A 142413-nucleotide genomic window follows, 5' to 3' on the forward strand; every position below is an offset into this window, starting at 1 on the left:
TTTTACACGTGACATGGCGGGTTAATTTAGGCTTTTGTATGGGAAGGATGCAATTTTTAAAGTTTTCCTATTTGACCAATTTCTGTCAGGTATTTGAACAATAAATCCAAAACCCGTCGCTGTTTTGAAGGGCCGGGCATTGGACCTAAGATGCTCGGTAATGTTAACGGTTCGTGGCGAATCATGTCCATTTGGTGCTCAAAAAATTGTCTCTCGTCGCGGTACGCGGGGCATTCTAGTAATATGTGCTCAATTGTCTCTTAGTTGCGACAGTTATCACAGTATGGGTTAGTGGTAAGTCCTATGCGGTACAGATAATTGTTCGGATATGCCACGTTCAGTCGAAGACGATGGTACAATGTCTCTAAGTGTCGAGGAAGTGGTCGTGGAATTTTCGGTCTCATTTCTGGGTCAATGTAATGTAGGAAGTTATCTTGGTGAAGCGGCAGAGTCAAGATGCGGTTTTTTCTTGATAGGCATATTTTTTTGCCATGGTTGAAGCGTCGGCTTTTGTAAAATATGTTCTTCTGAACTTGCGGTATTGGAGTCTATTTCTGGCAGCTTCGTCCGCCCTTTCATTTCCCGAAATGCCGGCATGGCCAGGTATCCACTGGAACTTTATGCAATGCCCAGCAATCTTAGCCCTGTGGTGAAGATAAGCAATGTCAAATGCTGCTGGTTGATTATTGCAACGCTTGTGTCTGTTCCATATACTTTGTAGGGCTGCTTTTGAGTCCGCGAATATCACCCATGTCTTTGGCGGCTGCTGTCGAAGTATATACACAAGGGCCTCCTTAATGCCATAGAGCTCCGCTGAAGTAGATGATGTCGCTCGCTCAAGACGAAACGAGAATCGTTGTCCTGTAGAGGGAACAAAAAGTCCGCATGATGAACTATGTGGAGTTGTAGAGCCATCTGTGAAAATGTGCGTTGCGGCTGCGTATTCTTTGTGCATATATTCTAAAGCTATCTGATAAGTCGCTGTTTGAGGCATTTTCTTTTTCGCACTGATTCCAGGTATGTATGGCACGATTTCCAGTGGGGATAGTGTCCATGGTGAAATGTTTCGCGGCAAAATTTGTGACGCCTGAGCAGGAATCGAAATAGGTATGCTTCCGACGGCCTGCCGAAAGCTAGATGTAGCACGGGTTCTGGAAATATCCTTTAAAAAGTGAGTCTTCGTATGAATGACGTGGCGGAGGTGTATCCGAAGTGTCTCCTGCGAACATAGCACTTCCAGAGGCAGGCATCCAGCTTCTGCTACAGTCCCTGAGCGGGACGACCCCATCGGAAGGCCAAGACATACGCGAAGGCAGTTGTTTCGTGCTGCCTCAAGTTTTGTCTTGCTTGTGGTAGATATTTTGTGCAGGATCGGGAGGTAATATTGGAGTGTTCCATCGACGTAGGCCTTATGGAGGAGCACCATTGATCGACAGGTGCTGCCCCACTGTGATCCGGCTAGAAATCGGAATACGTGGGACGCCGAGGAAATCTTCTCACTCAGTTTTTTCACTTGGGGCGACCATGCGAGGTTCCTGTCGATCGTCACTCCAAGAAACCTTTGCGTCTTGACGTATGGAAGGGCGCGACCACCCAACACTAGTGGGTATTTTTCCATACACCTCCGCGTGAAAGCCATGGCAACGCTTTTGTCGGGGGACAATTTCAGACCCCTTGGATTTAGGTAGGCCGATATATTTGCTAGCGCTCTCTGGAGGCGTTGTTGGGTGGTACTGCGGGAACGCGCCGCACTCCAAATGCAGATGTCGTCCGCATACAGTGTGATTTTGACGCCAGGGGGCAGGATTCTTTTCAGATGGATGAGGACTAAATTAAATAATACCGGGCTTAACACAGCTCCTTGTGGCACTCCCTTCTCGACGGCATAAAGCGCCGTGGGGCCATCCGGGGTACACATGAAAAGTTGGCGTCCTTGAAGATAGTCTGCAATCCATGCGTAGAGCCGTCCTCCAAGACCAAGGGTTTCCAAAGCGTCAAGTATTGCTGTATGATAGACCGAATCATATGCTGCCTTAATGTCTAAAAATAATGCAGTAGGTATGTTGCCAGAGACCAATTCCTCTTCAATTGATGAGACCAAGGCAATGACATTATCAATTGCGGATCTATTTTGCCGGAAGCCATTCATTTCCTCCGGGTAAACTTTTGCAGTTTCCAGGAACCAATTTAGTCGTTTGTAGATCATTTTTTCAAATAGCTTCCCTACGCAGCTAAGCAGAGATATGGGTCTGAAGGAGGCGTAATTTGTTGGCTGCTTCGATGGTTTCAATATAGGAATGACTTTCGCAAGCTTCCATTCCGTAGGAACCTCCCCAGTTATCCATGAGGCGTTGTAGTATTCCAGAAGGCGTAGGCGAGATGTGTGACATAGATTTGCGAGTGCTTCATAACTCACGCCGTCATGGCCAGGTGATGATCGCTTGTTTACGTCGCTGATTGCTGCCGTGAGCTCTTCGATGGTGAATGGTAATTCTAAGTCAGGAAGGGTAGCTCGAGGTGGACTAGGCTGACGACTTGCAATTTGCCGCAAAGGTTGTGCCCCGTTGGAAAGGAGCCTGCAGTACTGCTCTGCCACCTCTTTCAGGGATGCGCGCTCATGTAATGAGAGGGCGATAAAAGGATAAAGCTGTTGCGGCTCTTTGCGAATGCCTCTGACGACTCGCCAGATTTTGCTCAGCGGTTGTCGTATGTCCAGTGTCACACAAAAGCCCCTCCACCTTTTTCGGTCCAGTTTGGTGAAGTAACGTCGTATATGTCTTTGTGCCCGTCGACAAGTTCTGAGGTCTTCGATATTCTTAGTACGTAGAGCCTTCCTTTCGGCACGCCTTCGAATTGCACATAACCTTTCAAATTACTCGTCGTTTGTTGGTACATTACAATGCTTAGTGGCAGAGCGGGTACTTTGCTTGAGGCAATGAGCTATTGTCGGTATTATTTCTGTATTCGTAGTCGAGGCTGTGATTCCTTTGTCTACGGCTGCTGTGTAAGCTTCTCAGTCTACCGACTTCAGTTTCACTTTTCTGGGCGACATCCGAAAATGAAGGGCAGAGATTAGGATCGGGTAGTGATCACTACCTCGAGTCTCGAAATCTGTACACCATGCGAACATAGGGGCCACTTGACTTGATACGAATGTGACGTCAATGCAGCTAACAGTCGTCGGATTTTTCAGGTACGTTATGCTGCCATCGTTCAAGGGCTCTATATTGTATTTTGCAAAAAGCTTCGCCAGCTTGGCACCCCGAGCACATGTATGTGAACTGCCCCAGATCTCGTTATGTGCGTTGAAATCGCCACAAATAATATGTGGAGACTGAGTGCTTGTCAAAAAGTTTTCCAATCTGGTCACGTCGAACGGTGATCCTGGTTCCAAGTAGACGCCGATCAGGGTAAACACTTTGGATGCAATCACTGTGGTTGCGCAAATATATTCGTTCTTGTCATGTGGAGTTACGTCAATCGCAGAGGCAGGTATGTCGTTGCGAAATCCAACGAGCAGTCGGCTAATTCAATTTTGTCGCCTTGAATGATGAAAATAATACCCCTTTATCCTAAAGTGCTCGTCGACGCGAGACTCGGAAATGACTAAAAAAGGGAATCGGTACACTCGCGTAAGAAGCTTAAAGTCTGCTAACTTCGAGCGCAATCCGCGAGCGTTCCACTGGAATATAGTACATGTGCGGAAGTGTTTGTTGGTGGACACCGCTTGTGAAACGATTGTTGGCGAAGCCATCGTTGCTACTGCGAAGAATCACGGCTTTGCGCCGTGAAAGAAGACGACACTAGCGGTTCCAAAGCCAGGACGGCCTCTACTTCAGGGATGCTCTTAAACGATGGGCTGGCGCGGAGAATAGCCTTGATTGCGGCGAACATCATGGGAATCAGCATACTTGATATCTCATTTGCAGTGCTACCATCTAACAACCTTTCTTGGTTCTTCCTGTTCTTCTGCTGCGACCTTGAGGACACTTGTTGCTGTCGTAGGGTTGAGGTTATATCACTTGAGGGCTTTGATGGATTCGTTGCAGTTGAAGGCCTTTGCTGGTTTTCTTTCACGACTGAGGCGTAGGACGTTTTCAAAGCCGTGTCGCTGCGCTGCACCGTGTCGTGTTGATTTTGGTTTGTAGATGTATACATCACATCCGGATTCGGTGGTGGTTCTCGTCGTTTCCGTACTTTTCCTTGGATTTGCTCCATCGTCCGTGCAAGAGTGGCTGATTTCTTTTTAGGGCACCCTCCGTATGACGCAGCATGCTCAGCTCCACAGTTGGCACACCGAGGCTGGGAACGTGACGTACACTCCTTATGCGTATGTGGACCAGCGCATATCTTGCAGCGGATGGGGCCTTTACAATATTTCGCTATATGTCCGTGTATTTGACATCTGAAACATTGAGTAGCAGACCCCATGTATTCCGTCACGGGATAACTGCAGAATCCAAGCGACACTCGGTTTGGTAAAGGGGCGTCCTTAGAGAATTCCAGGATGACCGAGCGTCTTCGGATTTCCGTTACTACGCCATCTTCGTTAGGGACGTAGAGAACTTGCCTTTTAGCAGATATGACTCCTTGTTCGCTCAAATACTCCTTGAGGTCGTCATCTGAGTATTCGACAGGAACGTCCTGTATCCTCCCGTACGTGGCAGAGTAGGAGTATGGAACTCGAGCTTCTACAGGAATACCCGATAGATCTGTAACTGTGAGGAGACGATTGGCTGCGGGAAGTGTAGACACTGTCACCAAGAGGCTTCCATCCTTGTTGAGACGATGGCTGAGTAGCTTTTCTTGGGCTGTTGTCACGACCGCTGAAGCCAGAAGATTTGGGTTTACTCTCCATAAGCTGCTGTCAGGCTGAGTTGGCTTGAATATAACAGGAACACCTGCGGCTCTTTTCTTTTTGTAAGAGACAACAGTGAAGGCTGTCTGATCCATCTCTTCGTTGTCTCCTGCAGATTCTCTTGTGTCGATGTCATCTTCACGTAGCCTTTTCCTTGCTTGCTCATCTTCTCCGTGGTCTACAGAAGCAACGTGCTGACCTGATTGCTGATTGCTTGCGACGGATGCCATCAGAGCATCACGAAGGGCGGCCGACGGCGGAGGCTCGCCTCGCTGCTTCGGTCCGGGGCGCTTCGGGAGCCGCTTGCTGTGCTTCTCTCGCAGGACGGTGACCCCCAGACAGGCGTTCGGTGACAGAGAGGCACAAAGAGTAAAAATGAGCTCTACACTGGCTAAAAAAGGTATGCATTGTTGGTATTTAATGTAAGCAGAAATACACTTGTAAAAAATACCATATTGAAAACTAAAATTAGGTAATTTCGATTTCTCCCACTTATGCCCAAATGTCACAATACCAAAATATAAGGCTACCCATATAATTATGCAATAAACATCGCGTGGAATTCTGTAACTTATGTTCCGAAAGAAATATCTGGAAAGTAAATTCAATATTTTACAGTCATGCGTGCGATATGTCATGTTTTAGAGTGGTATAGGTTATTTAGAGGACACACAAAAATTAATGGTACACATTTATAAGTATGTTATACAGAAAAACCGAAATTCATTGAGGTATGAGTTTCTTTTCTCCAACACGCGAATAATTTTTATGCTAGCGCCTACAATGCATTGAGTCATCTTCACAAGTTTGTTTTGTATGTGCCAAGTGGAGGTAAAAAATATCAATGACTTCTCGGGTGTTACATTACAACTCCACGATCTGACTATGAGGTGCGACCTAGTAGGAAATCCGGAATATTGTTGACCACTTGGATTGGAAAAACTTTAATAAAAGTCCTGCAGGACGCACCTGTAGTGTTTTTTTTTCTCAACCTACATCCCATGCACAGTACACAAGCGCCTTTGCGTTTCGCTTCAACGGTAAGCGACCGACGCGGAGTGCATTAAACCCGTGATCTGGTGCGCAGCTGTGCAACGCCACATCAACTGAGTTACCGTGGAGCTCTATAAAAGTTAGAATTTGTAGGATCCTCTACCATGAATAAATAAATTTCGGCTATAATATGGAATATTTCAAAGCCTTCAAGTCATACAAAAATTCATAACTTTTTATGTGCATGGTGCACCAAATACAATGGCCGGTACATGGCAAATAGTGTTTAATCATAGCATTTATTTTCTCGAAGATACAAATACTAGCCATTGCAGTCACTGTTCTCTGATGACCAAGCTTGCAATAAGAGACAAATGAAATAAACACCAAACAATGTATTCGTTTCAAAATGCTCTTTTTTATCAATATTATTGCCATAACGGGTTAACTACACGAATGCTACACTTCCATTTTCTTATTTTGTTCCAAAACTTCATCACCCGTGCATCACCAAGTCGTTCCGGATTTCAAATATTCCAAGAGTGGTTGAGCTATTGCGGCGCAATGGAGAAACATAATATTGTGAGATATATTTTCTAATTACCGTGGAAATGTTAGCAGCTCTTTTGTCGCCAGCTTCTCCACAAACGATGGATGCATTAATGAGCAAGGAATAGTAACATGAGATAATATGACAAGTAAACAAACTGTTCGACAAGAAAGTAATTTTTTTAAACCTGCGTAAAATACAACTGTCAATATAGAAAAAGAAATACAGCTCAAACACACAGAAAAAAATTCTTAACGCTCACAAAAAGCTGCGACTTAACAACAACACGTGACGACCTACAAAGTGTTCATACATAGATAAACAAATGCCAGTTTTAGTAGAAGTTGGCATTAAAGTTTTCAGGGCTAATCACTGTAATGACGCCTTATGGAATTGTCCAAGCAGCTTTCCTTCGCTAAAAGGACGATTATGAAGGGTCTTGAACAATGCCTTCAAATCATAATATCGCTGGTCAAACTAAGGAAAGCTTAGTCGAACACGATATAAATTCTCCCATGAAGGAACCCACTTGCAACAGGTCATAGCTAAACGATGTATACTATACAAAAGAAACTACGTTTCTGCTTCACTTGAATCAGAATGAGAATGTCCGAATGAGAATGTCCATTTCATGGTCGGCACCAGCAAACATCGTAAACTGTAATAGGGCGTCAACTCTATACAGGGGACAGTTATTCGAATTGGCTTCGAAAACTCAGTAAATTAAATCAGTCTTGGGCGCCTGTACAATACAGTGTAGTTAGTCTTTACCAATTAACACAAACGAGGCCGGAGCAGAAAGTCCCGGGGCACGAAGTTCAAAGCTACGTTGTCAACCGACTTTTAGAGTTTTAAGTTTCCTTGAATATTAAAGCCTCTTCTCGCAGTAAGAGTAGTTTTGAGTGGTATTGCAAAACGTGATTTACTTGAATATCCAAGCCATTATTTATAAATATTTAGCATCCCCGTTGTTAGTATAGGTAACGTGGTGAGACAGCGGTTGTCTTTTGGCACTTGTCGCACGACTTCACGAAGCGTTTTACGTCTCTGTGCACATCTGGCCAATAAAATTCTTGTAAGATACGATTGGTTGTTCTCCTGACACCTTTATGCCCTTCTATGATGTTTTCATGTGCCACTTCTAATACGCCATGTCTAAATGCTTTTGGTATGACCACCTGCTTAAAGGTTCTGCCAGTGGCTCGGTGGTAAAGGCGATACAACAATCCTTTTTCTTCCACGAACTCGTAGCTGTGGCCCTTTCCCGAGTTAAACGACTTGCTTACTTTCGCAAAAATATGTTTCAGCGTCGGGTCTTTCCGCTGTTCTTCCATGAGTTGTCCTTTTGTTACGTAACGTAAGACGATTGACGGAACGCACAAGGGACGAATCTTGCCTTGTTCTTCAGTTCTGGCTTCAGCCACGCTCGATACATGCTGAGGCTTCCTAGGCGCCTTATTCAGCTTCATTTCTATCGGCGACGACTCAGCGTTGGGAGCAGCGGGGTGCTTCCAGTCAGAGTCCGGATCGTATGGTCCTCTGACGCCTGGAAGATTTCCCAGAACAAGGTCGTAGAGGGGCTCGTCCATACATGCCACTGTTAACTTGCCTGTAAAATACGGCGTGTTCACTGGCATGACAGCTTTAGGCAGGTAGCTTGTTGAGCCATCCAGAAGAACAACGTTCCTCTTTCTTCCCGTCATATATACCTCTGGAACGAGTTCCCGTCTTACAATTGCGGTATTACAACCGGTGTCTCGTAATACACGAACACTTCTTCCCAGCAGCCGGCCTTCAACCACTGGCATCCCGTCGATGAGGAAAGTTACAGCAGTCCCAGGGTTCTTGTCGTCGCTGTCACTTGATCGGCGAGTCTCCTTTCTTGGACGCTTTGATTCTTTCACTGGACGAGTCCGGACTGGTTGAGATTTGGCGAGTGCACACGCTGAACTTGGTTTGTTGTCCCCGTACCGAGTTCGGCAATTTTCAGCTGTATGTCCCGTTCTGTCGCACAACTCACACTTCAGCATACGCTTAGGTGGGGCACGGCAGTCAGGAGCCAAATGTCCAAACCGATGACAAAGGGTGCACATAAGTTGCGGTTTCCTGGGAGCTTCAATGTCTTTTCCACCCGAATCCTTTGTGTTATCGGGACCCTTTCCTAGGTTTGTCCAGTTCTGCGCTTCAAGAAAGCGATCCGTCAAGCTAGCAAATTCATCAAGGGATTATCGGGACCCTTTCCTAGGTTTGTCCAGTTCTGCGCTTCAAGAAAGCGATCCGTCAAGCTAGCAAATTCATCAAGGGATTATCGGGACCCTTTCCTAGGTTTGTCCAGTTCTGCGCTTCAAGAAAGCGATCCGTCAAGCTAGCAAATTCATCAAGGGACGCACTCTCGCTCCTTCAAGAAAATGACTAGCTTTGGCTCACAACAACGCAGAAACTGTTCAGAGATCATGTGATCTCGTAGACCTTCATATGTTTTAGGCACATTAGCCATCTCAATCCAATGGTCAAAATAGGCTGAAATTCTGGCTGCTAACTGTCTTCCAGTTTCGCCCTCTACTGCTCGTGCTTTACGAAACTTTTCTTGGTAGCCTTGAGCCGTGAATTGAAACCTTTGTAGCAAAGCTTTCTTTACCTTCGGGTAATCTAATGAATCGGTGGCAGTCATCCGACCGATCACAGTTAACGCTTCCCCAGACAGACACATGCTCAAAGCAAGAGCCCATTTTTCTTGTGGCCAGTCCTGTCCTGTTGCTACGCGCTCAAATCGCTGTATATACGCGTGTAAGTCATCGCGTTTCTCGTCGAACAAAGGAAGTAACTTCTGTGGATTGAGGGATGAAGAGGAGGTGCTGGGCGCAGTCAAAAGTTCAGAAGCCGCTGCCGGCACATTCCGAGCTCCTTCCTGAAGCTGCAGCTTTAGCTGGAGGATCTCACGCTGCCTCTCGTCAGCTAAGCGCGCTAATTCAGCAGCTTCCTTCGCTGCCTCTCGCTCCGCAGCTCTCTCGTCCCTTTGTTTTGCCTGTTCGGCCTCAATCCATCTGCGAAGTTCTGCGCCTGACAATCCTATTTGGAGTCCTATAGCAGTGATTTTCTCTAAATCCATGGTGCCGTCTCCTAATGTGTGTCTGCGCTCAAGCGAAACTGCCCCCTTTCACTGTATTTACGAGTGAATCCTGGCAGGCTCGCCAGTTTGTGATGTTATTGGGCCGGATCACTCCAGAAAAGGGAGAAGCAGCACGCCAAAGCAAAAACACACATCAGACATGTATTGACGTACATAACACGGATAATGGCACACACGCGTCACAATGTCCCAAAATGCCTCATAGGCGACATGCACTATATGTATCGGTGGATTACGATCGGCCTACAGTTCCGGCGGCAGCTTGTGTCGCCGTGTCTTTGACCTCGTTGAACCGATGCCGGCCAGCGGGGTCGGACAACAGTGTAGGACGGCCGGGTCGGACAGCTGGGGCGGACGGCCGGGACGGTCGGCTGGGTCGGACAGCCGGGTTGGACGGCCGGGTCGGACAGCTGGGTCGGACGGCCGGGACGGTCGGCCGGGTTGGACGGCCGGGTCGGACCGCCTCGCGGCGCTTAGGTAGCCGGCCGCAGTCACCGGGTCGCGTCCACAGCTGGCGGGGTAGCCCTGTGGCCGCTCACCCGAACGCTCGAGTGCCCTGGTTCCGGACCGCCAGCCCTCCTGGACCAGTGCCCAGCGGAAGAGCGGGGCGAGGTAGCCTCCCAGCGGGCGACAGTGTTGCTTCCGGTGTGGCGTATTGGCGTGGTCGGCGATAGCTCCTATGGGCCAGACGCCCAGCGAGGAAGCTGCTTTTCGGCGACCGCCGAATCTCGCGCACTGCTCACGCCACGAGCCACGGGCCACACTCTCGCGCCACGCTTTTTGAAGCACCACTGCCGGCGCTCCCAAATCGGTGTCGATGATGATGATGGTCCTCTTCGCCACCGCACGGCGCACCGTCTTCATATGTTTAGGCTTCGCACTCCCGCGTACGATATATTATGACAGTGGGGCGCTGACGAAAGATGGCAAAACGAGTGCGTATCGACTTTCTACGCATTAAGCAACCTTCACAGACTGTGCTTGTTGTGATCAAATGTAAATTTTTGACTTCCAACGATTTCATTTCGTCAAGGATATCGTGAAGTATCTCAACCGCTCGATGTCTACGGTAGCAAAAATGAATTATTTGCCTAGCACAGATGCCTGTATACATTCTATTATAATTACCTTATTGGATCACATTGTACACATCCTTTACCCTTATACGTAGTTCGTTCTCTAACAAGGATGTCGAAGCATATAACGCTAAAACGTTCGATTCAAGTTCAGCTTGCGCTGGGGGGGGGGATAGTCGTCAGGGCTCTATACTGGAACAATTGTTTTTGTTTTTCTCACAGAGGCGCATTTATGTTCAGGCAAATCATACTTAGGAGTGCCTTCCCGAGAAGCGCATATTATTGGTTTTATCTTAAAATAAACGCACCATTATTCGCTATACTATACTTTGTCGCCGTAGCCAAATAAAAGACGCTTGGTGCCTTACCACGCCTTGGCCCGAATTCCTGGAGTGACATCAAGGATGAGTTGAACGTCACTCCACAAGCCACAGGCGGAAGGTTCTTAAGAGCGACGCACCATGCTCTGAGCGTATCCATTCCCGGGAGGCCGATTCAAGTGAAGGCCATACCATTTGTGCATCTCACGTTGCCACGGCGTCGGTTAGAAATCGTGCTATTGGAGTTCTGCGCATTAGACCTTACTCACCCTTGCTCCAAACGGACAACGTGTTGCAATTGCACTGCATTACTTTGCGGTCACGTCGGTGTGATCCGTCACTTGATTCTATTCCATCAGAAGGCACGACCAAAGTGCGTGTGAATCTCGTGGCACTCGCAAGGGATAGACAGCATATGCCAGCATTAAGCAGGCATTAATTGCACGTCTACAAGTACCCAGCATGCGCAGCTTCATTCTGAACGAAAACTTGGCGATCGTTGGCTACTGCGATTTGTCTGACATCTTAAACACCGGCTTGTTGACAGGGTGGCCTCCGCGTAAGTGACCATACATTGCCGTTCATTTTTTTCCCAAAACACGTGGCTCTCACAACTACGCATTACCGTCCCTTCCCGCAGCTCACGGTGCTTGCTTTTACTGTTTCGTAAAGTGAGCGTCCTGTCAATAACATGGCGTATGAAAGAAACACAGGCTTTCGTCCCTCATGCAGACTCTTACCGCCAAGCTGGCAGATGCCCAGACCTGCTAGTGCTGGTCGACGTCGGTCCAGCTCGCCTCGGCGCCCTCGTTGATGATTGCTCGCCCATGCTCCTAGGTGCTGGTCATCATCGCAAATAGCGCCCGACCTCACGGTTGTACATTAAGTACGACTGTTTTAGTTATGCAGGACGCCACATCGAGTCACCCTACTCGTTATTCCAGAAAAAACAAAGGAGTCAAGAGTGTGCATAGGCAGTGGGGAACGACCGCAGCCACCCCACCAGTCACCATGTCATTGCGCCATGCCACTATTGGTCCGAACATAACGCGCAATTTCGACCACTTAGTCTTTATAAAACATTGGTGCTGATGGACGGTGTCGTGTGCGTAGTCTTGAAGCGCGCTCTTTGTGCAGCAGTGGCTGCCAGTGCGACGTTTTCTCAAGCCACCTGATTCCATTTGGTCGCAACGACGCTATCAGATTCGATGAGATCGCGAGGTAAATTTCATTAGAGAGGCCGCTCAGAGGCTGCGTTTTTTCTTGCCGCAGCTCTAGCTTAAAACAGAAGAAACGCAGAAAAAATTATCAGAAAAGAAAATTGAATTAGGCATTTCTTTTTTTAATTTTCTTTAAGTGAGCAAGGTATACTTACCATTATTCCAACCACAGAGTAATTCTCCGTTCCACATGCGAGCTTCAAATTTTCATTTTAATCATTTTGCCAGAAGAGGGAGGTAATACTTACCCATAATAATATAAATTACGGAATAGTTCCTTCATATTCTTATTTGCTCCATTCTTGATAGCAGGACTAATATTACTGTACACTTTTATGTGTACGCGTACAAAACAACCACATACCATTGTAAGCAGTAGTACCATATAAGATATGAACCGGAATTGCCTCGTAAGAAATAATATTGACTAACTTGGCGCAGCAGAACATTTGCTGAAGATTTGTGGCGTTATTATTTTAGTTTTCCTTGTGCGTAATTTTCTGTATTGTTTATTACAACTTCCGAACATCTATTACGCTCGTGCTTGCTATCCCTAACTAGTCTATAGTCTCGTTTAATGCATGTATTAGACAGCGAAGCTGTATATGGCTAGGGCTCTATGAATTTTTGTTCTCCGTGAACAAAAGCTGTCATCATCAATGGCCCATACCGCGGTAAGCATACATATTCCCGTAAGCAAGCAAAAAAATGCAGTGACTCATAGCCCCGTAAGGCAGATGCTACAAGCACTCAGAAAAGTCAAGCGAACAGTGCCTAAATTATTTTTACCCCCGCGCACAACCTACAGAACAGCATGTCGAAAATTGGCATCAGCAATGACTCATACCCCTGTGAGCAATGGCTCATACCTCCGTAAGCAAACAAAGATGCAATGGCTCATAGTCCCGTATAGTTCATGGCTACAAACTTGGCGTGAATTATCTGCAATGACACTAATTCTGTCGTCGTTGTCGGTGATAGTAATGTATATGTGTTGGTACCGAAAACGATGTGGTTTACGCGTTCCATGCTGCAGGCATATCACTCGTGATGCCACCCCGATACGGCTCAACCGACCACCCAGTGGCGTACGTGTATCGATTTGAAATGATCAAAGAATGTAATTGCAGTTACGAGTGAAAGAAGGAGCTACGATCAAGACAGTGAATGAGTGTGAGCACCTTTCATCGCGATGACCACCCCCCAATACAAAAAATAAGTTCGTATGTTTGTTCAAAAATATGTGTCGCCTCCCTGTCGTGTACTAAATAGCGCTTCGCTGCTCGACCCCCTGCACAGTTGGAATGGCACATGATTTTTAAGTCTTGCGTACTTCTTTAGTGTTTTATTTTTAATTGCATACCGCTACGTGCTATCTCTTGTTTATCTCGAACTTCAATGAGTAATATTACGCCTGTGTAGCTGTCGCAGCTTGAAAACTACTGCTATAAGCTAGAAGATTTACAATTATAGATTTTCGATATTTCTCACTTTTTTATAGTATGTGAACTTTCCATGCAACTTCCGTACGTAAAAAGTGAGAAAAGCAGAGCCTCGCAAATGCATATTCTCGATCAAGACACGGAGTTCAGCCTGATAGACTACGTAATTGCGGCAAATTATCACAGCTTTTGGCACATCACCAAGTGGAATGCACCACTTTGTCACGCCACATGAGGTGTTCGCCCAAAGATGCTTCTTGTTATTCTCGCGTATTATCTGTAAATTGCTCTCGAGTACCTTTACCGCATAATGCGTTGGCTTCATATAACTAATTGTTTACTTGATTGCAATACTCGGCGTTCCTTACGAGTAAATAGCGTTGGTTGGGGAAGTGCAGTGCCCTGCTTATATTTAGGGAACCTTGGAAAAGTCACGCAAAGTAGCACATATAAGTTTCCTGCTGTAGTCAGTACGCATATTATTTTATACAGGCGTTATTTTGAAAGTGATATTACAGAGATTTGTTCTTTCGAGAGTGCTGTTATCACGTGCGCTGAGCTTGTGGCATCTGTTCGCCATTGAAATAGCGAAAGCTTCATTTCAGAGGGCTGTTGCAGACAGTACATATACCTAATAATTATGAATGTATGAGGCTATGAGCTGAATGCACAAGTACCAAGCTTATATTTTTAGAAAAACGACCATACAGGGAATGTTGCCAAACGCTAGCACGTTATATGTGTGCTGTGCATACCTAATAAACCACACGCTTTCACCGAAGATGCCACCGTTATCCTTGACCTGGCGTGGTAATGGAAATTCAAGCCTTCTCTCGTGTGTACTATCGGGGCGCGAACTGATCAACCACCATCATGAAGGATTGGGAAAAAAACAACCTTTGACGTAGTTTTCATGGCTTACCGGCTAAAACCAGAACAAAATCTAGAACTTGTAAGTCACAATCACAGGCATAGTACCATAATTTCCAAGTGTTGTAAGCCTTTTACACTGTGCGACTAGAGGATGCTACTCGCTCGTGTTCGAACGGTTCGCGAATCACGGAACGCAAGCAATGCAACATGTAACCTATGGCTCTACTGTGGGAAAGAAACGAAAACAATATCTGCTGAGATACTGTCCTTAGATAAAGTACAGCACAGAGTGGAATGGCCACCCAAATATCAGGTCACCATCACGTGCCGTACGACATAATGAGAAATTGAAGCAAGTAGATTTTAATTACTTGTCCATATTTATTATCTCATCCACACCTTATGCATTCCCTCATTGGCTACATTCCACCTCCCATGTGCATATGTCAACGACTCAAAACAAGATGATTTACTCTTCGGATTAAAAAGAACCAGACGTCACAGAAGGTGGATTCTCGCCATTATAAAACTATCGCCTCCTCAAAACTTGGCGGCACCTTCTTGCAGAGATATCGCTACCTGCGTTGTAGTGTGCTGGCTGAAGGATCGGAACTAAGCGGATAGCGGATGTCCACTTCACTTTCTGTTCAGTCACTCACTCGCTCTGTGTGCTTGAAGAACGGGAAGGACGTATTTCTCGCTTGTATCACCCACAAGACACACACACACAAAACAGATAACCAAAACAGTACGCAATGGGCAGTGATTTTTATGGGCGCAACACAAGCGACCTTTGTGACATGCCAATCAGCCTGCTGACTCTATCTGCACGTGACAGTCCCAAGAAGTGCCGACACGCCTCTTTTAGTCGACAGTTTACTTTTTCACACAGCTAGCATCCCCACCCCTAAGGCTACCTGCGACTATGGCGACACGGTCACGTATCCTTCTATTGTTGTGGGCAGTCGCTAAAGTTTAGAGGAGGCCATCGAGGGAGCAAATGTTTGCTTGCTCCTTCTATGATTTGCTTACAAAAGAGATGTGCTTAAAAAATACGTGCATTTATTGTTTCGAATAAGTTCTACTTTTGTGACGAAGGGGCGCACTAGTGCAAAGTCGGAAGGCTTAGCCTAACTCAGGCCTAGCGTTTTATAGTAAATGTATAGACACAGTGCTTACGGAAGGAAGCGCGTCAACTTAGGGCCTAATAATGCAAACTTTCGTTTCCATCGGCTGAAGTTCGTGTCTCATCGACGTAATTTCGGCGCGTACACTTAGATTGGAGTTCGCGTCACCTTTGGTGACTCGATTCCTAGCCACATGGCATGGCTATAGTGCACTTCGCACCCATGCAAGGTTCTACTAAACGCTCCCTGTCACGTTTCATCCAGTAGTCACTGCCGATGTTTTGTAGGACGTTGCGCATATACTAATGTAATGGACTATCGTAACGAGACAACTAAGAATTATTCGTGGGGCATACCAACGAAAAAGGAAGCAGTGTCTCACTCCGTTAACCAAGCCGCGTTGCAGCACGTGAAAAGTTTTTTTTTTTCGAACAAGTTGCCGAGGCACTTTTGTATACCATAACACAAAAGGTTTGGTGGGCGATATGGTATTTCATTCTTGATGGAAGGCGCAGAAGAGAAGCGTAAGACAGAGAAATGGCCGGCACATTGTTGACTATAACTTGAGGTTCTCATGGAAGTAAAATGTACAATTTCACAAGAAAGTTGCGAACACCGCCAAGAGCCACAGTGAAATGCTACAAAAGGCTTCTGCGTATAGGTCATCTAGGTACTCTTATGTATAGAATGCAGTACGACAGAAGGTCTTTCAATGGACATTCGGAGGGAGTTCTTAATATAAATCTTTACTGCACTTTCACGTGCCACCTTTGTACTTAGAAAGGACCAGGCTACCCAAACGTACCAGAGCGCAGCAGCATTATTTAAAAGGCAAGAATAGGTTTGCTGACGTCTGGTCTAACAGAGAAGTTTTATGCTCCATTAGACTATACAAACAGCGCGCTGTCGGGTCAATGCCACATTTGACGCATAATAAGGGACTGCCACAAGCGACTCTTGTCTCAAAAGTAAACATTACTTAATTGTGTGTTAAAACATCAAATATGCACCTTTTGCGCGCCGTTCGCCAGCCTTCTTTAAGCTGCAGCCAAGAGCTTGCGCCTCTGCTTATTTTATTTTGGGGAGTGGGGGGGGGCAGGGAGGGTTGGGGGGGTGGCGCAAAATAGTACATTGCCAACACAGCTTGACCCCGCATTTTTGAGACGGTACGATTTACTTTGCAGACATGAAACGCTAACTAGCGGCCATTGCCTTGCATCTCTTTCTGGCACTAAGACCTTAGCTTTAGCATTTACCTTCATACCACCGCTTGCTGAGGAAAGTTCAGCTGTGCTCAGGACACTGCCATTTCGTTGATCACTCTAAAAAATTTGCGAAGCCTTTTTCACGGACAAGATTTCTTCAAGGCGGTATGGAGGCCGACGACCACAATGACATTTTTTACTACCTGCAAGTCCGAGTGAAGCTCATGGTTGTGCTTCTCCAAGACGCACCGCTAACTTATTTATTTATTTATTTATTTATTTATTTATTTATTTATTTATTTATTTATTTATTTATACATACTGCATCTTTAATGAGGCTATTGCAGGAGTGGGATGAACAACAAACACACAAATATTTAAAAACAAGCTTGCGCGAATGGCTTCAGTGGTAGTGAACGACTCTTGCCCGGTAATGAATTCCAGGCTTCAATTGTTGGTGGAAAAATGTGGTGGAAAAGAATCAGTTCGGGCAAAAGAAAAAGTTGCTGTGGTAAATCAGGATTACTGTTTTCACTGCTCGTTTTTTTTTACTGAATTTATTGTCACTCGCTTGGAAGTTACAGGTTCTGATATGTTTGGTTCCAGTATCATGTTATTATTTTTTTAAGTAATCACTTGCGGATGCGTCCATTGCGCTAGATTTGCTAACAGCGCGCTCCCATCCTGAAATCTCCACGTTGGGAAGTTCTGTAGTGGCGTACTCAAAAGATATAGCATCGTTCATTACCGATTTACGGTGGGCTTTATGTTTAGCTTAGATTTAGTTCAAATGTTTAGCTTGGAACATTTTTTACGCAACAAATGCCAACCAATAAACGGCCGGCGTACTGTCTGAAGATTGTACTCATATGACTGAGTAAATGTGAGATTCAGTTAATGGCTCTGGACATTAGTGGAGACAAAATAATATTACAACCGTGAGTGAGTGCATACTAAATTTCCAGTGCTATCTGAGCATTATATTCTTCCGGGAGCTTTAGCTATGATAAAAAAATCGCAAACTTTTTCCACTACAGTAACACCGGGATTTAAATAAACAACGGTTATATGTTATATTCCGACGCTGTTGCTCAAAGAAACAGGCGCCAAGAAATTATGCGAAGACAGTAGCTACAGTAAAGTGGTTTTTCAGTGGCTATGGTGTTAGACTGCTGTGCACGTGGTCACGGGAACGAGTCCCAGCCATGGCGGCCGCATTTCGATGGGGGCGAAATGCGAAAACACCCCTGTACTTGGGTTTACGTGCACGTTAATGAAGCCGAGGTGGTCAAAATTTCCGGAGTCCTCCACTACGGCGTGCTTCATCATCAGAAAGTGGTGTTAGCACGTAAAACCCCATAATTTAATTTTGGCAGCTACAGTAAAGAGAGTTATGATGATGTGTGGTTTTTTGTGGCGCAAGGGCCAGGTTTGGCCAAAGAGCGCCATGACAAGTTGTAATGTTGACGATGTATTATGGAAGATGTGACTTGGCTGTAAAGTGGCCTAAAAATATTCGCTGTAGCGTGCGTAAAATTAACTTGTTATAAAATTATGGCGATGACAGATGACGAATACTATGAACACTAAAATCCATCGTGAAAGAATGATGCAGAATAGAAAATATAAGAGATGGTAGAAATGCCTGGAGCACTGTTGCCTCGCCAGAGCCCTTCAAACACAAGGGCCTAGAGGCACGTGCTACACAAAAGAACTATCGCAGCGCCATCCTCTGAAGAGAGGAGACGCTACGAACATGTTGGGCTAACAACATGCAACACAACATCTTTCAGATAACTTAGGACTGCGTTAGTGTCGAAGAGCGGTTCTGGGCCGAGTAACATTACAGGATGAAGGGGAATATGCTGCCGGTATGCTAACGGAAAATGTTTCTTTCTGTCAGATTCGGCTTTCCGACACTCCAGGAGGACATGGAGGACGGTCAGCCTCTCCCCGCATCTACCGCAGGTTGGAGGATCATTTTCAGTGAGTAAGAAGTTGTGTGTACCAAATGTGTGTCCTATTCTGAGGCGACAGAATAGGACATCTGTTCGCCGTGATTTTGTTACGGAGGGCCAAGAACCTAACTGTGGCTTTATCACGTGCAGTTTGTTATTTACTTCTGCATCCCACTTACGTTGCCAATGGTTTCGCAGTTTCCTTCTTAAGAAAGGCTTCAGGTCCGTGACAGGGACCGAAGCAGTAGGACTGACTCTATGCAATGAAATTGATGTGGCCATCTGGTCTGCTAGAACGTTACCCTCGATGCCCCTATGTCCAGGCACCCAGCATATAATGACATGCTGGTTAGACATATACGCTCTACAGAGGACGGAATAGAGCTCAATAATTACGGGGTTTCTGTGTTTACCGTGTGACTTCAAGGCTTTTACCACGCTTAAGGAGTCTGTAAATAAAATTGTTTTTTGAACATTTGATTTTCTGATATGTTTCATAGCCGACAGTAGTGCATAGGCCTCAGCCGTAAATATGCTTGTTTCAGGGTGCAGTACACCGGATTCCGAGAAGGATGGGCCAATGGCTGCGTAGGACACCCCGGCATGCGACTTAGAAGCGTCCGTATAAAACTCTGTGCACGAGTACTTGTACTGGAGCTCCAAGAAGTGCATTTTGATATGTGTCTCTGACGCATGTTTAGTGACCTGTACAAAGGATGTGTCACATTCTATCAGCTGCCACTCCCAGGGTGGTACTAGCTTAGCTGGAGGCATTAGGCGTTGGTCGAGAACTGGGACATCCATTTCCGTGCTAAGTTCTCTTGCACGCAGTGAGAAAGGACGTCTCACAGAGGGTCTGTTATGAAAAAGTGTTTCACATGTCAAGTCGTTAACGGTTGTGAAACACGGATGTTCCTTATTAGAGCGCACTTTCAGAAAATAGTTGAAGCTGATGTAAGTTCTCCGAAAATGGAGTGACCACTCATCGGACTCAACATACAAACTTTCAACAGGGCTTGTTCTAAATGCCCCAGTGGCCAGACGGATTCCCAGATGGTGTACGGGGTCTAACATCTTTAGCGCGCTCGGGGCGGCAGAGTGATACACTGCGGCTCCATAGTCTATTCGCGACCGAACTAGGCTCCTGTAAAGATTCAACAGGCACTTCCTGTCACTACCCCATGTTGTGTATGATAGGATTTTAAGTAGGTTCATTGTTTTTAGACATTTTTCTTTAACATGTTTTATGTGAGGAATGAAAGTGAGCCTAGAGTCAAGAATAACACCAAGGAATTTGTGTTCTTTGCTGACAGGAATTTGGTGTCCGCCCAGTTCTACACAAGGATCTAGGACCAGGCCTCTCTTTCTTGTGAAGAGAACACAAGCACTTTTGTGGGGGTTGACCTTAAATCCGTTTTCGTCTGCCCACTTGGAAACCTTGTTCAAGCCCTGCTGTACCTGTCTTTCGCATACTGTAAGGTTGCAGGATTTGAAGCCTATTTGTATATCATCTACGTATACGGAATAAAAAATGGCAGCTGGTAGTGAAGCACGTAGCGTGTTCATCTTTACGATAAAGAGAGTGCAGCTGAGCACGCCTCCCTGGGGTACACCAGTTTCTTGCGTAAAGGGACGTGAGAGTTCATTGCCGACTTTTACTCGGAAGGTACGATTTAACAAATAGCTTTCAATTGTGTTCAGCATATTTCCACGGATGCCAATTGCCGACAGGTCTCGTAAGATCCCGTAACGCCATGCCGTGTCATATGCCTTCTCCATATCGAGGAATATCGATAGAAAAAACTGTTTATGTATAAAGGCATCGCGGATATTTCCTTCCATGCGCACAAGATGATCGGTTGTGGACCGCCCTTCTCGGAATCCACACTGGTAAGGATCGAGTATATTGTTGAGCTCAAGGAAATGTATGAGTCTGCGATTTATCATTTTTTCAAAAAGCTTACACAGACAATTAGTTAGAGCTATCGGACGGTAACTAGCCGCCAAGGAAGGGTCTTTTCCCTGCTTTAGGACAGGAACCACAATCGCTTCTTTCCATGTGGATGGGAGGTACCCCGAAGCCCAAATAGTATTGTATAGTGTAAGAAGTGTAACTTGTGCGTCAGTATGTAGGTGCCTGATCATGTCATACATGACTCTGTCTGGTCCCGGTGCAGTGCTTTTACATGTGTTCAAGGCAGCTCTCAACTCGGCAATACCGAAAGGCCGGTTATACTGTTCATTCTGCCTGGATTTCCGTATGATTGGCTGACGTTCTATTATTTCTTTATGCTTAAGAAAGGACTGGGAATAATTGATTGAGCTTGACACACGCTCAAAGTGCTCCCCTAGTGAATCTGCCTGGTCTTGCAGGGTTTCGCCTTGTGTGTTTACTAAAGGGAGGGAGTATGTTTGTCGCCCTCTTATTCTACTAACCCTGTTCCAGACTTTGGCCTCATCTGTATACGAGTTGATACCTGTTAAAAAGTTCTGCCAGCTCTCTCTTCTGGCCTGTCGGCGGGTTCGTCTGCCTTGGGATTTAACTTTTTTAAAATTGATAAGATTCTCTGCAGTGGGGGAGGCGCGTAGCAACCCCCACGCTTTATTTTGCTTCTTACGAGCGATCCTACAATCATCGTTCCACCAGGGGACACGCCGTTTGCCTGCCAATCCATTTACTTGTGATATACATTTAGTTGCGGCATCTATGATGAAGGCTGTAAAGTACTCTACAGCTGCATCGATTTCTAAAGATGACATATCAGCCAGCGAGATGTTAGTAAGTGTTCGAAATTTCTCCCAGTCAGCTGTGTCTATCTTCCACCTAGGAGCTTGCGGAGGATATTCGTTTTCTTTAGATGTTCTTATCAGTATAGGGAAGTGGTCGCTGCCGTAAGGATTATTCGTGACTTCCCATACGAGTTCGGGCAGTATGGACGGCGAAACTATGGTAAGATCTATTGAAGAAAAGGTTCTGTTTGCTAGGGAGTAATACGTGGGTTCCTTCTTATTGAGCAAGCAAGCACCTGAAGAAAAAAGGAACTGTTCAACAAGACGACCTCGCGCGTCTGTACGAGTGTCGCCCCACAGGGAGCTGTGCGCATTGAAATCCCCAAGAACAACATAGGGTTCTGGCAACTCGTCTATAAATGACTGAAATTCATGTTTGTTTAATTTGTAGTGTGGGGGTACGTAGATCGAGCAAATGGTGACGAGTTTATCCAGAAGAACAGCTCGAACCGCCACTGCTTCGAGGGGCGTTTGTAGCTGTAAACGCTGACAGGAAACACTTTTATGAATCAAAATGGCAACACCGCCTGAAGATACGACAGCATCATCGCGATCTTTGCGAAACTTAATATACGGTCGGAGAAAGTTTGTATGTTGTGGTTTTAGGTGTGTTTCCTGTAGACACAGCACTAGTGGATTGTGTTTTTGGATAAGCTCTTGCACATCATCAAGGTTCCTAAGAAGACCTCTGATGTTCCATTGAATTATTTGTGTATCCATATTGGAGGTCAGTAGGTGCTGTGTGTACAGAAGTAGTGATTATCGAAATTACAGAGATTAAATTACAGAGCCCTTTCGAGGCCCTGTAACGGGAGTTTTGCCCTTTCTGGAGCGTTCGAGGGATCCTCGCCGCTCCTTAGGCGCTTGGGGCGCCTTGAGGTTAGGTGTAGTGTCCATTGCCTCGTGTGAGGCGCCGGACACGTGCTCTTGCGAGCGAGAAGTAACTAGAGAGGGTCCCGCCTTGGGGGGCAAGACCCCTGCGCCCACCGGCCCGGAGGTCGATGGGGCTCCCTGGGGAATTTGGTTGCGCCGGCTGTTGCCAGCGCTGGAAGGGGCCGGGGTGGTTGGAGCAGCCTCAGCTGCACCCAACTTCGGGGTAGAAGGTCCCTTCTGCTCGGTTGGCGGAGCAGCGCTAGCTGCAACCACCGTGGGGGCAGACGGCGTAACTGCCGACTCACTGTTTGTGGGTCGGACAGGCGCCGGACGCCGTTGTGACGCTGCCCCCTGACGCGTCACTTCGGCAAAGCTTTTCTTTGGCAGGTATGCAACCCGCCTGCGTGCCTCCTTGAATGAGATATTTTCTTTCACTTTGATCGTTACTATTTCTTTTTCTTTCTTCCAGGATGGGCACGACCGTGAGTACGCGGCGTGCTCCCCATCACAGTTTGCACACTGGAGAGCGTTCTCACAAGTTTCAGTGGTGTGTTCTGTGGCACTGCATTTAGCACAAGTTTGGCGGCCGCGGCAGCTCTGCGAGCTGTGGCCGAAGCGCTGACATTTGAAACAACGGAGTGGATTGGGCACGTAAGGCCTGACACGAAGCTTTATGTACCCGGCCTCAATTGACTCGGGCAAGATACTTGATCCAAAAGTAATTATAAGGTGCTTAGTCTGAATCTCTTTACCGTCCCGCCTCATCTTAATTCTTCTGACGTTGATCACATTTTGTTCGCTGAAGCCCTCCAGGAGCTCCGCCTCAGTCAGGTCAATCAAATCATCATCTGACACAACACCACGGGTGGTGTTCATTGTACGGTGTGGGGTTACTGTTATGGGGGTCTCCCCAAATGACACTAGTTTCTGTATATTCTCATATTGTTTCAGATCGCGGAGCTCCAAGAGGAGGTCACCGCTTCCCATTCTCGACACCTTGTAACCTGGACCAAAAACATCAGTCAAGGACTTTGAGACAAGGAATGGTGAAATATTTCGAACTGCTTTCTTTGGCTTTTCAGAGTGGATAACGTGAAACCGCGGAAAATTCTGGATTTGGTGTCCAAAAAACGTGAAGACATCTTCGGTGCGCCCTCGTTTCTGAGGGCGATCAACAAGGGAGGGGAAGGAAGTTTCCATGAAAATATGTGTACATTCGGCAACAGCGCCGACCGCCCACCACGGAGCCCAACAAGGGGACGCGGCAGAGCTTGCATACAAGTCTGCACGACGCCAGTCGTACGCCATCACTATAACCGAATATGGTGTACCCAAGGTTGGATAGCCACACAGGGTTAACCCTTGCCGCCAAGGAGAAAGGAAGTAAATAGAAGAGAGAAGAAGACAGGAAAGATGTAAAGTAAGAGATAAAGACGAAGGTTTGAGAAGAGAGAGACAGGAAAAAGGCGACTACCGATTTCCCCCGGGTGGGTCAGTCCGGGGGTGCCGTCTACGTGAAGCAGACGCCAAAGAGGTGTGTTGCCGCCGCCGAGGGGCCGTAAAGGTCCAAACACCCGGCATTGGCTCAACCCCCAGGATCCCCTTTTCCCCGGACACGGCTAAGCCGCGCACGGCTACACGCGGGAGGGTCCAACCCTCGTGTGCTCGGGTCCGTGGTGTCGCAACACACCAAACGCCTGCTTGCGCAGACGCCCCTGCGGGGGTAAAGAGAGTTAGAATAAGGCTGTTAATGGCTGTGAACTCTTCTTCTAGATGATTCTCTATTGTGAACACTAAGCACTGCGAGCTGGTCAGTGTATAGTAGAAACATCCATGCGATAATGCCGCAGTTGTCAATCAACCAAGAAGTCGCCTGACTCTTGTGTGTGTGCATGCAGCATGTTTACCAGCCATTATTTTGACATTTGTGCCGTTAAAGTTCTCCTATTCTACAGTAACAGATGAGAGACCTGGTAATTGGAGGGGGGGGGGGGGCGGGGAGGGGGGGTCCTTGAGACGCATTTTCGCATTGCAACGCTACCCGTTTATTCCTGCCGGGACCGGAAATCCTTTGGCAGCGTAGCTCGTCTACGTGATGGTTTTTCTCGGCAGCAAGTTACAGATCTCGTCGCCACCGTCATCTGTGTGATGGGCTTGGACTAGCCATCGAAACGGTTTTAAACCTTCAAACATCAATATCACTTCACGTTGTTCATTCCCTTTGAGCTGCACATCTTTTTGTATTGCAAGCATGAGATCTCCAGAATGTACTGCTCATATTAGCGTAATTTACACATTATGCAAGAATGCTGGGAGAACATTAAGATTACGTTCTTGTGCCGTCTGTTACATTACCGCAGATAAAGGAAATTGCTCTGGGCTCAGCCAAAAAGAGCAGGCCTATACTCTGAGAGAGAGGGCTCTTTATTAGAAGAACAGAGAATTTTGCCGGCGCGTATATAACCGCTGGCATGCTACTCTGTATAGGGATGGGGAATGGGATGAAAAGATTCCAGAAAAGAGTGGGAGAAAAAAAAGGATAAAAATAAATATGAAATGTCCGAGTGGACCTGATACTAATTTTTACACGTGACATGGCGGGTTAATTTAGGCTTTTGTATGGGAAGGATGCAATTTTTAAAGTTTTCCTATTTGACCAATTTCTGTCAGGTATTTGAACAATAAATCCAAAACCCGTCGCTGTTTTGAAGGGCCGGGCATTGGACCTAAGATGCTCGGTAATGTTAACGGTTCGTGGCGAATCATGTCCATTTGGTGCTCAAAAAATTGTCTCTCGTCGCGGTACGCGGGGCATTCTAGTAATATGTGCTCAATTGTCTCTTAGTTGCGACAGTTATCACAGTATGGGTTAGTGGTAAGTCCTATGCGGTACAGATAATTGTTCGGATATGCCACGTTCAGTCGAAGACGATGGTACAATGTCTCTAAGTGTCGAGGAAGTGGTCGTGGAATTTTCGGTCTCATTTCTGGGTCAATGTAATGTAGGAAGTTATCTTGGTGAAGCGGCAGATTCAAGATGCGGTTTTTTTCTTGATAGGCATATTTTTTTGCCATGGTTGAAGCGTCGGCTTTTGTAAAATATGTTCTTCTGAACTTGCGGTATTGGAGTCTATTTCTGGCAGCTTCGTCCGCCCTTTCATTTCCCGAAATGCCGGCATGGCCAGGTATCCACTGGAACTTTATGCAATGCCCAGCAATCTTAGCCCTGTGGTGAAGATAAGCAATGTCAAATGCTGCTGGTTGATTATTGCAACGCTTGTGTCTGTTCCATATACTTTGTAGGGCTGCTTTTGAGTCCGCGAATATCACCCATGTCTTTGGCGGCTGCTGTCGAAGTATATACACAAGGGCCTCCTTAATGCCATAGAGCTCCGCTGAAGTAGATGATGTCGCTCGCTCAAGACGAAACGAGAATCGTTGTCCTGTAGAGGGAACAAAAAGTCCGCATGATGAACTATGTGGAGTTGTAGAGCCATCTGTGAAAATGTGCGTTGCGGCTGCGTATTCTTTGTGCATATATTCTAAAGCTATCTGATAAGTCGCTGTTTGAGGCATTTTCTTTTTCGCACTGATTCCAGGTATGTATGGCACGATTTCCAGTGGGGATAGTGTCCATGGTGAAATGTTTCGCGGCAAAATTTGTGACGCCTGAGCAGGAATCGAAATAGGTATGCTTCCGACGGCCTGCCGAAAGCTAGATGTAGCACGGGTTCTGGAAATATCCTTTAAAAAGTGAGTCTTCGTATGAATGACGTGGCGGAGGTGTATCCGAAGTGTCTCCTGCGAACATAGCACTTCCAGAGGCAGGCATCCAGCTTCTGCTACAGTCCCTGAGCGGGACGACCCCATCGGAAGGCCAAGACATACGCGAAGGCAGTTGTTTCGTGCTGCCTCAAGTTTTGTCTTGCTTGTGGTAGATATTTTGTGCAGGATCGGGAGGTAATATTGGAGTGTTCCATCGACGTAGGCCTTATGGAGGAGCACCATTGATCGACAGGTGCTGCCCCACTGTGATCCGGCTAGAAATCGGAATACGTGGGACGCCGAGGAAATCTTCTCACTCAGTTTTTTCACTTGGGGCGACCATGCGAGGTTCCTGTCGATCGTCACTCCAAGAAACCTTTGCGTCTTGACGTATGGAAGGGCGCGACCACCCAACACTAGTGGGTATTTTTCCATACACCTCCGCGTGAAAGCCATGGCAACGCTTTTGTCGGGGGACAATTTCAGACCCCTTGGATTTAGGTAGGCCGATATATTTGCTAGCGCTCTCTGGAGGCGTTGTTGGGTGGTACTGCGGGAACGCGCCGCACTCCAAATGCAGATGTCGTCCGCATACAGTGTGATTTTGACGCCAGGGGGCAGGATTCTTTTCAGATGGATGAGGACTAAATTAAATAATACCGGGCTTAACACAGCTCCTTGTGGCACTCCCTTCTCGACGGCATAAAGCGCCGTGGGGCCATCCGGGGTACACATGAAAAGTTGGCGTCCTTGAAGATAGTCTGCAATCCATGCGTAGAGCCGTCCTCCAAGACCAAGGGTTTCCAAAGCGTCAAGTATTGCTGTATGATAGACCGAATCATATGCTGCCTTAATGTCTAAAAATAATGCAGTAGGTATGTTGCCAGAGACCAATTCCTCTTCAATTGATGAGACCAAGGCAATGACATTATCAATTGCGGATCTATTTTGCCGGAAGCCATTCATTTCCTCCGGGTAAACTTTTGCAGTTTCCAGGAACCAATTTAGTCGTTTGTAGATCATTTTTTCAAATAGCTTCCCTACGCAGCTAAGCAGAGATATGGGTCTGAAGGAGGCGTAATTTGTTGGCTGCTTCGATGGTTTCAATATAGGAATGACTTTCGCAAGCTTCCATTCCGTAGGAACCTCCCCAGTTATCCATGAGGCGTTGTAGTATTCCAGAAGGCGTAGGCGAGATGTGTGACATAGATTTGCGAGTGCTTCATAACTCACGCCGTCATGGCCAGGTGATGATCGCTTGTTTACGTCGCTGATTGCTGCCGTGAGCTCTTCGATGGTGAATGGTAATTCTAAGTCAGGAAGGGTAGCTCGAGGTGGACTAGGCTGACGACTTGCAATTTGCCGCAAAGGTTGTGCCCCGTTGGAAAGGAGCCTGCAGTACTGCTCTGCCACCTCTTTCAGGGATGCGCGCTCATGTAATGAGAGGGCGATAAAAGGATAAAGCTGTTGCGGCTCTTTGCGAATGCCTCTGACGACTCGCCAGATTTTGCTCAGCGGTTGTCGTATGTCCAGTGTCACACAAAAGCCCCTCCACCTTTTTCGGTCCAGTTTGGTGAAGTAACGTCGTATATGTCTTTGTGCCCGTCGACAAGTTCTGAGGTCTTCGATATTCTTAGTACGTAGAGCCTTCCTTTCGGCACGCCTTCGAATTGCACATAACCTTTCAAATTACTCGTCGTTTGTTGGTACATTACAATGCTTAGTGGCAGAGCGGGTACTTTGCTTGAGGCAATGAGCTATTGTCGGTATTATTTCTGTATTCGTAGTCGAGGCTGTGATTCCTTTGTCTACGGCTGCTGTGTAAGCTTCTCAGTCTACCGACTTCAGTTTCACTTTTCTGGGCGACATCCGAAAATGAAGGGCAGAGATTAGGATCGGGTAGTGATCACTACCTCGAGTCTCGAAATCTGTACACCATGCGAACATAGGGGCCACTTGACTTGATACGAATGTGACGTCAATGCAGCTAACAGTCGTCGGATTTTTCAGGTACGTTATGCTGCCATCGTTCAAGGGCTCTATATTGTATTTTGCAAAAAGCTTCGCCAGCTTGGCACCCCGAGCACATGTATGTGAACTGCCCCAGATCTCGTTATGTGCGTTGAAATCGCCACAAATAATATGTGGAGACTGAGTGCTTGTCAAAAAGTTTTCCAATCTGGTCACGTCGAACGGTGATCCTGGTTCCAAGTAGACGCCGATCAGGGTAAACACTTTGGATGCAATCACTGTGGTTGCGCAAATATATTCGTTCTTGTCATGTGGAGTTACGTCAATCGCAGAGGCAGGTATGTCGTTGCGAAATCCAACGAGCAGTCGGCTAATTCAATTTTGTCGCCTTGAATGATGAAAATAATACCCCTTTATCCTAAAGTGCTCGTCGACGCGAGACTCGGAAATGACTAAAAAAGGGAATCGGTACACTCGCGTAAGAAGCTTAAAGTCTGCTAACTTCGAGCGCAATCCGCGAGCGTTCCACTGGAATATAGTACATGTGCGGAAGTGTTTGTTGGTGGACACCGCTTGTGAAACGATTGTTGGCGAAGCCATCGTTGCTACTGCGAAGAATCACGGCTTTGCGCCGTGAAAGAAGACGACACTAGCGGTTCCAAAGCCAGGACGGCCTCTACTTCAGGGATGCTCTTAAACGATGGGCTGGCGCGGAGAATAGCCTTGATTGCGGCGAACATCATGGGAATCAGCATACTTGATATCTCATTTGCAGTGCTACCATCTAACAACCTTTCTTGGTTCTTCCTGTTCTTCTGCTGCGACCTTGAGGACACTTGTTGCTGTCGTAGGGTTGAGGTTATATCACTTGAGGGCTTTGATGGATTCGTTGCAGTTGAAGGCCTTTGCTGGTTTTCTTTCACGACTGAGGCGTAGGACGTTTTCAAAGCCGTGTCGCTGCGCTGCACCGTGTCGTGTTGATTTTGGTTTGTAGATGTATACATCACATCCGGATTCGGTGGTGGTTCTCGTCGTTTCCGTACTTTTCCTTGGATTTGCTCCATCGTCCGTGCAAGAGTGGCTGATTTCTTTTTAGGGCACCCTCCGTATGACGCAGCATGCTCAGCTCCACAGTTGGCACACCGAGGCTGGGAACGTGACGTACACTCCTTATGCGTATGTGGACCAGCGCATATCTTGCAGCGGATGGGGCCTTTACAATATTTCGCTATATGTCCGTGTATTTGACATCTGAAACATTGAGTAGCAGACCCCATGTATTCCGTCACGGGATAACTGCAGAATCCAAGCGACACTCGGTTTGGTAAAGGGGCGTCCTTAGAGAATTCCAGGATGACCGAGCGTCTTCGGATTTCCGTTACTACGCCATCTTCGTTAGGGACGTAGAGAACTTGCCTTTTAGCAGATATGACTCCTTGTTCGCTCAAATACTCCTTGAGGTCGTCATCTGAGTATTCGACAGGAACGTCCTGTATCCTCCCGTACGTGGCAGAGTAGGAGTATGGAACTCGAGCTTCTACAGGAATACCCGATAGATCTGTAACTGTGAGGAGACGATTGGCTGCGGGAAGTGTAGACACTGTCACCAAGAGGCTTCCATCCTTGTTGAGACGATGGCTGAGTAGCTTTTCTTGGGCTGTTGTCACGACCGCTGAAGCCAGAAGATTTGGGTTTACTCTCCATAAGCTGCTGTCAGGCTGAGTTGGCTTGAATATAACAGGAACACCTGCGGCTCTTTTCTTTTTGTAAGAGACAACAGTGAAGGCTGTCTGATCCATCTCTTCGTTGTCTCCTGCAGATTCTCTTGTGTCGATGTCATCTTCACGTAGCCTTTTCCTTGCTTGCTCATCTTCTCCGTGGTCTACAGAAGCAACGTGCTGACCTGATTGCTGATTGCTTGCGACGGATGCCATCAGAGCATCACGAAGGGCGGCCGACGGCGGAGGCTCGCCTCGCTGCTTCGGTCCGGGGCGCTTCGGGAGCCGCTTGCTGTGCTTCTCTCGCAGGACGGTGACCCCCAGACAGGCGTTCGGTGACAGAGAGGCACAAAGAGTAAAAATGAGCTCTACACTGGCTAAAAAAGGTATGCATTGTTGGTATTTAATGTAAGCAGAAATACACTTGTAAAAAATACCATATTGAAAACTAAAATTAGGTAATTTCGATTTCTCCCACTTATGCCCAAATGTCACAATACCAAAATATAAGGCTACCCATATAATTATGCAATAAACATCGCGTGGAATTCTGTAACTTATGTTCCGAAAGAAATATCTGGAAAGTAAATTCAATATTTTACAGTCATGCGTGCGATATGTCATGTTTTAGAGTGGTATAGGTTATTTAGAGGACACACAAAAATTAATGGTACACATTTATAAGTATGTTATACAGAAAAACCGAAATTCATTGAGGTATGAGTTTCTTTTCTCCAACACGCGAATAATTTTTATGCTAGCGCCTACAATGCATTGAGTCATCTTCACAAGTTTGTTTTGTATGTGCCAAGTGGAGGTAAAAAATATCAATGACTTCTCGGGTGTTACATTACAACTCCACGATCTGACTATGAGGTGCGACCTAGTAGGAAATCCGGAATATTGTTGACCACTTGGATTGGAAAAACTTTAATAAAAGTCCTGCAGGACGCACCTGTAGTGTTTTTTTTTCTCAACCTACATCCCATGCACAGTACACAAGCGCCTTTGCGTTTCGCTTCAACGGTAAGCGACCGACGCGGAGTGCATTAAACCCGTGATCTGGTGCGCAGCTGTGCAACGCCACATCAACTGAGTTACCGTGGAGCTCTATAAAAGTTAGAATTTGTAGGATCCTCTACCATGAATAAATAAATTTCGGCTATAATATGGAATATTTCAAAGCCTTCAAGTCATACAAAAATTCATAACTTTTTATGTGCATGGTGCACCAAATACAATGGCCGGTACATGGCAAATAGTGTTTAATCATAGCATTTATTTTCTCGAAGATACAAATACTAGCCATTGCAGTCACTGTTCTCTGATGACCAAGCTTGCAATAAGAGACAAATGAAATAAACACCAAACAATGTATTCGTTTCAAAATGCTCTTTTTTATCAATATTATTGCCATAACGGGTTAACTACACGAATGCTACACTTCCATTTTCTTATTTTGTTCCAAAACTTCATCACCCGTGCATCACCAAGTCGTTCCGGATTTCAAATATTCCAAGAGTGGTTGAGCTATTGCGGCGCAATGGAGAAACATAATATTGTGAGATATATTTTCTAATTACCGTGGAAATGTTAGCAGCTCTTTTGTCGCCAGCTTCTCCACAAACGATGGATGCATTAATGAGCAAGGAATAGTAACATGAGATAATATGACAAGTAAACAAACTGTTCGACAAGAAAGTAATTTTTTTAAACCTGCGTAAAATACAACTGTCAATATAGAAAAAGAAATACAGCTCAAACACACAGAAAAAAATTCTTAACGCTCACAAAAAGCTGCGACTTAACAACAACACGTGACGACCTACAAAGTGTTCATACATAGATAAACAAATGCCAGTTTTAGTAGAAGTTGGCATTAAAGTTTTCAGGGCTAATCACTGTAATGACGCCTTATGGAATTGTCCAAGCAGCTTTCCTTCGCTAAAAGGACGATTATGAAGGGTCTTGAACAATGCCTTCAAATCATAATATCGCTGGTCAAACTAAGGAAAGCTTAGTCGAACACGATATAAATTCTCCCATGAAGGAACCCACTTGCAACAGGTCATAGCTAAACGATGTATACTATACAAAAGAAACTACGTTTCTGCTTCACTTGAATCAGAATGAGAATGTCCGAATGAGAATGTCCATTTCATGGTCGGCACCAGCAAACATCGTAAACTGTAATAGGGCGTCAACTCTATACAGGGGACAGTTATTCGAATTGGCTTCGAAAACTCAGTAAATTAAATCAGTCTTGGGCGCCTGTACAATACAGTGTAGTTAGTCTTTACCAATTAACACAAACGAGGCCGGAGCAGAAAGTCCCGGGGCACGAAGTTCAAAGCTACGTTGTCAACCGACTTTTAGAGTTTTAAGTTTCCTTGAATATTAAAGCCTCTTCTCGCAGTAAGAGTAGTTTTGAGTGGTATTGCAAAACGTGATTTACTTGAATATCCAAGCCATTATTTATAAATATTTAGCATCCCCGTTGTTAGTATAGGTAACGTGGTGAGACAGCTCACTTACAGACGCGGCGCAATCAAGCGCAGGGGTTTATGCTCAGTTTCCGCGTTTTTTTTTTTGAGAATATCGAGATGCCTTTTACAGAGGCACAACATGGCGTCTGCCACTTTATTCAAATTACATAACTGATCCGGCACTGTGGCTTAGTGGCCATGGCATCGTATACTGCTGAGGACGTGGTTGAGACTTTGCGTCTCCGACAAGTAAGCCGTATTACGAAGAACGGAGCACAGTGTTACAGCATTTTATTTGCTGTGATTTTGACGACCGTTAAAGAGAACGAGTTGGTTTATACTTATTCAGAACCTTCCAACACAGCGCCCTTCAAAACTTCTTGAGGAGTTTTCGAGCGCGAAACCGTATAATTTAACTTTTTGGGCGACTTAATGTTTAGCCAGAGCGATCTCCGTAAAAGAAACAAAGAATGGTGCAATATATTTTAAATAGGTGATGACCTTGTTTTAATTCAGGCACTGGTCGTGGTAAACAGAGGGGGGTCCACGGTGTTAAGGAAAAGGCAGGCCACTGGTCAGTGTGCAGCACAGAAAGTATTTATTGCACTTTAATTTGGCTGAAGTTTGGGCTTTTTCAGTACGAAGCTGGCCACATACGCAATATTTCGCCAATATTGAGCAGAACTAACTAGGGCGGCTTCGTGTTAAGAATCATTCAAAACGATATACAGCCGACAATACGACAAACCTTGTAGTTTGTGGTGCGCCTTTCTTTTCAAGTCTGCTGTAGCACGAAGTTTCCTGCAATGGGTATTCCTAATGCCTTCCCGGCACTTTCTTTCGTTAACAAAAGGGAAGCTTTTTTCTTAAAACCAAGATCTGAAAACGTATTACTGTTTGCTTGCTTTCATTTATTCTCTTTTTTTATGCTTTTGGTGAGAGGACGTATGTATAACGTTCTAACGGCGCTTACACTAATCCTCTTGCTTTTTTTTTTATCTCACTGAAGCGACGCGCTTTTTCTTCAGCCTTGCAATGCTTAGAGCCCAGGCACAGCACAGAATAATGGAGAGAAGAGCTTCTCCGCAGTAGTGACAGTGACGATAAAGAAAAGGTCACCTTGTACCTAAAAGACGCGTGCTGTTTGGTTAGGCATACATGCTTTGAGAAATGGTTCGCGCAGCGTTTATTCTTTCGCCTTCGATCAACAACAAAAAGGATAGAAAAACATACTATCGCCGCCAGGTCACCTTACCTTAGATAACCGCAGTGATTAAATCTTACGAGCTACCATGCACTTTACGTGCTGCCGAACAAAGAAGTTGTACCGTCTCCAAATGTATTCCTTCCTACCTGGTGCGCACGACCTTGGAAAAGCTGTTTTTTGTTGTGGTTCAGGCAGCGCGCACTTCTCGAGTCCTACGTGATTCGAATGAACGGCGCCGTGCCGCTCGATCTTTTCGTCCCCCTGTCCTTGCACTCCACTGGCAAAGGTGGCTCCGGGGATCATCCATAATGGCACGGTTACCCGCTGAACGCGCGCGGAGAGAGCCATTAGAGTTCGATTTAGGTGCTGCGGGCTTTCGGATAACCTTCCGGCTCGGCTGCTCATGCTCCTTTCTAAACATAGGCTTCAAGGCTTCCCGGGTATATAAACGATAACTGCGAGTAAGTGGCGATACCTTCCCGTTCAGCCGGTTATTGCGCGTTCTGCGTGCATCTATCCAGCTGTACCTGCTTGCCGAGTACTGTGAAAGGAACGCAGGTGAGCGCTCAATTTTCTCCAGTTTCGCACCAATTTTCTGTAAATCTAACCTTTAGAATTGCCGGCAAACTTTGGCCACGCCAGTTATAAGTTTTGGTGGATTCAAGAACTATCGAGCGTATAGACCCTGTATTATGCCAGTGAAAATCAAGAGTGCTTCTGCGACGCAGAAAGTCGGTTGTTCGTGGGAAGCAGAAACTGTAACTTACCTGCTTTGTGCTATCTGAAAATAGAAAAGTAACAACGCGACATAGCAGTGTAATGTAGAATAATGTTTTCCAGCTTTGATTATTATTATATATAGATACATATTTGCGTTGCTGCATTTATTAGCGAGTTAAGGATTGTAAACTTTGTACTTGTGATCTTTATTTTGGCAATTAGAAGCAACTGCGAGAAAGGACATACCTTTTTTTCTAGGATCCATCGATATTAATTTTTTTGCCGTATTAACTGCTTTAATGTACCTCAACATAGGACCCTGGCTAAGCGATCTCGCTAAAAGTCTAATCACTCATTCCTATTCCGTGTTTTCAATGCAGAAAATGTAATAAATAGAACTTTAACTTCTGGAGAACTCAGGTGCATTGGTTCTCGAAAAAAAAAAGTTATCCACCCTCACGTTTTTATAAAGAGTTCATAACCCAAAGATTAAGATATATATAACCGAGAATTTCTTCGTTTGTGCTGAACTGTGGCCAGAAACTGAGTATATATAAAAAGTGAATTTCTTCCTTGCAGCAAATGTAATATCGAAATGACGTGTTTCGGCATACACGTACAGTGTATGCAACAGTTTGAAGAATAATAAAGTTTAACTATTTTTATAACAGACCTCTATGATTGAAGATATAGGCCGATTGCGCGTTATGCATGAAACGACGGCATCAAAAGCGACCTACAATAGGGTATCTCAGACGCTCACCGAGCAGAAGTGACCAATAAATATGTGACTCATGTTTTGGTATTTCAGAATTTGTGAAGAGACAAAATGGCGTCGAGTCATCTAGTGGGCTTGTTTCTGTGCTTGCTAGCAGCAAGTGTTGCAGCGATTCCAGGTAAGTTTGTTTCTTTAACACTTAGCGTCATGTGCGCCGAAGTGTTCCAATGCAAACGTGCCCTTTGATATTGTCATTCGAAGTTATTTGGTCACGGAGAATATTTAACTGACCAGAGAAGGTAAAGAAAAAGAGAGACGTTTTTTAAGATTTTCATTCTAGCTAGATTGATGAACTCCTGAGTCTGGAATTAGGAACACTGCGTCCTAGTAAAAAAGGAAACTTAGCTAAATTATCTGTTTGCGCCTAAACGCAAGGGCAACATTTCACTATTTCCTTTGTCGAATCCACGGCCATCTGAAATACTGGAGAAGTATTGCGAAACAGTGGCAGCTAGGTAAAAAAATTGTTTCATTACCAGAAATATCAATCACAAAAGAAGAAAACATGAACTGGCCACATCGCATGCAGATATAGTAATTTCCGCGAATATTTATCAAAATATGTAGGTATACACATGCAATTTAGAAGCAATCTTGCTCAACAACTTTATTTCCAAGCGTTAATGTCTTATTATTGGGAAAGGTACCCATTTTGACGGAAGGTATCACTGATGCGTATGCTGACACGTAAATGAGCTGAAACGCATGCAAATATCAGTACGAAGGTCTTATACTGAATCAAGGAATATTTTGAGGTTTCTGAGAAATGTAAAGCTCGTGGCTATCATGCCTAAAAGGAAGATGTTGGAAACAATGAACCCTAATTTTCCTTAAATTGAACTGCGTAGTGCGCTTGAGGTAGATCCTTTTTCCCGCATTTTTTGGTCGAATTTGGCATTAGAAATGAATTTAAAGGACCAAAATTTTCGACTTGAAATCGCATTAATTATGGCTATCCAATGAGTATTGGATAGCCTTCGTGCAACTTCATGCACATACTGAGGTGATGGTGGCTGTAGTGTGTTTACTACCGGTGTCATAATGGTCCTTTCGATCCCGATCGAACCTAACGTAGATCAAAATTTTGTGATCGAGTTTGGCTGCGTCCCGCAGATTGCGCAAAGGAGCAAATCGCGACCGATACAGTGTATCCCGATTAGGCTTGACGGCGATCAAAAAAGTGCCGTGTTACACCCGTGTAAAGGTAATACCGCTGGTCTATTTGCTGGTCTACTGGTTTCTGAAACCAGTATATTATATTAGCGTCCGTACAATCTACCTTCGGTGGCTTAATATAAAAGGAAAATAAAGAAGAAAGCTTGCGTAGGCTCACATGCTCAACCGACCTTTTTTTCTTGGGCAGAAAAATGCCAAATCCCGGATGAAGACTGGGAAGAGCTGGTCGACCAGTTCCTTGCCAAGATTCCCAACGACTACACATTTTCCGGCCCGCATGACGCCACCAAACACAACGAAGTGCTCTCCGGCTTCACGGTTGGTGACATCACGCTGAGCGGCCTCGCCAATCTCAAGCGGTACGGAACTGTTCGCGTGTACTGCAAGAACGGCAAGCCTGTCGTGGACATAGTCATGGGTTCGCATGTGCCAATGAAGATGTCCCTTCCGTGGAAGTACTGCGGTGGCAAGACGGGTTTCTTGGGCACCCAAGCCAAGCACGTCAAAGTTTGCATCGGCTTCGACGTTGAGCAAGTCGACGGCAAGGTGGCACTTCGACCAGTCAGGGTCTCGCCCAAGTGGATCGAGACCATGGACGTCAAGCTGGAAGGCGCTGGAGATGTGGTCAATACGGTGGCACACTTGATGGGCAAGCTGATGCCAGCCTTTGTCAAGGACTTCTGGATCGAGAACCTGCCATGGAGGATGCACAAGATACTCGAGGAGATTGCAAAATAAATGAACTAAATTCCAAAAAAATTTACAGGCCACTTCCGTTGCTTTACATTCTTACGTCTGAATAAAATTGGCATCCTAAAGAAATGTTGCACGTAAGGACTCATGCTTCAGATCAAAGTTCCTAAGCATGGTATATCGTATTTGCAGGACTATTCAATGAGCAGTTTAGCGTGCAAGAATTACTCATTATTTTTAAATATGCAGCTGATGGCTATAATATATTGTTGAGAAATAAAATGGTGCACTGTACGGTTGCGTACCGGATGGGTTCAGTAAGTCGATGAGGCAAACAAAATCATGGCAATCTTTTATAGCGTATTGCAGGGGACGTTTTCCTAAAATATTTTATACTGAAGCTAAATGTACTAGCGAGATACAAATACACGTATTTGCACGATTGTACCGCCCAGTGGTGTTACCCCCCCAATATGAATAAATATGGGTTGGTGCCGATTTTAATGGGTACATGAAGTAACGAACTCTATGCAGACGCGCGCCGTGTTTATTATTTGTTTTGAACACATGTACACGTATACACAGGTATTAGGAAAGGGAAAGCGAGGAGCAGGCTGGCAACTGCCACCGGAAGGGGCACAACGCCTGCTTACTCTTCTGAAGGGAGGTGACAGCAACACAGAAATAGAAGATAGGAAGGAGGGGAGGAAAAAGTAAAGAGGAAAGGAGAGCAACAGGACACTGCAACAGGACAAATCTAAAGACTAAAGTAGAACTCTGCAGCCGGAATTAAAGTGACGCCGCGTGGAACAGCCTCCGCAATTATCAACCAAATCCATGGCTAGTTCGCTATGCGGCTAATTGTGTTCTCCACGATGAGACGCCAAGTAAACCTGCACGTAATCACCGTTTCACCATCAGTCGGTTCACAATATACACTATAAGGTGTTTGAACCCGCCGCATCCCATCTTCGAAGGAAGAAGCGTTAGGGTACAGTACTGATCACATACAGTAGGGCCGGTCACTGAAGGTCACGCTACTACAGAATGTACTAGCGTGTTTAAGCGATTTAATGGAACACACAAAAGCACACAGACACGCACACAGTCAAAGTTTAGCGGCTGGCGGCAGTCGCAGGCGACGACACCTCCTTTTCTCTGTGTACCGACCGCAGAAAGTCCTGTCCAGTTATATTTATTGTAATAAAAATGCCACACTTCTTCAAGGCTCGAACTACCAACAGCTAAGGTAGGGCATTCCACACCACATGCAGTTACCGTGCCATGTCCTCGAGCTTAGCTCTCCTAGGCGACCACTTCGATGACAGTGTGGCTAGGTGGTTTGCATTGAGCTTTGTTTTTTTTCAGCAAGAATCGGTTTCGTTTTTGATTTCAAGTAGCAATAGTTGCGATTGTAAGGCGCATTCAAATTTTACCGTACCTTTTATTAAAAAAGGATCCGCGTTAGAATTGTGCAAATGCGGTGCGTGTTTGACTTGTGGTTTATGGATGGTGACACTATCCACGATTTAGTTTCCAGCACAGTGTCGATATCTGTAATCACCCGCAACCGCGCTCTCTGTAAGAGCAGCTCATGCTCAAGGGGCCAGTACTGACATCCGGCTAAGGCTAGAAATTAAGGAAGAAGTAAGAACAGATTCTTTGCGAAGATATAGTTGTGCAATATTGAACGACGTCGCTTAAAACTAAGAGAAATAACTTTGTTCCTATTGTACCCATCGTAGCAGATATAGAGCCGTAATAAATGCATTCTGTTAAAGGAAAATGACGAGCGAAATTAGGCTACGGACGTTGCATAGGTGGTTTTTTGAGATATGACAGCTCCTTTACCCAAAAAAGAAATTCTCAAGGAATTTCACACGAAATGTAATGTGATTTGTAGCCACTCTATTGAGCACAAGGCAGTAATTGGGCTCGCAGTAAAACTAAATAAATAAAACAATATCTTGCCTTAAAATAAAGCGCTTAATCTACGCTTCGAAACTCGCGTTCTATAATAGTGATGGTTGCGAGTACACATTAAGCATATGCTGGATCAATTGAAAAAAAAAGAGCAGAAGTCTTGCGAAATCTCAGTGGAAAGAAAAAGTGTTTGATGTGTCTGATGAACTGAGAACGCCTAGCATCCTTTCGCGTGAGAGCGACGCTATCATCATGTTCTTCTGCCCACTTACGAAGCCCCACAAGAGGTGCATGCTAAACACAGGAGCTACCACAGCTAAAGGAATCATTTCTTTTTTTGCATGATAGATGACTCTTCCTCGGATTTTAAGCATTTGTGCAGCAAATATCAAACGACAGTCGATCAATGTATGAGAGTTGTGTCGTATTATTCGAAGGAACTCACGACTTCCTTGAAGAGACGTTTATACGGCGGGATACACATTTGCCTATTTTCGGACTGCATTCTTATAGAAACAGAGGCGCGTACACTGGAGTACAAGAATGAAAGAAAGACTTAAACAGAAACGGGGTTTCGGAATATAATATTCCACAATAGTGGAAAAAATAGAAGAAAAGGCCTTACTTACTTACTACAGACTTACTTAATGCTTTACTTCAAAAAATAATAGAGTTATCTGATCATGCTCAAAGGAACGCAGTGCCAACCCGACCATCATCAACGAGGTGCTGACACTCCTGAAAAACAGTTGTTCACGCATGACAATTCTTGGCGCAATATATTACATGTATGATTTGGGCGCACGTTACAGCTAAAAATGACATTCGAACCTGCCACCACCAGGCCAATTCCTTCGCTGTTATATGTAAAGAAAGCTGAGACGTGTTCAAATTTAGGCCCACACTTGCAATTCCGACAATGCAGCGAAACGTAAAGCGATGTTCTATCGGTCAGCGAAAATTTCTGCACCATTATTTGGTGATTCATGCAACAACCTGTGTGTCATATATAAGTGTGACCGCAGCCTAAATTAAAGATTGAATTATGGGCTTTTACGCGCCAAAGCCATTATCTGATTATGAGGCACGTCGTAGTGGAGGACTCCGGAAATTTCGACCACCTGGGACTCTTTAACGTGCACCTAAATCTAAGTACGCGGGTGTTTTCGCATTTCGCCCCCATCGATATGCGGCTGCCGTGGTCTGGATTCGATCCCGCGCCCTCGTGCGCAGCCGCACAACACCATAACCACTGAACAACCACGGCGGGTATGTGACCACAGCTCAAGTGAACCCTAAAGAATACATATTCGGCATTTTGTGAAATTGTTGATATGCTTCTCATACCTGCTGCCAGGTCTGTCCTTGCAGTTCAAGTGGTTCTGTTTTTTTCTTTTCATGGCGACGCGTATCTTTCCTAACGTATTACTAGCTGTAAACACAACGCTGACCCCATATTTCCTCTCAACTTTCTTACATCGAGGTGACGGAATGTGATTACTGAGGAAATCTTTTTCAAAAATATGCCAACAAGAACCCATGATCTACATTTGAAACATTTAGAAGCACTCTCTACGACAACAGAACGAAAACGTGCCTCTAACAGACACGTAATTTGCTTAATGAAGCTGATGCTCATTTTGTAAACGCATGACTTAGGGTAGACTAAAGGCAGGGCATGGCTATTTCATTTTATTACATGTTTAGAATGCTTTCAACAAAAGGGTGCAAAGCTTTCAATGATCTCGCACAACACTGGGAAGGTATGTTATCGTTTAGAAATGTTTAGGCAATATCTCGATATTTGAGAGTATATTTTTAAGGCGATTCCCTAGCCTTTAATTTAAGCAATCAGCAACTGAAGCAATGACACTAAATGTGATCACTAGAACTGGACACAGAGGAATCGTACACGTAAAGAAAGATTATGAGCTCACGTTCACCCCCCCCCAAAAAAAAAGTAGAAATCACAATCAACCTTGCTTAACCTTACATCGCTAAGAGGGGCAACCTTAGTGCTGATTCAGACTTGGCTTGTGCAGAAACACCACATCTTTTCATATACCACTATCGCTGAGACTTAATAAACTGACAGTATTTCCTCGAAAGCCCTCATAGACACATCACAAGCACTGCTTAAATGTAAAACACTACCACGATGCGGCCACCGCAGTGGTTTAGCGGCTACGGTGCTGCCCTGATAAGGGCAAGGTCGTCGGATCAAAGCCCGGCCGCACCGGCCGCATTTCGATTGGGGCGAAATGCAAAAGCACCCGTGTCCCGTGCATTCGGTGCACACTGATTATCCCCCGATAATCAAAATTACTCCGCAGTTCCCTACTACGGCGTGCTTCATCATAAAAGGATGGTTTTGGCACTTAAAACCCAATTATACAACCATCACGACGGCTGCCTGCTCACTGCGAAGTGTCTGGCTGCGTTTTTTTTATTTATTTCAGTGAATGCGGATTCTTGCCAGAAAAATAGGTGGCGATGTGCGTGCCATTAAGGAGGCACAAGCTAACAGGGGTACGAGTAAAAGCTGTGTTAGCATTGCGTCTGAGAATTGTCTTGGTGAAGAGATGGACGTTCTTAAAAGCAGCTGTATGATGTGTTGACCCGTGATTGCGCTTACATCCATAGTCTAAAAGGTGTGAAATTCGCCATGAAATTGTTTTTAAGTTATCGCCTGGTGTGCCCTCGTCTCGTCTTTTGGCCTTCTCTACTGGCACTAAACACCAAAAGCCCCGATGCAGGCGATTCAGTCCGAAACACAGGATCGTTCTTCTCCGGAAAAACAAACTCTACTAATAAGGGCCGGTATGATTAACACAACCTCAGGTTTTATGCGTGGCTCAAAGCCGTTTTTAAGACCATCAGGTGAGATTTGTTGTGGTTCTCGTCAATGACGCATCCCTCAGAGCTCGCAACTCCTTACGCGCCAGAGCAAATACAATTAGAAACGAGAATTATGGCAGATCTTAACTCATGATGAGTGTCGACGTTTATGTGATTAGCACTCAAGGATCGCAGACACGTACCGTATTTCCAACGCCGAAAGGTGCCAGGTCCAAGTCGCGTACAGCAGCCCGGCTGCTCTTTCACCCTTCCCACAAGAAACGTAGTCACGCATAGCGGTGCGCCAACGAATCGCCTTTTGAGATTGCGCTACCTTTGTGATTGGTGTGCCAGCGCGCCCTAACGAATTATTCCCTCGCTGCCAGTAAACTTTCGTAGCAAAGCTAAAGTGCCCGGATTGTGAAGATCAGTAGGAGTAGGAGGATATGCCCTAATAGTTCGAGGAGCTCAACTTACAACGGATCCAAGTTAAACAAGTTCAATGCAGAGGCGCAAATAAAGGTGAAGAAGGAGCGACAATGTCTCCGCTAAAACCGATGTCTGTGTTGTCCTTTCACTGCTTGCCTATTATTTATGCGTGCACGCCTACATTTTAGTAAGATGAATCACTACTCACTTGCTCAACTTTCTTTCCTTCTAATTAGGTCTTAAATTATATGTTGCGCTCTTATAATTTTACATTATTTGTAAAACTATTCATCAGGCCAAAGCATTATTAGCTGATGACATTATCAGCATTGAAACGTGATTCTTCAATACTGGTAACGCAACGCGGCACGATAAACCTCCTATGAGACTTTTTATAGGGCCTTCTGTAAATTGGTCTTGTGTAGCAATACTGTGCAAACTGCACAGAGCCACATGTACATTAGAGCAGTAGTGTGAAATTCACCACTACCTTAAGAGACATGGCTTTACCTTAAAACTGTTGTGGAGAACTGGCCAAAAAAAGAAGCGCTTCCATTCCACCCTGTGAAAGTAGATGTATGTCGAAGTCCGCGCCGACGTTGGACAAGTGCCCACCCAAAGTGACGTTAGATGACGTTACGCAAGCACCACCACTTCACGCAACATACTTCATGCGCGCAAGCACGTGTGCCTGAAGTGCAGCATACATCATTTTTCTTCTAGCATTTTTTTTCCGCCCAGCCGAAGTGCCTCACTGAACTAAATTATATCTTGAAACGGAAATTGGGTCAGAAAATGCGTAAACTACGACTAATGCGATGTTCACACTACGGTCGTAACGCGCGTAACAGCTCTTTTGGCGTATCGAACGTAACGGCTGTAAAAAACGTTACGGCAGTTAAGCCGGCACCTTTGTTCACATTTACTGCTGCTTAAATTACGGCTTTTACAACAGGCCAATCAAATTTGGAGCTGCAGAATGGACGTCACCAGCGGTCCAATATGGCTCCTGCCAACATGCGAGCGCTGGCCGAGATCGAAGAAATTCACGCTCAAAACAAACTTATAGTCATGTATTCAATCGCCCAAAGACGACGAAGTCGACGCAGAAGGGCTTGGGTGCGGCAAGTATTTCTCGACAGGGCCACGGACGGCGATTTTCACAACCTTTTCGCCAAGCTCCGAGTTGGCGACGCTGCGATGTTTCATAACATCATGCGCATGTCGCCCCAGCAGTTCCGCTTCCTTGAAAACCTAATGAGACCACTCATCGAAGTTCGGAGTACGCATCTGCGGCCATCGATTTCCTCGGCGGATAAACCAGATGAACTGAAAACAGTCTCGCAAGGCGCACTGCAAAAATTTTCACGAACACAGCCAATCGTGCGCACGGAATGGCGGAATGGCACTTCCCGCGCCCGGAGCTGTCTGCAGACGGGAGGACGGAAGTGTCGTCACCGGTTGTTGAAAGCCGAAAGCTTATCGGTCATTGGCTGTGTCGCAACGGTCGTAACATAACAGTCGTAAATGTTGCCGACCCTTCAACACTCTCACCCACGATTTTTGCGAGAATTGCGCACGTTGGTACCTTTACGTTCGCAGTCTGAACTAGACGCATACGCTTGTTGTGCTTCCGCTTACGTATGTTACGAAAAATCGGCGCCTTACGAACGTAGTCTGAACATAGCATTACATACAAGTTGCAGATACGGTAGCCTCAGATTGGTATTCGAATATTGGGGACAAGCTGTACCACTAGCAAAGCACTCGTACCACGTGGGATGAAGGATCACGTGGAACAGTGGCCGCGTCGGCTGCTTCCGAAGCGCCGAAGCGAAGTGAAAACGAAAGCTTAAAGTGCCACCTGCGCTGCGATTTTGATTAAGTGTGGAGGTTCTGCCGATTAGAGGTGTCTGCGTAACAACGCTTGAAAGCACTTTAATAATAGATAGTGCTGCTTTGAAAGCATCCAACGTGGTAGGCTGCTGCTCAGTGCCGCACTCCCTGACGTATACAACAGAGCCCGGTGACAGCCTTGACACGTATCCGCAGAGCAAGAAGCTGAGTGACGCTCGGATCGGTAAGTTCAGAGCCGGCAAGCACCCATCGGCTACAAATCAGGTGTGCAGCAAGCGCTTCCGTCTGGAGTATTCCTGGTACGACGACGGGGCTGCGATGTTCCCGTTGAGTAGCAGAAAGCGCGCTCAGAAACGCTCACCCGCGGGTACAGCCCCGCTAATGTCAAACGAGGCTTTGGTTTATGCAGGTGTTGATGCTAGACAGTTGAGAGTTCACTGGAACGCAAAGGGAACGGTAAACATTAAATATCGCATGGCACATGCTCATGTTTGTGTTAGCACCAAACAATGAATGCACTGGATTAAGAAGAAGCGGGAAATTGCTCGCTGATGAAACGTCCCAAAAATATAGAAGAAATAAAAATTCAACCGTTGCGACGGCCCATCACAAGTAGCCGTAGGCCACGAAGTCCGCACTAAAAGCGAAATTATTTTTGAGCAGGTCTTACAGCCCCAGCATCAATTGTTTTTTTGTGTCACTTTTTAGGGTCACTAGAGTTGAAAGTGTGGTACTTTAGACATCTGCGCAATTCTTCTAGTATGGTATCAATCAGGCAACAACTAAGCAACTGGTAGTATGAATATACATCTTACCGCATCCTGTCAGTACTTTCTATAGGCATCTGAAACCCGAGAGATGGAGAGAAATAAGGATATGCGAAATACTGCGAAGTTAACTAAAAGAAAAGGATCCAGTTTGCTGCTCTGCACAGGGAAATGATTAACGGAGGCCAAGAACTTGGCTGAATCTGCTTTCCAAAGCGTTGGCTATAACACGAACGTCAAAGAAGTATTCTAAGAAGCAGCAGCAGTTTGGATGCACATTCACAAATACACGTCCACAAATGTACACAGTATTTAAATGTCTACAGTTTTCCGAAAGGTGCACTAATCCGAGGTCGAAAGGCGCAAAAAGCATCTGAGGCATAATAAGATGTTAAATTGAAGCGTGAAGTGTCGAAAAACCAATTATACTGTAATGTTTTTTTTTTCGAAAGGCTTGAAAACACTCGTAAAAACACAATCCACGATTATCATATGGAAATAAATTTTATTGGGTGGCAAGGGTACATTCAGAGAGACATTTTCAAAAAGTCTGAGATGACGTTCTTCTGAATAACTTCCATTTTATTCTTTGGGATGCTCTTCTCAGCTTTCGGAATTCTAATGTTGCAATTATGAAACCTGCACTTTTTTATTTTACTAGGTGAAATTATTTTTTGGATTCAAGATGCTGCATGGTCAATTCCATGATGCGGGTTCGACATGACAACACGAATGGGTGAAACTTCTCTTTTACATTAGCTGTGGGCAATTCGATAAAAATGAGGAGTCATAAATAGATTATCATGTTCGGTCCTAGATGAAGTCAGTTATTATTGGAAAGTTAGTGTTCCAAGTATTTTTATTCATCTTCAGATAAAAATAATACTAAGTAATTGAAGAAATTTATGTGAAGCTTCTGTTTTCAGATATTTTTTTGTGCTTCAGGGCCGTCGCATATTGTAAGGTATCGAATTCTAAATCTGGTTCTCATATTTCAGAAGTTATAGCCCGCGATTGAGTTTTAAAAAATTGCTAGGCTGCGCGTTTGCTTTAGTCAAAATGCAGTCTAGACTGTAATAATTTTTCATTGAGAAACAATTGGTTATTTATCGATTCAATCGCTGGAAAAATGTATGATATCTTGATTTCTCATGCGGGAAAATTCAGGGCACTAGGACAGCCCACATTCCTCTTTTTGGTGTATCTTTCCTTACTTTTCTATGTAAATGGAGTATTTTTTATACTGCGAAGGGCAATGTATTATAGTACTAATTCGTTTTCTTCAGTGTTACCCTAAGGGTCGAAATTCTGCGCCTGACATGAGATCTACTCCATGAATTTGTTTGCTGGGTACAACATCTTGGAATTCTTGTTCAGAAGGGCGTAAGTTGAAGTTGTACAGCCAGACAGCCTATCACCTTGGAATATCACTGCATATATCTTCGCAATGAAATTTAGAGTGAAGCGCATAATTCTTCTGGCGGATTTTATCATTAGAATGGGATAAAAAGCAAAGTCAAGCCATTCCTTTGGAGAGAAAAGGTAATAATGGAAGTATTTCTAAAATTCAAACGGAATGGCGGGAGTGCCTTTGTGCCGCCACAGCGAAAATTAGTTCGAACTGTTTAAAATGCTGCGCTTAGTTCACACCAAGAAGGATCAGCAAGAAGTAGGCACTCGAAAATACTGCACTAAATTGCCAATCTCTCGACTCAGGTGTACTTTGGCACAAGGTTCAGACAAGGGTAATTCTGAGCATTTGTACCCACTGAGACGTTCATTCCGAGAGCTTCATGTCTCTAGGTCGGGCGTATGTCGTACTTTACGATATTTCCTCGTATTTCATCTTGAGAAATTCAATTACTTCAGTAAATTCCTCGCTTCACATGGATGGCCTGGGTACGGCCAGTTCGAAAATCTTTTTGCCGTAACGACGTCCGACGCCAAATTTCTGCGACACTTTTTTATTTTTCTTTAATGCCGGTCATTGGCCCGGATAAAAAATACACATTCACAAATAATCAAAAGGCACACTCACAATATGGTAAAAACGACCGCAGAACTTGTGCGGCCGCGCTTGTGCTAAAACTCCCTTATCGCCACTAATAATTCCACACGTGGCAACCACTCTGGGATGCACTCCAGCAACTTTTGTTCCTCTACAAAGTTCCGTATGCTTGCTTTAAAATACTGGCGAGCCGCTCTTGCATAGAGATCGGTGTGCCTTACCGGCATTCAACATTTCCAAATACTATGCAGGGCCATAAACATGATCATATCGAATGGGGTGCCATCATCACTTTCTATTGGCAAGTAGCGAATCCCATACGCATATAGGGGGAAATCTTTTTTGATTGTGCGCTGGAGCACATCCCAGAGGAAAACAGCATCCCAACAATACAGAAAAACATGTTCAATTGTCTCCTCCCGCCTGCAAATTGTACAATGAGTGCCCCAAGGAACAAAGAACCCTCTCTCAGCCAGCCACGGTTTGACAGTCAGCGTTTCAGTGTGCAATTTAGAAAAGAACGTCCTAGCGCCTGACGGTACTAGCATCGCCTTAACGCGCTTTAGAACATTGTGTCCATGGCCTGCTGTGTAGAGAGACCGATATAAAGGCACAGGAAGAACAACATCCCACAGGTCCTTGTACAGTTTTTTCCGATTGACTTCACTCAAATATTGAAGAGAAAAACACGCTGACCGAAACCTGCATGAAACCACAACTTCACGTAGAAAACCATAAACACCCCCTGGCAAACTGCCCACTGAGACAACCATATCGGGCAAGTGTTCGCCCAGGCGAAGTTCGCAAACAGTGTATAAGAACGGTTTTTTTGCGTCCCCGAGGAAAAAAAAAGTGATTGACTACCTGTCTCAAAAACAAATGTGACAATCCAAGTCCTCCATTTCGAACTCGAAGAAACAAATTGGTGTGACTTGTTCTCTCCCAAGACGATGCCCACACGAACACTGCGAATAGCCCGTGAATTTTTTGGATGTTTACCCCTGAGCAATGCGACACGGGCTCCATCAGGCTATACCGTTAAATAGTGCTAGAAACGCGCGATAAAGGGCGTCGCCCATAGACGTCTAATCGTACCGGGACGCCGCATGGACCTCGCGGCGCAATGCGCGCGCAACAACGCACTTACTGGCACTGTGGCTGTTTTGTTCAGCTATCTGGCAGTTAGGACGTGTAGAGGCGCACATGATTCCCCAGGCGCTCAATTCTGTACCCTGTCTGAAGTAACTCCAAGCGCAGGCGCCAAACCCAATCATGCATGTGACCAGATGGGGTGTTCATTGTGAACCATTTCCGTTGAACTCGGTTCATGAGGGGGCACCGGTCATTCCGAACCAAACGTAGTAGAAAGGCACCTATGATTTCAACGACCCTGTCAGTGGCGATGTGCGCATCAGGGTCTTGAGCATAGCCTGTGAGACGCAACGCGGGACTTCCATATTGCGGGTACGTTAATGACCTGCGTTCATGAACGTGCCCGTCGCATCACGGCGTTCAGAGTCCGCAGTGATGGGACGGGAGAGTACTTGGCAAATGTTTTCCATCGTCGCCTCGAAAATTTAGTATCAAAGTGCAGAATGAACATACTGTTTCTGTTACAAAGACACTCCTAAAGAAAAAAACAACCACTTTCACTTGATTGTCCCAAAAGAAACAGTTTGCATTATTCCGTACAGTCACCTTGACACGGAGTAGGGACTTGTTTTCAGGACACAATGAAGTACCGGGAAAAATTGTTCTAGTTAAGAATCACCGCATAAAGCCAAGAAAGTCCCAAGCCCAGGTAGATTTAGCGTTGATGTTAAATGTTTAGTCCACATGCCATCCTTGATGCAGGATGTGTCGAATGTTAGGCCAGGAGTTACGATTCTCGTGTTCCACTGTAATAGCGACGCTTTATGAAAACATGTATGTGGAGAACACATAAAAGAATATTGGATGTTTCGATAATCCCGCCTGTGTTTTCAAAATATTTATTTCGAAATGAGACGATACGAACAGAGTCACAATAACGGCACAATTCCACCAGGACGATAAGATAAGGAAACGAAGCGTTGCATACACGCCAAGTTTTCAAAGTCGTGCCCGAGTCCTCACTCACTTTTTTCTTAGCCATTAGGTAGGCACAAGATGGCAAGAAGTGACCGCCACACACTTCTAAGCACCTTCCTTTTTACTACCTTGTAGGTGTTCAGGTTGTGTGCCATGTCTTTCACAGAAATACTGAGCGATTGACCAAATCATACCTAAATATTCTCATCGTAGCAAATATACGGCACAAATAGCACATTTTTTTTAAAATAAAGGAATCATTCCTAACTTTTGTCTGCCTGCTTTCCTAACCATTACGTAGGCACAAAATTACAATATATGACTACATCGTGGTTGTGCGTGATGATGACGACACAGCGTCTCCAACCACCTGAAGTGTGTCTCACCGCCATTACAGATATCTTGTGGTAACGGCCATGTCCATCTAATCACTTGACCACTCGCCCACACCGATGCGTTACCGCACTCCTTTCCATGTTTCGTTTCGTAATGGAACCATCCTTCTCGCCAAATCGCCACTGCAAGACTTCCTTGGCCACCTCTTTGCACAATGTACTAAATTTTCTCAAACGCTAAAATTCTGATATAAACGGTATTATAATCTTCTTTGTATTAATAAATTCTGTGAAAGCTTTTGGTGGGTCCTACAGAAAGGGAATGGAGGTTTTCTGCTGGGAATATGCAGTCCACCAGTGAAAACAAGGAGGGGGGTAGCTGGGGAGGGGGGGGGGGTGTATTCTGTAAGAGTCCACCCGCTGCTGATTCTATGCAGCTGTACGAGCGAGGAGGAGACGAGCGGTACCAGGCAATCAGCAGCGGCTGAAATGGACAGTCCACTAGGTGGAGTCCCACAGAATACCTCCCCGGGTGTTTCTAACCCTGATGGTCTCTTCACACTAACTTTCATAGATTCTACTGGGAAAGAGACATTTCCTTCGTGAAGTCGTATCAGCACGGATCTCAATTGAATGTTTGCATTCACATGACGGGTCTAATTATCGATTGGTTCGGCAGATAAGCGTCACATAGTGCGGTGCACCAAGCAGAGCCGCTAACAATTGGTCTCTAGGGAGTGAATCCAAGATCTCCTCAGTCGAACTTTTTCGACCCGACATGCTACGTTTCAGCGGAGCTTAAAGCGTGGTACGTGAGCATCACGTAACAATTGTGGCTGGCGTGTGCCTCATCAACGAACTGCAATTAAAATAAGTATTAATAATATCTTGTTGAACACATATGGATTTACCAGGAAAGGGAAAGCGAAGAGCAGGCTGGTAGCTGCCACCCGAAGGGGCACTACGCCTGCCTACTCTTCAGGAGGTAGGTGACAACAACACAGACATGGTAGATAGGAAGGAGGGCAGGATACAGGAAAGAAGGAGAAACAGGACAAATCTAAAAGTATAACACACTGTACAGGACTCACACAGTAGGACTAGTAACTGAAGGTGACGCAACTAAAGAATGGTAAATAGAAGAAATAGTATCAACGCTACAGACGTGAACCTAAGTTCAAGAAAAGTAAGCAGGACACGATGAGCCTAATAACTAGGGTGGTTGCTTGGGCTAGCAGGTAATTCATGATCAAAAATAACGTACAGCGCAAAGGGCAAGGACAGCGATAGACGACATACACAGCGCTGACTTCCAACAAGATTTTATTTCGTTGCCACATCGTGTGTATATATACAGATGGTTGGCATGCCTCTTCCTGTATATGTACACACGATGTGGCAACGCAATAAAATCTTGTTGGAAGTCAGCGCTGTGTATGTCGTCTATCGCTGTCCTTGTCCTTTGCGCTGTACGTTATTTTTGAGCCTAATAACATTTAGACGCGCAACCACTGGGGCACAAACATTCGGCGCACCCGCCGTGGTTGCTCAGTGGCTATGGTGTTGGGCTGCTGAGCATGAGGTCGCTGGATCAAATCCCTGCCACGGCGGCCTCATTTCGAAGGGAGCGCAATGCGAAAACACCCGTGTACATAGATTTAGGCGCACGTTAAAGAACCTCAGGTGGTCTAAATTTCCGGAGTCCTCCACTACGGCGTGCCTCATTATCAGAAAGTGGTTTTGGCACGTAAAACCCCACAAACATTCGCCGAGTGTCGTACACAACAGGCCACGAAGATGATAGTCCCTCACTAGCGACATGCGCTGTGCACTGAAAGCGGGATACCCAAATATAAGTTACAGAAGTGTGTCGCAGCAATCGCAAAATTGACACGATGGACTGGCCTCACGTGCTTGTCTGTATAAATGTTCGCGCACGCTCGCGAAGTCAACCCTCAGCTTGAGTAGTTGCGCTCTAGCGCGACGAGGCAAGCCTCAACCGCGAACACGGAGCAGGAATGTTCTATTTGCAACGCGCAGACCTGGATACTGCTTCAGTAGGCGGCGACGAACCATTTGGGCAATCCTTACACAAGCACCCTGCTTTAATAAGAGAACCGCCATTCTTATATTTTTTTATTCAAGCACTATGCGGTGACAATAAGCACTCGCAGTCACCATTCATCTCCCATTTATTTGATTTCACGGAGGCAACGCTAAAGCAGAAGACCAGATTCCACGTTCAAGGTTACTTTCCAGTTATTGGGAGGCATGTCCCCGTATTAGTGTTGCAAGATAAACCTTTCCTGCATTCGGCGGTAGGCGGGATTCCCCTTGGCACCAATGGTAGACATGACTCATTCAAAGCTGAAACGAAATGTATAAGACGAAAAAATATAACCAGACCAGTCGCTTTGCAGAAAAAAAAACTATCATTCAGTGAGAAAAAAAAATGATCGCTGATTACAATACAGAGAGCAAGTCAGTTCTGACACGGTTTCGGAAGACGTTACCTATCTGTTAATGACTTTTGATCATTGGGTGCTGCTATGTTAATTTTTATTAATCTACAAATTTCATATAAATCCAGAAGTATCTATAGACACTCGAAAAAGGTTGAGTTTTCTTAGTACCCTAGGTGCAAATCACGATAAAGGGTAGAGGGGGGAATTACACGATAACCTTAATGAACACCCAATGAGCGGCCCTCGCATTCTGTAAACAGAGGCACAAACACTGACCTATTCGGTTAAAAAATATACGATCACAACAAGCTTAACTGGGGCCACACTGAAAAAAAAATCAGTTTAGCAGGAAGAAAGAAGCACTTAGTGCGTTATCAAAATTTATCATTGTGCCTGAGCTTCTTCGACGGTGCTGCAACTACATGCGGGCCCGACTAACGCGCACGAGACATACCCAGCTGCGCCGAAATTTCTTGCGCCCTTAAAAGCTTTGACACACCTTGCAGGGTCTGTACTGACATTGCACCTACGCCACTAGGCTGCCCGTAAAGAGCAGCACCAGTAAAATTTTAATTCTTTCACGTTCCAACACTGATATTCTTGTGCAGATGTGATATATTATCATCTGAGGCGCTCTAGGTTAAAGGCATGCTCTGTGAACGTTGTGTTTCTCAGAATTGTTGGCTGGCTACCAGTCCCAATATTACGAGGAATAGTTTAGTGAGGAACGCAAGATCAGGTATTACAAACTTTAAGTATTGAGTAGTGCAGCAATTTTTATCCCAGTTAACGTTAGCGAAGCTGTTCAACAAACGATCTCAAACACAGTGCAAGGTACGATATAAAGACCTACGGTTTTCGGCCTTCAGACGCATGACAACAAAACCACGAAGGTCTTATACTTGTACTACGCCTCATAATTTTTTTTCCAATACACAGCTCGAATAACGTTACGTGAGACGCACGGTAAAGCCACGTATGCAGTACAGATGAGCTTATAGCACACATATTCCCAAACGGGTTACGGGTTGGATTCCAAGGGAAGCGTAGCGCGTAGCAGAGGACGGCAGAAAGTTAGGTGGGCGGATGAGATTAAGAAGTTTGCAGGAACGGCATGGCCACAATTAGTACATGACCGGGGTTGTTGGAGAAATATAGGAGAGGCCTTTGCCCTGCAGTGGGTGTAACCAGGCTGATGATGATGATGATTCCCAAAAATGATCCGAAATGAATGATCCGTTCGCCGCCTTCCCACTACGGTGAAGGCGGCGAACGTTCTCTGGGACTGTTCATATAATTGCTCACGCATTAAATAATTCACCCGATATGACGAGCACATAGAATAAAGGCGCAATATGTGTTATACCCCTGTCACATGGGAAGATTTTATGTCTTCAACATACCTGAAAGGAGCATGATACGCGTCCTAGGCATGTGGATTCAAGGAAGCAAGAAATGCAGCCACACAATCAGCTTACTGCAAAAAACGACAGAACAAGTAAGCCGAATAATAACGAGGGTGTCTCAAAGAAGAAGCGGAATGAGAGAAGAAGACACAATCAAGCTGGTCAGAAGCCTAGTGGTCAGCAGAGTCACGTACTCGCTCCCGTACCACAACATGACCAAGCACGAAAAAGAACAGACGGAAACGCTACCAAAGAAAACGTATAAGACGGCGCTACATCTGCCTAGAAACACGCCCAACGATAAACTGTTACAGATGGGCCTGAGCAACACCTTCGAAGAACTCGCGGAAGCGCAGCTCGTTGCACAGATCGCCAGGCTCCAGCAGACTGCCACCGGCCGCAAGCTCCTAAAAAGAATAGGGCATAACACAGACGGAATAGAGGATCGGGCTGCTAGCATCCCAGACAGCGTTCGCCAGACACTGGAGGTTAGCCCCCTACCGAGAAACATGGACCCGAATCTCCACGCCGCCAGAAGGCAGGCACGAGCAGATTTCGTGGAACGAAACCTAGCCGCACTAGAAAACACCGTATACACAGACGCGGCCGTATACCCATGGGACCGCAACACTAGAATGTTTAGAGTCGCGGCAGCAGTGGTAAACCACACGGGAGAACCAATTAGCTGCGCGACCCTGAGAAACTGCACTGTAACGGAGGGGGAGGAAGTCGCCGTAGCTCTAGCGGCGGCTGAAGGTTACCGCAGGAACAAATCTCTGATAATTCTAACGGACTCCAAAGCAACATGCAGGAACTACACACAAGGCAGAGTCAGTAAGGAAGCACTGAGAATCCTCCTCAAAACAGAGCCTCCTAACAAAAAGATAAAACATAGGATCTTCGGGATACCGGCACACACCGGTATAGAGGGCAACTCAAGGGTGGACCGCCTAGTTCGCGAACTCACGCACCGAGCAGGGCAGTCAGAAACCCTAGAGGCCCCCTTAACGGTGGAGCCGACGTATGCAGAAATACTTAACCATTACAGAGGAAGGAGACTTAAATACCCCCCACCCCACACATCGCTCACACAACATGAGGCAGTAAGCTGGCGAAGACTGCAAGCAGGTACGTTCTTCAACCTGCACACATTACACAAAATGTTCCCTACCCAGTACAGGGATACATGTCCGTGGTGCGGAACAACCCCCACGTTATATCACATCACGTGGGAATGCAAGCGTAATTTCGCATTCCATAAAGTAAATAACCCAAGTGCGGAACAATGGGAGGGTCTGCTCACCAGCAGCGAGCTCGCAGCCCAACGGGCAATTGTGCAGCACGCCTGCGAGGCAGCAAGACTCAGCGGTGCCCTGGAATAGGGGCGCCGACCTTGTCAAGCGGCCAGGACTCAAAACATGAAGACACCGGCCCACCGCCAATCTCTCTGAGATAGAGAGAATTAAAGTTTTTCCATTCCATTCCATGTCTTGAAATTCAATGGCATTCGCATATAATCCTACTAATCGGGATTTACACGGGAAAATTTTATGTCATTCTAATGGAATGACATTTGCCATCGAATGAGTTAGGGGAACTCATTCGCATTCCATTTCGAATCGAATGTATACTCTGGACCCAAAATAGACAACAGTGACACGCAAAGCAAAAAAAAAGAAATATAGCGTGCATCAGCAAAGTCAGAAGATATTTTTATGACTTATAAAAGCGAATAATTATTTTTGACGCGATAAAATTTTCACCACGGGCGGTGCTCAAGCGCTATTACTCTTTGCATCAGGAGTCGGATGTGACGGTCAGCCATATTGGATGTGTTGACCGAAGTGCTTTTAGTTGTAAATAATTGGAGCCAAAATGTTTTCGTCCGTTTTAAAAGTACTCGCAAAAGTTCTTAAACGCGTTTAATAGGTAAAAAGTTTCTTTGAATTTCACAAATTTTGTTCCAGATCGTCATTGCTATCATTTGCGAATGCCATTATATTTTAGTGCGTAGCACCGCTAGAGACCGAATGGCATTCGACGCATCGAATACCATTCGATTTGAATGACATTAAATCTTGCCGTGTGACAGGGGTATTAGATGATTCCGCAAGTGCTTGATTATATTAAGGATAAGCTCGGGAGCCCATGGAATTCAGTGCTATCAGCGCAGTCAAACTAAACAGCGGCACCGAAAATTTTTGCGCATGCTCAGTGGCTGCAGCTGAGGAAACATTGCTTCGCGCGCAATACGTCACGCCACCACGCTTGTCGTCTGCTGCACAGATTCGTCATGGCCGAAAAACAAAGTATTAAGCTGTGCTAAATTTATATCCTGGACATGAAATGCGCCATAAAGAAAGGTGCAATTTGTTCTACCACTGCGAAATAGCGATGGCACTTGACTGCGAAGAGCCAGGAAATCAGAGAGCAGGCAGATTTGGCGCCTGCTATCTATACAATTTACTACCGTGTAGAATGAGAAGAAGGTTCCAGCCAAATAATGTTTCACGATGTGTGCCGATGAAAGCATGCTTATTCTCACCCACTAGCTCTTATATTTTCTGATTCTTTCTAAACTATCTATTCAGGCACCAAGCAAATGAACAAAATTGTCTGTAGCTTCCTTCACGCCGCCTGTTTCTTTGTCTCTGTATAAAATTGTAGCTGAATAAATTTGCGAGCTGAAATGACAGCAGAGTATACTCTATAGTATTTAGCCGAGAGAGAGAGAGAGAGAGAGAAAACATTTATTTATCATCAGTTTGGGCGACTTCCTCGCAGGGTGGAGCCCTTATTTCAGGGCCCCATTGGCTCGCGCCACTCCGCGTGCCCGCCGGATCAGCCGTCGCTGCTCTTGCGGGTCTGAGCTGGTCAGCGCAGTCTCCCAGGAGGAAGGGGAAGGTGAAGGAATAGGGGAGTAGCCCGGAGGGTGTGGGCATTCCCAGGTGCAATGATATACTGTGGGTTTTGCTCCACAATAGGGACAGTATGAGGGATACTGTGTGGGGTGGAAGAGGTGAAGATAAAAGAGGCAGGGAAATGAATTAGTTTGAAGTTGTCGCCACGCGACGGCATCTTCTCGATTAAGGGAATTATGTGGTGGAGGGAAGTGTCTCCTGGTGTCTCTGTAATAGTGTAGAGTTTCAGTGTAGGTCATTGGTTCTGTCGGTGCGTCGTCTGGGTTGGACAGCTCTTCCAATGGCGCCCGGTTAGCGAGCTCTCGGGCTACCGCATTAGCGCGTTCATTACCATGGAGAGAGGCGTGTCCAGGTGTCCAGACGATACGCACCCTGTGTAACGCTGTGGGGTGTAATGATGTAAGGATGCGGTGTGTGTAGGGTGTCACCTTCCCTTGTGCCAAAGTCCTGCAGGCGGTCTGAGAATCTGTGACCACTGTTAAAGGTCCATCCGGCGCCGGCATGGTTGAAGCGTGTACGATGGCTAGGGCAATAGCAGCCTCTTCCGCCGTGCCACTGTCCACAGTGTTGAGCGTGGCCGAAGCTCTCAGAATGTCTGCACTATCTAGTACGACCAGACATAGGGCGCGTTTCTGTGGGTAGCGGGCCACGTCGGTGTATAGGACTGGAGTGTTTGATTTGTCATCTCCAAATAGGCGAGCCAGGGCTTGTGCTCTTGCCTTTCGTCGACCTTTATGACGGTCAGGGTGCATATTCCGGGGAATTGGGGCCACGTGAATTTTGTTGCGAATGCTAAGCGGAAGAAGTGTGCGGTTTTCCTGTTGTGGTGTTCTTGGTATTTGGTATCCTAGCCGGGATAGAATGTGGCAACCTTGCATTGTTCGTTGCAGACGTTGCAATTGGCTGTTAAGATGACCTTCAACTAGTTCGCGGATGGTGTTGTGCACCCCCAGCCGTAGTAGGAGCTGCGTAGACGCATGTTGGGGTAGTCCCAGCGCTGCCTTTAGTGCCGTACGGAGGAGGGTGTCCATCTGGTGCATCTCAGTCTGAGTCAGATTATGATAGGGGAGGTGGTAGGTTAATCGGCTAATTATGAGGGCTTGCATGATTCGGAGTACGTCTTTTTCTTTCAGTCCTTGTCGGCGGTTTGTAATGCGTTTTATCATGTGCGTTATTTGGGTAACTTGTTGGCGGAGCACGTGTAGGGTATGTGTGGCCTTCCCGTTCTGTTGTATGTGAAGTCCTAGCACACGTAGCCTGTCTACCCTTGGAATAACGTTGCCATTGAGATGCAATGTGATGGCTGGTGGGATATCGGCCTTGTTCCGTTTTTTTAGTACAAGCAGGAGCTCCGACTTCTCAGCTGCGCATGTGAGTCCTCCGGCTGTTGCATAATCCTGAACTATATTTACGGCTTCCTGTAGTGCATCTTGAATGGCGCCGTCTGACCCTGTGGTCACCCAGATTGTAATATCATCGGCGTACAGGGCGTGCTGCACGTTCGGAAGTTTGTCGAGGAGCGGTGGTAGCTTTGCCATCGCCACGTTGAACAGGGTGGGTGAGAGAACCGAACCCTGGGGAGTCCCTCTGCCGGAAAGTTTTATGATATCCGACCGAATATCACCTAGGCCGATGGTGGCTGTTCGGTCAGATAAAAAGGCTCGGACATAATCATAGATGCGCTTTCCGCATCGGGAGAATGCAAGGTTGTTTAGAATGAGGTCATGTGAGACGTTATCGAATGCTCCTTTGAGGTCCAACGCCAGAATGGCTCTTGTTTGAGCTTTACTTGGACCATCCACAACATCCTCCTTAAGTTGTAGGAGTATGTCCTGCGCAGACAGACCTGGTCGATAGCCGAATAAGGTATTGGGAAAGAATTGGTTCGCTTCGAGGTGAGGCTGGAGGCGATTTAGCACTACGTGCTCGAAGAGTTTGCCAATACACGAAGTCAAGGAAATGGGTCTGAGATTTTGGAGGGACAGTGGTTTCCCGGGTTTCGGAATTAAGGTGATATCGGCGTGTCGCCATTCCTGTGGAAGCGTTCCGTTTTGCCAATTGTCGTTGTAGTATGCAGTGAGTTGCCGTATGGACTGGTCGTCGAGGTTGCGTAGCAGTGCATAGTGAATGCCGTCTGCTCCGGGCGCCGTGTTTCGTCTTATGCCGTGTAGGGCTGCCCTCACTTCTGTCTCTGTAATGTTGCCGTCCAATTGTGTTTCTTCCTCGTGTGGATACTCCTTGTACTCCTGTCGGTGGCCTGTAGCAATGTATCTTTGTTGCAGTGTTTGGAGGAGCGCGTCATCATTCATTTGTTCTTTGTGGATGATAGTGCGGACTGTGTTCGTTGTGTGCGTTTTTGTGTGCGTTGGGTCGAGTAGTGCTCTGAGGAGAGACCACGTTTTTGAACTACTTAGTGTGCCATTAAGGCGGTCGCAGAGGTTGTGCCAATTGCTATTAGTGAGGCTGGTGGCGTATTCTTCAGCTTCTGCTGTGATTCGGGCGATTCTTTGTTTCAGCCTACGGTTGTGCCTCTGCCTCTTCCATCGTTTCGTCAGGCCTCTTCGAGCATCCCAGAGATGGAGCAGATGTCTGTCCACATCGGGTGTCTCCGTTGTTGCAGTAATTTGCTTAGTGGCGGCTTTAAAATCTGCTTGTACCTGTTGTGTCCACTCGCGTAGAGATGGCGGGTCGTGTTGTTCAGATTTGGTTCTGTTGCGCCGGAAAGTGTCCCAGTTCGTTATTTTAATTGAACGTTCTGGGGTGCGTGTGGCCGCCAGTTGGACGTCTATGGCTAGAATGCTGTGGTCACTGCCCAGATTCTCCATTAGGTTGTTCCAGGAGCATTTAGTCAACCCCTTGACCATAGTTAGGTCAGGGCAGGTATCTCTGCTTACACTGTTACCCATTCTGGTTGGTTTGTCAGGTTCTGTCAGCAGAGTGAATTGATGAAGGTTCATGGCGTGTGCTAGACGGCGGCCTTTTGGAGTTTCTGTTTGGTACCCCCAGGCTGGGTGGGACGCATTGAAATCTCCCAAAATAATCAATTTTTTTGCTTGTTTACTGGCGGCCGAAAAAAGCTGTCCGAAGTCGTCTCGTCGCGATTTGGGTGCACTGTAGATATTAAGCAAAAACAAGCTGGTTTCATATCGATTCCTAGGTACAATTTCTAAGAGCACATGCGGGATGTGGGAGCTGTCGAGCGTGTGCTCGATCACTGTGATTTGTTTGGACACAAGGGTGGCAGCTAGTGGTTGTTTGGTGGTGTCATGCTTGTCGGTGTATGTATTGTATCCAGTGAGTGTGGGAGTGCAATGTACTTCTTGAAGTGCTATAACGTCTGGTGGGTGAGGACGTGTGGCTAGGAACTGTGTGAGGGAACCCTTCTTCCTTCGGTACCCTCTGCAATTCCATTGCCACACCCGGAAGGTGGTGGTAGTGCGCCTCTTACGTTTGCTGGCCATGATTGGTTGATACCGCCTCGCTGGTGAGGGCAGGTGTTGTTGTACGAGCCGGACGGGTATAAGGGTGCGATTTTCTTGGTTCTCTAGTGGCGTTAGTGTCATGTGGAAGTGAGTCGTTTTGCTGGTTGAAAGTTGAGCTAAAAGTTGCACTGATGAATTGTTTCATGTCAGTCATGGCTTGTTGTATGACCTGCTGTAGCATGTGCTTGACATCAGCCATGATCTCTTCCTTCATTTTTTGCATCTCCGCTCTTAAAACAGTTGCCATTTCCTCTATCATTTCGCACACTTCTTGTTTGGTGCAGGAATTGTGAGGAAGTTTCTCAGGTGCGAGTGTGTGTGTCTGGGTGAGTGAAAGCGTCGCTGTGGGAGACAGTTTGTTTTGTTTGTTTGTTTGCTGTGCGGACGGAGGTGAAGGAAGGGAGGAGGAAAGAGGGGGAAACTGCGCTGACCAACTCACCGCTGTCGCCTTCCTGGTGAAATGGTCGGGCGTTTTCGTCCACGCGGCCTGAGGTTCCTTCGGTGGCTGTTTCTGCTGCGTCAGGCTGCGGCTCCCAGATCGGCTTCGACCACGTGGTTGTTTCTGGCCCTTGGACGGCATGCGGACCTTGGACCTACTGCGACTTTGGGACTGGCTGTGTCCCCGGGATCGGTAGCGAGGACGACCACGTGTTGCATCAGTAGTCGCAGGTGCCGCACCATTGAATGTCGTTACCTTGCTAGACTTCTTGTCTTGCTGGAGTTGTTGCTCCGCCATTTTCTGCTGCGCTCGGAACACGTGGCTTTTGTTAAAGGGTTTGCGTTGCCTTACAGGACATCGAGAGTCAGTGGCGGGGTGTTCACCACCACAATGAAAACATTTCAGCGTGCAATCATGTCCTTCGGAAGGGTTGGAAGTTCCGCACGCAGCACACCGGGGTTTATCCGGGGTTGGGCAAACATCTGCTCGATGACCCGTGGAGAGGCACACGGTGCACAGCTGCTGTCGGGGTTTATGAATGTAGCACCGGTATTCTGCTCCGTAATAGTAGATGTACCGGGGAACCCGAATGCCAGAGAACGTGATGATGGCCGTGGCTGAATTTCCCATCATTCTTGCATGCAGGACCTGAGCCATCGGTGATCGGATATTTGTCATCAGCGTTGTCGGGGTTGTGTTCTTTTCGATGCCGGAGATGACTCCTTTGCAGGAAGCATCCGGAGCAGCCACATAGGCCTGAACCTCGTACTGCTTGTTTTCCAGGCATATAGACTTGATCAGCTGCAGTCTTGCCGCTAGTTCTTCGTCCGGTGTGCTGACCACTGCGACGTTCTGCTCTCGGCGTATGCGGATGGTTAGCTGGTGGAGCGTGCTCTCGTTTAATTGAGCCGCTGTGCCTATAGCCCTGGCTATAGAGTGCTGCGGCCACTCACCGAGATTCAGTCCATCTCTCGGTCGGAAGACCACTTTCAAGTCGTCGATCGGTAGCGGGGGCAGCTGCGAGCTCTTATTGCGCAATGTCAGATGTAGGTGGTCCTGCTGTGCAGGTTCGGTGTTGGGTGGTAAGCTCGACGTAGCTTGGACCTGTTTCTTGCGCTTGCGGGCCACGAGAAACCAAGTCCCGTCTTCGTTGTCTTGAGTCGGTTCTTGATCCATAGCGGCGGCTGGTGTGGTTTCATCCAATGCTGCAGCAGGCAGGGGGTCTCGGGCAGCCATCGTCACGGTAGCAGTGCAGTGGGCATGTGCGGCACGCGATGCTGTCGCGCCGTAATCGCGGCGCCTACGTTAGGCCTAGCGCTGCGGCCTGCTCGCCTCGAAATGTCCAAGGGCCGAGGTCTCACCGGATCTGGCAGATCTTGGTCTCAAAAGATTTCACCCGTTAAGAGCCGTCGACTGGTGGTGGTAAGCACGTTGTAGAAACAAAAGATCAGCTGTGAGGTGTTCCAAGAGCCGGAGCTCATTCGGAGTTCGTCCTTCACACGCGGTCTTCTTCTTCTTCTATTTAGCCGAGACCTGAAAGTTGAACGCACCTTGTAACCTGCGATATAACTTCGACTAGCCCTGCAAGAGATAAAAGCGTCCAGCAGATGACACGCATGCACTCCGATGAAGTAATGAGCGCGAAAGGAGAGTACTGTCGTCAAGCAAGCATAGAACGATTCGGAGGAGACACCAGGCTGCGCTCCCAGTAGTGAAAGCTACGCGCTCCCCTGTTCACGATCAAAAAACTCAAGGCAGCACAGAGGTGCAGCATCGTCTTGTATTAGCAGATATCTAGGCAATAAAAATATAAAAAAACGTATTGTATACGTGTCATTCGTGAGTAAAGCGTGCATCAAATGAAACGTATGGGTGAATTTAGAGCCTTGCACGGTTTTCGCATGTGACGTATACCAGCCAGCCGTTAGAGCGAGAGATGGGCGGTAGTATGCACAAGCTGGCAAAACAACGCTCCGTGCGGGCAACGTCTGCTACGTGGTCTCACTCAGATGGACACATGCCTTAGGAAGCAGGTAAAAAAAAGTTGCGGTGCGCACGAATTTGTCGTTTAAAGTGCGGCGGGATTTCATTTTCTCGTATTTTTAGACCTGGCGCATGGGCCGCAGTAATTAACCTAAATGAAATAAGTAGGACAATTAAATAGAGCTTAAGAGGTATGTCATAAAAAATAAACGATAGTTGTGACGATTCGCATCTGCGTACTTGCCTATTAGCGGCCGTGCAAAATGGGGCCTCGGGGGTAACAAAGGTGCGCTGCGTGTGTGAACTCTCGAAGAGAACAGAAATACAATACCATTAGACTTCGTGCCTTTATGTGCCGAAACAACCATCTTATGTCACACTGTGTGGGATTCCGCAATAATTCTGACCACGTTTGGCTCTTTCACGATCCACAAAATACTAACTACACGAGTGTTCTTGCACGCTTGAAGCCTCTATTTGCTGCCGCAGCGGGTGGCATGTATTGAACCTGCGGCCTCGAACCAAGCAGCGCATTGCCTTAGACGCCCATCTATTACGTCGGGTCTAAGCGAACAGCGCAGCAGGTTGTGCTCGCACTGCAGGCAGCGTGTAAATTAGGCCTCTTGATGTCAATAGCTCCACTACACGCAATTACGGTATAGTACAGTGATTAGGTGCGGTCGAGACTCTAAGGGAATTATTTTAAACGGTCGTGGCATGTGAAATTAGCGAATCGAAATAAGCATTTTTCTTATAATTTGGCCACGCGCTTTAAATGCTGAGAGGTTTACGGCACCAGTTGGCCAGTGATCGTGTGGTGCTAAATCAAGCTGGAATTTTGTTATAATGGTATGCACTCGCTCCCATGACGCACTCATAAAAACGGAAGATGCTGACGTTGCATTTGTGATGTTTGTCCTTTACTTCTGTACAAGTAAAGAAAAAACATTTCCAGACAAGATTCACTAACTACTACCTAATGAAATTGCACAGTTGGGTAATTTTAAAATACCTTCTCTAGAAGTAGTGGGCTGGTTAACGGTTCAAGAGTTTGCGGCCTTTCGGGCTCGCACGAGTTCTAAGCGCCATTTACTAGCCGAGTAATTTGATGCAGGCAGGACAGCAGGCACAGAAAGTGGCGTTTGGTTTTACGACTCCGTCGCAGGCAGCTGCGTCGACAGGCTTGCATGGTCCCCGTTTTTCGCAGTAGTCCGAAGCACACAGGATGCCCTCTGCCTCACTCACAAAAGTAAGCAGCGTCGCACACGCCATGGTTAGCAAGAGCGTTGCTTTGGCCGCCATGACACCTTTGAGCAGAAAAAAAATACATTGTTTAGGAGCTCAAATTCATTTCTAACCGAGACACTTACGATGTTGACTGTGGAACGTTCACGAAGACCGACTGAAAATTAATGCACCGCATACACCAGTGCCGACTAACATGCATCACTGTGCGACACTGTGGCGCGTTTGCGTAACGAGATTAACGATTTGCGCATGCTCCTTGAGAGTTTCTCTTAACTGCACACCTATTAGAGCGTCTGTTTGAGGCGTTCACAATTTAATGCTTCGTAAGTTTCTTAAATCCTGAAAAGCGTCGGATTCTGCATAGTTATTATCAAATTTCAACTGTAAATGTAGGCAATATCGGATCCGAGCGTGCAGGGAACACACAAGTGGCGTCCGTGCTATTATATGTGACGTAAGCGCCACGTGACTAAAACGCGACGAAGTTTGAAAACGAACGCCGTGGTCACAAGAAGTATTTACTAGGTACGGCACGGTTCGGCTGTGGAGCATGTGGGGTTGTGTGGCGTTCCAGGATATGTCGCAATATGTCGTCATATAAACTTGCATTCGCACCTTTTTAGGGGGCGTTATTCTTCTAGCAGTAAAGTGCATTTGCTTCCCCTAAGAAGTCTTCTGCAAGAACGCCGCATTCGCGGCGCTTATAGAATTTTTACGAGAAATAGATATGGCGTAAACAATGTACCCAGTATATTCAACAATAAAAGTGTTTCCGATACAATTTTCTAAAAGGTTTTGATGAGTACTTTTATTTTGTTGATTGCTTACCTTTAATTTATTTGAAAAGCTTTCAATTAAGCCCAACCCCCATGAGCGCGATTTTGTGCGCGACAGAGACGAGCGACGGCTTCACGCGACGGATCGGGCCATCGCTTGAACAGATCACTCGGTCTTGTCGCGCAATCACTCAGTTCTGCAAATCTAGAATTCGTCGCTCGTCACCCGGAAGTGCTATGAGCGACTAGCCAATAGTAAGCAGCCGGAACGGGATGTACATTAGTGACGTACTACTGGTTTGCGCACGTGCGCGCTTCTCAGTATACAAACGGACTGAGCAAACTACCAAATTTTGACATGTAAATAAAATAAACCTATTGCTAGACCTTCAGAAACACTTTATGTTGCTTTGTGCAGGAAAACAAATTACCCTAAATAATTATAGCAAGTGCCACACCAGTTTTCGCGCTAACTCGATCCCCTAATACCGGCAACACTGGGGAGACTTCGCTCGAAGTCATCGCTTGCATGGGGTACAACTTGTAAGCGACGAGAGAACGTGACATGCATCTCCATCGCGTCGCTTGTCGCTCTCGCGTGCAAGATCCCTTGCATGGGGTTTACACTTAACGCATCCATTTGGTAGAACATAAAAGAAAACAATGATGTGCGTTATGCGAATGCTTACGAACCTGTGCAGCTTAGTGTTTCCGTGAAGCCTGCATCATTAGAGCAGCGTGTGCTCAAGAAGGACTTTTCTTTCGAGCGCGTTCGCAATGTCTAAAACCAGGGATGGCCGCAAAAAGAAAAGAACACCTACTACATTTTGGATGTCAAGGAACGATCTTGCTATTTACAACACAGCCAATTTTATTCCGCACGCCCCGATGAGAATGCGTTTGAGCACCGGTATGGCTCTAAAAAGCGATGCTCTTCGACATAAAGTATAACATATGAAGCATCCTTGATTTCCTATTTCTGTGTACTTTCAATTTTAAATATTTACTATAATAAGACCATGTGGGGGTGATTATTTTTCGAATCCATTTCTTAACTGCTATGCATAGTATCACATGAACTCTAGCTGAAAAAGATGCATTCTTTGGGAAGTTAAAAGTAAGCATCTATGTGCCTGTATACGTATGCTTGACCGCGCAAATCTTTTTCCCTATAACTTACGTCACTTGGTGGCCTATGATCCATAGGGAAGGGAATCGTGCTATTGCGCTGAGAAGCCGGGTTTCAAACCAACCATAGGACCAAGTTGCGTCAGTGGACACGTAATACTGGGCATGCAAGATTGCCCGTCGAGAACTGCAGGAAGTGGGGAGATTGCATGTGCTATATTACGAGCTGTGAGCCATGTGCTGATTTGAGCTCCATCGATTCAAGAAAACATTATAATATACATGCGAATTTTCTCCTTTAGAAATAAAAATAAAAAAGCACTTTACTCATTCACAGTCGTCCAAACATTTTCTTGACGGTAGCGCTCCACAGTTTTGCAGCGAGATAGAGTAGCCATCTTTGTCCTCTTTCCTATTCTCCCTGTTTCTACGGACAACTGGCATCTTTATATTATTCCAGATCTACGTTAGTGTATGGGTCGCTTTCAGAGATAGCATAAGCCAGTGATATAATGCAATCTCGAAATGCCATGTGCGTTATTTTCCTTGCATTGCTATATTACAGTTAATTAGAGCTCAAATGTTTAACGGCGCTCGATGATCCCTGAGCTCATGTTGACACTGGTGATGGTTTGTATTTCACTATACAATTCCCGCAAAACGCTGTGTAAATAGAGCAATGGACACCACCAGCTGGAGCGGATAATGAAGATATGTTATGGGGATGTTGGTAGTATAGAAGAATATATTTACTATATGTATACAAAATCAGTCTGAGTAGTTAAGACTGCTGACCACCAACAACCCGCGGCAGCCAGCGTCTCGTGAGCTTCTTCCTCTCTTCCTTCATCCTTCCGTAACAGGACCACCGGGCGGTTAAGCGCCGTCTAGGCACATGGTAGGCCAAGAATTGCGAGTGAAGTATGGCTTCAGCCGCGAAAAGCGGACGACGTCAACAGGTGTCGGAATTGAGGATGCATTGAACTGTGGCAGCGCAATCTCGTAACTTACGTCGTTAACTTGACGCAGGACTTCATAAGACCCTGTGTAGCGAGAGAGAAGCTTCTGGGAGAGGCCGACTCGACGACATGGTGACCAAAGGAGGAGTCAAGCGCCTGGCGAAAACATAACATCATGGTGGCACTGGTCATAACGCTCTTAATGCATATGCCGCGATCCTAACAAACGAGATCGGGAGACAACGTCCCATTTGAGCGCAATCAATGACTTTACGAGCGTACTCAGTTCCAACACGTGGCACAGAGGGGAAAATGGTTTCAAACGGCAATTTGGGGTTGCGACCATACAAATAGGTGTCAACCTTGACACGTATCCGCAGGACAAGAAGCTGAGTGAAGCTTGGATTGGTAAGTTTAGAGCCGGCAAGCACCCATCGGCTACAAATCGGGTGTGCAGCAAGCGCTTCCGTCTGGAATATTCCTGGTACGACGACGGGGCTGCGGTGTTCCCGTTGAGTAGCAGAAAGCGCGCCCAGAGACGCTCTACCGTGGACACTGCCCCGCTAATGTCACACGAGATTTTGGTTTATGCAAGTGGTGATGCTAGACACTTGCAAGTTAACTGGACCGGAAAGGGAACGGTAAACATTCAAATTGCATGACACATGCTCATGTTTGTGTTAGAACTAAACAATGAATACACTGGATTAAGAAGCAGCGGGAAATTTCATGCTGATGAAACGTGAAAAAGAATACAGAAGAAATACAAATTCAACCGTCGCGACGCGCACATCACAAGTTTCCGTAGGACTCGAAGTCCCTAGTAAAAGCGAAATTATTTTTCAACAACAATAGTTTTTTGTGTAGCTTTCTTCGATCACTAGAAATGAAAGTGTGGAGCTTTCGACCTATGCGCAATTCTGCCAGTATGATATCAGTTAGGTAACAACTAAGCAACCGGCAGTATGAACATATATCTTACCGCTTCCTGTCAGTACTTTCTGTAGGCATCTCAAACACAAGAGATGGAGAGAAATAAGGAGATGTGAAATACTGCGAAGTTAACTAAAAGCAACGGATCCAGTTTGCTGCCCTGCACTGGGAAATGATTAAGGTGGGGGGGGGGGGGGTGACGCAAGTACTTGGCTGAATTTGCTTTCCAAAGGATTGGTCATAACACGAATGTGAAAGAAGTATTCTAAGAAGCAGCAGCAGTCTGGATGCACATTCACAGATACACGTCCACGAATGGACACAGTCTTTAAATGTGTATAGTTTTCCGAAAGGTGCAGTAATCCGAGGCCGAAAGGTTCAAAAAGCATCTGGGGTCTAATAAGATGTATAATTCAAGCGTGACGTGTCGAACAACGAAGTATACTATAACAGTTTTTTTCGAAAGGCTTGAAAACACTCGTAAAACAGCCTATCCACGATAATCACATGGAAAAAAATATAAGAGCCGGCAAGGGTGCATCCAGAGAGATGTTTTAAAAGAGTGTGAGATGACGTCTTTGTGAATAACTTCCTTTTTATTCTTTGGGATGCTCTTCTCCGCTTTCGGAATTCCGATGTAGCAATTATGAAACCTGCTCTTTCTTATTTTACCAGGTGAAGTTATTTTTCGGATCCAAGATGCTGCGTGATCAATTCCATGATGCTGGTTCAACATGAGAAGACGAATTGGTGAAACTTCTCTTCTACATTAGCTGTGGCCAATCCGATAGAAAATGGGCAGTCATAAATCAATTTTCATGTTCGGTCCTAGTTGAAGTCATTTATGAATGGAAAGTTAGTGTTCGAAATATCTTTATTCAATCTCAGATATCATATGCTACTAAGTAATTGAAGAAATCAATATGAAACTTTTGTTTTCAGATATTTTTTGGAGCTTCAAAGCCGTCATGTATATGTAAGGTAAAAAATTATAAATCTCGTTCTCATATTTGAGAAGTTATAGCACGCAAATAAGTATTCAAATGTTGTTAGAATGAGCGTTTGCTTTAGTCAAAATGCAGTCTAGACTGCAATCAATTTTCTATAAGAAGCCTTTGGTTATTTATCGCTTCAATCGCTCTAAACATGTAAGAAATCTTGACTACTGATTGCGAGGAAATTCAGGGCCGTAGGGCGGCCCCAATTTCTCTTTTTGGCGTATCCTTCTTTACTTTTCCATGTGAACGGGGAATTTTTGACACTAAGAAGGGAAATGTATTATAGTACCTATTGTTTTTCTTCAGTCTTACACTAACGGTCCAAATTCTGCGCCTGACATAAAATCTATCCCATGAATTTGTTTGTTGGGTACAACGTCTCGGAATTCTTGTTCAGAAGGGCGTAAGTTGAAGTTGTGTAGCCGGACAGCCTAGCACCTTAGAATATCACAGCATATATCTTCGCATTGAAATTTAAAGTCAGGCGCACAATTTTCGCCGTGTATTTTATCATTAGAATGCCATAGAAAGCAAAGTCAAGCCATTCCTTTGGAGAGAAAAGATCATAATGGAAGAACTTTTAAAAAAACTTTTTAAATCTCGTTCTCATATTTGAGAAGTTATAGCACGCAAATACGTTTTCAAAAGTTGCTAGGTTGAGCGTTTGCTTTAGTCAAAATGCAGTCTAGACTGCAGTCATTTTTCAATGAGAAACCGTTGGATATTTATCGAGTCAATCGCTCTGAAAATGTATGATATCTTGACTACTCAGTGCGAGGAAATTCAGGGCAGTAGGGCAGCCCAGATTTCTCTTTTTGGCGTATCTTTCTTTACTTTTCTATGTGAAAGGGGTACTTTTGACACTGCGAAGGGCAATGTATTATAGTACATATTCTTTTTCTTCAGTGTTACCTTAAGGGTCGAAATTCTGCGCCTGACATAAGATCTAATCCCTGAATTTGCTTGTTGGGTACAACGTCTTGGAATTCATGTTCGGAAGGGCGTAAGTTGAAGTTGTGTAGCCTCACAGCCTACCACCTTAGAATATCACAGCATATATCTTCGCATTGAAATTTAGGGTCAGGCGTACAATTTTCGCGGTGTATTTTGTCATTATATTGAGATAGAAAGCAAAGTCAAGCCTTTCCTTTGGTGAGAAAAGATCATAATGGAAGAATTTTTAAAATTACAAAGAAGTGGCGGATGTGTCTTTGTGCCGCCACAGCGAACATTAGTTCGAACTGTTGTAAAATGCTGCGCTTAGTCACATCAAGAAAGACGAGCAAGAAGTAGCCACTCGAAAATGCTGCACTATATTGCCAATCTCTCGACTCAGGTGTAGTTTTTCGCAAGCTTACGACAAGGGTATATTCTGAGCATTTGTTCCCACTGAGACGTTCACTCCGAGAGCTATCATGTCTCTAGGTTGTGAGTATGTCGTACGTTACGATATTTCCTTGTATTTCAGTTGGAGAAATTCAATTAGTTCAGTAAATTCCTCGCTTCACATGGATGGCCTAGGTATGGGCGGTTCAAACATCTTTTTGCCGTAACGACGTCCGACGCCAGATTTCTGCGACACGGGCTCCATCAGGCTATACCGTTAAAACGTGCTAGAAACGCGCGATAAAGAACGAAATCATGCATGTTACCAGATGGGGTGTTCATTGTGAACCGTTTCTGTTGAACTCGGTTCATAAAGGGGCACCGGTCGGTCCGAACCAAACGTAGTAGAAAGGCACCGATGATTTCAACTACCCTGACAGTGGCGATGTGGGCATCAGGGCAGGTAGTCTAGAGCATAGCCTGTCAGACGCAACGCAACGTGGGACTTGCATAGTGCCGGTACGTTCATGACCTGCGTTGGTGAACGCGCCCGTCGCATCACGGCGTTCACAGTCCGCAGTGATGGGTCGGGAGAGTACTTCGCAAGTGTTTTCGCGGGAGAGATGGGTTATCGTCGCCTAGAAAATTTAGCATCAAGGTGCAGAATGAAGGTACTCTTCCCATTACAAAGACACTCTGAAAGAAAAAGAACACCCACTTTCACTTGATTGTCCCAAAAGAAAGGGTTTGCACTATTCCGTACAGTCACCTTGACGTGGAGTAGGGACTTGCCTTCATGACACAATAAAGCATCGGGAAATAATGTTCGAGTTAAGTATCACCGCTTAACGCCAAGGGAGTCCAACCCAGAGCTAGATATAACGTTGATTTTAATTGTTTAGTCTACATGCCATCCTTGATGCAGGATGTGTCGAAAGTTGGGCCGGCAGTTGTGATTCTCGTATTCCTCTACAATAGCGACGCTTTATGAAAACATGTACGTGGAGAACATATAAATAAATATTGGATGTTTCGATAATCCCACCTGTGTCTTGAAAAACTTTATTTCGAAATGAGCCGATACGAAGACTGATCCCACAATAACGACACAATTCTACCAGGGCGATAAGATAAGAAAATGAAGCATTGCACACACGCCACGTTTTGAAAGTAGTGCCCGAGTCGTCACTCACTTTTTTCTTAGCCATTAGGTAGGCAAAAGATGGCAAGGAGTGACCGCCACACACTTCTAGGTCGAGTCGTCACTCACTTTTTCTTAGCCCTTAGGTAGGCAAAAGATGGCAAGGAGTGACCGCCACACACTTCTAAGCCCTTTCCTTTTTACTACCTTGTAGGTGTTCAGGTTGCGTGCCATATCTTTCAAAGAAATACTGAGCGATTGAACAAGTCATACATAAATATTCTCATCGTAGAAAATATACGGCACAAAGAGCACATTTTCTTTAAATAAAGGAAACATTCCTAACCTTCGTCTGTCTGCTTTCCTAACCATTAGGTAGGCACAAAATGACAGTATATGACGACATCGTGGTTGTGCGTGATGACGACACAGCGTCTCCAACCACTTGAAGTGTGTCTCACCAGCATTGTAGATATCCTTTGGCAATGGCCATGTCCATCTTATCACTTGACCACTCGCCCACACCGATGCTTTACCGCACTCCTTCTTTCCATGTTCCGTTTCATAATGGAACCATCATTCTCGCCATATGGCCACTGCAAGACCTCTCTGGAAACCTCTTTGCGCAATGTACTAAATTTTCTCATGCGCTAGAATTCTGATTTAAAGGGTGTTAGTATCTTCTCTGCAATAAAAAATTCTGCAAAAGCTTTTGATGGGCCCTACAGATAGGAATCGAGGTTTTCTGCGGGGAATATGCAGTCCACCAGAGAAAGAAAGGGTAGCTGGGGTATTCTGCACGAGCCCATCCCACTGCTGATTCGATGCAGCTTTACGAGCGAGGAGGAGACGAGTGGCACCAGGCAATCAGCAGCGGCCGAACTGGACAGTCCACTAGGTGGAGTCCCAGAGAATACCTCCCCTGGTATTTTTAGTTCTGATGGTTGCTTCACACTATTTTTCATAGATTCTACTGGGAATGCGATATTTTCTTCGTGAAGTCGTATCAGCACCGATCTCAACTGAATGTTTGCATTGACATGACGGGTCTAATTATTTATTGATCCGGCAGATAAACGTCACATGGCGAAGATGCAACAAGCATAGCCGCCAAAATTCCTCTCTAGGTAGTGAATCCAAGATCTCCCCAGTCGAACTTTTTCGACCAGACATGATAACGTTTCAGCAGAGCATAAAGCGTGATACGTGAGCATAACGAACTGCCATTATTATCAAGATTATTATTGTTTCTTTTGAACACATATATAGATTTATCAGGAAAGAGAAAGCGAAGAGCAGGCTCGCAACTGCCACCCGAAGGGGCACTACGCCTGCCTACTCTTCAGGAGGTAGGTGACAACTACACAGAAGTGGTACATAGGAAGGAGGGAAGGATACAGGAAAGAACGTGCAACAGGACAAATCTAAATGTATAACACACTGTATAGAACGCACAGTAGGACTGGTAACTGAAGGTGACGCAACTAGAGAATGGTATATAGAAGAAGTAGTATCAACGCTACCGACGTGAACCTAAGTTCAAGAAAAGTACGCAGGACACGATGAGCCTAATAATTTTTAAACCCGCAACCACTCGGGCACAAACATTCGCCGCACCCGCCGTGGTTGCTCAGTGGCTATGGTGTTGGGCTGCTGAACACGAGTTCGTGGGATCGAATCCCGGCCACGGCGGCCGCATTTCGATGGGGGCACAATGCTTAAACATCCGTGTACTTAGATTTAGGTGGACGTTAAAGAACCTCAGGTGGTCGAAATTTCCGCAGTGCTCCACTACAGCGTGCCTCATAATCAGAAAGTGGTTTTCGCACGTGAAACACCACAATTTTAACAAACATTCGCCGAATGTCGTACACAGCAGGCCACGAAGATGATAGTCTCTCACTAGCCACATGCGCTGTGCACTGAAAGCGGGACACTCAAATATAAAGTGCTGAACTGTGTCGCAGCAATCGCAAGATGGACACGATGGACTGGCCTCACGTGCTTGTCGGTGTAAATGCTCGCGCACGCTCGCGAAGTCAACCCTCGGCTTGAGTAGTTACGCTCTAGCGCGACGAGGCAAGCCTCAACCGCGAACACGGGGCGGGAATGTTCCATTTGCGACGCGCAGTCCTGGATACTGGTTCAGTAGGTGGCGACGAACCATTTGAGAAATCAGTACACAAAGACACAGCTTTAATAACACTATACGGTGACAATGAGCACTCGCAGTCACCATTCATCTCTCATTTATTTGATTCCACGAAGGCGACGCTAAAGCAGAAGACCAGATTCCACGTTCCATGTTACTGTCCAGTTATTGGGAGGCATGTCGCCGTAGTACTGTTGCAAGATAAACCTGTGCTGCATTCAACGGTAGGCGGGGTTCCCATTAGCAACATTGGTAGACATGACTCATTCAGAGCTGAAACGAAATGTATAAGACGAAAAAATATAACCAGACCAGTCGCTTCGCAGACAAAAAAAAACCTATCATCCAGTGAGAAAAATTATCTCTGCCTACAATACAGAGAACAAGTCAGTTCTGACATGGTTCCGGATGACGTTATCCATCTGCTAATTACTTTTGATCCTTGCGTGCTGCTAGTTTAATTTTTATTAATGTACAAAATTTACTTAAATCCAGAAGTATCTATAGACACTCGAAAAAGGTTGCCTTTTCTTAGTACCATAGCTGGAAATAGTAGAGGGGGGAACTACACGATAACCTTACTGAGCACCCAAGTAGCGGCCCTCGCATTCTGTAAACAGAGGCACAAACACTGAGCTATTCGGTAAAAAAATAATAGATCACAAGAAGCCTAATTGTGGCCATACTAAAAAAAACGGTTTATCACGAAGAAAGAAGCACTTAGTGCGTTATCAAAATTTATCATTGTGCCTGAGCTTCTCGAACGGTGATTTAACTACACGTGGGTCCGACTAACGCGCTCGAGACATACCCAGTTGCACCGAAATTTATTGCGCCCTTAAAAGCTTTGACACGCCTTGCTGGGTCTCCACTGACATTGTACCCACGCCTCTACGCCGCCCGTAAAGAGCAGCGCCAGTAAAATTATATTCCTTTCACGTTCCACTACAGATATCCTTGCACAGATGTGGTATTTTATCATCTGAGACCCTCTAGGATAAAGGCATGCTCTGCGAACATTGTTTCTCAGAATGGTTTGCTGGCTGTCTGTCTTAATATTACGAGGAATAGTTTAATGAGGAACGTAAGACAAGGGATTACGAACTTTAAGCATTGAGTAGTGCAGCACTTTTTTATCGCAGTCAACGTTAGCGAAGCTGTTCAACTAAGTATCTTTAACACAGTGCAAGGTACGATATAAAGACCTACGGTTTTCGGCCGTCAGACACATGACAACAAAACCACGAAGGCCTCATATTTGCACCGTGCACCTTCTTTAATATTTTTTTTTCACTGAACAGTTCGGCTATCGTTAGCTGGGACCCACGGTAAAACCAGGTATGCAGCACAGATGAGGTTATAGCACACATATTCTCACACGTACGTGGACCCCCACGGTGAATACGGCGAACGTTCTCTTAGACTGTTCATATAATTGCTAACGCATTAAATAATTCACCGCACATGACGAGCACACACAATAAAGGCGCAATATGTGTTAGATGATTCTGCAAGGGGTGATGAATGACTAAGCCCTACCTTGATTATTTTAAGCATGAACACGGGAGCCCATGAAATTCAGTGACTTCAGCGCAGTCAAACTGTACGTTGGCACCGAAAACTTGCGCATGCTCAGTGGCTGCAGCAGAGGAAACATTCCTTCGCGCGCATAACGTCACACCACCACGCTTGTCTGCTACACAGAGTCGTCACGGCCGAAAAAGTAAGTAATAAGCTCTGCTAAATTTATATCCCAGATATCAAAGAGTCATAGAGAAAGGGCAATTTGTTCTACCCCAGTGAAATAGGGATGGCACTTGTTGTGAAGAGCCGGGAAATCTGAGAGCAGGTTGATTTCCCGTCGATACAATTTACTGCTGTGTAGAATGGGAAGAAGGTTCCAGCCTAATAATGTATCACCATGTATGACGATGAAAGCAGCGGTCAATCTCAGCCAGTAGCTCATATTTTCTTATTTTTTCTAAACTATCTATTCAGGCTCCAAGTTAATGAACAAAATGGTCTGTTGGTTCCTTCGCTTTGTCTGTTCCTCTGTCTCTCTGTGTAAATTTGTAGCTGAATAAATTTGCGAGTTGAAATGGCAGCAAAAGGTATACTCAATGGTATTTAGCCGAGACGAGAAAGTTGAGGAACGCACCTTGTGGCCTGCGATTTAACTGCGACTAGCCCTGCAGGAAAGAAAAGCGTCCAGCACCCGACAAGCATTTGCTCCGATGAAGTAATGAGCGCTGAAGGAGGCTACTGTCGTCAAGCATGCATAGAACGATTCGGAGGAGACGCCAGGCTACGCTCGCAGTAGTGAAAGCTGCGCGGTCCCCTTTTCACGCTCAGAAAGATCAAGATAGCACAGAGGTGCGGTATCGTCTTGTATTGGCTGATATCTAGTCAATAAAAAAAAATGTATATATAAACGTGTTGCAGACGCTGTGATCCGTGGGTAAAGCGTGCGTAAAACGCAACGTGTGGGTGAATTTAGAGCTTTGTGCGGTTTTCGCATATGACATATACCAGCCATCCATTCAACCGAGAGACGGGTGGTGGTATGCACAAGCTCGCAAAACAATCCTCAGGGCGCGCAACGTCTGCTACGTGGTCACACCAAGGTGGACACACGCATTAGGAAGCAGGCGAAAAAAATTGCGGCGCGCACGAATTTGCCGTTTAAAGTGCGGCGGAATTTTGTTTTCTCATATCTTTAGACTTGGCGCATGTTCCACACTAATTAAACTAAAAGAAATAAATAGGAAAATTAGGTAGAGCTTAAGAGGCAAGTCATAAAAAAAACATAAACGACTCTTGTGAAAATTCGTATCTGCATATTTGCCAATTAACGGCCGTGCAAAATGAGGTGTCGTGGATAAGAAAGGTGCGCTGCGTGTGCGTACTCTCGAAACGATCAGAAATAAAATACCATTAGACTTCATATGCCTATATGTACCGAAACTACCATCTTATCATGTCACACGTCGGACTGTGAGATTCCGCGATAATTCTGACCATGTTTGGCTGTTTCACAATCTACAAAATGATAACTACACGAGTGTTCTTGTATTTTTGAACCGCCGCCGTGGCATGGATCATATTTGCCACCGGAGCGGCATTTATTGAACCTGCGGCGCATTGCCATAGACGCTCATCTATGACGTCGGGTCAAAGCAGCGAACAGCGCAGCAGGTTGTGCTCGCACTGCTGGCAGTGCGGAAATTAGGCCTCTTGACGTCAATCGCTCCACTCCACGCAGTTATGGCAGAGTACAGTGATAGTGTGTGGTCGAGACCCTGAGGAAATTATTTTATACGGTCGTGACATGTGAAATTAGATAATCGAAATAAGCACTTTTCTTATACCTTGGCCATGGCGCTCTAAATACTGAGAGGTTGACGGCACCACTTGGCCTGTGATCGCGTGGCGCTAAATCAAGCTGGTGTGTTGTTATAATGGCATGCGCTCGCTCCGCCCAACGCTCGCTGCCATGACGCACTCATAAGAACGGAAAATACCGACGTTGACTTTGTCATGTTTGTCCTTTACTTGTGTACAGGTAAAAAAAAAACATTTCCAGACAAGATACCCTAACTACTACCCACTGAGATTTCTCAGTTGTAGAATTTTTAAATATCTTCTCTAGAATTATTTGCTGATTTACCGTTCAAGAGTGTTCGGCGTTTCGGCCTCGCACGAGTTCTGAGCGCATTTTACTTGCCGAGTAATTTGATACAGGCAGGGCAGCAGGCGCAGAAAGTGGCGTTTGGTTTTACGACTCCGTCGCAGGCAGCTGCGTCGACAGGCTTGCATGGTCCCTGTTTTTCGCAGTAGTCCGAAGGACACACGATGCCCTCTGCCTCACTCACAAAAGTAAGCAGCGTCGCACACGCCATGGTTAGCAAGAGCGTTGCTTTGGCCGTCATGACACCTTTGAGCAGAAAAAAATACATTGTTTAGGAACTGAAATTCATTTCTAACCGAGACACTTACGACGTTGACTTTGGAACGTTCACGAAGACCGAGTGAAAATTAATGCACCGCATACCAGGGCCGACTAACATGCATCTTTGTGCCGCACTGTGGCGCAGTTGGGTAACGAGATTAAGGATTTGCGCATGATCCTTCAGAGTTTCTCTTAGCTGTACAACTATTGGCGCTTCTTTTGGAGGCGTTCAAAATTTAATGCTTCGTAAGTTTCTTAAATCCTGAAAAGCGTCGGATTCTCGATAGTTATTATCAAATTTCAACTGTAAATACAGGCAATATCGGATCCGAGCGTGCAGGGAGCACAGAAGCGGCGTCTGTGCGATTATGCGTGACGTAAGCGCCACGTGACTAAAACGCGACAAAGTTTCAAAATGAACGCCGTGGCAAAAGGCATGTAATAGGTGCGGCACGGTTCATCTGTGGAGCATGTGGGGCTGTGTGGCGTTTTAGGATTTGCCGCAATATGTCGTCGTGTAAACTTGCACACGCAGCTTTTTAGGGGGCGTTATTCTTCTAGCAGTAAAGTGCATTTGCTTCCCCTAAGAAGTCTTCTGCAAGAAGCCGCATTCGTGGTGCTTATAGAATTTTTACGAGAAATATAAATGGCGTAAACAATGTACCCGGTATATACTACAATAAAAGTGTTTATGCTGCCATTTTTTTAAGTTTTTGATGAATAGTTTAATTTCCTTGATTCCTTACCTTTCATTTATTTGAAAAGCTTTGAATTACGCAGCCATTTCTTAGAGCATAGAAAATAACTATGATAATAGTTATTTACCGGCAATAGCTAATACCGGCAACACTGGGGAGACTTCGCTCGAAGTGATCGCTTGCATGGGGTACAACTTGTAAGCGACGAAACAACGCGACATTCATCTCCATCGCGTCGCTTGTCGCTCTCGCGTGCAAGATGGCTTGCATGGGGTTTATACTTTACGCATCCATTTGTTAGAACATAGAAAATAACAATGATGTGCGTTATGCGAATGCTTACGAACCTGTGTAGCTTACTGTTTCCGTTAAGCCTGCATCATTCGAAGAGCGTGTGCTCAAGTAGGACTTTTCTTTCCAGCGCGTTCGCAATGTCTAAAACCAGGGAATTGGCCGCAAAGAGAAATGAACACCTACTACATTTTCGATGTCGAGGAATGATCTCGCTATTTACAACACAGCCATTTTTATTCCGCGCGATCCGATGAGAATGCGTTTGAGCACCGGTATGGCTCTAAAAAGCGATGCTCTTCGATTGATTAAGAACATCTGAACCATTCTTGATTTCCTATTTCTGTGTACTTTCAATTGTCACAAAGTTACTATGAAAACATCGTGTGTGGGTGATCATTTTTTGAATGAATTTCTTAACTGCTATGCATAGTATTACATGAACTCTAGCTGAAAAAAAAAGCTTCATCAAGTTAAAAGTAAGCATCTTTGTAAGCGTGACCGCGCAAATCTTTTCCCCCAATAAGTTACGTCACTCGTTAGCCTACAATCCAAAGGGAAGGGAATCGTGTTATTACGCTGAGAAGGCGGGTTTCAAACCAATCATAGGGCCAAGTTGCGCCAGTGGACACGTAATACTGGGCATGTAAGATTGTCCGCCGAGAACTGCGGGAAGGGGGGAGATTTCAGGTGTCACGTTATGAGCTGTAAGCCATGCGCTGCTTTGAGCGCCATCGATTAAAAACATTATAATATGCATGCGAATTATCTCCTTTAGAAATAAATATCTAAAAGCACTTTACTCATTCACAGTCGTCCAAACGTGCTCTTGAAGGTAGCGCTCCACAGTTTTGCAGCGAGATAGAGTAGCCTTCTTTGTCCTCTTTTCTATTCTCTCTGTTTCTACGGACAACTGGCTTCTTTTTAATAATGCAGATCTACGTTAGTGTATGGGTCGCTTTCAGAGATAGTATAAGCCAGTCATATATATAATGGTACCTCAAAACGCCATGTGCGTTATTGTCCTTGCATTGCTATAATACAGATAATTAGAGCTCAAATGTTTCACGGCATTCCTGAGCTCATGTTGTCACTGGTGATGGTTTGTATTTCACTATACGATTCCCGCAAAATGCTGTGTACCAGCGCAGTGGACACCGCCAGCTGGAGCGGATAATGAAGAAATGTTAGGGGGATTTTGGGAGTATAGAAGATTATCTTTATAACATATATACAATATGGATTAGGTAATATGGCTGACCGCCAAGAACCGGCAGCAGCCAGCGTCTCGCGATCGTCTTCTTCCTCTGTTCCTTCATCCTTCCGTAACAGGGTGCTGAAGCGGCGTCTAGGCGCATGGCACGGAATGAATTACGAGCGAAATATGGCTTCAGTCGGAAACGTGGACGGCGTCAACTGGTGTCGGACTTGAGGATGCATTAAACTGCAGCAGCGCAATCTCGTAATTTACATCATTAACTTGACGCAAAACATCATAAGGCCTTGTGTAGCGAGGGAGAAGCTTCGGGAGAGGCCGATCCGGCGACATGGTGACCAAAGGAACACCGAAGCGCCTGGCGCGAACATAACATCACGATGGCACTGGTCATAACGCTCTTATTGTATATGCTGTGAGCCTAACAAACGAGATCGGGAGACAACGTCCCATGTGAGCGCGATCGGTCACTTCACGAGCGTACTCAGTTGCAACACCACGCTCAGAGGGGAAGATAGTGTCAAACGGCAATTCGGGGTCGAGACCAAACGAAAAGTGGGAGGGTGTTCGAAAAAGATAAAAGGGTTGTTTGTTCGAAAATTTAAACAGTGTAACAGGCTGACTGAAAGGCAAGTGCATTGTGAGAATGAAAATATCTTTTGTTCCATGTTGTAACCCCCCCCCCCGCCCCTGCTTTACCGCCTTCGAGTGCGGCGGGATAATTGATGAATAAAGAATGAAGAATATCCTGTGGTGTCATGTCGGGACGAGTTATACGCGAACGTCACGTAGGCCAGCGTGGCGTCGCAGTCGCGGTGATCGTTGAAGGCGTACATCGACACCATCTCTGCGATCGTTTCTATGAGATGTTCGGTAAGACCGATCATTTGAGGGTGGTAGGCAATGGACAGCTTGTGCTCAGTGGCACAAGAGCGGAGGAGGTCGTCGACAACCAGAGACAAGAACGGATGGCCGTGCTCTATAAGTAACTGTCACGATGCACCGTGGTGCAGAATGACATCGACGAGGAGACAATCGGCGACGTGTCTTGCGCAAGTAGTCGGCAACGCCTTTTTTATCGCATAGCGTGTCGCGCAATCAGTAGCGATGGCGATCGACTTATTCCCTATAGTCGTCGTCGGAAAAGGGCCAATGAGGTGAAGGCCTACGCAAAAGTACGGTTCAGAAGGAACTTCAATTGGATGGAGTAATCCGACAGGCAGCAGGGGAGCTTTCTTCCGGTGCTGGCACAATTCGTAAGCTGCGACATAATGACGCACAGACCGGTAGAGACTCGGCCAGAAGAACCGGTGTCGTACGCGGCCTTATGTATGCAAAACGGCAATGTCCCGCCCTCGGTGCATCGTGAAGTTGTTCGAGAGCGAGGGATTGCAGATAATGAGGAAGGACAAGGAGCAACTCAGGACCGTCAGGGTTGACATTACGGGGCAGAATATGCCATCGTGCAGGACCAACATGCGGCATGTGGCGTCAGTGCTGCCAAATTGCACTCCGGCGACGATGGACTATAAGGATAGGTCACGTTGTTGTTCAGTGCGCATGCCAGTCATGTAAGTACAAGCCATCACGCAGGTCACCGGATCATGTGCAGCAGGATCAGGGGGATCCACGGGGTGACGAGATAGGCAGTCAGCGTCCTTGTGCATACGTCCCGACATATGGTTGAGATGAAACAAAAATTCCTGGAGTCACAAAGCCCAGCAACCAAGCCTTCCTGCCGGGTACCGGAGGGAAGACAGCCAGCAGAGTGCCTAGTGGTCTGTAAAGAGCGAAAACATGAGGCCGTGCAAATATGGGCGGAACCTGGCGACAGCCCAAACTAAAGCCAAGCACTCCCGCTCGGTGAATGAGTGATTTCTCTCGGCAGGTGACAGCAGGCGGCTGGCGCAAGCGATCACGCACTCGGCACCATTCTGTTTTGGGCGACAACAGCGTCCATGCCATGGCCGCTTGCGTCAGAGTTGACTTCGGTTAGTACAGATGGATCAAAGTTGGCAAGTTTGGGAGGGGTGGTCAGAAATTCAATGAGAGCAGCGAACACGTAAGCCTGCTCCGGGCCCCATGAGAATGACGTGTTCTTCTTTAGAAGATGTGCCAAAGGACGAGAAACGTCAGCGAAGTTTTTGACGAAATGGCGAAACTAAGAACACAGGCGCACGAAGCAGCGCACGCCAGAAGCAGAACGTGGAACAGGGAAACTGCGTACGGCGCGAACTTTTTCCGGATCTGGTTGTACACCGGTTGCCTTCAACGAGGTGTCCCAACACGGTAATCTGACTGCGCCTCAACTGACACTTCGTGAAGTTCAGTTGTAGGCTGACTCATTGGAATACCACAAAAATGGCAGCGAGTCATGTAAGGTGGCTGCCGAACGTGGGAGAAAAAACAATAACGTCGTCATGGTAACATAGACAGGTGGTTCATTTGTAGCTTCGCAGTACGTTCAAATATCGCAAGAGCATCGTATAGGCCAAAGGGCATGACTTTAACTGATATAAGCCAACGGACATGATGAAGGCGGTCTTCTCGCGGTCCATTTAATCTACTGAAATCTCCAAATTGCCGGATCAAAGATCAATCAACGAGGAGTATTTAGCTCCGTGCAAGCAGTCCATGGCATCATCGAGGCGTGGTAGTGGGTAGATGATTTTTGCGTGATCTTGTTTAAGTTGCGGTAATCAACGCTAGAACGCCAGGTACCATCTTTACTTGTCACAAGGACGATAGCCGAAGCCCAATGACTGGGTGATGGCTTGATGGCCCCTTTTGCGGAGCATTCTCTCCACTTCTGAATGGATGACTCGACGTTCAGCATGCGATACACGATAGTGACGCCGGCGAATAAGATTTGTGTCTCCAGTGTTTTTACGGTGGTGAACGACAGATACTTAGCCTGAAGGCCTGTCATAGATGTCACTGTACCATTCAAGCAGGAGACGTACCTCCGTTGCCTACAAAGAAGTGGGATCTGGTGCCATCATTTTTGCGAAGTCATCCGTTAAGGAACCAGAGCTGTGAGATGCAATTGGCGCTAATAAACCACTCTCGTCATTCAGGCCCTCAATTTCAAATTCGGGACCGCTAGAAGCACTGGCCAAGAACATGCCGGCCGGAATCACTTGAGCGCACAGGCTGAAATTCAGGAGCGCTAGAAGGACGTCGTTTTAGTAGCGGTGATCAGCGTATACGGAACAGCAACGTTCCGGTTCCAAGGCACGTCGATTATCGGGTGAAGCTCATATTCACCGTCAGGAACCTGTGGCTAGGCCATGAAAGTGACGTAAGCAACTACCTCGGGTGGCAGACGCACATCGTGAAGCGAGCAGAAGTGCGACGGGGTGGTGCGTGGTGCATCGGAGACTTGAGGCAGTTTTCACTGAAGAACGCCGGTCGCGCATTCGATGAGGGGAGAATGAGTGGATAAAAAGTCCAATCCAAGGACAACATCGTGAGGGCAGTTGTCGATCACAGAAACGAGAACAGATGTAGGGCGGCCAGCTGTACTTAAACGCGCAGTACACATTCCAAGAACAACCGCCGCGCCGCCGTCGGCCACACGAAGCACTCGGGCAGCTGCTGGGGTGAGGACCTTTTCTAAACGTCTACGAAGGCTAGCACTCATCACAGATAAGTGGGCTCCAGTGTCCACGAGTGCTTGGACAAGTACGCCGTCTATTTTAACGCCAATTACACTTCTCCTAGTGGGCACAGACAGAGGATTTGCTGCAGTAGTCGGCAATACAGCACCACCTTCGAGGGCTGCATTTCCTTGTTTTCCGAAAGAGTGCGGTCAAAAACCACAGGGGACGAAAGGTGACGTGGCAGCGGCTAACGGGAAAATGGGTTACTTGTTTGCAGTGAAAGAGACTGGTGTCCGCGTGGCGATGGTGAGTGATGTTACCACGTGTTCCTATCAGAGTTGTGAGCGTTGGTGAGCTCGGTGTTGGGCTAAATATTGCTGGCTTTTCATCAAAACGGCTCAGGTTGGTCGGCGTGTCAAGTGTTGTGGGCCACGAGTTGCCACAGTAGTAGGGACCTGTATGGCGCACGCCTCTGGGCCCTTGTGCTTCAGGGAATTGGTGACGCACTAGTTCTGCATATAGCAACATATTTTTGTACGTCACCTCTTTGTAGTCATCGTTTCTCCATAGCATGTCACGTATCACTGTCTAGTTCCATTAGATATATATCTACGCATTTTCAAACAAACATTTTTAGGTCCCTTGGTGAGGCAAGGCAAGGTATGCTGAATTTCCGGAGCAAGGGACAATGACCACAAAGGAGAGGCACGGTGAGTTGGCGGACGGTCTTTACAACCCTAAACTAAAAAGGGAAAGTTTAGTGGAATATTCATTTCTGTCTTCGCGCAAGTCTTCACCGCTTCTACGTGTCTATCAGCTGAAGGACTAATATAGCGATAGCTTCTCCATACACCCTTTGGGTTTGTATATTAGCGTCGTCTCGAATGACCTAAGTGAAATAGGCTTGACATCATCAAGACGGTTTCAATAGTGGTCTAACTGCGACTCTAGATATCGGATGCTTATATTTTTTTGAGTTCCCAAACGTTTTACCAAATCATAGAGTAACGTGTACTAAAACGATTGTTTCCATCTGCACGTACTGCTAGGAGAACATACAGATGCTGCGGAAACTATAACTTCATATTCAGTCAGGCTCCTGGCGATGTTTTTGACCATCTGTATCGAATAAATCTACTTAGGGCAGGTAGTGACCATGGATCCGGATCATGAGACTGAAATAATCAGAACAATAAGAATGGGCTGGTGTGCGTTTGGCAGGCATTCTCAAATCATGAAGCGCAGGTTGCCACTATCCCACAAGGGAAAAGTATATAACAGCTGTGTCTTACCAGTACTCAGGTATGGAGCAGAAACCTGGAGGCTTACGAAAAGGGTTCCATTTAAATTTAGGACGACGCAGCGAGCTATGGAAAGAAGAATGATGGGTGTAACGTTAAGGGATAAGAAAAGAGCAGATTGGCTGAGGGAACAATTGCGAGTTAATGACATTTTAGTTGAAATCAAGAAAGAGAAATGGGCGTGGCCAGGACACGTAATGAGGAGGGAAGATAACCGATGGTCATTAAGGGTTACGGATTGGATTCCAAGGGAAGGGAAGCGTAGCAGGGGGCGGCAGAAATTTAGGTGGGCGGATGAGATTAAGAAGTTTGCAGGGACAACATGGCCACAATTAGTACATGACGGGGATAGCTGGAGAAGTATGGAAGAGGCCTTTGCCCTGCAGTGGGCGTAACCAGGCTGATGATGATGATGATCAAGTAGAGCAGATAACCTTGAACCAGTGTCTAGATTGCTTCGAGTGCTATATAATATCTAGCCTGAAACAGCCGTTGCAATTCCTTCCGTAATCCGTGGGTAACGAGGTTAGCACTCATTGTATACGGCTGCTGGCGCTTCGCGTTACGAAAGCGTCAGTGCTTTTCATGAAAATGTTCTAGCGGATAAAGATAATCGGAGCGGTAATAAATAGAATGTCCAAGTCGTTCCGCGCGTTCCCCTTCGAAATGTGTTACAAAGCTTGCTTTTCAATTGAACCATGGCTCCCATTCGTAAACGAATACTAAAGGCTCATGCCATTTTTAGCTAATGCACAAAAAATGGCCACATGTGAGCTATGCGTTATATGTCAGACTTCCGTTCACACTATTTGCAGCCTGCTCATAGGTAGCTATTTTACACAGCCTGGGCTCTCGCATGAGCCTTCGAATATCTCTGGTCGCACAACTCTGAATCGAGGATTCTCGCGAACGTTCACTGCTGACATTAGACTTTCATTTAGTTTCTTGTACTGCGTCATGTGCCATGGAATCTCAATCGACGACAGGAAAGCTAGCCACCTATGATGTTGGGGTGACTTATGACTAGGGTGCGTCCGAATCCATCTCAACATAAAATTGTTGAGTAAGAGCACCACTATAACTTCTGCTTTACCTTTCTCGAGTACTTCGTTCCAGAGAGGGAGACGCTTCTGCCAGTGGATCTTTGAAAAGCTCGTCGGTAGTTATATGTTCAGCAAAGTCTATGGCACATTCGTCTTGGACTTAGCAATTCATGGGAACCACAAGGCCGCCACATATTTCAACACTGTAACCCACATCATAGCCTCTATTACCTAGTGAGCGCCAAAATAATTCAATACATGGTACACTCACGATCATGTCAGAAATGAAATATTGAAAGAGAACGTAAAAAGTTGCGAAATCTTGAAGTATAGCATGGCTGAAATCTTCCGAGGGTCCGAAAAAACCAGAAACGTCGCATTAGGCGAATAGCTATCTTCACACGTGCTCCGATGTGGTGTTTAAGCTCCTACCATAACAGCTCCTTTTTCTTCATTACGTTCTAAAGGTGATAGGTATACACAAGTACTGAAAAACCCTCTTCTTGTAAAGAGCACACTTCCCTGTGTTACTTTAACTGTAGTCGATAGTCACTAGCTTTGCTCACTTCGCCCAGTGATTCGTTAGAGATTACTAGGATTCCACTTTCCTTTGATTGGTAACGTTTTTAGAAAGCGTGCAAAATGCGGTGTATCTGTGCTTCAATGCAATGTTCGTAACTTTAAAGACTCACGAGGAAACAATGATGCACTGCGGCCGTCCTATTCTGTGGCAAGCACCCGGAACGCCAACGACAGTGGCACTGACTGTTCGTTTCACCACGAAATCTGCTACGTCCAATGGGCGGTATATGCACTTTACACCCCTTGGTTCAGTATAGTGAAGGAAGGTAAAACAATACGATGAGGCTTATGGCACTAAAAAACGGCCAATAACAATACTGTAAAATAAAATAAAGCAACAATGAAAGCTACAGCCATTCTGACAATAAAATTTTGCGATGTCGGCTGCATTGAAATTGCAGCTGTGTCACGCAAACATCTTATGTACACGTGCCGCTTCTTGGCGGCCAAGCGTCAGATGTGCAAGTAAATATGATCACCAAAGCTTTTTCGTATGCTTCATGTAAAACTTTAAGAGCAGTATCCGGTTTAAGTCGTCTTTGAATGACCTTCCTATAACTATAAAACGATTAGAATATTTTTGCGTTCCGAAAGCTGCACTGAAAACAGGAACACATTTTATGCTCCTTTACGAAAGTGGGCTCTGGGCTTGGACGCTTGAGGCAATATGCATGAACAACAGTTTTCCAGAAACAAGTCTCCGTGGAAGGGTCTGACATCTTGCAAAGTCGGTTGGGTGGTTGCACACCCACAAAATTTTGCATTTATATTTTGCGTCTATAATACAACGATTACACCAACGTTAAAGTTAAAGCGGAAAATACACTGTCGCTTTTTACACAGTTTCCTCTCTTGTAAATTGCGGCGATGACTATGAAACGACAACCTGATGTCATGCTTTTGGGGCTCACTCTGTTTTACGTGCCACGTAAGCCTCGTGGGATGAACTGGGGCTTTGTTAATTCTAGTGTCACTTGCAGAGAGGGAGATATTTTAATTACATGGATGGTGGACAGGTCCATCTGAGTCAGTGCGCTGTAGCCTTATAATCTGCATAATACAGTTTCAATTTCCAGCAGTGCAATACTACATAAATACTGAATATTGCTAATGCGGCTAACGCAATGAATTTGACGTGTTTTTAAGTCGAGTACTGTAGTGGTGGATGTATGTAATTAAAGCTATTTGCTAGGCAGAGCTTCGTCGAAATAGTGCTGGTAAAAGTAAAGTAAGTTCTTCATTGCAAAAGAATCCTATCGAACATTATTTAGACATAGGGTGGCCACTGTATTGATCACGTCCGAGCTTCGTTTATCCTGCCTCCATTCAAATGAGTTATCATCATAAGAAATGATGCAGATTGCATGGAAGTAGGCCTACAGCGGAGGTGCTTTCTCCCGTTTCTCAAGCTTCAGATACGGTTAGTATTTACACTAATCTTCTACTGAAACTTTCGTAATGTATTTTTCTTTTTAGGACTCTTGCCTCTATGCGGTGAAATGCTACTGTTGAGGAAAGAAGGTATAACGCAAATTAATGAAGAGCGAGTAGCCGTTTGCTAGTTAAAAAAGGAAAGACTTATATATGCGTATGCCGACCTGAATTCTTGCTACAAATTAACAAAATTTATGCTTTTATTATGCCTCTGTGAGCCTGCAAAAAATCAGGAAATGCGTTAAGAAAGCGGCAAAATATTATTCCACATCCAAAGAGCAATAGTTTTTTTGCAGATTCGTAATGTATATGCCGGCGGGGTAATGAATTCCCAGTTTGTGTCTTAAAACAACTTTAGGCGCTGGATGAAGGTTCCATCCATCTCTGTTCGTTTATTGTCCTGCGGCATGTCCGCGACCTAAGTCACTGGATGCGTTTAAAATACATAATATACCCCATCATTATCAATTCATTGATGCAGAAACATTTCATAATGAGAGCTTGAAAATTCAAACACATGGAAGCCACGCTTTCTCGACGGGCCGCCTGCAGCAAGTGGCATCCGCCATTTTTTTAACTCATTATGAAACGAATGCAGGCGAACGGAGTCTGTAGGCCTCATAGCGACCAAAAGCGTACCTAACGGGAACCTAAAAACGACATTCAATCAGGCCCGCAGGTTAGCGCCACAAAGAAAGAGTGCCCAAATACGTAGCTAAGACAATCTAATCCTCGGTGCTATAAATAAAGAAAAAAATGCCACCACGTAAGCCTCGTCTTCGGCATACATTAAGGTCTGACGTGGGTTTGCTAATCGTGCACGCTTCGAGCGAAGCGAATAGGCATTTTTTCTTTCTGGTGCCCTCTAAGGGTCGTTCTTGTGAACTTTCAGTACCTGTGATCGATTTGTCTATAGTGCCCCAGAGACCCAAAATGAAGGGGTATTAGATAAGGAACAGGCTACGAGTTGGCGCACAGTTTTATACAGTAAGGTCTTAAAACAATGTGAGTTGGAGAACGCCACTGTTGCATTAGGTAAGTGATTACGTGCCCTTGATGTCAAGGGATAAATGACGATAGGTGCGAACATGTTTTGGTGTAAAGCAATAATCAGCATATTGACGGCTGATGTGGGTGTACGTACAATGAAGCAGTCCATGTTACTAACTGGCATATATTTGAGTAGTAATGATTTGAAACAGGCAAAATTTTGCCTTTTAATGGCCAGGATACAGCGTATTCACGTTGCCTTTACATGCAAGCTCGGTGATGCTCCAGGCAAAGTCGCAGTTAGATTTATGTCCATTCCAGAGCTTTGAATAAATTTCAACGCGGGAAAATGAGTACTAGGATGAAGGTTTCAAAAGGAGTAGGCAGGGGCAGTACAAGGCATTCAAGCTCATGCTCTTTCCAACTATTACATGAGTATTTTGCGTGAGATAGAGTTTCAATGAGCACCTTCAATTTGCAACTTCCTGATGTCAATAACGATTGCGATATGTGGAAATCTAAACGTTTTCCAGGCTTTATGAGGCAATAACAAATCAGTGCATCAAACTAATATTTTGAAGGTTAGTATTCCTTCTAGGCCAGATTAAGGAGATTAAGGAGTGATTATGCAACCCAGTAGCTTTACTATTGAGACCCGTAGCACACAATCATTATGTGAAAAGACACATTACTCAACACGTTTTGTGTCGCCTCTCTGCTGCAAAGTCGGGACGCTATCACGATGCTCCTTTTAAGATTACTTTTCAATACTAGCAGGTGAAATCTGAACCTAAGGTAACAGACAGGCGGCCGCTATGTTTCAGGCTTGGATAGGTGCTACTTTATAGCCTAAGCTTGCATTTCTGGTTTGTCAACTTCAAGATGCGGCAACTGGATTAGCGGCATTTCACGCCCATGTGTCCCAGATCCGTTGTACAGGGATGGAGTACGGTAGCAACCCAGTGCAAGCGCCTTGTGGAGGATGTTCAAGAGGGGCGCAAGAATCGCTGCAACCGCACTTGTACTGCAGAGTGGGACTCTCGTTAACTACGTGTTACTTGCACATGCACGTTACTACATTGACTGTTCCAGTAGCGCTCTCAATATTAATCATACGGCTATCCAGGCAGGTTTCTACCATTGCCGTCGGCGCCGCCATCCTGTCTCGAGTGCCAGGAGTTGGCGCTGGACGCACGGTGGAGCCCGACTGACAGGGAAGGAATCGGCGGGCCGATCATCCTGAACAGAAAATCAGGCCACCCATGCAAACTGCTTAGCTGAGGACGAAACATCTCGCATCGTTGTTGGTCCTGCTTCATGAACAACAAAACTTTGGAACTGTATTTTGCCTTTTGTCCTTCGGAAACCAGCACTTACTCATCGTGGGTATATTCAGGTAATGTGAGTAAGCTTGAAAAGTCCTTTCTTCAAGCAAGGCGCACATGAAGCGGCATTCATCTGGTATCCCCCAATCCTAAATCCCTTATTCGACGGCAAACACTAGGTTTTTTTTAAAGCAAGGCTAGATATCAAGCTCATCTTGCTCTACTAAACTCTGCTTTGGCCCGTCGCTCTTCCGAGGCCTGATATTTTCTATGATACAAGAACTTTTCAGTTACGTCACTGACTTGAACGACGTAGCTGAAAACGTTACGTGCATATAATCTCGTGAACCTGCAGACAAAAGGCCGCAGTGGGTTTTCAACATTCCCGCGACAAGAATGCGCCTCCCTGAACTTTTAGGTTGGTATTAACCTGAAATCAGGAATCCGATGTGCATGCTGTTGCAGGTAAGTTATATAATGATTTTTTTTTCTTGTCGCTGCCGTTGTTTGTATTGGCGAATCACATGCAACGGTGATTTCCTAAGCGCCGGCAACCACCACCATCTCGACTTCGCAGTCGTGGGCTGCTATAAAGAGGAGCTTTTCGTTCTTGTGGAGAACGCCACGAACGGATTCGCAGAAGTCTCGCATTTGATGGAAGCCTGTCATTATGATGACGGACATGCTGTTCGTTCTCATAAGGAGTACTGCGCCAAACTCGTTCGGCGATTTTAAATATACCGGCGGGATCACCATCTACAGCCCCGAAACACGGCAATGTCCCCAAGAGACGCCAAAGCAGCCGTGTGGTGACGCTTTATGACAGTGGACGGTGCCGGCATCTGGCAGTGCGAAGCGTGGTATAGCGCTCGTACAAGGCGTTACAAGAAGATAAAAAAAAGAGGGTAATCCTTTGCAAACCTCAAATGTAGCTGACGAACTCTTGCCACACATTGCATTTATCGTGATCTCTAGTTCTACTTACTACAAACTTCGTGTAACATAAAGTTATGTCGGGACAGTAGTAAACATTGGTGATAGCGGACGTATCACACTTGTGAACACTTACGTGGGAAACATTTTGAAGCAACGGTACTTGATTGCGACGCATTTAGTCTCGCACAAGGGTGTGTCAGAACATCTACCATATTGTTCGTATGATTTACGTCGATGGCATGTTAATTATGCCAGGGCTGCGTACTAAACTTTGCACTACACGCAAGACTCAATCAAAGCTATGTATAGAGCTTCAATAGGTACTATACTGCAAAGGCAGTAACTGATCCAAAAGCTTTTGAGCTGTGCCTAAAATGACCAACGGCGTTGACTTATTTTCACTATTTATAAACTTCGTAAAATGTAAAATTCTTAGAAAACACTGAAAAACGTAGTGTATATTGCCCTACAGCGCTCCCTAGCACTTACCAAAGAAAAGTTTTTGCAAGAGCGCTATTTCATCCAGACGGAAAAAAGCCTCGAGCTCGCTTCTCCCCGACGCCGCCCCGGCTGCGGGGCCCGCCGGGGACCTTCTCCATCGGCGTCGCCGCCGCTGGGAGGCGGCTCTCAAAAGCTCAGAGTTGGCAGACCAGCTCTGGGCCGTCCGGCAAGCCCAAGATGCCGCCCGAGTCCAAGGACTTGGAGCCGCCACCTGAGGCCACCACAACGAAACTGCCGGCCATTCATTAATAAAGTTTCTTCTCTCTCACTCTCTCTTTCGCAAACAGTTTTGCATTAGCGTTCCACCCATGTTCAGTGGGAATGGCAGTTATGCCAGCGCAACGGGCTAAAGTTGGCGCTTTGTTTGCTTCTCTTAGACCTATCTACGGCACCTGCATAAAACATTTATTGCAAAACACCACAACGAACCCGCTTAGAAGTAAGGCATGATTATTGGGCTAGTCGGCCCATAATTTCAGCCAAATCTTAAGCTGCTCGACGAAGACTGGATACGAACAGAAACACAGAAGCACACAAAGTGCAGACTTCCAACTCGTTTTATTTCACAAATGCAGGGAAATTATAAGGTTCTAATAAATTGTGCAACAAGCAACAACCGCGATAAAATCTTTCACAAGGAAGTGGCCAAAAATGCCATGGCCACATGTGCTTTGAGAGCACGGGTAAGTCATAATGTGCCCATCTAAGGGTTTCAACTCCTTCCTTGATAGTGATAAAGGTGAGCTAACGCAGTTAACACCCGTTTTAGCCGTGCTGAATGCTGCGATGACTTCTCTTTCTGTCTTGACCGTGCCTTTGAAAGGATTTTAGTATCTTCCAGATACGGCAACGTGCTTTTGCTGTCGCGTTTCTTGCAGTACAAGGGGAGATTATTGCCCATGCCGGTGCTCATAGAAGGCTCGTGTGCCTGTGCAGAGTCAGTGAAACAGCTGCCAGTTTGACCTACGTAGGACCGGCCGCACGACATTTCGGTTCAGCCAAGAAAGGGGAGTGAGTTTTGAAGCATTTCGTGTGACTCCTCTATACAGGACGATAGCTAGGATTTAGCAATTGCCCTTTAATCCCAAATTGACAAACACACTTCAAGATTCCCTTTTACATTTTGTTCACTTTTGCTAAATATAATTTTAATGAGTTATCCATTGTATTGTTAAATGTGTGAGAACAAGCCCATAAAGTTTGTGAGCATTTCTTCACGCAATAATATCCTCGCTTTATAAGGAAGAATAGTAAAAAAACTCTGCCTATGTTCATCTCTTTTATAGTAAGTTTTTCGTTAGGAATTAACTGCGTGTTCTCGTTCGCGTAGAGACCGCAACGAAAATAAGAACTCGAATCGCGCGATTGCTATTCAGAGCCAACAGCTGTACATTTTCAGGCGACGTTACAAGAAAAGGGGGCTATTATAGGTATGATGCCTGTTTCTATGCATGCAGAACTTGTTGAGCGACACAGCGCATTCGTCAGTGTCGGAGAAAGTGGAAACTTAGGCGAACGCTGAAGCAAAGGTTGAAGATATGCGTTCATACATTGTCTTCTGTTTCATATTCATGACATGTGAGTAGCAGGACGTACCCTTTGCTAATGGCTCTCTGATTTCTATTTCATTCGAATTCGTATCGGGTAACATAATGCTATGTTTAGAGGCTTAAACGGATTTTGAAATTTATAAATAATCTGTAGCATAGAAAAACTCTACTATTCCTCTCACCATGCTCAATACACTTTATAGACAAGTACGACTTCCTATTCAGCGCGAAAGCGCACCGGATCATTAAGCAGAGTCGCTGGCCAGCTGTTTATGCGGGCAGCAACAAGGACTGGCACCACGCAGTACCTTATGTATGTTACCTTTAGCGGAAATAAGAGAGAGAAGTAGATGGCCGCTATAAGGTAAAGTTATTCCAAACTTTTCTATTCTGATTCTGCAATCAGCCCTCTACGATTGGTAAAAAATTGTGGAACCACAGCCGCTGCGCCGATGACACGAAAACCACGAAAACACCTCATCAAGAATCATATGTGCACGCCGATTATGCATGATTAGACCGAACGAAAGAAAAATAACAATTTCTGATTCGACGCCTTTTTCGCCACCAGCGATAAAAAAGGCGTTGTTTGACCAATTGCTATTGGTCGAACGCTTTGGCGCTGCGCCCACTTTGCCTGTCTATTGCGCGACGTCCCAAAACCACGAGAACATACCGCGTCAAAGTGAAGTGTATGCGTCAAAGACGCAGTAAATGAATTAATTAAATTATGGGTTGTTATGTGCCAAAGCCACTTTTTGATTATGAGGCACGCCGTAGTGGGGGACCCCGGAAAGTTAGACCACCTGAGGTTCTTTCACGTGTACCTAAATCTAAGTACACGGGTGTTTTCACATTTTAGCCCCATCGAAATGGCACCGCCGTGGCCGAGATTCGGTGCCCAGACCTCGTGCTTAGCAGCACAACACCATAGGCACTAAGCAACCACGGCGGCTTAAAGACGCAGTAATATGCCGAGCAAAACTGATTTTTTTTTTCTGGATAGCCGCAGAATACCCCGTTCCGGAACGAACAGAAGATGGCTGCCCACCGATCGCTATGGCGCCGGCTACTTGGGGCTGCCGGGGAGCAAAAGATTTCGCGTGCCAGTAAGACGTTATCGAGCCCTTTCGGCGCATATATGAGATTGCCTTGCCAAGTGTTCTTTGCAGAGGATCCGTTCTGGCGGCATTTCTAACCTTTCGTCACACGCCGCCGAGATTTGCCACCAGCCACCGCAAGTCAAATAAAGCAAAGCGGACCATAGAAACACTCGCAGACGCCGGCACCAGCTTCCTATTGTGGTGATATACTTTCGCTGTGCTGTCTCAGCCACACTAAACCCTCTCCACTTGAGCGTGCTCCTTGGCTTTTCTCAGCCTATTAGATGAGAAAAACTGCTCAAGGTAGACAATGCTATTCGCTTTGAAAGTAAAAAAAAAGAAGTGACATCCTATAAACGAAAAGCGCGTTTGATTGGGCTTTCTAGAGAGCGCTGCAGGTTACCGCCCAATGATTGCGTCGGTGGTTACGTATATGTGACGTCAGGATATTGTAATCAAAACAGGTTGGAATAGTTTTACGTTAGAGGGTCCCATATCTGAGAAATTCGTTATCAGGGTTGCAGGTCTGCCAAGTTGTACGCAATAGTTAACGAGACTAAAAAGCTGCCGGTTGGTTGGCACGTGTGCAGTAGGTAGAAGGGCCAGAATGTTGAAACTCACGTAATGAGGCAGTCATGGAACTATAGAGGGTGTCCCAGCTTACTTTAGCAAGTCCTTTAAAATATGCAAATGCGACGTAGCTGGACAGAACAAACATAATGCTGTTTAGCTTCGCTTGCAGATAAACTATTTTTTTCATTACGCCTGTCTAGAAAATTAGCTTAATTAATTAGTCAATTTCATATATATTAAAATTACATTAGAGGTGTCAATGAGAAAAATTGTAGAGCGACATGAAAAACTCCCCATACAACTTTCTGTTGGTCAATACGTGCAGCATAAAAGTGTTTTTCCGATCATGAAAGAAGCCTGCAAATACACGCAAAATTATCGTGCGGCTGACCGCTCGAGGCGCTTTGCATGTATTCTGGGGCTTCTTTCACGCTTAGAAAAACACTTTTATGTAGCACGTACTGAGTAACAAAAAGCTGCATCGGGAGTTTTTCATGTCGCTCTACAATTTGCAGTTTCACAATTTTCATGCAATTATAATACTTGGGAAGTTGATCAATAAATTAAGAAGAATTATCTAATTAGGCGGAAAGAAACAAAAGTTTGGGTATCTCCGAGCGACGGCAAATAACATCAGCTGTATTGTGTGCAGCTACGTGGCGCTTGCATATGTTTAAACTCTTACGAAAATAAGCTGGGACTCCCTGCATAGGCATGTGCCTGGCGGAGTAAATGTTACGAGCTCCATATGACGATAGTTTAGCGTTGAATGCATTCGCCAATGAAAGAACAACGTTACCGTGTCCTTCGGTATGCTAGCTAGGAGCTGTATTGTAGGCGAATCAAATGTGCTTCTAGGCCACGGTAGCGACAATCTTTTGATGAGAAGGCGTCAAATAGCTCATTGAGCGAAAGGGCCGGCGTCTATACTTTTCATCGGCGAAACACCGACTAAATTTCCATTGGATGTGACACCGCGTCACGGGGTAGCCTGGACGGAGCAGAGTTGGCGAAAGGGAACACCTGCTGCCCTCCCTGGAGCGCCACGTGTTTCGCTAAGGGAGAGGCCATCGTCACTAATTAAACGACTAATGCAAATAACAGGGACACAGACAGAGAAGACGACAGGACGAGCGCTCGTCCTGTCGCTCAGCCGGGCTTGCCGGTGTGAAGATCAGTCGCCTTCGGTCGCATTTTGATTGCGAGTCGCAAATGGTCGCGCGACCTCCTCAAGTCGCCGGTGTAAATGAGTCCTAAGGGCCGATTTACGCTTGAGCCGCCCGTCACCGCAAGCCGCACCGCACGCGTGCGGTCGCGCGAAAGATTGCACGCATCAAATACTTGTGCACAAATTTCGGTTTACAGTGTGTAAGGTATACACTGTGCACACAGTGTAAATGGTAATTTGTGCACAGGTGCTGCATACGTGCGATTTTTCGCGCCACCGCAAGCGTGCGGTCGCGCGAAAAATCGAGCGTAAATCAGCCCTAAGCCCTAGCTCATCCGCACATAGCTGTTGCGCGTGCGCAGCGGCGTTGGTGGCTGCCGCGGTTTCATCGGTCTGTCGTCGCGCGGTACGTCGGGGACGTACGGCCATGGCGTACGCCGTTGGCACCGCAGGCTACTGCTGCTTGCTGGCTCAGACTGCAGGCGCAGCTATGATACATTACTCGCAGCGCAAACCTCGAAGGAGCGCGCAGCGGCATTCAATTCGAGCTAATTAATTCCGCACTCAAAACTCGGAAGGAGTGCTTAAGTGTCCTCGGAGTTGTTGTTGTTGTTGTTATTATTATTATTATTATTATTATTATTATTATTATTATTATTGTAAAAATAACACGTCAGCTTATTGCACGAAGCTGAAGAGCACAACAAATGCGCTTAAATAGAGTTTTCCTTTTCAGCATTGTAGAAATGTTCAATAGTTTACTATGCCATGCTCGATCATTATTGTATGCTGAATTCTTGCATATTGTTCTTGCCCATTCATTTTTCCCATATTATGTTTGTTTCGCTTGTGTACATTTCTTTCTTCCTTACTACCAATGTATTTTAACTGCACACTCCTGATAGCCCAATGAGGCTGCTGTATGTTGGAACAAACAATAAATATACAAGCCTATACTAATTCACCTTGTGTAGCACATGTTTCCGGCTCTATCCGTTTCATGCCTAATTCCTGGAAAGCGCGGCTCCTAAACTGTGGGCTAGAGAAAAGCAAAAATTTTGCGAAAACGTAACCCCGGTGGCTACACAATAATGCATTTACCACACTTTAGTACTGTTCATTTGCGGCATAATGTTGCACTATGCCTCCTGGACCACGGTAACTTTATCACTTTGACTCCTACGCACGCGAGCGTCAACCCGGTACTTCGAGCGTCTCGTCCTCAATGACCAGTCCGGAAGCCCATTCAGCTCAACGACCACCTCAACAAAAGCAGCTACGAAAGCGCCCCGAAACGCCAGACGTCGCTAGGGGACGATTCGAAAACATTCCGCTAACCAACGCGCCATCGTGCGCTACCGCTTCTTTTACCACCGTGGCCTACCCGCATGCGGAAACGCCATTTTCCTGAAGACCAATTAGCAACACCGTGCAGCGTCTTCGATCACCTATGGTCGAAGATGGCTGTCATCAGAGGCGCGGCATCCCAAAGTATAGTCAGGCCAGCGCCTGTGCTACAGCATTTGCGTCTTCAACACAAGGCGCAGCGTCTTAAAGACCGCTGTGAGATAGGGAGAGAGTGAATGATTATAGCAGCAAGGGTCGCCCTTTTCTCAAAATGCTACCTCTCGCGGGAAGCAATGCGATGTTCTCTCCCCTTACCACCGTGTTTATGCCCGCGTTACAGACCGCCATCTTCGGGATCCGTCGGCGAAAGCGGTTAAATTCACATGAAAGCGCGGTTGGTTCTCGTGAAGGGTAAACGCTTTCAAAACAGGGCTGCAATCACTAGGAGATGTTTGTTAACTAATAAACTCCTGATAAATTTGCTGCTTGCATCTCCTTCTGATATATTCCTTTCATATGGTGCTATGAGCACTTATTGGCACCGCGAACTCGACATCGAGCATGGCGTCTCTGCTATTAATCTGGGGCGCTATAACGTAAAGCTATTCTAAAGTTTTCTATTCCAATTGTGCAATTAGCCTTCCGCAATTGGTTAACAATTTTGGGGGTCACCCCCCCTTCGTCCGTCTGTCACACGAGGCCCCGAAAACAGCGACAGCTCCCCGGCTGATATGACGTGTATACACTGATTATGCATGATTAGACTGAACAACCGAAAATTAATTACTTCTGATTTAATACCTTTTCCACGCTAGCTTTCTGTTATTGGTAAAAAGATTCCGGGCTGCGCCATTCGCCCTGTCTCTCACGCGAAATCACCAAACCATGAAAACTCACGGCGTCAAAGTGATGTGAATAAAGATGCATTCAAATGCCGAACAAAACAGATTTTTTTTCTGAATAGCCGGAGATTGTTCCATTCAGAAAGGAATAGAAGATGGCTGCCCGCTCATCGCTCAGGCTCTAGCTATTGGCACGTGCCGGAGAGGATCGGCCTATTTGCGTATAATAAAACTGTTTTTCATGCCCGTATATTTCATGGAGCATTGACAGACCAAGTTTTCGACATAACTCTGCCAACTCTTCTTGGCTGAGAATCAGCTTTAGCGCCATTCTTAACCTTCTGTAGTACGCCGTGCGATTTTCAACCAGCCACCGCGAGACATGGAAGGGGAAGCGGACTGATCGCAGTGCACCGCGCGATGCTTGCGCCGGCTCTTACGTAAATTTGACGTCAGGAGATTGTAATAAAAACATATTAGAATAGTTTTACATTATGTTGCCCCCGTTTACTTTCCCCTGCAGTCATAGTCGCGGTGCGTTTTTGTACGCGTTCTTTGATCCGTCTGAGTCTAATTACCCCTACCCCACCTTGTATGCACGCATAGGTGGCAGATATTTCTTTTATTCAACGGGCTCCGGTAAAAGCACGTCTACCAGCATGATGTCTTTAGTCAAATGTTTTATGAATGTCAAGCCGCGCTAAGGATTATTTCCAGTTTAAGTGGCCCTGAAATCAGCGCCCTAATGCATCCTCCTCTTAACACAATGCTGTGTGCAGACGTGTCTGCGTTCCAGCCTGGGACAGAGCAACGAATATATGCTGTAATGCTACACTTATTGACGCCTTTTGGTCTAAGCCACGTGTCGCCTAATTCATTTTTGTACACTGGAGGATAAGAAAATTATATCGAACAAAGTGCGTTTCTACAAAATACCCGTTCTGCGTTTGTGATAGAATGCTCGGCGTAGTTCGCCGCGTTCGAGAGCAGTACGCTCTGCATACGATCACGCAGAACGTGTGTACAGCGTATGAGCGCGTGAACGCGCTGTGAACACGGACTTGTAGCGTGGTTTTTTCGTTCTAAAGCGCATTAGCTGTGGCGTGATGTCTAGAAGTCGTGAGAGTGGTCATGCGTGCACGAGCAAGCGCGTGACGTTGGCGCTTGACATTGGCGCTAGTGCTAAACCAATCCTGTTGCTTTATCTCTGCTCCTATAGGCATCGTTGCCCTTCCCACTTTGCCGCTTTCCTCCTCCTCTGGTCATTACTCTTCCCGACTTTCAGAACCAAGGAACCCTATAACCTAAAACTATTCTAATCGTACTGTAAACATATATATATTGACATTGACATATTTTTGACATTGACATTGACATTGACATATATTTTTATTTCAATCTGTTTAAGTCACGTTTGCGTAACCGTCGACGGAAGCATCAGGCGGTTACCCGCAACGTTACCTCAACAGCCCAACCAAACACTCTCTTAGCTTATAAGCGGTCACATTTCTTTGCTTTCAAGACGAATAGCATTGCCTACATTCAGCGGTTTTCTGTTTCTAATGTGCTGCCAGGAGGCCACGAGCATGTTCAAGTGTAGAGGGTTTCGATGGGACTGAGCCAGCACACTGAAAATAGATAACCGGAGGAAGAGGGTCGTGCCAGCGTCTGCGATTGTTCTGCTTTCCATTACATAGCTGGCGGTAGCTTGTCTAAAATAGAGGCGGCATGCAACGGCAGGCTAAGAATGCCACTGAAACGGATCCTCAGCAAGGAAGAGTTGGCAGGGCGACGCCGTAAACGTGCCGAGAGTACACGAAAACGTTACATGGCCACGCACAAAGTTTTATTATAGCCAAATAAAGGATTGTCTCCGGCTGGTGTGAGTAGCGAGTGCATGAGAGATAGGCAGGAGCCATCTTTTATTTCATTCAGAACGGGGCAACCTGCGTATATTCGGAAAAAAATATGTTGCTCTTGTTCGGCATACTAATGCATCTTTAACGCGTACACGTCACTTTGACGTGGTGAGTTTTGGTGAGTCTCTGCACGACGGGCGGGCATGCGTGAAGACAGTCTCGTGCGCCTTGTCCAGTCGTTCGTGATCAGTCACATCGCCTACGTTGCGGCCTACCTTAACTGGCACGTCACTGACAGGACCAAGATCAACACGCTGATCAGACGGGCTTACAAGGCGGCGCTGGGTTTAATGGAGACCACGAGTACGGCTCGGCTCTTGCAGCTCGGCGTCCATAACACCCTAGAAGAAATAGCCGAGGCGCAGCTCAGCGCGCAATTCGAGCGGCTCTCTACCACCAAGACGGGCCGCAGTATACTGACGTCCCTGGGTTACAGCCCCCAAGCTCCCAGCCGGCAACCGTGCGAGATCACAGATGAGGCGCGGGCCCACATTTACGTGGACCCCATCCCGAAGAACATGCACCCAGAATACAATCAAGAACGGCGGCAGGCGCGGGCCAAGACCCTCACTGAACAACACGACCAAGACCCGCACGCCCGGTATGTGGACGCCGCGGAATACAAGCGGGAAGGCTTCGCGGTGGTGGTCGTTGCGGCGGCTACCGGCACCAAGACAACGGCGGCGAGCGTGCGGTGCACGAACGCCACAGACGCTGAGGAGGTTGCCATCGCTCTGGCGATCACCGAGGCCGAGTGTCGCACCATGCTCAGCGACTCGAGGAATGCCGTGCGCAACTTTGCCAAGGGGCGAATATGCGCGCCGGCGGCCGCCATCATCGGCAAGCTCCAACTTCAAGACCGCGGCAGCACCGTCCGTATCAAGTGGTTCCCGGCGCACGCCGGCGAATGTTCATCCTCACCGAACCACAACGAGACGGCTCATTCGGCGGCACGAGCGCTTACCTTCCGTGCCCCCGAGAGTGACCGTTCCGTGTGGTGGTTCGAAACCAAGGACAGATTGACTAGTTATGCCGAAGTAACCAAGTGTTACCGCTTAGCTCGACGGACAATGCCGCCTCCCCACCCGGCACTCAGTCGGGAGGAGGCCGTAATACTAAGACAAATACAGACCGCGTCACTCCTCGCCCCCGCAATGCTGCACGTGCTTCACCCAGAGCTCTATCCGAGTGGGCTGTGCGGTGTTTGTGCAGCGGGTCCGGCGGACCAATGGCATATCATGTGGGACTGTGCCAGGTTCCCGACGGCAGCTACCTCCAGGACTTACCCGCCAGAACTTCAAGGTGCACTGCAGTCTGCAGACAAGGAATCGCAACTATGGGCCGTCCAGCAGGCCCGGGGTGCGCTCGAAAAGCACAAGCCTCATGACCCACTACAAACGGGCCCAACTGGGCTAGTGCTGAGTAGGGTATAACCACGGGTCGACGCTTGGCCAGCGTCACGACACGTTAAATCGTCGTATGCCGGCACCTCATTAAAGTTATCCCTATCCTCGCACTTTTGTGACGTCGCGCGACGGGCAGTGGGCGCAGCCTGAAAACTGTTGACAAATACCCGAGAGCGAATGACGAAAAGTCATCCAATGAGCAATAACTCCTTTTCTTTCGTTCGCTCCAGTCATGCACATACGGTGTATACACGTCATATCAGATGGGTACCTATCACGGTTTTCGCGACGTCGTTTGACAGACAAGCGAACTGGGGGTGGTGTAAACAAGTTTTTGACCAATGGCGGAGGGCTGATTGCAGCATCGGAATAGAATAGTTTGGGATAGTTTTATGTTATAGCGCTCAAGATTTCTTGGCCTCCCTGTCTTTAATGTTCTCTCTTTGTATGGCTTTTCGTGCGTTGCGGATGCAAGCCCCTTTTGAATGAAACCACGTGGCTATTTTTTGACATTGCGACATTCGAAAAAAAGGAATAGTTCATTAAGTTTATTGGCAAGCCATCAAGTACGTGTGAGAGGCAATTTTTAAATTGCTTTCAGTCATTCATTATTACGTGCGTACTAGAAAATAGTCGCAGTCGTGCCATGAAGAAGGCCCAAAAATCACTATCAGTGTTAACACACAAAACATTCGACGCTTAAGCGATCGGCCGCACCAATGTAGAAGACGATACGGACCAGGGATTTTGGAGCGACCTCGTATCCATCTTTGTCTTCGGCCAGTCCAGACGTGTAAATGCATTGTAAATAGTTCCTCTCGAGCATCAGTTCACGCACAAAATTCCTTAATATACTTTTCATCGCTGAGCAGGAACCTTACAAGGCCATTTGATCAAACACCTCACATTTGTCCACGCTGTGGAGGGCATACACATCTGACGTTCACGTGCGGTATCTTGAAGATCATCCACAGAGATGTGTAAAGTCAGATCGGGAGCCGAAATGACCGCTGCTCTAAGAATCGCTGTTTTCCCGCGAGCTTTGTGTTGAAGGTCACGTAATATGTTTCACATTATGTATTGTTTCTCTGCTGTGATCAGGGTGCGGTGGAATTCTTGTTTGTGTTCTTTCGCTTTGACGTATTTTGACATGTTTTTTGAACTGTTTTTGCAATTTTGCTTTAACATGTTCTGGCTGCTTGTTCAATTGCCATCTTTGCATTGTACCAACCCAGTGTAATGCCTTGTTGGCGCTGAGGATACTGAGATAAATAAATAAGAAAATAAGTAAATAAATCGATAAATATATCAATAAATAAAATTCCTAAAGGCGCTGACAAGCAGTTTGGATGCTACCTGATTTCTTTTTTATACAATGGAAAGCTTACCGGCTAGGGTGTCTAATCCTGAAGTCGTATTGCGGAAAACGCGTGAAAAATGCTTTCATAAGAATTTTTCGATATGCATAGAAGATGTAGTATTTCACTGGAAACATGCTGAAAACTGTGATAGCTTAGCGCTGTAGTGAATATGTGCCGGTTATGGTGGGAGGCAGATGACAAGTGCGGCCATAACTGTGAGAAAGTATTATTTAGTTTATGAAGCTCTTGTTTCTGCGATTCATGTCTTCCAAAGTGTTAAATATTTATATGATAATAGCTATGTGTTGTTGTGGTTTCGTGTCTAACCGTTTTCGTAATTAACAACTCAAAATGGAACCAATCGGATCGAAGGCGAAACGACTCTTTCACACGTGATGCGCAGTTCAGAATGTTGACATAGCCATGCGTGCGCTTTTGATTTCCAACGCTTAGAACAAAATGCCATTGTCTAATTATACAGCAACTACAATCTGAAGATATAATTAGTTTGTACGTTATAACATCCCTCCTACGTACGGTAATCTCACAGACTACATCCCAAGTACAAAGATTTCCCCGCTAGGTCTCGCCACTTGTTTCTTAGGCTTTCTTTTCCAATCTAAACTTATGACCCCTACTTGAAACACCAACAGCGTGATGGATTCTATCAGTATAAATGATAGTCTATTCATTTTCTTCAACGTTTCACAACACGTTCTTGCCAGTTGTCGATCTCTTTAAGCTTCGGAGATGCCGTGAGAACAGAAGCAGCAAGAATCGTTCCGGCCGCTCTACCGGCTCTTTTCATTATGCCAACATTGCGACAGCGAGCGTTTTCCGTCACTGAGTGATATCTCTTCACGTTTGCCTTTGTGCGCGTGGCACCATGACTGTTAAATTAATGTCATTTAGTAAGCGAGTACAATTAGGCGAGTGAGCGAGTTTTCTGCACTTTATGCGGCCGACAAAACAACGGAACTTACTTTGTGTCATCGTCTAATATTTTCCTATCGCTAAAGTGCGACATTTTTCATTGGTAGGGCATTTGATTAAACACATTTGATTTCTTTGTAAGTAAAACACCGAATGGCCTGTTGAAAAAGTTTGCAACCTGGGTGCTTCAATAAGTATTCAGGATGACCTAGACATGCCAGATTTCTGAGCCCTCACTAACTCTGAAAGTTATACTTACTAAGATGTGGTTGGGATTGTAGCATCGATATTAAAGCTAAACTATGAATGGAATTAGCATTTTTTCTTCGAAATGTTTTTGTGATTTTCAAGATCACATAGTAAAACCTCTGGGCGCTGCCCGTAGTATGCAGTCGATTCGGCTGAAAAATTGATCTTTATAGAGCTTCGCGTAAAGTCGTCGTTCTGAGGGGTGTCGCCTGTAACTGTGGTAAAAAACACGACTACGCTGAAGATAAGTTTTTTTTTTGTTTTACCTTTCAGGTGGTGGAGTAATCTTCGGGAATGCATCAAATAATAATTCTAATAAGTCGGCTCAGGGAGGAAGCATCACGAACACTATCCTCGTGGTAAATATCAAGCAGCGGATAAATGTCTGTTCTTGAAGCCTTTGTCCAGTAAGACCAATATGTTGTCCAAATACCCTTAAAATGCCATCTGCATCATATTTGATGGAGGAAGTTAGAGTTTATTCAAGCGGTTATGAGGAAATCTGTACGGAAAACAACAATAACGCTTAGAAAATAACCATCATGCTGACGGTGTCTGCGCAATCATTATCATCTATGTAGTAACCAGAAGATAGGTTGCAATATACTGCCCCTAGAACATGCAAGAAAATCGGCCTGTGCTCTTGATTTTACGCGGCTTGATGCGGTAACTACGTTCTAAGAAAATTGCATCTGCTGAATCTCCTCAGCAGTGTCATCCAAGAAAATTGTCTCTGGCCACAAAACTGCCATATGCGCGGGCTTGTGTGATTAGGGATGGTGTCGTTGCTATTTATAAAATGCTGCGCATGTTTCAAGTCCACGAACTCTATTAAGAAGCGTCGAGTAAACGCATTGTGTGAATTAATGATTGATTGTTTATTGGCCACGTGATGAAATTTCACGTTGAAAAGGGACGAGGATGGTTGTGCAGCAATTTGAATCACCAGTGGCACCTGAACGGGCGTTCTTGCTTGTGACCTGCATAGAAATGTGGCCACCGCGCCCAGAAGGGCTTTCTGAGTGCCACGGAGGTTAGATATGGACGCCAACAAAAAAATAGAAACAATAAACGCCCGCGTACTGTGCATTTGGTGCATGGTAAACAATCATAGGTAGTCAATATTATTTCCGATTGTCTTATACTGCTTTACGGGGCTCATAATCGTATGGAGATTTTGGCGCGTAAATCCCCAGAATATATTTGAAGCATTTTTTTTATTTCTCCGCGATAAAGGTGTGGCGGCGGTATGCGGGCCGGAGCGCGATGGATCACAATCATAGAAAATTTGAATTTGAAACTGTTTTCCTTGAACAAAATATACGAGGAACGTGTAGCCACGACAAACTAATGAGATCAGCAGCTTGCCTGCGTGGCTATCCATTTACACAGCAGCAGCAGTTTACAAACATCTTTACAGATGACTGGCTTTACACAAATGCGCAGGTAATTATTTCACAAAGGACATATTTTCCTGAATACGACGGAAAAAAGCATCGCATGAATAAAAAAAAATGCAAAAAAGAGATAAATTAGTAAGTGCAACATAATCCACAGGAACTGATCTGACCCTGTTTTTTGGGGGGCGAACAGGAGCGGCATTGTTTCACCAGATATAACCTGTATATCGTCAGGCTTTCTACCGGTAATTAGTGATATAGTTCCTTCAACACGACAAAGTAATATTACATGTGATTTTAAGGTAAAATAGTGTTGGTCATGAACAAAAACTCCAAATAAACCTGGCCCCAATATACTGGCCTGATGTTCTTCCATCTTTAATTATTGTGTATCACACAAAGAATCCCATATTGATACGCATTGTTTACGATACCTCATAGAAAAAACTGGGAGGTCGAACGCTATGCCAGGTATACCGTACGACTGCAGTTTATCATTAAGTATTTCTTGTTGTAAGGAATCAGGCGCTTTCGGCAAATTTACGTATACTGTTAACTATGTTCTGGAAAATTTTGAACGATTACTTCGGTTTCCTTAAGCAGCTCGGTTTCCACCAAACAATTCTGATGAAATCCATGCTGAAATTACACGGTAATCATCGCTTTGATGAATAGACAAACTCGTACAGAAGAGCTTATCTATCACCGCAAAAGAAGGGGAAAATTGATATCACTCTATAGTTCTTCAGCCTATATTGTCAGCAGCTTTCAAAATTATGGTTACTTGTCTAATCTGCATGTTTTAGGGAAATACACCAGCAGAGAGGATATGAATACAGATGTGCGCTACTGGTCGCGAAATCTTATGCCTAAGCTACTTAATGATCCCAAATGCTATTTGTTTACGGCACAAACGCTACTGATATTAAAGTTTGCAATTGCGCATGCCAGATCTTGAGCGTCAGTTGGCTTAAAAAAATGTGGTGTTGAGGCTTGTACAAGTTATATTATTCTTTGGCCTTGCGTTTCCTTGTTTGTGAATTGGTTAATGAAGAAGTAGTTAAACTATTTCACTAAACAGAACCACAAACATAATTGATACCGTAACATATTGTTGCGGAGTAAAAGAAGTAAGAGCTATAGTTACACGATATTTACAATTACTGTAACAGCCGATAAGATAGTAGACAGCACGTGAGGTTAGGAGCATCGTCTTCTTCGGGGTGATCTTAAAACGTCCTCTTCGTGAGCCTATCACATGACCCCTGTAGGCTTAAGCATCGACCCGATTCTGAGTAGCAGGTAATCGAATGATATGACTTGGGACGCGCGACGTGGATCATGTCGGAGCGAGGCTGAGCCACGGTGGGGCCAAGATGGACGATTTCGCACGTGACGTCAGTTACTTGATGCAAGAGGCGGTAAGAGCTAGAGTATCGTGAAAGTATTTTCTCGGAGACGCTAGTGCGTCGCGACGGTGACCGCAGGAGAACCTGGGCTCCCGGTGTGTAGTGAATGCCAAAATGGGGGGGGGGGGGGGGTCTTATAAGCGCCGCTGATTTTCACGCGAGTCCACAAGTCGACCTCAGGCAATATGGCATACATCTTGCGCTTTGAGTTTGGCTTCACGGCCGTACTCGGATAAGAAATTCAGACTAGCAGACCGAGTGATGTCTGAAGGTAGCGTATTGTAGCGGCCAAGAGGACGCCTAAGGTATCGTGGCGCGAAGAATTATAGGCAAAGGAAACGAACGGCAATGTAACGTCCCCGTCGCATTGGTCAGCGGGGATATACATGGAGAGCATGTCAGTAAGGATTCGGTTGCGACGCTGGCTTGGACCGTTTGTTTGTGTATGGTAAGCAGACGCAAGTTTGTGCTTAACCAAGCTGGAGTGTAGAATGGCCTTACCAACTTTAAAAAGAAAGTAGCGGCCACGGTCGTTGAGAAGCTATGATACTCTGGTGAACGTTGGCTAGGAGGAAGTCGGCGACATCGGTAGCACAGCTTGTCAGAAGAGCTTATCGCGTGGCATATCTGTTGTCACAGAAATTCAGTTATTTCCAGAAGCAGACGTAAAAAAGGGCCTAAATGTCGACACCCATACGGAGGAATGGTTCGAATGATAGGTCAAGTGGTTGAAGACAGCCAACAGGCAGTGTATTCGGCTATTTTCATCGTTGACAAAGGTCACACGTAGGGATATAACAGCAGAAGTCACGATAAAGACCAGACCAAAGGAACCACCGACGAACGCGTTCGTAAGTCCGTGACATGCCAAGGTGACCGGGAATCGGTACACCATGAAGCTCGGCAGAGACAGTCTGACGCAGATGCGCAAGCACAACGAAGAGTCGGTCAGGGCCGTCGAGGCGCATGTTAGAGCAATATAATATGTCATCTTGAAATTTGAGCATGCGAAGGAAAGGATCTGGCGCCGTTGATGTCAACCGTTGAATAAGGTCTTGTAAGGAAACGTTGCTCCTTGTAACACCTTATTACAGGACGTTCCTCCGCTCTGATATCGCGAAGAGCAACCAGAGAGAAAACGTTGACAGGTATGCCGGCCGCAGCAACGTCAGGTATGTCGACGGGATGGCGCGACACATGGTGCGCATCTTGATTTTAACTGGCCCGTCTTGCATAGAACATAATAGCATTCTTGAAGGCGCAGAGCCCAGCGGCCAACGCGCCCCAAAAGATCTTTCAGCGAAGACAGCCGTCACTGAGCATGGGCATGATGACTGTGAATTGCTGGTCGTAGAAACAGGGCTGAATTAACCTTCTGCCCAATCGAGAGCCAGATACTCGCCTTCAGTGATGGTATACCTGCGCTCGGCAGGACAGAGAAGGTGGCCGGCGCAGGCAATAGCACCTTCTCGCCCTTTCCAAGATAGCTGCGAACCATGGCAACTGGCATCAGTACCGACTTCTTGTTTTAGCTGACGCATCAAAGTAAGCGAGTATGGGAGATGAGGTGCGCAGCCTAGTCAGCTCGGTGAAAGCGCCAGTTTGCTCAGGGCCCCAAATGAAATTGGTGCCTTTTTCGAGGAGCCGAGGAAGAAAGTGCGCGACGTGCGCGAAATTTCCGACAAACTGACGACATTTTGTGATGATGGATTGCACAGTTAAATAGTTCTAAACACAAGGAGATGAAGGACGCGATGTGCTACGCATTTAAAAACATGCACGACTTTATCATGTTCGGGCATCTTTGGATCCTCCTTGCGGTACAGAGGGAAACCCGTCCTGGATGTACGTGACGTAGGACTCACTGCAAGATGGACAGGCGAAGTGAGGTCTTTTTGGGCACGGCGCACGTTCACCGAAAATGTTAAGAACTATATTTCAGGATACTTACAATAACTGTGGCAGATGAGAAGATTGTAGACAGCGTGCAAAGTTGTGAGCGGCGTTTTCTTTGGCCTAATGCTAAAACGTTTTCTTCGTCTGGCGGTCACAATACTAAGTCAATTTTAATGCGTGCTTCGTTACGCCCGAGCAATGTTTTTTGACACGAAGGCATCATATGTCCCATCAGGCCGGGAAGCTGGTGGTGTCCAAGACGAAATGCAGAAAAAACATGATCAATGTGGATTAAGGTGGGTTAAAGTGAATTTAGGTGGATTAAGGTAGATCATAAAATGAAACAATGTTGCTTAGGTAGAATAAACCAAAGTAAGGCGGATTAGGCTAGATTAAGGCCGTTTCAGTTGGAATAACCTGGAAAAAGTGTAGAATTACGTGGAGTAAGCTAGAATAAAGTAGAATAAGGTAGATTAAAGCGGATACAGACGAAATGAGGTTGTTACAAATGGGAGAAGTGTAGATTAGGCAGATTAAGGCTAAAGGCGACAGCATAGACAATTCAAAAGTATTTCGGTTTGAAATCGCGTAAAAAATACCTGACTGAAACTTTTTTTCCAGCCGAGGTTGGTATGCTTAACGCCATGTGAAATTTGATCGAGTTAATACGCCGAGCACAATTTCCAGAGCAAATTCACAACGTTTCTTCTAAGCCGCTTGAATTCCGCAAATTCGTTTACATCCTTGGTTTTAAGGAAACTAGCTTTAGGCTGTTCCTTGGATTTAATTTTATCGCATATATCCTTGCATGCCGATGCTATTTTATTTAGTGTGTCCGCTTAGCAATCTTTTGGCAAAAATTTGGATAGTAAGCGCTTATTTACTGCACTTAAAGATTCAACCTGCGCCTTATCGGAATTTTCTATAGTATATATGCTCTCCTACACAGTATATATGCACTCCTGTATGGCTTGTTGCAGGGCTTGCTTAAATCGGGTCAAGTTTCTATCCGAAATATCCTGCAAAAAGCGCTTGTGTTTTTCTTTTGCACGACCGACTGCATGTTCTTCTAGAAAAAAACAAAAACAAATGACCAGCGATATCGCAAGGTATGGCGTCAGCGGTATATTTACCGAACCTGGTACTCGTTATGACAAAATGTAACAAAAGTCACTTACGTGTCCGTGATTCATGTTGAGGTTGTAGAAACAATATAAAAACCGTACATACTGACAATCCCTATTAGCTTTTAGTTGGAATCACGTTAAACCAAATAATCTCAAAATCACCTGCAACCACTAACTTGCGATTCTGCTCACTAGAGACCCATAAGAAGCGTTCTAAGATCTAAAAACATGTCATAACTGCCATTGGGCGTCCTATTGAAGGCTCCCGCGCGCAGTGGCTGGAAAATAGCACAATGGCTAGAAAGTATTCGATGGACTTCAAAAGTGACGCGTAAAGCTTGTCGAGCGAATGATTCAGTGCACTAACTACGTCCCTGATAGCGTGTTAGGCCTCACTTACAGTGACACAACATATTTCGCGCCCTGGCCTCCCCCTCCACCCACGCCCCACCTTCTCAGTCAAGAAAAATGAATGCATTTGGCAAAACACATCTCACGTTGAAAGTCGCCAGTCATGCGTCAGCAATACATCGAACATCGACGTACTGTATTTCCACCGTGGAAACAAGGCATGTAAGTGGCGTGTGCTGCAGCGTGAGTACTCTTTCGTGCTTCCAAAAAAGTACTCGGTGCCACGTAGCGTCGCCGTGGCCCCCAAAATGAATGGGGCACCGGTGCTTGCGAACGCTGCGAAGCGCGTCATGCTGCAGCAGGGCTCCTGTCCCGCACTTCTTTGTGGGAACAGTGCGCCGTCTTGCGGCCCTGCCGAGAAATTCATGCGTGGCCGCTGAGACGATAAGGGAGGTTCTCGGGTGCCTGGAAACACGGAGAATTGTTTCCCTCGCTTGCCACCCAATCAATTGCACATAGTAACCAAATATGACAAAAGGTGAATTGAAAAGCGCCACATGCCTAGAGCATGCATGGGACAGCTCCCTAAAGGCTCCGTGATATCGCCCGTGCTATTTAATATGGCGATGATTGGCCTGGCAAAACGACTCGGCGAGATTCAGGGCATCCATCACGCGATGTACGTGGACGACATCACGGTTTGGGTCACGCAAGGTTCACTGGGAGAAAAACAAGAGAAGCTACAAGAGGCTGCGCGCTGTGTCGAAAAGTACACCAGAGAGAGGAGACTAGTATGCTCCACAGAAAAATTCGAACTATTGAGAGTAGGTAGACACCCCAACCAAGCAACTCTGGAAGTAACGCTTGACGGTCAAAACATCCCAGAAAACAATAGGATCAAAATCCTGGGCATGTGCTACAGGCCAGCAGAAAATGCAGCCACACCATCAGCCTGCTGAGCAAAGTGACGGAGCAGGTGGGCCGGATGACAACAGGGTCTCCCAAAAAATACGGCATGAAAGAGGAAGACACACTCAAACTCGTCGGCAGCCTGGTCGTCAGCCGAGTCATCTACTCGCTACCGTACCACGCGATGACCAAAGGAGAGAGAGAACAGGTGGACACGATACTCAGGAAAGCATACAAGACGGCTCTCCATCTGCCAAAAAACACGTCAAACGAAAAACTGCTCCAACTGGGCATCAGCAACACTTTCAGTGAACTGGCGGAAGCCCTGCTTGAAACCGAAAAAGCCAGACTCAAAAGCACCCCTGCAGGCAGAGCGCTCCTGACTAGGCTGGGACGGGACACGAGCGGACACGTAGATAGATACGCAGACGTGCCCGACTGCTTAAGAAAAGCAATAAGCGTTAGGCCTGTACCTAAGAACATGGACCTCAACCTCCACGAGAGCAGAAGACAGGCGCGAGCCGAATACGTGGAAAAGACACTAGCGCTACTGGAGAACACGGTGTACACGGATGCTGCCACGTACCCGCGAGAAGGGAAGCGCACGGCCACGGTGGTGGTGGTGGACGGCGACGGAAATCTGATCACATGTGCGACGGTAAAGGCAGCCGACACAGCGGAGGCCGATGAAATTGCCGTGGCGCTGGCAGCACTAAAAGGATATAGGACAGGCAGGCCTCTAAACATCTTAACAGACTCGAAGGAAGCATGCAGAAATTACACGAGGGGCAGGATTAGCAAAGCCGGCCTCAGAATTCTTGGCGGAGCCAACTTCACCGAGAGGAACGTTACACGCAAGTTAATTTGAATTTCGGCCCACGCAGGCATAGAGGGTAACGAAAGGGCAGACAGCCTAGCCCGAGAGACCACGTTCCGAGCAGAGCAGTCGCACGCCCCGGAGTATCACCCACACGCTTGTGAAGGAGGATACACAGAAATCTTAAGCTTACACAGAGGGACGAGAGCCAAATACCCCCACCGCACAAAGCTCTAACGCAGGAGGAAGCAACGAGCTGGCGCAGATTGCAGACAAACTCCTTCCCAAATTTATGCATCCTAAACAAAATGTACCCAACACAATACAGAGACACCTGCCCATGGTGCGGGGCTACACCCACACTATATCATGTCAAATGGGAATGTAAAAACAATCAATGATTCCACTAACACAATAACCCGAGTGCGGAGCAATGGGAGAGTCGGCTTACCAGCTGCGAGCTCACGGCCCAAAGGGCCTTAGTGCAGCACGCTAGTGAGGTAGCTAGGATGAGTGGAGCCCTGGAATAGGGGCCCACCCTTGCCGGAAGAGGCTCCAAGTCGCCGGCGCCCAAGACGACCGAGACCTCGAGGCGCTAAATCCTTGAAGGAACCAAATAAAGTTTCTCTCTCTCTCTCTCTAAAGGGTTGACTTGAAAAGCGTTTGTCTGAAAGAAGTACATAGCCAGCACATATGTGCCGCAGCCTACAAACGCGTCGGGTTGCTCTCATTGAGGATACCGTGTGACGTGGGTTCGATTCCGCTCAAATTCGAATCAATTCTAAGGGATGCTTTTCATCACTGTAAAGCGGCGCGTTCCCTGTTGCCCATTCCTCGTTTCCCAACTTTTCGTCAGATACGTTCATTGAAGGGCAGCACATACCTACACACATACACAATGTTCCTAGTCGCGCTCGAGGAGTTTCTTCGAAAAGCAGCGTCAACCAGTCTCACATCTACAGTAATCCATGTCGGCATCAAAGATGCCGAAGTCCGCCATGCCACATACTCGTTGACCCAAGTTGGCTCGGCGGCTGGTTCTGAACCGTGTTACTTGCTCACGACATCAAATGGCGCTACCCATTCCACCACTTACTAACCAGTGACCTAGTTTATCGAGAAAACAGTTTGATAAAAGATTTATACACCAACACATAAAGGCACACAGATGCATGGATAGATAGCCTGCGGAAGCATTAAAATACGCGTGCTGGACGACATCACGAACGAGAAACGCACAAGATTGCGGCTAGCGCACGCAATCCTGTGTGTGCGGCTACAGCACTGAACGATTATGCTTGCTTTAGCTAAAGCAAGATAACGTGGCGCACTTGTTCAGATAATCATGTAAGTAATTAGTATTTTCATTTAGAACAGCCATTTTTTCTCGAAAAATCATAATTGAGCAATCGGCCACCTTAAAGTTCGCTCTCAACTAGTCTTCCATATCTATTTCGGCTACATTGTGAAGACAACGGCTAGCGCGATGGCTCGGAAACTCACAAAAACATTGTTAATCTATCAGCAGTCCGGCCACTAATCTGTGTATTAGAATCTTGAGGCATCACAGCTCGTCCTATTCAATGGGAAAGCGACTAACGGGCTATTTCGCCTGACAAGAACCGATGGCATGGCAAAAATGCGACGGAGAGGAAGACTTCCACAATTATGAAGCCTTACACCTTTATGAGCGGCAGAGTAAGGCAGCTTTATCAGCAGTCGAACTACCGTGCTAACAGGTTTACGTCTGAATTAGAAACACTGAACAGGGAATTCTGTTTCAGACGCAAAACGCAATTTTAAATGACATCGGTGGGGTTTTCGAGAATCGTTGGCATGACGTGTGTCGCTTGTGACGTTCGAGCGCCAATTCATTAATAACTCCTACCTTCAAATACCATCTATTTTGTCCTGATAGATTCGGTTTCAACAGTCGCTTTACATTGACGTCACCAAGCCACAAGACAGCACGTATAGGCAAAAAAATGCTGGTCTGTTGCCCTTCCATTAGGCAACAGAGCACACATTCGGGTTGACCAAAATACGTAACGCTTTTGATGTTTACTACGTTTATTTTTTACTCATTATTAGAATTTCAAAGGAGTTAAGAACATTCAGAGGTTGTTAACCTTGTTGTTGAGTTGCCTTTTCAAATTCTACCTGGATTCGAGAGGATACTTTTCGCAGTATGCGCCCACTTTATTCGGACTCGTCGCGAGGTGTGGTGAGAGTTGTTGTAAGAATACTACAGTAAAATTGGCGCACAAGAAACTGATATTTCTTGACTGTATTTCTCTAACACATGCCTGAAAAATTCGCTCAACATGAATCTGGTGGCCAAACTGAATGAGTTAGCGTGTATAGCTACGTCGAACAGTAGATATGTAGGTAAGTATATATTTCTGCTCGAGGAATGATGGGAAGTATTATTAGAATGTGATGCGTGCTCAAGAATAGTGTGTGAATCGGCATCAACAGAATTTTAAAGCTCCGGATCCCACAGAACATATCATGAAAATTGCTGCGTGGTAGATGGAGTCGCAAAAAGCCGCCATAGAGTAGCGACATTTCTGGCATGGCATCGATCGAAACTTTAGGTAAGCAAACTGCGCCAGAGCGGTTAGTATGATGATACATCCTGGTAGTAATTGTGTCGCCCCATCCAAGTGCGCTCCAGATGGGAAGCTCCTTGTGGATGTCGAGGTGACGTAGCATTTTAGTACATCTGAATAACTTCGCGTTTTTATCATGAATTTTTCAATGTAGGTCTATGAATGGCAAGACCGCGTTTTGCCAGATAGTTTTGTGTTCTCTATGACCACCATTCCTAATTTGAATGGGATGCTCGCTAAGTTTGTGAGTGAGGGGGTGGGATGAATTCATCGGATGACGTTTCCCCTGATATGGCATCACGACGTGAAAAGACAAGAGTCTTTTTTTGTTCGAGGCTGCATTTCGTGCCCCATTGAACGCATACAAATAGCCTTGTCAAAGCTGGGGTAAAATTCGGCAACAAATTGCGCAACGCTTGTTACTACGCAAGCCTGTAAATTTCGAAAGATACACTTCTCTAATAAATCTCTCGAAATATAGAGACAAAAATTCTTCAAGAACGCAATATTTATGGATTCCTTGTAATGCTGAGCAATTATATATACATATATGAATTGTCATGCAGCATCGCCCAGAACATCACAACAGCAGCGGCAGTAGTAATGAGACTGGACACGCAGATTTTGAGATGAAGGTAGGCAAGCTTGCAAAGGTGAGTATAGTCTAAACATTAGCAAAGCGAACCCGCAGAGATACATATACATACTACTGCGGGCACTTGCATTACGTATGAAAAAGTCTGCAGGATGTCAATCTATACTCGAGTGTCTCTTATGCAATGCCATTACTGCATGCATTTGACCCGATGAATGCGCGCCAAAGTCTTCGTGAAACACTTCTATGGCTTCCTGTGAACTTTCTCATTCACTAAATAATTCAACGAGCTTCTTTTCTCATATTCCCCCATTTAAACGAAGTTTCGTAATCTGCTTTACTCTCCAGAGCAAGCTGGCTCTACTTGCTCGGGTACCGGACAGCCAACATCAGTACACTCTTAACCTCCTAGAAACAAGCTGATCTCATCACTCACTACTCAATGTATGCAGACACCCTCAGCTTTAGACTCTTCAATGGATCAGCACAATGTTAACGCACACAATACACGATCCTTTCTTCATGACCTGGATAGGACCGGGAGTACTGTCTATGCCACTCACGTGACTCTTGAGCTACTGTCGTCCCTTCCTCACCAGGAGCCAATTTCCTCACCCGCTGCTCAAAACACGCTCACCTCTAGACCTATGTACGCTTCAAGGAATCTGTTAAGTGCTCATGTAATGAATATACGGCTATTGCAACATCTAAGGGAGTTCTGGAGCTTGTACATTATTCTGCAGTTATATTACAGGCTGCATACTGGGTAGTATTTTTTTGCTAAAGCATTGTATGTACAGCAAGGCAGAAAATGCGGCGTGGTCAAGTGACGGCACCAAATACCATCATAAACAGTTATGCCATCAGCGTCTTGTATGACGTCACAATTTATACAGAAGATAGTAAGTGGTATAGCATTATTTAGTAGTCATCATGGGTAATGAATGATAATTAAAGTGAGTTAAGGTGAATTACACCGGAGTAAAGTGAAATAAACAAGCTAGAGTAACGTGACATATGGTGTAGTAAAGTGAATAAAGGAGAAGTGAAGTGAATGAAGATAATTTAAATTGCATTACGGCGGGTTAAGGTTGGTAAAAATTAGAGGAAGGTGGCTTAGGGTGGACAAAAGTGGATTAAGGTGGACTCATGTGAATTGGGTGGATTAAGCTGCATTAAAGTCTGTGCAAGTGAGAGCAAGTACGATCAACGTGGATTAAGGTATAGTTGTGAAGGACATGTGGTAATGTATAACGTCGTGTATCGTGCTCGTAACCAATTAACTAGGGAAGTCATAATGCTTTCGCATGACAACAAGGTAAGCATACTTAGCTGATTGCATTCTTAACGAGCAGACCTGGATTGGGCCAGTGCTGAGCATGTGCTTAAGCGATACTGCTTCACGCACTGATAAACTTTAGGCAATCGTGCCAAGGCCGATTAATAAAAGATAGTAGCTGATAAACGGGAAAAACGCATTATATTCAGTTATTTGCAAGGTTGGAACTTTCGGCTGCTTAAACTGTGACACCTGTCGGCACCCCTTTGTAAGGTTTTTCTAAATGAAAAAAAAGAAAAAGTGGTTTCGCTTTGTAAGTTTTGTTATAAATGAATAACAAAAAACAAAAAACCGAGTGCTCATTCTGCGCAAATAGTCAAGATGGATGTTGCAGTGTGAATGAATCGTCACGGTGCTCCTTTCCCTTTGCCAGCTGTTGCGAAATAGGAATGAAGAATGAAACTGGATGAGATAGGCACGAAGTAGTAAAGTCTTTGACACAGTAAGTCAGCAATGTATTGTTGTAAGTATAAATTTAAGAATAGCCGTGTCGTTATGAAACATTATTGTCACAGTATTCTTTAGGATGGAGACAATCCCTTCCAACACTGCCGCCTTAAGTCAACTTCATTATAGCTTATATAATGCAATAAAATTGGGCATAAACCACATATAAAAAACGAGAACAATCAGCTGTTCGAAACTTTGAATATCTGGGCAGAAACATTGGCTACAGAGGTGAACGAGGTGAACTTTCTAAAGCACCGTCTTGAATGTTCGGATTGTTGGTTTTTACAAGCATCGCAGAAGAATGTCGGAGTTCTACGAACAGCTGCTAAATCACTAATAAGGCACTCCAAGCACTATGTGCGCCTTCATTGTATCTGACTTATGGTTATTTTGTCGCAATACAACACTACCATTTGGTTGCCACATTTACATTATTCACTATACTATAAATTATAGATTCTTTTCGATAAACGAACAGTCTAATATACGACAGACGCACTCAGGAATGTATAATGAAGATAGTTCCGAGGTATTCAGTTTTTTTAAACATAAGTTGGACCAGTAAGAAGAAAACAATTCCGCAAAGCCGCACCTCACTGGGTTTCACATTACATTTGGAGTGGCTAGGATAAGTTCAGAACTGTGCATCGCACATGCATACCTTGCCGTTATTCCATGTATTAGGCGTACTTGTGCAGGCATTAGGGATCTACGTGCACTACCTCCATTCGGTGGTAGTTGGTGGAAGCGTGCCGTGGAGCTCGTTTTTTCTAACTGAAAATACGCATGTATATTGCAATACACAAATTGTTATAGTATAATCTACAGGCGCGATCCCTGCTAGCGGGAGCAGGGGAAACTGTGGTGCCGCTCTCCAGGGTGCATCGCCACCAGGGCCTCATGAATTCTTGCGACAGAGCCGCAGACAAAACTATTGATGAATAGCCTTGTGAATCGTCTGCACCGTGAGGCGCTTGTGGGGGCCTTCCGTGGAGTGCTGCTACCCCTTACAAAAAATCGTTTGAAGGTTATTGAAATGTTATTGGTCAACGCCAACAAATGACCTTGAAAGATCATTGGGGAATTGTTGAAACATTATTGAGGAACTTGTTGACAAGGGTTGATAATTGGCCCGCGACATTTTGTAGCAACACCATTGTGGCTTTTCAATTTGAAAGATCATTGGTATATTGTTGAAAATATGCTGCATTTTAATGTTGAAAGCCTATTGAAGGATTGTTGCAGATGTGTTGAACATCAGCACTCCAATTATGTTGAAAGCCCTTTATGCCCCGTGTGCATTTGGCAGTGTTTAAAACTACACTTTTCTGAAAATACTGCTCAGCTATGTTGTGTTGCAAATACTTATCTTTGATGTCACGTTGATATGTCTGCTGTGGAGGATATGGGTAAAATTTAAATACAATCACTTTTGTATTGCAGGCCTTGGTCACCCTGGGCTCAAAAGTATGCTGCTAGATTGCCTGTAATAAACCATATTATATTGCTGCTAGCAGTACTGTTATGCCAGTTTTTCAATTGTCACAGTGAATGATCCTTCACGAAATCAAGAGTGCTGCAATTATGCAGACAAAAACAATTTTTCAAGGTGAAGTGTCTATTTGCAACCAAACATCTGTGTAAATGTACAACCATTTGTAGTTGGAGAACATCAGAAACTTCTTAAAAACTATTGCAAAGTAAAAACTTCCTGCAGCTTGACACCATAACAAAGTTGAATGCCGACAGATGTAGTTCGTATGGCCCTCAAGTAAACATAACTTCAAAAAAAAGAAATCTTAGAGAATAAATACCTAAATATATAACTCTACAAGCAGACTGACATGACTGTAAATAAGAACACTCAGGAAAGGTACTTGCTTTATTAGGTAGCCTGCAGAACAACCATGGCACGATTCGCTTGAGCCCACAGCACTCACTGGGACACTGATATGTAGGGCGGTTATCTTTAAGTTCCATAGAATTTATTGAAGAGTGGCCTTTGCAGCTAACATAATTCTAGATACACAAGGCCAAACATTACTTGTATGAGAAATGAAGACGCATATTCAGCTAACAAAAACTCACTTCATATTAAATTTTTACGAATTGTAGCGCTTATTTTCAAGTTTCAAGTTTCAAGTTTTATTGCTTCATTCATAGATGGTACATATATGCAGTAGAAGTTATACAGAAAGAGGTCCCACAGTTATAAACTGCAGCGGGACCTCTTGTTCTTAGTTACATAATAATACATAAATAAAAAGGCGTCAGTTGCGGTTACAAACAAAGAATGAATTACACAATTTCTACAGTGTTAATGTAATATAACCTATGGCAACACATCACAACAAAAAATAAATTACATCAATAAGCAACATAAACATGCTTCAAAGAAATAGATACAGTTTACAGGGTATTAATATAAGCTCTCAGTGAACGTTGGTATGATGATAATGTAGGTGAGGATTTCACGTGAGTAGGTAAATTATTCCACATTTTCACACTAGCAAAACCAACAGTTAGTTTGCCATAGTTGCTGCGCGATTTTGGAAGTAAAAGGTTATTTTGTAAAGAGAACCTGGTAGTGTTAGGATTAGCAAGACTATTCCTGCCAAAGACATAATGTAATTGTGGGTTATGAAGACGGCGGTAAATAACGATGCTGTGATTGAACCAGATAATTTTATTTATTGTCAGGATACGTAACTCAGTGAAGATGGGGGTAACATGAGCGTTATAAGGAGCTGAAGCGATGATACGGACAGCGTTATTTTGGATGTGCTGCAAGGGAGCTATATCACAGCGATATGTAAGACCCCAAGAACTGATGCAGTAATTTAAGTGGCTATAAATGAAGGCATAATACAGTGTCAGGAGAGTGTGCTTTTGAAAGTACTGTCTGGCCTTTAAAAACACTCTGATTCCATAGGCAGCTTTCTTTTTTATGAAGTTGACATGCAAATTAAATTTTAGAAAGGAGTCTAATTGAACACCTAAAAATGAGCACTCATTAGATGGAAATATTGGGTGAGAAGCTATGTACAGTGGTAGAAGGTTATGTCGAGGTTTACTGTGTGAACTAAAAACCACAAACTTTGTTTTCTGAGGGTTAAATAGCAATTTATTTTTTTACACCAACTACTGACATTATTTAGTTCATCATTTAAAAGCTCAGTTAGCGTAAAGATGTCGTTATGTGAGGCGTAAATAGTGGTGTCGTCCGCGTACAAAAGACATTCTGTAGAAGTTAGGCAGTTTGGGAAATCATTAATGAAGATTAGAAATAAGAGGGGACCGAGTATGGACCCCTGTGGAACGCCAGTGTTAATTATTTTTGTGTCAGACAGCACTCCTGAAATGCAAACCTGTTGCTGTCTGTCGTATAGATAGCTGCGCAGTAGTTCCAAAGATGGACCTGTTATGCCATATGCGCCGAGTTTAGTAAAGAGAATGTTGTGGTTAATGGAATCGAATGCTTTCGAGTAGTCGATAAATACAGATCCTACGAATCTGCCCCCATCAATTTCCGCTTTGATCTTGTCAGTGAGGGTGATTAAAGCTAGGTTAGTAGAATATCCAGCACGAAAACCAAACTGTCTTGGTGTTAATAATTGGAACTTATCCAAGTAATCAGATAGGCGCTGTACTAATAGTTTTTCCATTACTTTACTGAAGCACGGCAAGATGGATATGGGCCTGTAGTTTGCTAGTAAGGTGACGTCTCCTTTTTTGTGCACAGGAATTATTTTTGACTTTTTCAAGTCACTAGGAAAAATGGCAGTTTTAAAGATTAAATTGACAACGTGACTGCAAGCTTCACATATGCTGTCAACAATTTCTTTGATATGATACGAGCATATGGAATCTAAACCAGGACTGCAATTTTTAAGATTCATAATTGTTGCTCGAACTTCACTGGGTGTAGTTGGGAAGAGATAAAATGATTGTTGTGTCAAGCGTGGCATGTGAGTGTCATTACCCCCAGGGATATCAGGCACAGTACCAAAAAAGTTGCTGAATGCGCATGCAATATCTTCAGGGTTTGTAAGTGTGCAGTCTTTTTCTTGTATTTTCGTTATTTTATTCCTAGTAGTATTCTTATTCAGAAACGCATTAAGTATCTGCCATTGTTTCCGGGAATCGTTCCCGGTTTCATTTATTACATTTTCATAGTAAGTTTTCTTTGCTTGTTTTAGTAGATTTGTCAGTAAGGCGCAAAACTTCTTGTACCGAAACTTAAGAGATTGGTTAAATGGTTTTTTTTGCATTTACGATACAGATTTTCTTTCCTGCGCATGCTCTTCAACAATCCTGGTGAAAGCCAAGGGTTTGATGGGGAAGCAAAATGTTTACGGCACTTAACTATTGTTGTTGCTGAGGATATACAAGTTTTAATGGTGCCAGATAACTCAGTATAAGAGGCTTCAGCGTCATTTAATGATGTTACGCGCGACCAATCTGAACTGTTAACTAGCTCTATGAAATGTTCTTTGTCAAACCTGGGTTTAGTGTACAGAGTTTCGATGGCGTGATTGAGACGTGGAAAACAGAGCACATTTTACAAGGTATATGCACTTAAAATGAATTTCCAGTGAGATACCAGTAACCAGACAGATGCCATCAAACTGCCTGTATAAAGGCACTGTTGTTGCAAGTACTCTTTTTAACAAAACGCAGTGTTAGGCGCTGAAGCACGAAAGTAACTGGAATGTCCGTGTATTTTGTGTCAGATTTATGCAAAAATCTCGAAACTGGTTGGCCATCCTGGAAATTATTTTTAAGTGCGAACGTCTTTAAAACTCAGACTACAATTTGTAAACTGCAATATCTGCCGGAATGTTAAAAGTGAATTACCAAATTTGTGAGAATCAGTTGAATGTGTCTCTTTCCTGTGCTAGTAATGTCCACCTTTGAATAATCTAGCTGAAGAACAAGAGTTATGATAACTGGTACAGGCAACTTTAAAAAAATCTGTAAAACCGAAAATTGGTAACTCTGTACAATCGTTATTTGTTGGTTGAATTGAGTGTGCTCATTTCAGTAAACCTTATCTACTTTTGAAACATGGCAATCGCCATAAGTGATGCTATGGGAGGTGTTTATTGGGCTGCATTGCAGTTGCATGCCCCAGTTATTTGCCATAATGTTCCTGCCCAAGTCATTCCACATCAAGCGACTTATTCATATTGACTACTTCAGATTTTTATACGAAAAAAAACAGCTACGAGTGACGTGCTGGAATACTACAAAACTATTCCTTGTGAGTTCATTTCACTTTTGTTCACTGCCACAAAAGATAACGAAAGAATTCACAAAAAAATCTGGTTTCATGCAAACATGAAGGGCACATCATGGCCATTACTGGAGAGCTTTTGTTGGCCTTTAAATTTCGGCCAAATTATGCCTATTAATTCTTACTCATGTATTTTAGATAGCAAAATGAACCATTTTTATGAAGGTATGTAAAATACAGTTTTTACTGAACTCTAACAATGGCACAGATGCACTCGCAGGTATGTCATTCCATGCCAAATCGACCAGCGTTTTTTCAACATAACAAATAAAGCTGAAAACATTGCCACATGTTTACTGGTGTTCAAAACTCCTTCCACACTTTTATTCATTATTGTCAAAAATTTTGTAGCATTTTGGCCACAGCATAGCTTTTCTGCTCAGCTGAGCTAGAGGACATCAATCACCATTCATGTTCAAACGCACATTGCATTGGTCGATGCCTTCAAATGCTGTGCATGGAAATGCGGTGAAGTGATGCGAGTGCCAAAATAGCAAATTTGTAAAATATTTGAACGCTGCGAGCGCTTTTGGCACTGGCAAAACTGAGTAAAATTGCAATGCGTTAATTTTTTTGTAACGAAAAATTCAGACGACTGAAATTAAATACAGGTTGGTAGCACAGGTTACATAGTAGCGCAGCAAAATATTTGAAGCTCTGAAGGTTCAGCTGATCACCTGTAATCAAGTGTAAAATTCTAATCTTTTGCAACATGCTTCATGTTCAACATAAAAACTGCTTTGGTAGCTGGCGAAAAAATATGTGATACTTTATTAGATAGCGCTACATGTCTGCTATGCGTGTGTGAAGTTAAAAAAGAAGGCATTATTTTTAAATGTGAAAAATAATTTTTTGAATTTTCATCAGCACTGCTATTTCTCAGATGTGCGCACAAGCTTGCCGGCTGGGAATGCAGGTGACAAAGCTGGCTTTGTCTGCAACACAGATATATGATAGAGGAGCGGTGTTGGGGTCTGCATCTTATTGCGAAGAGACACACGCTCTAACGCAAGGAGGCTTGTGCTTGGGTAAACCATACGTCATTGCACATAAAATATTGATACGTGCTAAATTCCTGAGGGCGTCCTGCAGTGCTAAACGATATGTTTCGCGCAGTTTACAAAAAGAAATAACTGTAATACGCACACAGTAAATACAGAATGTGCGCTGATATTGTTCATGCAAAGCATATTAAAGGATACCTCACACTGAAATGCAACATACAGGGAGAAGGACACTTTGTGCCCTGCTCCCCGGAACCCAATGATGATGCAAGTAGAAAACAGCTTCATAATTAAAACTGAGAACCTACACTAATACGAGCAAATTTCTTGTGGTGTTGCATGTTACCCCTCTTTCAGAGCCTGAACATGCTCATCTATAAAAGTCATATGTGTGGTGTTCAGTCAGATGTGGTCAGACGTCGTTGGCGACCACTTTTCGCGTTCATGTAAAAACAAATACGAGTACAAACTGCGGCGCTTGACGTAGCCTGCCTTTGTAATGATAAAAGAAAGCAGTCGTGCTTTGTTGACTAGTTATTGTGGCTAACTATATTAATCTTTCCTTGCTAGATGACAAGTCTTCATATATTGATGCTGTACGTGACATTATAAATTAAACATTTCAATGTAAATTAACATTAAAAATAATTTATCCCACTAAAGAAACCTTTTCATAACTTGTCACATGCATAGTGGACATGTAGGGCTATATAATTATGGCTGACATGTACGTTGGCACCGGCCATTAAAGCTAATTTCTTCACCTTCAACATAAAGCTCTTTGCAAGACATTTGAACTTTAGTTGTTTTTATGTGATCAACTAAAACTCGAAGGCTTCAAATATTTTGCGGCAATCTGAAGTTATCTAGGCTGCGATTCTATATTTATTTTGTGCCTTCTGTATTTTGCTGTGTTCAGAGAAACAAATTCAAACTTTGCACTTTTGGCACTCACACCAGTTCAGTCTCATGACATGAACATCATCTTAATATCTGGATCATACGATTTCCCTTTAAAAAGAGACATGGATCTGTGCCTTCTAGCTTAGCTGGGCAAGAACAATCAATTTCCGCCAAAATTTTAGAATATTTTTTAGGAAGGAAAATAAATGGGGAAATAGAGTGCGGAGCTTCAACAAACAAATCGAAATTTTTCATCGATATCGGTGATGGTAAAAAAATGCTGGTTGGTTGCCCTGGAATGATTCAGGCGTATGTGAAAACAACTTTTTCAAAAATTGTCTCATTGTACTTACTTTTCAACATCAAGCAAAGTTGAAATGGTTTGCCATATTGGAACACTTCTTGACACAAGTGGGTGGTTTGGCATGAAATGACTGAAGATACTTTAAAAATATAAACATAACGAAACACTATCCTTGCTCGAAATATGACAAGAACTAACAAAATGTACTGAAATATAACAAAGCACGACACTTGTGTTCACGATTAAGCAATCCAATGGGGGCTTCTCAGGAGACCAGCATAATTAACACAAATAAAATTAACATAAAAATGTGAAGGCATAGAAAGGTACAACATTCGTACGCTCGTTTGAGAAATTTGAATTGGGCTCTTCAGGAGACTAAACTAAACATAAACGAACATAATAATGCAGAGTTACAAAAGCACAACACTTGTGTTTTTCGTATGAGTTGTCCAACTTGGGCTCTTCAGAGGCTTTTGGTCCCATGCGAGAAGCAAGGCCAGATTTCTTTACATAGGGCATGTTGGCAACAGGAAACTTGCGACACGTGGAGCCTGCAAAAACTACAAAAAGCCAGAACAAGTTTTAAAAAGCAACTGCCACATGCAAGGGCGTGGAATACAGTATGCCTTCGTTATAATGAAATAGATTTATGTATTTGTGTTGCTTTATTCCAACTTTCTGCGGGTACAGCTTCGCAGTATGACCATTTAAATTTATTCAATTTGGCACAGGACTCCAGTAAGTGTCAAATGCAGAAAAGGGAAAAGAGGAATAACACGCTGTAGGAAAATAACTTTATGAATATCCTCAATGTCGAAGATGAGAACCTTGCTTGCTTCGGAAAAAAAATTTAAAAAAAAATTGCCTGTTCCTAAAGAAATCTAAATTATGGCAATTAAAATTATTTCTTGCTACTTTCATAATTAAAATGTGTAGGACTTGAACGCACTTTTCCATGCTCCAAATACAATACTGTCATGTAAGTAGAATTAAGTGTGGCTTGACTTGAAGTTAGGTTTCACGAGTTCACATTCAATTGGACTCCACGTCTCGTCTCACAATGGCTTAGCACTCTACTTTAAAGAACATACTGCTTACTGCAAAGTGTTTTCTGTCTCAGTGACCTAACAACTGTGATAATGAGAATTACCTGTAATTGTGCACCAAGCTGGTGGCCATTACATATGCAAAATGTGACAGATACGAAGAAATTTTCAGTCTTCTACGAGCCATACGGCAGAGGACTGACTTTTTTAACCCTTTGAGGTTCACTGCCGTACATCTGTGGCTGCGATGGAACATTTTGAAAAATGTGCCTTTTCAGAACAAAGAGATGAATAGCATTACCCTGGAGGTGCTGCAATCTTCTGGGACGTCTAGAAAATGTTCTGGTTGTGTTGCCACCCCTTGGCTTTCTCCAAAACTGATTTTTCACTTAGCTCTTTGGTGCCTGTCATTGCAGTAGTTTAGGAGTGTTGCCACTTCACCTAGTTTACTATAAAACACGTTTTTGTAAGTTTAAAAACACAAGAAAGTTATGCTGCTTTATCCTGCATATAAAAATAAAGCATGTAAAACTTCAAATACTAAAAGGGTTTTGCCGCTTATTGTCACTTCAATTATTTACCAGTTTTTTCCCGAAAAGTCTATCTGAAGAACTCAAATCTGCAATAAATATATTAGGGATGCGGTTGTTTTTGAGACAAAACCGAATAATGCCAGAAGCAAATCGAATATTGGATAACTTCTGAATAATGAACAGCTGATAACACGATTAACGTAAAATTAAGTACACATCCTAGTATTCCTATTGTTAGCAAGTTTGTGTCATTGCATACTATGTTATGAAGAGCTGGTAATAAAAAGCACAAATGGAGCAGCAAGAAGTTTTTTCACATTCACAGGACTCTTCAGTAAGCATAAATGATTGCTGTACTGCCTCTAAAGTAGAGCTACTTAAGTAACGTAGCCTGGTCGGCTATTCATGCAAGTTCTCCCATTTTATGTCTATACTATGTTATTGAAAGTGAAAATTTACCATACCTTGGCTCAAATTTTATGTTTTATTGGTGTTTTGAAATGTTTGAATAATATTCGCATTTACAAATAGCGACCAAGCAAAGATGTAATCGAATAGGACACTGATCAATTCGAAAGTTTCGAGTATTTGCACACCACTAGAAATATATAACTCCTAAATTGGAGAGGCATATTTCTACCTAAGATGTGGTCCCCAACGAGCTAAACAAGAGCAACGAGAAAGCCTATTCATCTCCTTGATATATTTAAGCGCATAATCAACTTATCAATGGTTCATAATAACCCTGTAAACAGGCACGTGAAGTAAGGACGCGGGAAATAATTCCAACAATTTCTGAATGGGAGTATTGGACATGTCTGATGGTCTATAAGAATCTTTATACAGTAGTCACCAAAGGCCTATTCTCAATTTATGGAAGTATACGGGCAAAAGCCACATAAATATTTTTTTCATATCTTAGAATACAAAGTGATAAAGTGCGCGTTAATAAATACGAGTCGTAGGTTAGGTGCTTAGAATAAGTAAACGCCCACTAAACGTAGTACTGTTGACAGCCATGCCGATAACTCTGTCCCTGTTGCTTCTTTGATTGAAAGAACCAAAAGAAAATTGGCACACAACTCATGGTCCCTCTGCTGAAAGGCTGCTGTCTCGCATACCATGTACCTTCTTCCAGATAGGAGCAACTTTAATTCACTGCAGTCCGTTAAAATTAGTGAAGCTACTGTTTCACATCCCGGAACCTGGATAGCTGTTTTGATTGCGGAAATTTAGTGAACATGCTGTTCCTCCATCTGAGCAGTAACCACACTTGAGCATAGCTTCTCCGCAATTCGTGTATTATAATAACACTTTCAGGCTACTTAAACATGTCCTCCAAGCCACTGGATTTGGAGCTTGCTTCAGAGACAATTCTTTGTTGCAATAACAGCCAAGCAGCACTGCTAATGCGCAAACGCAGCTTCATTTCATCTGGTGGAGCCGCCAAAAACTTCTGGCAATGAAGGTAACTTTTAAATTTTAGAAGCATGTGAGTGTGGTGGCATAAGGCATTAAGGGCATATGAACAGTCATTCCAAATGGTAGGCTATTATAGCACACAACTGCACACATGGACTACTTAACGTCGCTCGTTATGCCAATGGCAAGTTGCTAATTTTAGAATAAAAATGTGAATGTAAAAATACAACCGGAAAGGATATATGGTACTTCCCTATAACAGCGTTGATCCTGGGGGGTCAAGAGCCTCTTTTGCCCCTTGGTATTATTTCCAAAGCACAATTGGCCTATGAGCTCATCCTCTGTGAGCATATGGTGAAGCAAGGTCCTTGCAAACTTTCCTGGTCCAGCATGGCAGGCCATGGTAAGCTGTGCCAGGATAACTTCCTCAATGTGCACTCCTCCAACCGATGTGAACCTGCATGTTTAAGTAGATGTTAGCAAAGCAGTTTTAAGCCTTTCAAGCACATTTATACAACAGCCCTACTATAGATAAATGGCAAAAGTACCTGTTACAAATATAGAATGCCAAACTTCTTACTAGCTCTTTATGCTGTCTGGATGCTACGTGTTTCAGAAAAACAATCCAGCACAAACAAGAATAATAAACCAAAATATCCAAAACATCTAGTACTTGAAAGGGGGGGGGGCACCAGCGAAACACAAAGAACGCGCACACAAGGAAGCGGCATTAGACACGGACGGACGTTGGGATGGATCAGGGTCCATCCCTGTCTAACGCATTTTCCATGTGTGTGCGTCCTTTGTTTTCTTGGTACCCCCCTTTTTCAAGTTCATCATGCACCAACTGTCCCAAGAGCTTGCGCTAATGCACATCTAGTACTATTTATTCTCATTACCATTCTTGGCATACTTCACATTTTCAGGTGTTTGTCTCTAAGTTCCCATCCATTTGCGTCAATGGGCAGCCCATGTTCTAATGGGGAGATTGGGCTGCTATGTTGAGGAAAGAGTTCAAAATCAATCGTCAGAACAGCTTCAGTGACTGGGTATGCGACCCTGGGTATATGCCACTTTTCAATGAATCTCTTTCACGCTATCTTGGGCAACTGCTGCTCCTAGTGTTGGCAAGTAGGAGCTCGAAGAGGGACATGACTGTCGATCATTACTAAGATTACCACTACACATCAGGTTCGCTTGCTGTGCTCCAGAAGTAATATGTGAGATCCCACTACACTGCATGAAATGTACATAAGCCGCAAAGACAGTATGTGCCAACCACCACCTCAATTAGAGAGAGAGAGATAAAACTTTATTGTGTCCTTGATGGGGTTAAGGGGTGGCGGGGGTCGGGAGACTAACCCCCAATCCCCCCCTTCCTCAGACGGCGGCCAGTTCTTGCTTTCTGGCGGCGTCTTCGGCCATCCGGACGGCCCAGAGCTGCTCCTCTGGGTCTAAGCTGAGCAGCAATGTCTCCCACTGCTCGGCCGTACTAATGATGCGTGTGTTAGTGCGGGAGGTGTTGGTGGGTGAGGCTTTGGGGCATTGCCAAATAATATGATTGAGGTCGGCGCGGGCTTTGCACGCTTTGCAGAGTGGTGAGTATGCATCGGGGTACATGCGGTTGTAAAGCACGGGGTTTGGAAAAGTTCGTGTTTGAAGGAGTCGCCAAGTGGTGGATTGAGACTTAGTCAGTGATTTGTGTGCTGGGGGGTAGCGTAACCGCTCTCTGCGGTAGTGCAGTAGAATTTCTCCGAACGTGACCATTCGGTCCCGCGCGTGACCGCGATGCAAAACAGAGGGCTGGTCGGGATCGGAAGACGCAGGAGAAGGATGATGCGCCCGGTGTGCGAGAGCTCGGGCGGCATCGTGTGCGGCTTCGTTTCCAGCCAGAACCGAGTGACCAGGGGCCCAGATGATCTGCACGCGGCGTTGCCTTGAGGGAGGAGTCCCAGAGAGAATCCTCTGCGCTTGGGGTGCTATTAGTCCTCTTGCGTAGTTACGAATGGCCGTTTTTGAGTCGCTGATGATGCAGTGTGCATTGGTAGCCGCGTAGGCCAAAGCGATGGCCGTTTCTTCTCCTACTTCGGGTTGCGTGGCGAATATTGATGCGGCCGCGGAGAGGTGGTACTGCGAACCCGCGACTGCGACGACCGCCATGGCGTTTTGGTTGGGGTAGTCTGCTGCGTCTACTTAGGTTACGTCAGCGGCTTGGTCGTAGCGCTTTTGTAGTTGTTTAGCCCTTTCTGCACGTCGCTCCGGATTGTGTTCAGGGTGCATATTGCGAGGTATGGGCGGGATAACTAGCTGATCACGAATGTTTGGCGGGATGGGTACTTTTGGTCCGAATTGCGTGGTGTAGGTTATGCCTAGGGTGCCTAGAATGTGCCTGCCCGTGGTGGAATGGGCAAGTCGTTCGTATTGGCTAATACGTTGCGCTTCAATAAGCTCGTCTATGGTGTTATGAATGCCTAGGGCGTCCAGTTTCTCGTTAGAGGTGGTGATGGGAAGATGTAGGGCTTGTTTATAGGCCCTCTTGATCATGGTATTGAGTTTGGACTTCTCAGTTGCATTGAGGCTAAGGTACGGGGCGACATAGGTGATCCTGCTCAAGGCGTAGGCGGTTACCAGGCGTATAAGGTTGCTTTCCTTCATGCCGTGATGTCGATTTCCGATGCGTGCAATGAGGCGAGTGGTTTGGTGTACATGATTATCTAATTGCTTGAGTATGTCCGTGTTTCCTCCGTTTTGTTGGATGCGTAAGCCAAGGATACGAATGCTAGGTACTGTAGGTATGCGTTGCTGGTGCACGCGGAGTTCAATCTCGGGTGGGTGAGGGTCTGGACGTCGACCTCCCCAATTAGGCTTGTACAGAAGGAGCTCCGATTTCTGTGGGGAACACGCCAGGCCGCGCGGTTCTACGTATGCAACGACCTCGTTGATAGCTTGCTGCAGCGTGTCTTGGATGTCTCCGTCGCTGCCCCCGGTGACCCACAGGGTGATATCGTCTGCGTATAGGCTATGCTTGAGGTTGGGGATGCTAGCTAATGCAGGCGGTAGTCCGAGCAAGGCCACGTTAAACAGAAAAGGGGATAGAACCGATCCTTGCGGCGTGCCTTTACTGCCTAAGTGAATAATTGGCGACTGCAACCCTCCGATGGTAATGGTGGCTGTGCGACCTGTAAGAAAATTCTTTACGTAGTTATAGGTTCGATGTCCAACCTGGAGTTGTGCCAGTTGGTTCAGTATGGCCTCATGCGTGACGTTATCGAAGGCCTTGGTTAGGTCTAGCCCCAAGATGGCTCTGGTGTCCAGCCTGGAGGTTTTGTCGCCATCGATAATTTGGTGCTTGAGCTGAATCATGATATCTTGAGCAGAAAGTTTCGGGCGGAAGCCAATCATGGTATTGGGGAAGAGGTCGTTGTCGTTCATATGTCTGTGTAAGCGTGTGAGGATGACGTGCTCGAGGACTTTTCCGACACATGAAGTCAGGGAGATAGGGCGGAGGTTTTCGAGTAGGAGGCGCTTCCCGGGTTTGGGAATCATAATAATTTTGGCTTCTTTCCATTGTGAGGGGAGGTTTCCAGTTTCCCAGTATGCGTTAAAATAAGCTGTGAGGGCTAGTATAGAGTCCTCATCTAGGTTGCGAAGCATTTTATTAGTAATGCCATCAGGTCCCGGGGCTGAGTTAGGGCGGAGTGCGAGGATGGCTTCACGTACTTCTGCTGCTTCTATGGACACATCTAGGTGGTCGTTATCGGTGCCTGTGTATGCTGGAGCGGGTGTGGTAGGTTGAGGTCCTATGTATCGGTCTATCAATTCTTGAAGAACATGTGCGTCCGTGCCCGAATGGGTGTGTATAATTTTTTGCAAGTTGTGCTGTTGCGTGTTCTTGCTGTTAGCCGGATCGAGGAGGCAACGGAGGATATTCCAAGTTTTGGGCAGGTTTGGTTGCTGCTCCATGCTGTCGCATGTGCTGTGCCAATTTTGACGAGTAAGTTGTTGTGCGTAGTCTTCGATTTGAAGGGTGAGAGTACTAATACGCTTCCTGAGCGTTCGGTTGAGCTTGTTGCGTGTGTATCTGCGTTGTAGACTGGCGAGGGCTTCCCACATATGCAGTAACTTGCTATCTGCCTCCTGCAGATTGGCTTCCTCAGGCACCAATTTAGTAGCTTTGCTCGCGTCTTGCAGCAAGGATGCGACCCAATCTTCGAAAGGGGGTTGGGTACCCGAGAAAGAGGTGAGGGCTCTGGCCTGCCGGAAAGCGTCCCAGTTCGTTATGTGGAGTTGACGACCCTTAGGCTTTCGCGGGCCCACTCGAACTGTTGTTTGGATTAAATAGTGGTCGCTGCCCAAGTTGTCTTGTGTGTTGATCCAGTCTCCTTGTGGAATTCGTTTTGCGAATGTCAAGTCCGGAGTAGTATCTCTGCTAACACTGTTTCCCATACGAGTGGGAGAAGTTGGATCCGTGACAAGAGTAAGACCTAGATTCTGTCCGTCAAGCCATAGTTGTCTTCCCTTTCGGCGGTCCATTGAGTATCCCCATGCTACCGCAGGGGCATTAAGGTCCCCTACAATGAGCAGGGGGGCTCCCCTAGCTACTTGATCTGCTTTGGTGAAAAGTCGTAGAAACCTATGTTGTTCTCTGGGGCTGCTGAACACATTGAGGATGAAGAGGCTCTGTTGCTTGCGCCTTGCAGACGGGATGATCTCCAGAAAAATGTGGGCTGCTGTATCAATGCCTGTGTGATGCTGTATAACCGGAATGTTTCGCTTATCTGGTGTGGTTACTTGGGGCCTGCGGTTATCATTGCAAACTGCGGTGTATGCCGCGTATCCCGACAGCTTAGCCGCTTCTCCGGTCTCTTGTAATGCGATAACATCGGGGGAAGTATGTGGTGCGAGAGAGGTGATGTATTGCTCTAAGTGTGCTCGCTTTCGCCGGAAGCCCCGGCAGTTCCACTGCCAAATGCAGTAGGTAACACGTTCTGGATTACTCGCAGCCATCTTTGTCGGGACGCGAGTACGGCTTCTTTAGGGGACCTGCTCTGGGACGGAGTAGGGTGTTTTCCAATTCTGTCAAACGGGTATTGTGATTTTGAGCCAAAGTTGCGACCATGTCTTGAAGCACTTTGCGCGTGTCGTCCATGTTTTCCTGTCGCTGCTGTTCTCTTGCCGCAAAGGCTTGCTCAATTCTGGGCAGTAGTAGCGTTTCTAGTTTCGCCGTAAGGAGGTTGTCCATTGCGCGTTCGAGAGCTCTTGCAATGGAGGCGTCGAGCAATGTGGCAAGCTTACAATCTAATGCTTCGTTGAGGTTGCGTTCTATCCGCTGTTGCAGCTCGGTGAGGGCCTCACAGTTGACATTTCCTTCTGAAGTGTATGCTGGTGTTGCTACTTTTGAGATTGGTTCGAGAGCTTTGCGTTTGTGCGAGGTTGGTTGTTGGGTGGTTTGCGGGCAATGTATTGCAGGGACAGGAAGGATGTCTGCATTTGATGGTAAATGCTTGGGTTGCGTGTCTGCAAGTTGGGATTTGAGATTAGCGTTTTCTGTCTTGAGTTCTTGTATCTCAGCACATAAGGATCGGAGTTCCTGCATGAAGCTGTGCATGGTAGCGTCACTAACTGTGTTCACTGGGGTTGCTATAGGTTGTGTGGTGTGACCTGTGTGGGAGACAATGCTGGCCCAGCTTACCTTGGGGGGTGCGTCTTGCACTTTGACTGTGGTCGTTTTAAGGCTTGTGTTTCCTTGCTGCTGCGGCGGTGTTGAATCCGGTCCGCTCCGAGAGTGACTGCGTCCTTGTGACTGACTGCGACCTCGGGAGCGGCTGCGTCCACGAGACCGACTGCGTCCTCGTGAATTGCTGCGTTCGGGAGCCTGCGGTTGTAGTGTTGACTTCGGTGTTGGCAGAGCTGAGTCTCCATTTGCAGAAGTCGATGGCCCCATCTCCTGGTCAGCTCCTTGTTGTCCCAGTCGTAGGCGTTCCCATCGTCGTTGGAGTAGGAGGTGTGGTGTCTGGAAGCGGCGATGGCAGGACTTATCACCAGTCGGGTGGTCTTTGCCGCAGAGCGCGCAGCAAGGGTGACAGGGGTGATCATCCGGTGGATTTACTGTGTCACAGCTCTTGCATTTCTTCTGGGTTGGAGTGGGGCATACATCGGCCCTGTGGCCGACGGTCCCGCAGATGTCGCAGACCTCGATGCGCTTCTTATGTAGATAGCATTTGTATTCTGCTCCGCGGTAGTAGACATGGTACGGTACTTGCTTTCCGTCGAATACGATGAGCACTGAATTAGTCTTGCCCATGCGTCGGGCCTGCAGAATCGTAGGGTTCTTCTTGTAAATGAGACTGTTGGTAATGTCTTCTTCCGTGTCATATGAAGGGATGTTATGTATGACTCCTTTGGCTGTGTCCTCCGGCGGTGTGACGTATGCTGTGGCAGCGTAGCGGACTGCTCCGATGGGGAGACTGCGGATGCGACAGTATTTTTCGGCGTTAGACATCATTGGCGTGCTAACTACAATGACATTATTATCCGTGCATGAGCGGTAAATGTCGTCCTCTGCTTCTTTGGTTGTAATGCCCGTGATCTGTAGTATTGAGTCGCGTATCTGGGCGTCTCCTAGTTTGGACACGTTGAAACCGTCTCTTGGGCGTATGACGATCTTGATATCATTCTTCGGAAGTCGAGGTTGCCGTGGTGCGCGTCGGCGTAGTGCTGGCTGCTCGGTACTCTCGGTGCGTGCGCTTGCTGTTGCACGGAGGGATCCGTGTATGAGTTGGGATGATGCCTGCGTAGTCTGTCGTTGCTTACGGTGGCGGACAAGCCACCCTGCTTCAACGGAAACTTCTTCGGGGGCTATTTTCGTGCCTTCAACCTCTACTACCTCCATGACGAGGGGAGGGGCTGCACTTACTTGATCTCACGAGGGTGCGAGTCGTTGGGCGAAGTCCTCGGGAGCCGGGACTGCGACAGCGACGCCGCGCACCTTCGTAGCTGCGGCGCACCTGTCTCTCGGCCAGACGGAGCAGCTGAAGGTCTTGTTAGGGTTAGCAATCTTGTGGTCGTAGAAACCCTTGTCCTGGGTCCCTGGCATCGGGACTGGTCTTGATCGGTAGCGGACCACTTCCGGAAGCTGGTTCCGACGTTAGTTTTGGTCCAGCGGTGATTGTTTGGCCACATTAGTTTGAAATATACGGAGCCCATACGAGGCGCGTGCACTCCGTGAGCACAGTCTGCCCAAGAGCACGGAGTGAACTCAGAAGTTTGTGGACAGCCAGTTGATGTCCATGTCAGGGACCTCTAAGGACACTCGGTCATTTCCTCGATGTCCATCATTGTGTCCTCACACATTTTATTGCAGTTCTGTTTGTCTCGTTGTGCCACCGTTCTTATAGTCAACACGTAGCACCACAATTCAAAACGTAAATATACACTAATATCTACTGTTTATTTAATCTTTATGGAGAATACTTTGAGAATGAGTTTTGGCGAATATCAGGAATTTTACAGCTGAAAACAGCACTAAAGTGAAATTAAATTAATTAAATTCTGGCATTTTAAGTGACAAAATGGCAATCTGATCTTGAGGCCCGCCAAAGTGGGGAACTATGGATTAATTTTTACCAAATCAGGCTGCACGGTACATGGGTAGTTTTGAATTTGACCTCCATCAAAATGCGGTTGTTTGATCCTGTGACCTCACGCTTAGCGGCGCAACTACGCAACTACGGCATGAAAGCACTAACGAGAAAAATTGTTTTAGATGTATCTGTAAATGACCTTCCTGCAATTCCAGAGATTGACTCGTACCGTGACAAGAGGCTGAGTAAACTTTAAAAGCAGTCAGAGGAAAGATTGCGGGCGGTACTGCCTTGAAGCTACCACACCAGCTTGCTGTGACGTCATGGTTTTTGATGATGTCCATTCAGGTGTAGCAATTCTTTTTACAAATAAAGATGTTCTTCATCGTATTCCAAAATCCCAAAATAAGAAGCTTCGGGAACCTTACAGAACCAATGTAGCTCAAGTTTTAAAAAATGCTTGGAATCCACGATGTGACAATGAGGTGTCAGCACGAAGATCTTGGGGCGGTACTCAGAAAATTGAATTTTGAGCTTTATTTTCTCTAACAATCAAGCAACTACCAAGAAATTTACAGAAGTAGATATTTAAAACGATGCTTTATTTTAGGTTGATTTAGGATGTCATTAGTGTCCCCTTAATACAAAACAAGGAACGCACTTGGCTGCGTAATATGTTAACATCCAGCACTGGTTCTCATTAAGGTAGGATTATCAGTATAGCTAAGGGCATGCACTCGCTGCTGCAGAGGGAAGCCCTGCCACCTCCCCTCAACCTCCAAATTTCCAGTAGTTTTATGAGCAGTGATGCAATTTCTGTATCTTAAAGATACACATTGCCAAGGAGGTTCATGCCATGCAGGGTACAGTATGTGGTGTCCGGCACTGCACACCGTCGAGCTCGGCATCAATCTTTTTCGAATTTGGCCCTTGAAATGAAAAATGCCCCGCTCATTGCTCGTTCTTCAGCCAACTTTCTCATTGGGGGCTGCTCTGTTCTGGTTTGACACCCCTAGCAGTGCCCTGCTGTATCACATAGGTCATAATACTTTCATTCTGGTAAAACTAGAATGATGTGCACTCATGTAGACCACTAAAGTGCACGCTAAGTTTCTGAACGCTCCTGTTATATCAGGCATATACACTAAAAAAGGCACATTCTGCGTTTAATATGTTCACAAGTGACATTGAAATTCACTCCCAGTCCCGCTGCAGTTGCAAAGTCTTTCAGCTGAGTGCTTAAAGGCGCCATGTCTCCTAATGGAGGCACTCTGCACCAATTGATCACTGGACGAAAGCCCTTGCAGTTGCATCAGCAATGTTGTTTTTTTCTGCTTCCGGCAGTACATTTTCACAGCATCAATGTATTTGATTATGGTGACGCTACAGAAAGGATGGCCAGAGAATTCATCTTTAGGATTCCAGCTGGGGCCTCCTCCAGCTCATATTGAATCTGACGTCAGATTCAGTATTAAGATGTCAGTATTAAAACGTGAGGCCACAATGCAGCAAACGCAACAATCAAAATAGTTACTTGGACCATTGGGCTGACGTAAATGGACAGATAGAAATGACTAATCATTTAATGCACTAAAGTGCGGCTGCCCTTGCCAATGGCAGTGTGAACTTGTCAAATAATTTATTTCACAATCCCACTACCTATTTTAAAAATTATTTCCGCGCATCTATTTAACTGTTATGGCTACAAGTTAAAGGCAGCTCCTTCATAGTAAACCACAATGTTACATTATTTTACTCCCAGTCTACCTGATGCTACTGAAGTTTTGCTTTCTCTGAAAGAAAGTGTTTCACAGAACTGCTCTATCGACAAAGCATTATTCCAAGGTTGTGGCAAAGCGTCGTCATTTAGTTCAGAACGATGCGCTCCCCTTTCAGCCTGTTCTCTCTATAGTGCTCGCATTCAAAGCAAAAATAGATTTTCGTCATAACTAGCTACTTCTATGGTCACAAGAAGCTTTGCTAATTATTGATGTTTATGTTGTCGATAACGTATACATGCTACCTCGAAACACAGTGGGACGACAAGGCAGATATGCCACGCATCTCGTTCCTTTACTGATTTTAAGACTTTGTTAAATCAGTCAGTTACTGAAGTGCGAAATGCTGCAATTTCACGAAATTACATTATTTTGAATGTTTTATCTCAGTAAAGTAGGGCCTGGAGTGCCATGAAATCTGCCTTTCCGTGAATGCAAGGAGCGTCTACACGAAGCTGTTTGCGCGAAGCACTCGGTGGCGTCGAACGGAGAAGATGCAAAAAGAAAGTTGAATGTGCACTAACTGGTGGAAAACTAAACACGCGCGGCTGGCAAGGCGTATAACTCTATGATTTCGCAGCACTCTGTGCCACCACCCCTATTGTATCTCGCGTATTGCATAGAATCGCATGTACACCCTTGAAATTCTTTATTATTATTGCGCGATAGCCTCCTCTGTTTTCCTATCGCGCGAACGTCGGCCGCACGGCGTGTCAGATGGCGACTGTGAAGCAACGCGGAGTCACTCGATCCTGAAGAGAACAGCGCAACAGAATACATTTTCGCCGATCCCACCACCTCTCGTTGCTACAAGCCCGCTCACATGCCTTATACTAGACAGCGTGGCGCAAACGAATTATCTTCGATTACAGTACAGATCAGATGGTTTCACGTCGCATTGTTTTGCGCTCATTACTAAGGCTAACTCAATCGGTGCTCGAACACCGTATCAGAAGTCATGGCGTACAACATGCCCTGTTTTAGCTGGCACCACATAGGTGCCTTACGTCACCACAAGCGGAGTGTAAAGTTAAACCAGGACAAAACTCCATGTTATATACCCCGAATCTAGTGATTCGGGGTATATATTCGGGTATAATTGGAGGAGACTTAAGCTTCGACTTCAAGAGTAAAACGCACCCGCCGTGGTTGCTGAGTGGCTATGGTGTTAGGCTGCTCAGCACAAGGTCGCGGGATCGAATCCCGGCCACGGCGGCCGCATTTCGATGGGGGCGAAAACACCCGTGCCTGCACACCTGCAAAACTGCAAAACACCTGCACATTTACGTGCAGGTTAAAGAACCCCAGGTGGTCAAAATTTCCGGAGTCTTCCACGACGGCGTGCCTCATAATCAGAAAGTGGTTTTGGCACGTAAAACGCGATAGCGTTATCGAACCCTGTTCGCACCGCCTACTCAAACCCGCTACGCCAGCCAAACGTCGCGATCGGCACAGATAGCCGGGCCCCGACGCACCATGAAGGCGGACGCAATCATGGGGCGAGTGGCGCGCTACGTGTGGGGGCAGCGCCATACATTGCGAGGAGGGGGTCTTCTGTGTTTGCTGCAAGATGGCTCTGCGTGTGCGCAGAGGAAATGTAGCGGAAACGTACTTCGCTACTCGTTCAAACTGCGACTTCTATAAGTTACATAGTCATAATTACCGATATACACCACAGTATAACTTTCTACGGTACGTTTCTAAGGCAACACCGCATTCACTAGAGAGGATTGTGTCCCGTTTTGAAGGAACGAACACGTGGCTGACTTGTAGCTTCTCCGTCTCAAACTCCGGAGACCCTGGTTCGATTCCCTCCAGCCCATCTTGCAAGATGTTTTTTTATTGATGAAGTGCCTTCTGGGATTTATCACTCACGGCCAACGCCGCTGACACCGACGCCGATGCCGGCTTTTCTGTGACACGAGCTCCTTAACGCTGTCGCGTTAAAAGATGCGCGCGGAAGACACGCACAAGCGCTGAAATCATTTCCACGCTTCCGTTCACCGCGTCGCAATGGACCATCGAGGAAGGAAACTGAAGAGAGGCCCTACCCCCTCCGCGCGCTAGGAGAACAGTTTGGAGGAAATGACATAATAGGTTCTCCTTTGTTTTGATGCTTTTTTTATTTCTTTGCTGTAGTGGCCCCGCCTTTCGGGCCACAATGGCGGCTTTGTTATTGTTCTGTGCGCTCACACGAGTTGCTCCGTAGGTTTCGTACCGTGGCAAAGGCGCCGTGCGGGCAGGTTTGCGTTGGTCTGTGTGATTTGTTGCACTGCGTTATCTGCACCGTGCTCTACCGGATGTTGCTGTGGCTAGGTGGGACAGGAGGAGCTAAATTCGTGAAATGAGGACGAAGCAATATCCGCGGGAAATGTTGCCCTCTTTCGCGGAATCATGCTAAGGTGCTAACGATTGCTTAGTATTGCTGCGGAGCGCGCAGGTCCGGGCAGCATGGTTGCGCGCAGCGCGGCGTGGTTTCGCGAGAAATTTAAACAAGAGAGGAAAGCTGGCCCGATAGGCGGAGCAACGCCATGAGCAACGCCAACTTCCGGCTTAACTGTAGCTTCACAAAGAGTGACGTCAGGGCCTCTCCTTAGTTTCCTTCCTTCGTGCAATGGATGAACAAGGGGAATGCGAAACACTCACTCACCCTTGATGTCGCTGAGTCGGAGGCGATCATGTCTTTCTTCGAGGCAACAAGTCCATAAAAAGCGACCAACTCGCAGGAACATTCCAAAGATGTCACAGCGAAGCAGACAAAGAACGCAGAAAACGCAGGAAGCTCTCAAGCAAATGGCGTGCACCATGGAGGAAGGAAACTGAGGAGAGGCCCTACCCCCTCCGCGCGCTGGGAGAAAAGTGTGGCTGAAATGACGTTGTAGGTGCTCCCCTTTTTTGCAAATTTTTTTTTGCCATAACGTTGCCATAACGTTTTTTTTGCATAACGTAAGTTTCGGGCCACAATGGCGGCTTTGTTTTGGTTCTGTGCGCTCACACGTGCTGCTCCGCAGGTTTCGTGCCGTGGCAAAGGCACTGCGTGGGCAGGTTTGCATTGTTCTCCGTGTTTTGTTGCCCTGCGTTATCTGGACCGTGCTCTACCGGATGTTGCTGTGGCCAGGTAGGACAAGAGGAACTGAAGTTCGTGAAATGAGCGCGCATGCAACGCTGTACGCAATGTACCGCGCCACGGTAATAGCAATGGACGAAGGAATATCCGAGGGGAATTTTGCCCTCGCTAACGTGCCATCGAAGGCCGAAACCGATGCGTTTCACAATCTTCACAATGAACGCCGTGCAGGTCAGTGGTTCCTGCTTTTGACAGCGCATATGACGCATTGCGGCACGTAGAACGTAAGTTATGAATGCATAGTTCGCGTTCAGTAACAACTTGCTTTGGTGCAAGTTCTTGAGCACGTTTTTGGCACGGTCTAGAGATAGACTAGAACGCGAGATATTAGAAGCTTTCTACATCGCAAAGGCCGAGGGCACGTGCATTAGCTGCCCCTCAGTGACGCTTACCGAAAAAAAAATAGATAGCATTTCTAATGCATAGGGAGGTGGGGATGTCAGGATGGGCCATTCCAGGTTGTATCTATTTAAAAGCCTGTTTCTTCAAAAACATTTAGGTGGGAGAAGCGCCTTGTCCATCGTACATGTTCCTCTTTTAGTCCGCGTATTCGTAGCGCTCTTTTCTTCAAGTATGCAAAACCAACTCGCCCACGTCAAGCTTCTGCTGCATATTAAAACACATGTTTATTAACTGCTTCTTGCTCCTCGCAGTACTCGCGACCACACAAAGTCTTTTATGCAGAGCGCGTTCGAGGCTCATGCACACCTGCACGGGTGTATCTCAATACACGTGCTGATAGAGCTTTACGCAGAATATGTGCATCTTGCTGCCCTCGGCACCATGCGCCAGCCAGCCGACGCTTCATCCTGAAAGATGGGAAACAAGCGGCTGCTTTGACTTAAGGAACGAATCCTCCCTACCACAGGCGTATCTTATCTGTGCGCGCGAGAAGCGCAGGGAAGTGGAAGCTAACAGATGCGATTCAAGAGTCGGCAAGGCTCCACAGAACGTACGCCTGCGAACACATCAAACGGCTGTTCTATGGTCGCATGTAGGCCGGTTCTACCCGCATACTGTTTTGCCCCGTGCGCCGGCTATCGCAAAACTTTGGTTCCGTGAAGCTTCACTTACCGTGGTAAGAATGCACATCATGCCGCAGTCAATGAATCTAAATGCGGAGTGAGAAATGACATTCCGCCTCCTCGTCGGCGCGCTGCGTTAGTGATGCGCGGCCACCCGAAGTTTCTTCAATAAAGCACGACGATTCCCCAAGCGAGATTGTGTTTTTACTCATAAACTCCAAGTGGATCGCAAATGGGTCGGTGTGTCGTACGTGTCTCCAGTGCATTCTTGCAGTGCAGTGAGAATGCGTACATTCTTTTCGTATCGCCAGACGTCTAGCTCGCAAGAGCGAGTGAGAGCCCGTGGAAGCCCAATCAGAGAAAAGTAAGTAGAAGGCAGCGATAACGTGACCTTTCTTTAACAACATGCAAGAACTGGGCTGCGGCGGGTACCTGCGGTTGATAAAAACAGTTGAGTTGGCTGGTCTTGTAAGACACGTTTATTTTCAGAAAAGCCGATAAAAGCAGCTGATTCGACCTCACGGCCAAAGAGAAATTCATTGTGAACTCCTTTCAACATGATTTTGGCAACGGTAATGCAATGAGACATCGCGATTGTTCAGTGTTGCTGCGGAGCGCGCTCGTCCGAGCAGCCCATTTGCGCGCAGCGCGGCGTGGTTTCGCGATAAATGTAAACAAGACAGGAGAGCTGGCCCGATAGGCGGAGTAACGCCATGAGCAACGCTAGTCCGACATCGCTTTAGCTTCACAAAGAGTGACGTCAGGGCCTCTCCTTAGTTCCTCTCCTCCGTGGCGTGCAGGAACTCGCCGGAATGCGCCAAGGATCGATAGCCCAAACGCGCAATCATACACGTACACTCATACAAATGCATGCTTATATTATCATAACTTGTACCATTTGATAACAAATTTTGCCATATCATGTTATTGCTGAAGAATTGGTGCGATTTGAAAGTGCATGAAAGAAGAAAACAAAACTGTCACAAAAAACTGGGTTTTTAGGCCGGTCACGATAGATGTGATAAGTTGTTTTTTCATGCTCTGTGATTAGTATTACTGTTGTTGCGCATAATCTGCAGCCCTTCCTGGGACTATGGTGTTTCTAATAAAGCTCAGTTGATAGTCCAGTCGTTGTGGTGTGAACCTCTCTACTTGTATTTTGTCTTTTGTGACTGGTTTTTCCTTCAACCATGTACCAACTGGCCAGGATTTCAACCCTTCGCCTGAAGAAACTCGAGAAAACACGAAGGAGCACAACCTTGACCTAAACATTAGGCTCACCAACTGGCCAGGATTTCAACCCTTCGCCTGAAGAAACTCGAGCAAACACGAAGGAGCACAACCTTGACCTAAACATTAGGCTCGCTTGAGCTCGCTGCGGGGAAACGCCCTAAAACTGCACACGCGGTACGATCATAAACAATAAATGCCGCGCATGTTTATGCCGCTGTTTGAGGACGTCGCAGACTATTTGGATGCGCACATCAAAATAATCGAGTGCGTCGCCAACAGCCAAGGCTGGGACAAATTGCAGTGGGCTCTGAGCAGGTGCCTCACGGGGGAAGCCTCGAAGATGTGTGGATGACTGTCTCCACTAAACTGTTTAGATCATGAAATGTTAAAATAGCCTTGCAGCAAAGTTTTTGTTTCGCAGCAGAAGTTTAGCTCGAGTGTATTTGAGCCTCCAAACCTGAGAATAGAGAGACCACTGCGCAGCAATTAGATAGATTAGAGGCTACTTTGATAGGTGGGTAGAACTCTCGGAGAGCCCTCAAATGTTCTAGAGCCTTGCCGAGGTGGTCGCGATAGAACCATTCCTAGCAAATTGCCATAATAACTACGCGAGCGGGATTGCCGTACCTTGTGGGCTGCAACAAAAGCAACTGATCAAATTATGGATGCCGAGATACGAGGGAACTTATATCGCATCAAGGAGGGTTTAGACATTAATAGCACTCCGAGTAAAAAAAACGCCCGAGATCATGCGAATACAACTTCGAAGTGCTTCTTTTGCGGTAAGGCAAAACACACGGCTCTAAACTGTCGGGCCAAAACAAAAACAACTTTCCCAAATGCTGTCGACACAATCATGAGGCGAAATATTGCACAGAGAAAGGATTCAGACAATATCAAAAGTTTCATCTGGTACACAAGACAGAGTAATAATTCGTAGCTGAAGCTATGCGTCAAATAGGCAATTCACAACACGTGCTGGCCGGAGGGTGGCACAGGAGACAAAAGTTGTGAAAGGACTCCTCCCAAGGACCTACTAAGCTGCTCAGCACATAACAGATTCAAGGTAAATAACCATCTCACTAATCGGCCTCCGTCAAAGGGAGTGTTAACGGATACATAGTTTCAGTTTTGTGGGACAGAAGCCGCCATACCATCGCAGTACGCCGAAGCGTGATTCCCCGGGAAACGTTCATCAGCAACCAAGTAGTCGTGAAACTGGTTGATGGAACTACCCCCGTTCTCTCCAAGGTAGTGGCCACATTGTCATGCCTTATTTTACGGTAAATACGATAACAAAGAGTATGGAATGTAATATGGAATATAAATATAATTATGGAAGATAAATGTGCCGAAGACAAGACATGGGATGATCGGTGTGACCAAGGAAGACCATAAAAAGGCACAAAGAGCAAAAAT

The 142413-nt window shown here is 45.6% G+C and overlaps 2 protein-coding genes and 4 long non-coding RNA genes across 7 annotated transcripts; 3 read left to right on the plus strand and 3 right to left on the minus strand.

Moving 5' to 3' along the window:
* Positions 1-33963: 33963 nt before the first annotated feature.
* Positions 33964-37058, plus strand: LOC135916064 (uncharacterized). The gene is made up of 3 exons (XM_065449304.1): positions 33964-34120; positions 35094-35178; positions 36424-37058. The coding sequence occupies exons 2-3, from the start codon at positions 35112-35114 to the stop codon at positions 36972-36974; spliced, it is 618 nt and encodes a 205-aa protein (XP_065305376.1). The 5' UTR covers positions 33964-34120; positions 35094-35111; the 3' UTR covers positions 36975-37058.
* Positions 37059-51330: 14272 nt separating this feature from the next.
* Positions 51331-63377, minus strand: LOC135916065 (uncharacterized). The gene is made up of 3 exons (XR_010568826.1): positions 63223-63377; positions 62865-63159; positions 51331-51523 (listed from the first exon to the last, which is right to left on the minus strand). It is a non-coding gene; the product is annotated as an uncharacterized lncRNA (long non-coding RNA).
* A 9216-nt stretch (positions 63378-72593) lies between these two features.
* Positions 72594-85441, minus strand: LOC135916078 (uncharacterized). Its single transcript, XR_010568838.1, has 3 exons — positions 85306-85441; positions 76238-76447; positions 72594-72786 (listed from the first exon to the last, which is right to left on the minus strand). It is a non-coding gene; the product is annotated as an uncharacterized lncRNA (long non-coding RNA).
* Positions 74192-88894, plus strand: LOC139047498 (uncharacterized). The gene is made up of 3 exons (XR_011507175.1): positions 74192-74236; positions 82907-82979; positions 88746-88894. It is a non-coding gene; the product is annotated as an uncharacterized lncRNA (long non-coding RNA).
* Positions 88895-91801: 2907 nt separating this feature from the next.
* On the plus strand, positions 91802-117253 carry LOC135916066 (uncharacterized). 2 transcript variants are annotated; one of them, XR_010568827.1, is made up of 5 exons: positions 91802-91959; positions 103106-103191; positions 113920-114006; positions 115661-115750; positions 117181-117253. It is a non-coding gene; the product is annotated as an uncharacterized lncRNA (long non-coding RNA). The 2 variants fall into 2 exon arrangements; XR_010568828.1 differs by having other exon boundaries at positions 115661-115729.
* Positions 117254-130846: 13593 nt separating this feature from the next.
* Positions 130847-133326, minus strand: LOC135916096 (uncharacterized). The gene is made up of 2 exons (XM_070521985.1): positions 131544-133326; positions 130847-130902 (listed from the first exon to the last, which is right to left on the minus strand). The coding sequence occupies exons 1-2, from the start codon at positions 133138-133140 to the stop codon at positions 130847-130849; spliced, it is 1653 nt and encodes a 550-aa protein (XP_070378086.1). The 5' UTR covers positions 133141-133326.
* Between the last annotated feature and the right edge of the window lie 9087 nt (positions 133327-142413).

The sequence above is a fragment of the Dermacentor albipictus genome, chromosome 7 (genome assembly GCF_038994185.2).
Source record: "Dermacentor albipictus isolate Rhodes 1998 colony chromosome 7, USDA_Dalb.pri_finalv2, whole genome shotgun sequence".
Classification (NCBI taxonomy): Eukaryota; Metazoa; Arthropoda; class Arachnida; order Ixodida; family Ixodidae; genus Dermacentor; species Dermacentor albipictus.

Coding starts and splice junctions, on each gene's coding strand:
- LOC135916064 (XM_065449304.1), top strand. CDS start 35,112: ATGGCGTCGAGTCATCTAGTGGGCTTGTTTCTGTGCTTGCTAGCAGCA. Junction 35,179..36,423: donor AAGTGTTGCAGCGATTCCAG/GTAAGTTTGTTT, acceptor TTTCTTGGGCAG/AAAAATGCCAAATCCCGGAT.
- LOC135916096 (XM_070521985.1), bottom strand. CDS start 133,140: ATGGAGGTAGTAGAGGTTGAAGGCACGAAAATAGCCCCCGAAGAAGTT. Junction 130,903..131,543: donor CCTCAACGAAGCATTAGATT/GTAAGCTTGCCA, acceptor CAATGTGTTCAG/CAGCCCCAGAGAACAACATA.